At 41.3% G+C, this 121,896-nt stretch overlaps 1 protein-coding gene across 1 annotated transcript; it reads right to left on the reverse strand.

Annotated features, from left to right (window-relative positions):
- Positions 1-48,200: 48,200 nt before the first annotated feature.
- C1D (C1D nuclear receptor corepressor) lies at positions 48,201-121,158 on the reverse strand. The gene is made up of 5 exons (XM_089678786.1): positions 121,095-121,158; positions 97,113-97,261; positions 85,251-85,317; positions 85,112-85,167; positions 48,201-48,493 (listed from the first exon to the last, which is right to left on the reverse strand). Exons 2-5 carry the CDS (start codon positions 97,251-97,253, stop codon positions 48,320-48,322), a joined length of 438 nt encoding a protein of 145 aa, XP_089534912.1. The 5' UTR covers positions 97,254-97,261; positions 121,095-121,158; the 3' UTR covers positions 48,201-48,319.
- Positions 121,159-121,896: the final 738 nt, after the last annotated feature.

Here is a 121,896-nt window from a genome sequence, read left to right on the forward strand (position 1 = left end):
AAAAATTGTATTTTCCCATGCAGTGGGGCTGTGCCTGCACTGCATGGGTTAAACACTCATTTTGGTCTAGGGATTCCCAAAGCTCAGATATACTTACCTAATTCGCTGATCCCCTGAGCGCAAGATCGGTTATCGCTGCTGCTGCCCCCCCCCACACACACACACACACTAGAGTTCTGGTGAATGGGCTTTTTCTCACATCATCAAGCCCATAGACTGGCTCCAGACATGAGAACGGTAGGAACAGTCCACCCCTGGACGTGGGGGGGCATGGTTTCCCAGAGGACCAGAGGAGCTGCTATATATTTTTAAAAAAAAACTAAAAAATGTATAAAAAGTAATAAACACAGCGTTGAAATTATTACAAAAACATATATTAACAAATCCAAAAATAAGTGATTTTTAAAAAATACTAAGGTCAATTAAAGTCCAGTACAAATCAGTGTGAAAACGTGAAAAGTCCAATAAGGCAAAAAGTTACAAAAATTGGCCAAAAATTTACTCCACTGTTTGTCTCTTCGAAACACCCCAAAATTCCACCAAATTGCTCTGCCCACCAAACTCAGGGAATGCACTTAGCAGAAGCGCATGCCTATCCTGCAACAGATTGGGCAAGCAAAGCTTGTATGATCCCAATAAAGCTGGTGTGCACATTTATCCTTTTCTTATAAAACTGCTCTCTTCACCTTCACTTCTCAAGTTACTCAGATGGACATAAATACCAACAAAAGGGCTCCAATAGTGTGATAAATTAGTGATCAGCAGGCACATAAAGGAAAGCTAGTATTCCCAACAGATAGATAATGCGGCAGAGGGATGAAGTGATCAGCCAGCCATCAGCCAATCAATCCTTTCACCGCTCTTTCAGCTCTGATAGCTACACGGACACAAGCTAGTGCTATTACCAGCACCTGGCTCCGCCCCTTATTAGTATTATTTAAAGTTCACTTATTTTTGCATTTGTTGATTTATGAAATAATTTCAGCACAGTATTTATTGATTTGATTTTTATTAATTTTTGAGTGTTTTCTATATATATATAGGAGCTGATCTAAACACTTTGGGGTAATTTCATTGAATATTGTGAGTACCTAGTCCATAGTGTGAAGGGTGCATTGATGTTGAGTGGAGTATTAAATTGATTTAATCTTGGTATACAAGCAAAGTTGCCAAACTGGAAGTAAGAAAGTGCAGTATGTGGTATTTTATCTTGATGTTTACGTGGTGAATTTTGGTTTCAGTGTAAAAAGTGCTACTGGTGTGGTGTGGTGTGATTCTACAATGTCAATCTAGCTACTAATATTAATTCTCTAGTCAATTTTGGCCATCAAGCCCATTAGTAAGTTCTAAGGAAGATATTACTTCAAATTACTACAAAAAGGGCTAAACCATAGAGTTAATATATTCATTCTACTTTAAGAAGCAAATACCAGGAGTTATAATATCATTATTATCCATTTGTGAGAATATAACTTACAGGAGTTTATACTTGTATATTAGTCCTTTGTTATTCATTTAGTTGGACAGATCAGTCTCATTACCTTAGCAATCATATTAAATATCACAATATCTAATCCTATATTAGGTAGACTTTAGACAATGTATGTCACAAATAATTCTCAAAACAAATTGTAATGAAGGCTATGTCTAATTAGATGTATTCAATATATTTCACAAGAATAATTATACATTTTGGTTTGCCTAGTTTTAGATATTTAGTATTCTTTAAAGGATGCAGACAGAAATGGCCTTATTCAATAAAGAGTTCTTGTTAAGAGTTAATTCTCAAACACAGTATCCCATAAGGACCAATCAGAATGTATTGTGCGCAAGCCTGATATCTTCACCAATATTACCAGTTCTCAAAATTGAATAAACTACATCATGCCTATACACTGCCTTCTAATTTACCCCTTGGTCCATTGTTTGTGGTCTGTTCCAGATGCGTGTGACTACCTAATGACATGTAAAAGTGGGTGTGCTTTTTATTTTGTGTGTACTAAGGACATCAGAATTTGTTGGAAGGTGAAGCCTAAATTCTCATACACACGACGAGAATAGTGGATTTTTTTTGCATAGTCTCATATCAAAAATGAAGAGGCTACTAAAGTTACGAAAATTCTCATACAACAGAATACAAATTTGTAAGTTATGTAATGTAATGTACAGTATTGTATTGTAATGTATTCTTTCGTTTATGAGGATATGTGGTCTTGGTCACTCAATTTTTTTTCAGACAAATACTGTACTGGTTAAACAAAAATAATTTGTTCTGCTATTGTACAAGAAGCAATTTCACATTTGTCCCTTCAGATAATTTAGCATGAACTGTCGTGATCGGCTCTCGAAAGCTGCGTACTAATGATCAGATTATCGGACGATCGCGCCAAAACTGGTATTTTTCGTCCAATTTTCTCATCGTGTGTACTAGGCTTGAGGGCTTGTTCACAATAGTGGGCTGCAGTAACATCCATGTTACAGCAACATTACATTATGTATGTTGGTGCACTGCAGTGTCAATTACAATCTTTGTGAATTACAATCCAATGCACCATTGCAACACCTGCATTGCAGCACACCACAACATGCAGTAATGTACTACTGAATTCAGATTCTGTAGGAGTGATTTGTGGTCTACTGTGGTGCAATAGGCAGCCCATTCAAATGACAAGGCTGCCTTAAGTAACATATTTTGTTTTTAAAACTCACCAAAACAGACCTGATTGGTGTCAATGGACCTTAATTGAACTTTCAATTTAAATCAACTAAATATGTTCCAGGTGCATCAAAACAAAAGGTGTGCAAAGTGTTTCAGTTCATTTGTTTTAGAAAGCAGCCATATCCCCTTCCAGCACACTGTAGAGAAAGACCCATGCTCTCATTGTGGATGCAGTGGTCTTTCTGCAGAGGTCCAAAACATCTCTTGCTTAGTCAGACCCAGGGGGGGACTGACAATTCATGGGGCCCCCAGGCAATAGGGGATCATGGGGCCCCTGTGTCCTTGCCCAAACTCAAAAAAGCCTATGAAAAAGATACCAGAGGCATCTCATGGGGCCTCCTACTGACACTGGGCCCTCGGGCAGTGCCTGAGTTTCCAAATGGTCAGTCCGCCCCTGGTCAGACCTATAGATCTACAGTCAGCAAAGCTCATGCTATCTGCTGATTGGAAAACTCCAACTTTGACTTAGCAGGGAGGTGTGTCAGACCCCAGTAGAAAGACCCCTGCTTACAAACAGGGAGCAGAGGCCCTTCTCTACAGCATGCTGGCAGTGTACAGGTTATTCCAATTTCTCTATGGATGAAAGAGAACATATTAAGATTGGGCTTACCCATGAGCCCTGAAGAAGAAGGTGCACCATCTTTAACTTTGTCAGCTGAGGATGCACACAGAAGTAGTATATGGTTGGTGAACAGCATGGCTTCAGTAAAAAGTAGGCTACTAGTACAAGATCCATAGGAAGTCTTGCTATGTCCGCAGCTCTTGCTAAGGAAGCTTTATGCATGTTGCATATTACTGTTGTCAGTAGATTTTATCTGTTTGTTACGGTTTTTTTCAAAACTTCACATTAGCAGTGTGCTTTAGTCTTTTATATTTTTCTTGTTTACTTGCTCTGCTGAGTTAACAAGCAGTAAGACAACACTGAAGCAATAACATCTTGGGTGTATATCCACAAATATGCAATATTTGAAGAATATAAAAATAAAGAATTGATTTTTAAGGCTGTTTTTCAACTTCTGATTGCTGCATTCACTTCAGGGAACCTATGAAAATGTGTATCCAAGAACACTCCAAAGAGTGGATAACCAGGCAATGCAAGAGGGTGCTGCAGAGACAAAGCAGCTAATGGTGCTGCTGTATTATAGAACAGCGATGGAAAAGAAGTGTCTACAATTCCCGAGAATGCTCATTTGGAGCCTTATAAGTCACATGGGAGCACAGCTTTTGCCTGTTGAAGAAGTCTGTTGGTAACAGCGAAACAGTTCTGTAATTCACATGACTAATGAAAGGCTCAGGATGAGCATTCTGGTGTGCTGGTGACACTTCTCTGACTAATGACTAATGCTCATCCACTAGTATATCTTTCAGCAGATTCTCTCAGATTTTACATTGCTAAGATATATAGCTAAGTATAAGCATAATTTAGGCTTTGGCTGCAAACTGTGCAAATTTTTATGTAAACAAGCATGTGTGTTTGGAGGGTATTTTTTATTTTGCTTTGATACACTATGTGGCTAAATATATGTGAATACTCCTCCAAATTATTCAGTTTATGGGTTGCCCGTGAATGGTACTGTTAATGGTAGAGTATAGAAAGTCATTTTAAACAACTGCACATTGCAAACTTTTATGACAACAGTTTAAGAGCCTTTTTCTTTTCCAACTTACCCCTGGCCCCTGTTTACAAAGCTAGGTTCATGAAAACATGCTTTCTTGAGTTGCGTGTGAAGGAAATTGAGTGTCCTGATCTCAGACCTTGATTTTCACCTGACCTCACAAATGTTCTTTTGGCTGTATGGCCACAAATTCCTTCAGATACATCCCATATTTTTTAGAAACCTTTCTTACAAAAATGTAGGCTGTTGGGGTCTCATTTTTCGGTGATCCTATTTTTGTTGCAGCCTTTTCTTCCCCTCAAACATTTCGTTGGTGGTATGATCGATCCTTTATCAGATTATCTGATTTTCAAAGAGGAGGATCTTATATAACCTTTGATATGCTGCGCATGCTTTTTGATGTTCCCCTTCATGAATACCACACTTTTTTAACTCACAGTTTGGCCTTATACCATCTTCTCCAATTTCCTTTTTTGAACGTATCAGCCGAGACTCTCCTAGGGGTAGGGGTCTTATTTCTGTATCTGTATCACCAATCGTTGGTCTGTCTTTTTCATACACCCCCCCATATAGACAAAAATGGGAGGAGGATAGTGGTATCATTTTTTCAGATGAAGACTGGGATTCCATGGTGGACAACATATGTAAGTGTTCTCGATCTCTTTCTGTTTGTGAGACGGCCCTTAAGGTTTTAACCAGATGGTATTATACCCCATCAAGACTACATGTAATGTTCCCACAAACATCCCCTTTATGTTTCCAGGGCTGTGGCCTCCCAGGTACTTTGGTTCATATATTTTGGGATTGCCCAACCTTATCTATGATTTGGTGCAAGTTATCGGAGGTGGCTACCTCACTGGTGGGTACCCCGGTATGATTGTCTTTACAGACCTGTCTCTTGGGGGCTCATATCCCGGGGGTCTCTGATGTTATTATGAGATTGATACATACTATATGTATTGCCACTTTATGGTCTATTGCCTTACACTGGAGATCCAATTCTGTACCCTTGGCCACGGTTTTACACAGAGTTGATGCTGTAATGCTCATGGAACGTATTCATTATACCCTACTGGATAAGATGCACTTATTTGATAAAAAATGGGAGCCATGGAAGGATTATAGACATTTATTGTATGATTAACAACATTCCCAATGAAAGTTGACTGGCATATATTGTTGACAGATGTATCATACAACTTACTTTATCATCTACGTATTTCATGCACTTGCAACCTACTCTTTTCTATTTCTTCTTTTTCTTACATTAATATACTTTTCTAAATTGTACTTTTAAAAGTGCCTTGTTTTTGCTGTAACTATCATTCGAAAATGTACTGTTGTTTTACAGTCTACTCTTGTACAATAATACCGTTTGTAAACAAAAAAAAAATGTAGGCTGTTTTTGTTGCTAAGTGGTAGGCATATTATTGCCCATGATATTGGAATGTCCAAAATCCTCATACAGATGTGGTGGTCAGGGGTCCACAAACTTTGGGCACATAATGTAGGAATCTAAAACTCCATCATTCACTCTTTTTTTCTAAAAGATACATGTTCACTTTTAAAATATTTCTCTTAGTTTGTTTTACTGGTTCCTTTTAATAACCATGAAAAGAAAACTACTTGTTTTGGGTTATGGGACACCCTAACCCCTACATTTCATATCGGTGTGAACAAGAGTATCACACCACACTTCAGCATATCTTCAATCTTTCTGAAATGAGAACAAGGAGCACATATCAGAACACACATTTTTATGTGTAAGACTCCCTGTTTCTACACACCTGGTCAGAATTTCAAGAACATTTCCTCAACACTAAAACACATATGGGCTTATTTAAAATTTGACTGTAGTGGTCATTGTCCTAGAAAATAATAAAAAAAAATCCACAATAATTTATAATACAAAAGAGCTTGAACAGTTTATATTTGATGAATATATTCACATACTGTATGCAAATCTAAACAAACAAAGTTGGGAAACGAAGGACAGAGGGATTTAAAAGCAAAAGGGAGACTGACCCTAAAGAGCTAATCCATCTGGGAGCTATCCAGCAATATTACTTTTATCCTGCATGAGCCCCACTACGTAACAGTAAATATGACATTTCCTGTAGATTTCTGATATAGAACTGAAAATCTATTAAACGTACTGTATTTTTAATTATGAAAGGACAGTAAAACAGCAGGAGTGTTGCTTGGAAGGGGGTGTTAGGCTTTATTGAATGTCCAATATGCCTTGCAAAGCAAGAATTCATCTTTACTGCAGCATTCCATAACTCCCCCAGGATCCAGCACACACTGCAAAATGCAGCTCCAACTGATTAAAGAATGTAGTTGTAGCCGAGTTTTATACCATCCTGAGTGAGCGGCTGAATACTCATTTCATAATGTACACAAGACAGCCACTCAGCTCCTCATCCTTCTTCCGATTTTGCAACAAACTGCAACAACAATCAGATTCCTTAAGGCTGATCTTCCACAGGTTAGAGCTGTTGCTTACATAACCATTCAGGTGCCATGTTTTATCTGAATTTAGGAAATCTTATTGGTTTAATTTAGTAAACAGTTTCAGTTTAATAATTTTTTTTCAGTTTCTTTTAATGTATCTGCCATAGCTTCTATAGTAAATGGTCCAATTGTAAACTAGTTTTAGTGAATCATCTCAATAAAGCTGCCAAAGAAAATGGTAGATTTATGCAATCTAAAATATAGTAAAAAAAAAAATAGAATTATTTTTAAAAATTATCATTTTAAATGCGCATGGAGCATCCAATACAATTAATGAAATCGCCCAAATGCAACAATGATTTATTCATCACATGTCAGGAACTGCGTGTATTGAGCAAGCATTATACAAGCAAACAGAGCATAAGATTGCTTAGGCAGCCCCTTAGGGTGCCAGAATGGGAGGGGGGGGGGTTAAAATCCGAATCCAGCAACTTGCTGGGGATTCGGATTTTTACCCACTATATTGATGCAAACATGTTTTTAACACACTCCCAGCCTTGCAATGTGGAAGTGATAAAAGGGGCCCTTCCACAACCATTGTGATGTACCGCACTTCCCACCATGTTTACAGGGCTCCGCTGTCCCACCTGCAAACCTGGTGCTGTCATTGTGGGTGTCGCTGGGAAGGGTGGCTTGGAGCTCAATGGGCATCCATCTGCTGGGCCTCCCTGCAGTGCACAGACCAGGAAGTGAATGAAGTGTATGAGATCTCTTCCTGGTCTGGCACTGTCAATCACCAGAATCAGTCCCGGGTGAAGCAGCTGATGGAACACTATCTATGTTCTTTCAGCTGCAGTGGAGTACAGAGGAGACATCCAGGGTCTAATAGACCCCAAATGTCTCATAAAGAATACCTGGCACCTATATGCTATCACATAGGGGGCTATTGGTCCCCACGTGACAGCAAAATGCTCCTTGAACTGGCCTGGCAAGTGAATGGCTGTACGTGTCCATGCTCTTGTAAACACTGATGCTTCATTGCATGCACATCTGGCATGATTTCCAAATGCACAACTTTCACATTTTTAAAATACTGTAGGTCGGAAGAACATGCACAGGTAAACAGCATTGCAAAGAAGCATTAAAAGAAATTACAGGATTGGCTACAAAAAAAATGTACAACATTATCTTATTATATTAAAAAGAAGAAAGAAAAAACAGGATGGTTTAAATCTACTTTAATGTACAGTTGTGCTCAAAAGTTTGCATACTCTTGGAGAATTAGTATTATACAGTTTGTACCATTTTTAAAGAGAACATGAGTGAACAGGCAAAACACATTTCTTTTATTTCTTATGGGATTCATATTCAACTGTACGTCATAACAGAATGGAACAATCATAAAACAAAATATGGCAACAAGTAAATAAATAAAATGACCCCTGTTCAAAAGTCTGCATACCCTTTGTTCTTAATATTTATTTTTATTTATTTCAGGTACTTATATAGCGCTGTCAATTTACGCAGTGCTTTACATATATATTGTACATTCACATCAGTCCCTAACCCTCAAGGGTTGTACAATCTAAGGTCTCTAACTCACATTCATACATACACATACTAGGGACAATTTAGACAGGATCCAATTAACCTACGTGCATGTCTTTGGAGTGTGGGAGGAAACCGGAGTACCTGGAGGAAACCCACGCAGACACAGGGAGAACATGCAAACTCCAGGCAGGTGGGGCCATAGTTGGGATTTGAACCAATGACCCTAGTACTGCCAGGCAGAAGTGCTAACCATTTAGCCACTGTAATACTGTGTATTACCCCCAATGACAGCATGTAGTCTTTTGTAATAGTTGTCTTTGAAGCCCTGAATTCTTGCAGGTGGTGTAGCTGCCCATTTGTCTTGGCAAAATGTCCCCAGGCCATGGAAAGCCTTTGATCGAATTGCATGAGATCTCCCCAGATTGGAGTGGCTCGATGATATTAAGGTCAGGAGACTGTCATGACCACTCAAGAAACTTTATCTTTTTCTGCTGTAACCACTGGAGGGTCAACTTGGCCTTGTGCTTAGGGTCGTTGTCGTGCTGGAAAGTCTAAGAGCGTCCCATGCGCAGATAAATGCAAATTATCTGCCCTTTTTTTTTTTTTGTGACATGCAGAATTCATCTTGCAATCAATTTTCACAAGATTTCCTGTGCCTTTAGAGCTCACACACCCCCAAGACATTAGTGAGCCACCAGCAAGTTTCATAGTGGGGAAGTGTCCCTTTATGCTTTGTTGACTCCTCTCAAACATAGCGCTTACGGGTGTGACCATAAAGCTCTATTTTGGTCTTGTCACTCCAGATTACAGTATGCCAGAACTGTGAGGCATGTCAAGGTGTTATTGGATATGTTGTAACTAGGCTTTTCTGTGGCATTGGTGCACTAAAGGCTTCTTTCTGGCAACTGCATCATGCAGGTCATTTTTGTTCAAGTATCATTGTATTGTGCTCCTTGAAACAACTACACTGTCATTTTCCAGAAGAGCCTGTATTTCTCCTGAGGTTACCTGTAAATTATTCTTTGTATCCTGAACAATTCTTCTGGCAGTTATGGCTGCAATCTTTCTTGGTCTACCTGACCTTGGCTTGGTATCAATAGAACCCCGAATTTTACACTTCTTAATTAGTAATTGAACAGTACTGACTGGCATATTCAAGGCTTTGGATATCTTTTTATATCCTTTTCCATCTTTATAAAGTTCTATTACCTTGTTATTCAGGTCTTTTGACAGTTCATTTCTGCTCCCCATGGCTCAGAATCTAGACTGCTCAGTGCATCCACGTGAGAGCTAACAAACTCATTGACTGTTTATACACAGAGACTAGTTACAATTTAAAAAGCCACAGATGTTGGAGATTAACTTTTAATTGCCATCTGAACCCCTGTGTGTCACCTTGTGTGTCTGTACCAAGGACAAACATTCCAGGGTATTCCAGGGCCATTTGGGTGATTTCTGTTATCATTATGATTTAAAAAGGAACCAAACAACTATATGATAATAAATGTTCATTCATATGATGAGTATCCTTAAATAAAAGACAGTTTTTTGGCATAATTTGTCATATTTTCAATATCAAAGCCAAACTATTTCTGCCAGGGTATGCAAGCCTTTGAGCACAACTGTAACTTGATTATTTCATGAACTGAGCAGTTATGGAGTACACACATTTCAGGAGAGTGTTACAAGGGTATCTGCTCTATCCCTAGGTAAGTGTGAATATATTAGGAAGTAAATTCTGTGTTTATAGAAATCCTCTGCAGTGGAGGAAGCACTCAATCAAGAAAATGATTGATTTAATCTGGCATTTTACAGAAAGCACACATGAAGTTTACTGGCTAAAACACATTAAACAAGAAAGCTGAGCCAAGCAGTGACAGGATAATCTTCAAAAAACATCCAGCCATGTTCCTGACATTATTTGTAGCTTTACACGCGTGAAGGTATTAACACTCATACTGGGAATCTGACATCTTATAGACTAAAAAAACTGCTCTGGCTTTAGAAATTAAAAGGATTTTGCAGACAAAACAGCATGTTTAGGAACAGAGGTCTATTTATCAAGATCTTTCACTGACAGAATGCCAGACAAATACATAAAAACTCCCTTTTATAGTGTGTGTTCCTTGAAAAGTAATTAAACGAATGTTTATTTTTTATGTATGTATGTTTTTATTTATTATGTTTTGGACTGAAAAATAGAATATTTCTTTTTTTTACAATTCTAGCTACACATAAAAAGTTGCATATTAATATTTCACATTTACATTTCCAGCCAACAGGAGTTCTACCTTGCTTTTTATGTGTTTACTAAGCAATTCTCAACTGCTCTGCTAAAAAAAAAGCCTGTTTACAGTTCAATAGCAGAATATACTAAGAGCTAAAAGTGTCAGAGAAATGACCCCCTCCCTTTCCTCTATTTTATTTAGCCGTATAGTATTTCAGTTAGAAAGAGTTAGTCTGAAATAAAACTTCTGATGCACTCTCTAATACCATTGTCAAAACAAAACAAATTAAGCTGATTGGTTATGGAACTGTCCTGCCCTGCCTATTCTTTGGGGATGGCAGAGCGCTGAGGATTTAATGGAGATAATCAGCAGATGTGTACCTACGTTCCAACGGTGTCCTCACTGCAGCCAGTTTCATCGGTCGTCCTCTCTCCCCGACGCCAACATCTTAAGTGTGGGCACCCAGCTATGACAGCTTGTGGTTTCATAGCTGGGTGCACACGCATGAGTAGCGCTGCACCTTGTGAATGGTCCCGTAGTCTTCTGGAACCTGTCATGTGTCCTAGAAGACTATGTGGATGGAGGACAACTTCCGCTTCTGATCGCCTAGGCGATTGCAGCGGAAGTGGGTACCTGTCAAAATTGGGTACCCACTCCCCCCCACTCCCCAAAGGTGCCAATCCTTAATGGGGAGCGGTGGATGAGGCCTTAAAGCAGAACTTCCCCTTTTGGGTGGAGCTCTGCTTTAAGAGCAGAATAGCCATTATGAACATGATAATGACTCATTAGTATGGTGCATTTAACTTTTTTTTTTTAATTTCAGTTTGCTTTTATTTTAAGTTTTTAGTATTTTATTTATTACAGGTACTTACATAACACCGTCAATTTACACAGCACTTTACATATATATTGTGCATTCACATCAGTCCTTGCTCTTAAGGAGCTTACAATGTAAAGTCCCTAATGTCATACATACACATACCAGGGCCAATTTAGACAGGAGTCAATTAACTTACCAACATGTTTTTGGAATGTGGGAGGATACAGGAGTATCTGGAGGAAACCCACGCAGGCAAAGGAAGAACCTGCAAACTCTAGAAAGGTAGTGTAATGGTTGGGATTTGAACCAACGACCCTAATGCTATTAATTTCAACCTAATGATACTATAAACATAAAAGCTTTGGTGTAAACTGACACACAGAGCTACAAGTATTTCCCCTGCATCTCTTCTCACATGTACAGAAGTGTAAAGACATGTAGAGGAGTGTAAAGACCCTTGTCCTGACCCTTGACAGCATGCCCATAATCAATGAAATCATATGTGCTAAAAAAAACAATATGTAATCAAAGTGTTCTCTGTGGTCATAGTCTTCAATTTTTAAGGAACCAACACTACAGAGGACAAGCATAAGTATCCCAGCCTGTCATTCCTAGGGCTAGAATAGCTTGTCTATAGCTAGCTTTATACAGTACGTTGCTGTCAATCAAGTGAGATCTATTCCTAACAGTTAAAGCAGAGTTCCACCTGAAAAAAAATAAATAAAAGTCAGCAGCTACAAAAACTGTAGCTGCTGACTTCTAAAATATAGACACTTACCTGTCCCTCGGTTCAGTGGTGTCCTTACCGTCTTCTCTCCCTGGCGCCGGCATCTTCAGTGTGGGCACCCGGCTGTGAACAGCTTGCAGCTTCACAGCTGGGTGCCCACTGCGCATGCATAAGAAGCACTGCACTTTGTGAATGGCCCTGTGGTCTTCTGGGAGAAGACTACGTGGAGGGAGGGGGGGAGGACGACGTCCGCTTCCGATCGCCTAGGCCAGTGGTCGGCAAGCCGCGGCTCGCGAGCCACATGCGGCTCTTTACACATTTTAATGCGGCTCTTCTGTGTGCCGGGCGCCCGCTCCCCTCCCTCCTCTCGGGCGGCCGCCCCAAAAGTCAGGACTCTGCAGCTAGCCCAGCAATGGGCAAACTACGGCCCGGCGGACCTTTTAATCCCGCGGAGCATGGCAAACATTGGCTGTCAGGATGTAGGCAGGGCAGCGTGACGAACTCCTCTCCTCTCACAGTCCGCCCTGAAGACCGGAACGGCGCGGGAACACGGCGAGAGGAACGCGCGGAGCAAAGGTAAGTGAATTGACACAATATGGGGAATGAATTACTATAGGGGGGATGAATTACTATAGGGGGGATGAATTACTATATGGGGGATGAATTACTATGGGGGATGAATTACTATATGGGGGATGAATTACTATGGGGGATGAATTACTATATGGGGGATGAATTACTATATGGGGGATGAATTACTATGGGGGATGAATTACTATGGGGGATGAATTACTATATGGGGGATGAATTACTATGGGGGATGAATTACTATATGGGGGATGAATTACTATGGGGGATGAATTACTATATGGGGGATTAATTACTATGGGGGATGAATTACTATATGGGGGAGGAATTACTATGGGGGATGAATTACTATATGGGGGATGAATTACTATGGGGGATGAATTACTATATGGGGGATGAATTACTATGGGGGATGAATTACTATATGGGGGATGAATTACTATGGGGGATGAATTACTATATGGGGGATGAATTACTATGGGGGATGAATTACTATATGGGGGATGAATTACTATGGGGGATGAATTACTATGGGGGATGAATTACTATATGGGGGATGAATTACTATATGGGGGATGAATTACTATGGGGGATGAATTACTATATGGGGGATGAATTACTATGGGGGATGAATTACTATATGGGGGATGAATTACTATATGGGGGATGAATTACTATGGGGGATGAATTACTATATGGGGGATGAATTACTATGGGGGATGAATTACTATATGGGGGATGAATTACTATGGGGGATGAATTACTATATGGGGGATGAATTACTATGGGGGATGAATTACTATATGGGGGATGAATTACTATGGGGGATGAATTACTATATGGGGGATGAATTACTATGGGGGATGAATTACTATATGGGGGATGAATTACTATGGGGGATGAATTACTATATGGGGGATGTATTTTCAGTTTTAAAAATATGACTCTCAAAATAAATTTCAATCGTGGTTTTGGCGAGATTTGGCTCAGTTGAAAAAAAAGGTTGCCCACCACTGGCCTAGGCGATCGCAGCGGAAGTGGGAGCAGGTACCTGTCAAATTCAGGTAACCCCTTCTCCCCCGCTCCCCAAATGTGCCAATCTTTAATAGGGAGCGGGGAACAAAGGATTAAAGCGGAACTTCCCCTTTTGAGTGGAGCTCCACTTTAAATTGACAGAAGGGAGCAAGGAAGCATAGCTATCATGAAGCACTACTAAGCAGGATATAAAGCCTGAATACGTAATAAGAAAAATATGGCTACCCTATTTTTCCCATGCACACATAAGCCACTAAGGTTGTTACCAAATCTATGATTTGGCCCCTTTTCTTAGTGGGTTTTGGGGATACAATTATTACTATAAAACTCAATTAGCGATTTCTTCTCATTTCTATAAAAAAAAATCTCCTTTATCGTACCAGCCAATATTCATAGCTGTGTTTTCTCTTTAACACAAGAACAATTATTAGCAGTAGACTCATCAGCAAGCAGTACAAGTGGGATCAAAAGCTGTATACACGCTCACCTATTTCATGATGGTGCCAGGGGCATAATACGAACATTTCAATGATATTTAAAAGGTTAGAATATATAAAGTAAAATAAAATTTCCTCTTCGCTTGCAATAAGACTTTAAACCTTGAGTGACTAAAACTTGCCTAGGGGACAAACAACCTTTGTAGCACAGGGAAACAAGTGTTGCAATTAGAAGGAAGAAGTAAGTGAAAGGAGACAACAAGTTTAAGCTTGTAGAGAATAAAAGAAGAGTCTGTTCAGGTTTTATAAGCTATTTAATACATGTTTTACCCAGAGAACAAATGTTTCCTTTCAAAGAAAGTAATTTCTCTGTTTTTTTCATAGTCATTTCCAGCTGTTTGGAAACTGATCTATATCACGCTGTTTCTCTATATTTCTAGTTTTTTGCATTTCTTCAGTGATATCAGCATGAAATTAGGGGGCCCATATTTAAATGGTATTTTAACTACAGTGTAACATAATCTCGAAATATGTTCACACTGAAACGACATGACACCTTTTCAAAAGCCGAATTATCATATTGAATTTCCTTGACCCGTGCCTTTCAGACAGAAAAAAATGTAGACATGTCAGTGAACCAGAGATAACAAAATTACTAGACTGGATGAATTTGGTTTATCCGAATAATTTAGAAGATTTTACTACATTTTACATTCCATTTTACAGCACATTATCTTTTCAGTTTTATTATGTCTTTTTCTCTTTTATAACTCAGCAATAATATTGCCAAGTGATATGCCCACTAGTTGTTATTCTCATTTTCAATTTGCCTATCCAGGGGAGGGTCATCGTACCAAGAGGCTAAACAAGCCAAGGTTATCATTTCACTGGTCACAGATGGTTCTTCTTCAGGAATACAAGACTGTTTCAGGCCTGAATTGACATTTCTGGCTCTCACCAGAGGAAATGGCTTTTCTCAGCAAATCTTCTCTCTTTAGTCTTGTTTTAATAAAATGAACTTCACTGTAGCTCACTCCATTATAAAGCCAAAGAGGAGGGGAGCAGTACATAAAACAATTACTTTCTACCAGGTCATCTAAAAAAAAGCAATGATTTGCTTTCTTTGACCAGCTGAATCCTATCCCCAGACCTGCCCAAGTCTTGCCCAACTATGATATATACAGCCTTCTACAACAAATAGAGAGTTTCTAAAAAAAAAAGTGAACTAGTGCCAAATTTCACCCTCATTTTCTATCCCTCCTTGCTGCTACCAAGCTATCACGCATATAGAAAGATAATTGTTAGTGTGGGCGGAGGGGCTTAACAATCAATTTTCAAAGTTCACCAAAACCATCATAACTGAAAAAACAGAGCTTATTTTCCTTATACCTTCTTTCTTTTTAGCTGCACATTTGTTGGTTTCAAAACAACAGGTCGGTGCTAATTTACAAACATCTGAATGTAATTACAAATTGACTTTTTATTCAGCTTTAGACATGAGTGATGCTGGCTAATTTTGCTTTGACAAAATTATGACAAAATTTGCAGATTTTTGGGGGAAGTTCTGTCTATAGACAAAATGTATTGGAGTCAATGGGGAGGTCAAAACTATGGTGGTTTAATGCATTTTTAGGACTTTTAGGTGTGTTTGATGGCTTTTGAGTAGTTGTTCCTTTGTAGTCTATTTATGAGGTTTCTTTTAGACAAGGGTCCAAATTGCATCTTGTACAATTTTTTGCATATTTTATTTCTTTAAGATTTTTTTTTTTTTAGACAGTGGAAAAAGTTAAAATAGCAACCTAAAAATTTAAAGAGATGGTAACACACACATTCACCCAGCGTTTAATGTATACAACTATTTTCAACTTGCTTTTTTCTATTGTCTAGAAAAAATCAAATAACTACAAAATACATCAAATACATTAAAAAAGAAACAAGGAAAATGACAAAAAATGTAAAAGGGAGTTTTCACTGAACATGATTGTAATCTGTATTATGCATACCACAAAATGATTTAAAAATGTTAAATAATGTTCGGGTGACTTTTCCTTGTGATTTCTTTTTTGATGTATTTTGTTGTTCTTTGATTTATTTTTTTTTTGTTTTGCAAGGCAAAAATTACAAAATAACTTTTTAGTCAGCTTCAGGCGTGAGTAAAATTGGCTAATTTTCCTTTGACAAAATGATAGTAAAATTTGCTGATTTTTCATGACAAGTTTCATCTATAGTCAAAATGCATTGGAGTCAATAGAAAAGTCCAAACTATGGTGGTTTAAGCCATTTTTAAGACTTTTAAGGGATTTAAACAACTTTTGAGTGTTTTTCCTTTATAGTATAAATTTGTTTAATTTTTGGTTGTTTTTGACAATATAAGACAGTAGAAAAAAGTCCAAATATTAATTTAAAAATGTAAAGATACAGTAACACAAGCATGCATCCATGTTACACAAGTATTTTCAACCTGTTTGTTTCCTGTTGTTGTTGAAAAGACCCAAGTCAAGACAAAAAAATTAAAAAAAGAGAGCTTTTACTGATCGTCATGATTGTGATCAGTATCATTCATACCACAAAATGATCTAAAAATATACACAAATGTTTTTGTATGTTTTCCTCACTTTTGTGGTGTATTCTGTTGTTTAATTTTTTTAGCTCCATAGGCAACAATTCTGCAAACATGAAACTTTAAATTTTATGACAAAATCAAGTTTGAATAAATGTTATGCCTGTAGTCATAAAACATTCTAAACAATCACAGATTTTGGGTTTTGGTCAGCTGGGGAAGGAAGACCAAGACCAACAGGAGAAGTACTGACAATATCTAAATCACATGCTAGAAAGAACTGTTAGCCGAGGAGAAATACTCTTGAAACTGCGACCCATACCAATTCTTAGGCCAGATATGGAAAGGTTAAAAAAAATCTCATCAAATGTGTATGGGCAGAAGTAGGAGGAAAATAAAGGAGTGCATTTTTATACTGCCCAACAATTGGAGGTTGGGGACGTCTAACCTGTTGCTTTACTACTGCACAGGTCAGCTGGCCCAACTAGCTCTCACAACTTCCAGAAATCCCCCACCCTTGTAGATCAACATAGAGGTATACTCATGTTCTCCCATAAAAACTTGTCATGTGGATGACTCCTTGGTTGCATCTGCTCATTCTGTATATCTCACTGACCCATTGTCTATATCTGTACGATCATCTGTACAAAAAATGTACTTTATATTCTGAGCACAACCCCTAACTGCAATGTTTGGCTGCTGAGCTTTTACCCAAGCCTCAACAGCTCCAGTGCTGGCTCTTCAAGGGTTTATTTAACTTAGAGCACTCTTGTGTCTGCAGAGGATTCTGACATTCCAAATACTTCCAAAAGCACTATGTGGTGCCATCAGCAGTAATTCCTCAGCAGTTTAAATTAATCAGCTCTTGGACCCTTGGGCATCACTATGATGCCCCCTTTTTTAGTACACCTGTAAGAATTATGATTTAATAAGGGCTGGATCTCAATTATCTGTGAGATAATGAATTCCCTTTGCATGAATTTACCCTACATGCTAGTATGGGAGTCAGCCGCAAAGGAATCCCTCAAGCTTGGGGTGTGGCAGAGACTTGCTTCTCAAACATCCAAAGCATCAATTAACTCTTCTCTGATAAAAGGAAATTATAAAGTGTTAAAGAGGTGGTTTATGGTCCCATACAGAACAGCCTTTTGTATATAAAACTCACACCTCCGCCCTCTGCTTCAAGGGTTGCAGACTGGTCACATCACATTATCACATTTGGTGGACAAGTTTTTAAACTGGGATTTATTGGTTAATCAATTCAGTGACTCAGAATAACTTACCAATATTGTCATGTAAAGCATTTCCTAATAAACAAATTCCAGAAATCTAATTTCTTTTATATTCTACCTGCTAAATAGTCATAGCCAGATATGTGAAATTACAGTCACTTAGCTTAGACCTGGTAAACTAAAATTTTCATTGATTATGATATTTGATATATAAAACTGTGAATACAGCTGTGCTTTAAAGTGGAACTGAGCTTTTAAGGGTCTTCCAAAGAGCTTGCCATATCATGCAAGTATGCATGGCATAATTGAAAATTAAGGCAAACTCACCTCTTAGCTTGCACTCGTACTTTAAAGCAGGGCTTGAAAAAGCTGCTCGCCCGTTCGCCAAATGCGCGGAGAAATTCCTCTGTGGCGAGCAGCTGCGATTGGTGAGCACAGATGAAGCATGGAGCGACTGTACCTGCGCTCCAAGCCTCATTGTGAAGCCGAGTTCCGGTTTACAACTTCCGGTTTCCGGCTTCTGCGGCACCGCCGCCAAGGGGACAGGTGCAGGAGAGGTCCACTCTCCTCCGCTGAGAGGAGATATCCTCTCCACTGCCGCGGGGGACTCGGGGGGACAGTAAGTACTGTATACAACATGTCCTATCACTATAATGGAGTACAGGGGAGCTGAGATATACATTACTCAGTAATGTATATCCCAGCTCCCCTGTACTCCATTATAGTGATATGACATGTATACAGTAATGTATATCCCAGCTCTCCTGTACTCCATTATAGTGATATGACATGTATACAGTAATGTATATCCCAGCTCCCCTGTACTCCATTATATTGATGACATGTATACAGTAATGTATATCCCAGCTCCCCTGTACTCCATTATATTGATGACATGTATACAGTAATGTATATCCCAGCTCCCCTGTACCTCATTATATTGATGACATGTATACAGTAATGATTACTGTATACATGTCATATCACTATAATGGTGTACAGGGGAGCTGGGATATACATTACTGTATACATGTCATCAATATAATGGAGTACAGGGGAGCTGGGATATACATTACTGTATACAGTTTTATATTTTGGACTATTTATTCTAGAGCAAAATGTAATTTCATAAGCTGTAAGGGGGCGTGGTTGGGGGGGACTGGGGGGGGGTTTGGGGTGGACCGGGGGTGGGGTTGGGGGTGGACCTGGGCAAGGTTGGGTGGGGCAACTGGTGGAGAGTAAGGTCTGGTCTGGACTCGAAATTTTAACCCCTGCTTTAAAGTGAAACTGGGCCATCACAGGGCCCCAGGAGCACATGCCATAAGTTTCAAGTATGCATGAAATACTAGAACATTAAGGGTTTATTTAACTTATAAATTGGACTCAGTTTGGCTTCTCACCAGATTTCTTGAATCTTGACCCTTTGTGAGTGTGGGTCAAAAAAAGATGATTCCAAAAAACGTTTGTGTCTTGTCTTCATTCCCGCCATCTCCACACATTAACCCCCCCCCCCCCACAGAAAAGAAAACAAATAGTGTAGTATGTGCAGAACCACTTTCAATGATAAATCAATAAATTACTGTACTTGCATATATATCAGTGATATTGTGCCAAACATTACCCAGTGTTATCTTCTTTATTCACCCATCTATATAAGTTCTTGCCAGATACAAAAATCTTCCAAACATATATCAATTATCCTCACTCCTTCAGATTATTCTAATCCTTCAATTCTCATGAAATTGTAAAAAAAAACGTCAATAGTGTAATATTGTCTGCTCCACCATAAATCCCCTGTGTTCAAGGTGTCATGCAACCAATCCCACATGCTAGATACGCCTTAAAAAAGAATGCCCACACATTTAGGGGCTAAATAAAGCAGGGCAAAACCGCTCTTTAAATTTTTCTCCAATATGAATATTCACAAATCTATGGCAGAGTTCCCACATAAAGGGATGAAAATGGCAACAATAGTGTAGCAAATTCACCGCAAAAACATTTATTTTACATTAACATGCTCACATGGGCAGAGAAAAGCAATATGCCAATTTGAAAAATGGCGGATCGGGCACTTCCAGTTCTGATGTGTGTGCATCTAACGTCACTTGCTGATGCATTTCATCAGTAAGACTTTATCAAAGAATGTGGCGTCAGACAGGAATTTCTCCTTAAATAGCCTACTCCCCACCATAACACTCTGTAGCGGCGCCACATTAACTTGGGCGATTTTACATTAATATCGGACTGGCTGGGAATAACATTTGCCCCCAATTTTAAAAGGTCTCCAAATTTACAGCCATACATTCAAGCAAAATAAAACTAATAAATAGATAAAAACTAAAATAAAAATTATAAACAAGACAATGCTTTATATCTCCATACCTACATTAATCAGTAAATATCTCCCCCCATAGTCAAAGGACAAACTGCAATCCCCTATAAAAACCTATTTAGCTTTGTTACTATAAACTATTTCTATTCATAAGATATATCCGAACTATATAATATCCCACATAAAGTATAACAATTCCACATAAAACTAGATATATAATTAAAATCATAAATCAAAAGTTTGCTTTGAACTGTTTAAAACTAATTCAACATTTAATCCCCTGGGGTGTAAACTGTTTAATTAAAGGATCCAGAATGTCTCTTTTTTTGGAATTTTTTCTTGTTTTATTAGAGCCCCTCCAATATTTTAAAACAGTATCAATCCCCAACAAATTTAAATTAGATAGATCTCCGTTATGGAAAACTAGAAAATGCTTGGCGAAGCTATGTCTTTGAAGACTCTTTCTGATGTTTTGGACATGTTCACTGAGTCTGGTTTGTAGTTTCCAGGTTGTTCGGCCAACATACCGGAGGCCGCAGGGGCACTTTGCAAGGGGGTGTTGCATGTAATGAAACTCTTTATCTGCATTTTCTAGATGGGAAAAAGCCTTTCTTGTAAAACATGTATTCACTAGTCTCTTTCTACAGTACGTAGTGGAGAAATGACATTCCTGACCAATCTTTTTTTTAAATTAGATGATCGATGGTAAATAAACTGGGGTTTATCCAGAATAAGTGGCCCTATAATCCTATTCTTTTTCAGAAAAAGCCAACAATCTTTTATCACCATCTCTACTTCCTTATATTGACAATTTAAATCAAACAGCAATGCATATTCCAAGGTGTTACTAGTTTTTTTGTCTTTTTTCCCCCTATTACCCTTTCTCGTAGATAATCTTTACTGAGCTCATACCTCTGCGGTGAGAGACTTTTTACAGTGCACTGATTGTTATTGAGAAACTCACTCATCCAGCAACGCAAGGACCATGCTTCACATTGCAATATTCTTCCATACTGGTGTCTTGTAGGCCACTGATGATGTACCATCAGTACATGCACACTGGAGTACACTGTTCCTGTGTTCGGCTGCAGGTAGTACAATTAGAGGCAGAAAATATCCTGCTTTTAAAAAGATACATGTGTATACAGTGGGGCAAAAAAGTATTTAGTCAGCCACCAATTGTGCAAGTTCTCCCACTTAAAAAGATGAGAGAGGCCTGTAATTGGCATCATAAGTAGACCTCAACTACGAGAGACAAAATGAGAAAAAAAATCCAGACAATCACATTGGCTGATTTGGAAAGAATTTATTTGCAAATTATGGTGGAAAATACTTTGTTATATATCCTTTGTTGGCAATGACAGAGATCAAATGTTTCCTGTAAGTTTTCACAAGATTGGCACACACTGTTGCTGGTATGTTGGCCCATTCCTCCATGCAGATCTCCTCTAGAGCAGTGATGTTTTGGGGCTATCGCTGGGACTTTCAACTCCCTCCAAAGGTTTTCTATGGGGTTGAGATCTGGAGACTGGCTAGGCCACTCCAGAACCTTGAAATGCTTCTTACGAAGCCACTCCTTCATTGCCTGGGTGGTATGTTTGGGATCATTGTCATGTTATAAGACCCAGTCATGTTTCATCTTCAATGCCCTTGCTGATGGAAGGAGGTTTGCATTCAAAATCTCACGATACATGGCCCCATTCATTCTGTCCTGTACATAGATCAGTTGTCCTGGTCCCTTTGCGGAGAAACAGCCCCAAAGCATGATGTTGCCACCCCCATGCTTCACAGTAGGTATGGTGTTCTTTGGATACAACTCAGCATTCTCTCTCCTCCAAACACGACGAGTTGTGTTTCTACCAAACAGTTCTATTTTGGTTTCATCTGACCATATGACATTCTCCCAATCCTCTTCTGGATCATCCAAATGCTCTCTAGCAAACTTCAGACGGGCCCGGACATCTACTGGCTTAAGCACGGGGACACGTCTGGCACTGCAGGATCTGAGTCCCTGGTGGCGTAGTTTGTTACTGATGGTAGCCTTTGTTACGTTGGTCCCAGCTCTTTGAAGGTCATTCACTAGGTCCCCCCGTGTGGTCCTGGGATTTTTGCTCACCGTTCTTGTGATCATTTTGACCCCACGGGGTGAGATCTTGTGTGGAGCCCCAGATCGCGGGAGATTATCAGTGGTCTTGTATGTCTTCCATTTTCTAATTATTGCTCCCACAATTGATTTGTTCACACCAAGCTGCTTGCCTATTGCAGATTCAGTCTTCCCAGCCTGGTGCAGGTCTACAATTTTGTTTCTGGTGTCCTTCGACAGCTCTTTGGTCTTCACCATAGTGGAGTTTGGAGTGTGACTGTTTGAGGTTGTGTACAGGTGTCTTTTATACTGATAACAAGTTCAAACAGGTGCCATTGATACAGGTAATGAGTGCAGGACAGAGGAGCCTCTTAAATAAGAAGGTACAGGTCTGTGAGAGCCAGAAATCTTGCTTGTTTGTAGGTGACCAAATACTTATTTTCCGCCATAATTAGCAAATAAATTCTTTCCAAATCAGCCAATGTGATTGTCTGGATTTTTTTTCTCATTTTGTCTCTCGTAGTTGAGGTCTACCTATGATGCCAATTACAGGCCTCTCTCATCTTTTTAAGTGGCAGAACTTGCACAATTGGTGGCTGATTAAATACTTTTTTGCCCCACTGTATATCTATCGATATCTATCTATCTATATATATATATATATATATATATATACACACAGTGAAGGAAATAAGTATTTGATCCCCTGTTGATTTTGAATGTTTGCCCACTCACAAAGAAATGATCAGTCTACAAATCGGATGGTAGGTGTATTGTAACACAGAGAGACAGAATAGCAACAAAAAAGTCAAAAGAAATGCATGTCGAACAAATGATGCACTGATTTGCATGTTCATGAGGGAAATAAGTATTTGATCCCCTTCACAAAACATGACTTAGTACTTGGTGGCAAATCCTTTGTTGGCAGCTTTGGGAGATAAGGCATCCTTTTGGCTCTGAAACCTGATCTGCTTAAAACCAAGGCTGACAGCAAGTACTTTATCCCTCTAAACTTCTTTCTGTTATCTCTTTGCTGTGCTACTGCTTTCTGTATGTATGTATGTATGTATATATATATATATATATATATATATACAGTTGTAAGAAAAAGTATGTGAACCCCTTGGGATTACGTGGAGTTTTGCATGAATTGGGCATAAAATGTGCTCTGGACGTCATCTAAGCCACAACAATAGAAGAACACAGTCTGCTGCACATAATACTACACAAACATTAGATGTTGCCATGGTTTAATTGCACATAACATGTCAACATTCACAGTGCAGGGAAGAAAAAATATGTGAACCTTTGGACTTAATAACTGGTTGACCCTCCTTTGGCAGCAATAACCTCAACCAAACGTTTCCTGTAGTTGCAGATCAGACCTGCACAACGATCTGGAGTCATTTTGGACCACTCCTCTTCACAAAACTGTTTCAGTGTAGCAATATTCTTGGGATGTCTGGTGTGAATCGCTCTCTTAAGGTCATGCCACAGCATTTCAATGGGGTTGAGGTCAGGACTCTGACTGGGCCACTCCAGAAGGCGTATTCTGTGCTGTTGCAGCCATTGTTTTGTTTAATTACTTGTATGCTTTGGGTCATTGTCCTGTTGCATCACCCATCCTCTGCGGAGCTTCAGTTGGCGGACAGATGGTCGTACGTTTTCCTGCAAAATGTCTTGATAAACTCTGGAATTCATTTTCCCATCAATGACAACAATCCGTCCAGGCCCTGAGGCAGCAAAGCAGCCCCAAACCATGATGCTCCCTCCGCCATGTTTTACAGTGGGGATGAGGTTTTGATGTTGGTGTGCTGTGCCTTTTTTTCTCCACACATAGTGTTGTGTGTTCTTCCCAAACAACTCAATCTTGGTTTCATCTGTCCACAGTATATTTTGCCAGTAGTGCTGTGGAACATCCAGGTGCTCTTTTGCAAACTTCAAACGTGCTGCAATATTCTTTTTGGACAGCAATGGCTTCCTCCGTGGTGTCCTCCCATGTACTCCATTCTTGTTTAATGTTTTCCTTATTGTAGATGTGTCAACAAAAATGTTAGCATGTGCCAGAGATTTCTGTAGGTCTTTAGCTGACACTCTGGGATTCTTCTTTACCTCATGCAGCATTCTGCGCTGTGCTCTTGCAGTCATGTTTACAGGACGACCACGCCTAGGGAGAGTAGCAACAGTGCTAAACTTTCTCCATTTGTAGACAGTCTGTCTTACCGTGGACACATGAATCGTCAAGGCTTTTGGAGATACTTTTGTAACCCTTTCCAGCTTCATGCAAGTCAACAATTCTTGATCGTAGGTCTTCTGAGAGCTCTTTTCTGCGAGGCATGGTTCACATCAGACAGTGCTTCTTGAAACCAGTAAACCCAAAACAGGTGTGTGTTTTTTAAGGGCAGAACAGCTGTCAGCAACACATTCAATATCATCACACTGATTGGAGTCAAGGTTGGCTCACTCCTGGCTCCAATTAGCTCTGGGAGAAGTCATTAAGCTAGGGCCTCACATACTTTTTCCTCCCTGCACTGTGAATGTTTACATGTTATGTGCAATTAAACCATGGCAACATCTAATGTTTGTGTAGTATTATGTTCAGCAGACTGTGTTCTTCTATTGTTGTGACTTAGATGATGTTCAGAGCACATTTTATGCCCAATTCATGCAAAACTCCACGTAATCCCAAGGGGTTTACATACTTTTTCTTGCAACTGTATATATAGGCTACATCTTTTTGTGTAAATATTTTTATTGCACCCTTTTGACCTTTTAGTAATAAATCTTACTTTCTGAAAGTGTTGAACTGTTTCTAAAGCTCTTTAATGCAAACTAACTAAGAATCCCTGCCTCTGAAGAGCGCTTCTGTGTGTGTGTTTTAAACTTCGGTATATCTCTGCCTGCGGTGACAGTGGTATACCGACGCTTATGCAAACATCATAGTGTTATTGCTGATATTTCTCTGTACAAAAAGGAAGTGTCGGCAGTGTGAAGGGTTAATTGCGTAATTAACCTGACCCAGTAACAATCGCTCCCAGGCTGCCGGTACACAGATTGTGGTCCATGAGCTGGAAAATCTTTGTGCAGGGTACAGCTGGGCATGGCATTGTTACGCACGTGACAGCGTGGTTTTAGATTGCCTAGTCCTTCGGTCACGAGTTTGGTGAGAAGGGCTGGGGTCTGACGCCGCGATCGTCACAACGGCGAGTTGAGTTGATGCCAAAGAGCTCAATTTTGGTCTCATCTGACCACAACACTTTCAACCAGTCCTCCTCTGCATCATTCAGATGTTCAGTGGCAAACTTCAGACGGGCCTGGACATGTGCTTTCTTGAGCAGAGGGACCTTGCAGGCACTGCAGGATTTCAATCCTTGTCGGCGTAGTGTGTTACCAATTGTTTTCTTGGTGACTGTGGTCCCAGCTGCCTGGAGATCATTGACAAGATCCTCACGTGTAGTTCTGGGATGATTCCTCACTGTTTTCATGATCATTGACACTCCACGAGGTGAGATCTTACATGGTGCACTAGACCTAGGGAGACTGACAGTTGTTTTGTGTTTCTTCCATTTGTGAATGATTGCACCAACTGTTGTCACCTTCTCACCAAGCTGCTTGGCGATAGTTTGGTAGCCGAGTCCAGCCTTGTGTAGGTCTACAATCTTGTCCCTGACATCCTTGGACAACTCTTTGGTCTTTGCCATGGTAAAGAGTTTGGAATCTGATTGTTTGATTGCTCCTGTGGACAGGTGCCTTTTATACAGGTAACAAAATTAGATTAGCAGCACTCCCTTTAAGAGATTGCTTTTAATCTCAGCTTGTTGAAAGACACCTTGTAGCCAGAAATCCTGCTGAATGATAGGGGATCAAATACTTATTTCCCTCATGAACATGCAAATCAGTGCATAATTTGTTAGACATGCATTTCTTTTGAATTTTTTGTTGCTGTTCTGTCTCTCAGTGTTACAATACACCTACCATTAGATTTTTAGACTGGTCATTTCTTTGTGAGTGGGCAAACATTCAAAATCAGCAGGAGATCAAATACTTCTTTCCCTCACTGTATATAATCATTTAACTGGACATGATTAAAATTATTTTAAAAACATTTAGTTCAAGACAATACTCTTCAAATTCATGTATAGACTAAAGTGAGTAATTATATACAAATATATTACATGGTTTTCCAAATATCGTTTCATATGTCTTGGGTATTTGTAATACAGAGTTTCACATATTTACATTCATTTAATTGAATCAATATGTCTCAGAGGTACAAAACACCGTTACAGAGGTATTTATATCTTTAAATAGCAAATAAAGACACATTAGTTATATGTAACACAACATACAAAAAGCAAAAAATAAAACATCAACCCATATGTAGCACCCTCTAGTGTGCTACTAGCATAGTGTAGTGTATTGCATGACTCATGGTAGCTGTGTGAGTCTGTGATTGCAGGCCAGCCAGATGACTGAACAGGTTGTGGCTCTATCACCTCCTTATGACTCCGGAGGACCATAGAACCTTTAAAAAGTTGGTAAGCAGGAAGAGGTGGAGACCTAATCTGCATACTTATGGGAGTGCAGCAAATCCCAGGTTGGAGGCCCTGGTAGAGTGGTGGACTGGCCCATAAATATGGGAGAGTCAGGCTGACAGGGGAGTCGGATTGAAGATGGAGTGCTGAGGAGACTGTCGGGGTCTGGGAGGGGTCCCCTAGATCTAGGGGGAAGGGGGGGCAGCCTCCAGGCTGGGCTTGGGCTGGCTCAGGAGGATACATTCAGCAGTGAGGCATGAATAATGTCGAGACCTGGAGCAGCAGGGAGCAAAGAGGACAGAGTGAGTACAGCAGAACTCTGTGGGATCTACAAGGGGAAAGACTTCCACATGTAGCAAGCTTTCTAAGGACAACACTGGGCTCAATCCTTTATCCTTGTCCCAAGAGATCTTCCGAGCAGCCAGGAGGGCTGGTGGTGTTTGCAGGATGTGGAGTTGGGAGCAGCTCTACAGGGGGAAAGAATATATCTCTGCATGTAATTATAAGAAGCTAAGCTGATTTATGAGGGGTTGCTAGTTCTCGCTAGTAAAGGGCTGTTGCTACTGGTCTGCAAAGACTGACGACTTCCACGGAAAAGAACAGTCCAGGATATGTCTTTGTACATAGGAAATAAGTTGTCCCCCCTTCATTGATTCAGGCCAAACAGTCCATCCCATAATCCCTATTTCCCTAGCCAAGTTATTTCCCCTAATAAAATAACAAAAACAAGCCCATGGACTGATTGTCTTTTGGATGCAAGTCTGTATGAGAAATGCCTGTTGCCAGGCTGTGCAGAGATAGCTTAGGGATTCCCACAACACAGTGACCCTCATGTGGGTAGTAGTACACATACATTTATGAAAAATTCCTCCCAGATCTACCAGTGCTTTCTGATTTTTATACATAGCTACTTTTCAACTGTACAAAGGAACAAACATAAGAAACTGGCAGTCGAATTTGTGCTTCCTAAATTATAAAGATGCCTCTCAACATTCCCTATACCTACTTACCCCTGTAATTCTTTAATCACAAATGTCCACAGGTAGGCAAAAAAAAGTTACAAAATAAGGAGAGCCAAGTTCATGTCCCTGCCTGAAGAACTGCTCATGTTCACGGAACTGTCCACAGAATTAGGGCCATTTGTGAATCTACACATTTGCATTGACTTTGGCACCCAGTGGTCTATGGCGCTGCAAGGTTCAAGGTCATTTCTGAGTGGTCATCAGCTTCTGTGACCAGACCCTGTGCTTGTATCTGTGTTTTGACTCAGCTTCTAAATGACTCAGCATTCCATTGTTGACCCCAGCTTATGACCTAACCCTGTCTTCTATCTGCCGATTCAGTACCATGCCTGCTCACCCGATGTCAACCTTGGCCTGGCCCTGACTCTGCTTCGGCTTCCTAATTCTGCACTTCTGCTGCCCAGTTGTGGCTGACTCCTGCCTGCCTGACTAAGCCTCTAAATTCTACATCTGCCAACTTCTGGATTGCCTACTGCATGGTTCCCAGTCCTGCGCTCACTGCATCTCCTGCACTACCTAAAGCATCTTCCAGGCATGATCTTCTACAGGTATCCATTGCATTCATCCCTTGTTATACCCTGTTATTATCTCCAGGAGAAACAGGACAGAATGTGTAAGGGGCCACTACCAAGCACATGACAAGTTTATGGCAATTTGTACATTTTGAGACCCATTTATGGCCTTGAATGCCTCATGATAAACCATGTTTGTGCTTTACTACTTCCCCAACCTCAGTATCAGTCCAAATCCATAAAGATTCATTGCCCACAATCTCCGTAGGTGAATTACACTGTAACTGATTTTATTTCAGCAGTAATATGACTGTACCTATAAATCTGAAATATGATTGTGAAAACATTGCCAAAAAAGCAAGTACAGATAAAAACTTCTTAAAAATTATTTTCTGGTAAATATTATTATTATGACTCAGAATAAGTGTGCTCCGGAAATATGTCATACTTTCCCCTTAACTTCTGTACTATAATCATGAACGTTCCTGTGTTGGAATAAACAACAAACTGATCCCGGTAAGAATATTACAGAGCCGTGCAGCCTGGAGCACCTCTCATTTATCTACTGCACAATATGGATATTCACAGATGTGCACTAAGCCTTTGCCTGAAGAGACTCACTAATTACAGCCATCATTTAGTTTAATACATATTTTATAGCATGTAATTAGACTTGGGAAAATGTTATAGGTAGATTTTATTCACATACACCCCCAAAAGCATGACGCTTTTATTCCAGCTCTCTGTTTACAAATGACTTACTTTTATAACACAACAGTAGCTCTTGGGAGGATTAAAATGTAATATAAACATAAGTGCGTCTTACTCAAAGTTCCCTAACATTTCTATATAAATGAAAGGTGAGTGAACTTCTTCTTGTATGAGTTGTTTGATCGGAGTTGATGAAAGTTATTTTATTGAAATTCACAGCAGAATTCTGAGGGCATGCATGGAACTGCTGCCTGGCATCTGGACACAGGAGACATACCCACTGCATCAACCTGTATATTCAGCATCTTAAAGGATCTAAGATGTCTCCATCCTTAAAGGGAAATTATAGTGTTTTTGTAAACAGTTTCTTTATTTGTTTATGTCCAGGAAAACAAATAAAATTGGAAACAAATATTTTTCCCTATTTTATAGGCAGGTAAATATAAAATATTATATATATTTAAGGTAGTCGGAAGGATGAAGAGGGTTTCTATTTAATTAACGTTGAGGTCTAGGTGCTATTCTGCTTAATGCTGAAGCTTGGGGATGACTTTACCCCATTGGTGGTCACAATGATGATGATCATGATCCTTGAGGGTTCCAACAGAGGACGAGGCAACTGGGTTATAAGACATATGTTAGCGAACATGGAAAGCTGCTTCCAGAGTAAAAAAACAAATAATCTACAGTATATTATCTGTATTATATATAGTGATGACTACTGGGTAGTCAGGGGCAGAGTAGGCAGCATTTTTCTATTATTTTTATTTTTAGTCACCTAGGTACATTAAAATAAGGAATTTTAAGAAATGAAGTAAATGATCACAAATAAAAATGTATTCATTTCTAATATACAAATATGATTTTTAATTTTTGATCTGCACAGTTGCAAACTTACACTTGCTAGTTTCCTGGCTGTCATACTCATCCTGTAGCTTTCTAGTGAGCCCCGAAGCAGGAAAAAACAAGCAGCCAAAAAAGTCTGTATCTTTTTGCTTGTTCTGTGTCATTACCCACACTAATTAGTGAAGGCATTGGTGAAACAAAGCCATCAAAGGCTTTTTCAAAGCCATCCAAAAAGGCTAACATAACCTGAAAATACAGCATTTTAATTTCTGAGACTTTATTTTATATGCATTTGACAGGCATACTAAAACATAATGTCCCTGATTTTTAATAGGCAGAACACCAAGAAACATTTTCTAGCATTGTCTAAAGCAGTAGAGGTCAACTTGAACATTACAGAGGGCCTCAAGTGCAGCCTCCAATATTTCCAGAGCGCCAGACAAAATCAGCTATTTTTTGTGCGTTGAAATGCAAAGCGTCAACCTAGGTAGCTCATTCAAAATGAATGGGCTACAATGCACCTTACGCCTGAACATTTGGTACTGCACCCTATATTATTGCATATACACCAAACATAAATGGGGAGCAAAATAAGCCCCATCAGTGTCAGTGTCAGTAACAGTAGTAATAGAAATTCCCGGGTTTAGTGTCAGTGGATTCAATAATAACAATCTGCATTGGTGTCAGTGGCTGTAATAATTACCTCCAACATTGGTGTCAGTGGATGCAATAACAAACCCCTGCAATGATATCAGTGTCCACAGCAACAACCCTTAGCATTGGTGTCAGTGACTGCAATAACCCCCAGCATTGGCATCAGTCTCTACATGAATTACCTTCAGCATTGGTACCAGTGGCTGCAATAATAACTACCAACATTGGTACCAGCAACTGCAATGATAACTACCAACATTGGTGCCAGCAACTGCAATATTACCCCACCCCCCCCGCATTGGTGTCAGTAACCAAAGTAACCCCCAGCAGAATGGCCTTTGACCGTGGTCTGTGTGATGATTTTTTTATATTTAAAGAAAGAGTAAAGAAATAAGGTATAAGAGAAATATTCACAGAAATGATATTACAAAGGACAGGCAACAACAAAACAAATGGCATTATGAATAAAACGTTAACATGAGCTCACCTCACCAAGTCAAAAGAGCTTAGAGGTGGGAGGTAGGAGTGCTGAAGCAATGATTCTATTTCAAATATTTATCAGGGGCAATGTTGTAAACACCCCACCCCTGCATTTGAGTTAGTGGTAGTGACACCTACCCCTTTCATTTCAGGGCCCGGTGCTGCTTCCAGTCTGCAAAGTGTCCAACAAATGACAGGCTGCATAAAGAGAGCCAGCAGGTCACATTAGGCCTCAACATCTTCGTAGAAGCCTACTGAGAACTGGGGAGTGGAAACCCACCATGATCCTCAACTGACAATGATGCAAGCTTGTGCAGTATATCAGATCTTTTTATGTTTCTCCATAGTAAAGGGAAGGAAATCTTGCAGGATGTTGAAAGATCTCTTTGTGCAATAACAAGAAGCTCCAAGGGTCTTAGACTCTAAGCTACTCATTATCGCCCACTAGCATGTCAAAAATTGCAAAAATAATTGCAAATGATGCCCAGAATCTTAAGCACTGCTTACTTTTAGTGGGCCTTTATCAGCAGTCTATGGAATCTTGTAAGAGATGCATCTTCCCATTTCTGTCATCCATAGAAACTGATGTAAGCCTTATAATATACCTTTATAAACTGACTGCCTCATTATCACCACCAAGCAGTCTCAGTGGTGAAATTAGAAAAAAAGCAGTATCTGGACAAAAATTAAAAGCTTGTTATAGGGAATGTCTGCAATATGAGTTTCACCTCTATAGTGGCATCTGGGAGAAATAGTGAACCAATTACAGAGACAAAAATATATAATTAAGATGAAGCAGCAACTGAAGTGTACATATTTCTTGCCAGGTGTATTTTAGGAGAATCCTGTACTAAGAGAACCATGGAGACTGCCATTGCTAACTCCTACTAGTTGCCTGGCTGCAAAGTAAACATGCAGATCAGGAAAGTCAATGTGAAGTCAACTTTTAATCTGTATAATTGTTTTATATTAGCCAATGGCTAGCACGACAGCCTGAGAACTAGTATTTTCAAGAGACGTCAGCTATATCAGTTCTCATGTGTCCTTAGTACAAGTTCTCTTTAAAACTGTATCATTCTTTCAATTTTCTTAATTTGAAAGGCTGGAATAATATTATCAGGCATATTTCCTTGCATTAACTCATCCTGGCACACTAGCAAAGAGAGATTTACACACCTGTTTTCATAGTGGGTGTGTATGTATATTGGCACATCTCGCTTGCATCAATTCAAAATTCAGGCTGTGTTTATTGCCAAAATACAGGAAGCCTGTGCAATACTTGTTTCTTCTCTGACCTTAAGAAACAATACGGGTGCTACAGCCATATAAACAGTAAATATGCCCAAAATGTATCCTATGCACAGAACATGCCTTTCTCTTTTTATTTGAGTAAATACCAATGTGTTACTGTAATATTTGCTTTTCTAAAGCTTACACCTAGTGAAGCACAATGGATCATAGATTCTAACACCAACCACTGAAGTTTGCTTTAATCCCCAAAAACACTTGGTTCAGGACATCTGCTTACAGCTTTCACCGTGTAATTTAATAGTAATGATATGCCATTAATACACACTATATAGGCCAGACGTTTGCAGATACCTAATGATCACAGGTATAAAGCTTTTTGGACATCCCATTGAAAAACTATGGGCAATAATATGCAGTCTTCCCCCCACCCCTCACACATTGCAGCTATAATATCCTCCACTCTTTTAGCAAGGATTTCCACAAAATTTTGGAGTGTCTGTGGGAATTTGTGGTCGTTCAGTTAAAAGATAATTTGTTACATAGTTAGTCTGGCTGAAAAAAGATGAAAGTCCATCCAGTTCAACCATAGAAAAAAAAAAGTTATAATCCTATACCCACAGTTGATCCAGAGGAAGGCAAAAATAAACCCAGCAAAGCACAATCCAATTTGCTCCTGCTGGGAAAAAAATTCCTACCTGATCCCCCAAGAGGCAATTGCATATTCCCTGGATCAACTTTACCTATAAATGTTAGTATCTAGTTAAATTCTGTGTATCTAAGAAACAATCCAGGCCTTTTTTGAAGCATTCCACTGAGTTGGCCAGAACCAACTCTTGAGGAAGTCTATTCCACATTTTCACAGCCCTCACTGTGAAGAAACCTTTCCATGTTTGGAGATTACATTTCTTTTCCTCCAGATGTAAAGAGTGCCCCCTTGTCCTCTGTGATGACCTCAGGGTGAATAGCTCTACACCGAGTTCACTATATGAACCACTGATGTATTTATACATGGTGATCATATCCAGGGGTGGACTGACCATTTGGAAACTCAGGCACTGCCCGAGGGCCCGGGATCAGCAGGGGTCCCATGAGATGCCCCTGGTACCTTTTTCATAGGCTTTTTTGAGTTTGGGCAAGGACATAGGCCCCATGATCCCCTAATGCCCGGGGGCCCCATGAGTTGTCAGTCCGCCCCTGATCATATCCCTCCTTAATCTCTTCTTCTCAAGAGAGAATAAATTCAGTTCTTCTAATCTTTCCTCATAGCTGATCTCCTCCATGCCTTGTATCAGTTTAGTTGCCCTTCTCTGTTCTCTCTTTATGTTAGACGAGACCTGGCTGGAAATCGGCATTCCAATACATACTAAAGGTTTTCAGGGGTGCCATCAGGGCTCTGTACAGGCCATTTGAATTCCTCCACATAAAATTCATAAAACCATGTCTCTATGGATCTGGCTTTGTTCACAAAGACACAGTTATGCAGCAACAAAAAAATAGACTTAGCAGTAAATTCCATTTCCTGGAGTACAGTCAAGGACACAGGCTTATATGAAGCTTTGCCATTGGTTTATATGCAGCTATCTTCAGGTGATTGGATACAGGCAAAAAAGGAAGGTTGCAGGGACTTCCCCCTACATAACCGCTCCTACTCCCAGATAGTCTCAGTTTTGTAGCGAGCAATAGGGAAGTTGCATTTGACTAGCAATTTGACTAGCATGAATTTCCACCTAGTAAAATGTAACAAATGTGTAAACTAAAGTTCAGGTTACCAATCTGAGATGCCTTATGTTAAAAAGCCCATGAAACAATAATAGGTCTGGTAGCGTGAGCAAAATATACAACTAAACTGTTTTAACTACTCAGGTTAAAAAGTTAAAGTTTTGCCACGACAAGGCACCTCTAAATAAAGTGTTTCCTAACTCTGAACTGAGTTTTCCCAACTATGTGAAAATATATAACAATGCACAAACAGAGAGTAGGCTGACCTGGGAGCAGCATTTTCTTGCATACACTATCACACCAAAAGCCCAAACATCACCTTTACAAGGCAGCTTAAGGCCTCTGCTGTGTGAATGCACCAAATCCAAAAAAATAAAAAATGGTAGCCGCTCTGATCTGTCTGAAACTAGTAAACAGCAATGACATTGTTAAACAAGATTCTTGTTCAGTGATAGTAGGATAACTGTTGCATCCTGAGTTCTAAAATGTTATTTGAAGGCAAGCGTCCGCTGACAACTAAGCCCCTGCATTAAAAAGGCTGTTCCGAACTGCTCTCCAGTCCAACATGGTTGCATTTGGTGTGATAACTTCTGACTTTCATGATAACAACTTAGAAGGAACAAGATCCACTAACTGCAGCTCTGGGTTGGAAATCTGCCATGTCACGGACATTTTGGCCTTGGGGGTTAGACACTTAGGGCAGTTGAAGGACCAAGTCTGTTAGTCCCAAGCAGCCAGAATGTTGAGCTGCAGTGGTATGGAGTGAAACTGGGTGTATGGCACCACCTCAAATGAAGCCATCATGAGACCCAAAACCCTCATGCAAGGACAAATCGAGTGCTTCCTCTAGGCCTGGAAGACCCTGAAATGAGGACGAAGGCACAGAAATTTGTCCTGTGGTGGAAAGGACACAGGTATATACAGAATCAGACCCCGATACTCCAGTCTGTGAAACGAGACCAGCAATGATTTCCAGAGGTTAGGGATCCAACCAAAGCTCTGCAGAACCTGTGCGACAGACCCAACTGGGACACAGGCTTTTGAAGGGGACTATGGCTAGCCTTCTACCCCAGATTATGGCCCATGGTGGAGGCTGGGGATTTTGCCTGCTTCTCCCAGTGAGAGCATGGAGGAGAGGTGGGTCCTGAAACCCTTTGACTGGCCGGGAGTATCTACCAGGATTATGCAGCCAAGTAGTCCCCAGAACAGTGGTGCAGCTGTGGAGACATTGTGTCAAATATCATACAGATGCACCTTCACCCGCTGGGGATATGGAACTCTTCTTGGGCATATCTCTTATCTTGCCCCGGCTTGAGAGCTGCATAATGCAGCATATGCCTGTTTTGCCCCAGCTACTACCAACTTTATATTATTAACTTTTTATATTACTTCAGCCGAAGATGTGCCACTTGGTAACCTAGATCCAAGCTGGATCTGGGGTGGGACAATTAAAAACAAGTGGTGTAATGTAATTTAAGTAACTTTGGCTGTGGAACTGTTTCTGAGCATCCTGGTGTGCATGCCCTGGCTAATCAAGACTTATTGTGGACATGTTTTCCAGCACATAGACAAGGGAGGCAGGGTGGGGAATTCCTGTGACTATTGGCCATACTGATAATACTTGTCTAGGTGCCTAGCTGTTAAGCAGATGTTGGCTTGACAGGGACAAAGAGGACTAGTCCTGTTAAAGGAGATCATCCAGACAAACTCCCCCATTTGCTTTAGCAACCATAAAGAGGTTTGATTATAAACCTTGAAGGTATGCTCCTATTGGTACAGAAGTAATGACCCCCGGATTAAAGACCTGTTGGAGAGCAGAGAGCAGCTCATCTTACCATAATGGGAAAGGAGACAAGTTGGAGAGCATGAAGCTGAGAGGAGGTAGATTGAAAAACTCCAGTTGGTAGATGCTGGAAACAGCACTCAGGACCCAGACATTTAAGATTTTCTAGGACTAGAAGGCCAACAGACATCCCCCCATTTTGTGAAATGGGGGTGCCCTATTACTGTGAAGTGGCCTTGATGTCAGAGCTGGCTGACCATGTCTTCTTTCTATATATGTTATTCACCTATATTTAACATTGGAAGAATGAGAGGGACAAAAGAAACTCTTCCAAACCTTAGGAGTAGAAGACTTACTGCTAGAGACACAAGCCCTTTTCTTCTAGGGAGGAGAGTACTCTTGCTCCCTGTAATCTCCTTGATATACCTATCTAAGGAGGGAACAGACATTCACTTTCAAAGGGTAACCACACAAGGTGTTTCTTGTAGGGAAGTGTTGCTGACCAGCATTTGAGCAAGAGGATCTTCCGCATATGGACAGATAGAAGGTTAATCCGGAAAATTTGATGAAACGTATCTGCCAAGTCATTCACCCAGACATGTAAATCTAAAGGCAAAAGTTCCAGCTGAAAATGACATAGAGATCTGTAAATATGGAGCTGGCGTTCCATACGCTTAGTCCAGACAGCACTGGTCAGACAGACTATCATTTGTGGGTTGCATGGCAGGGCCCGCCAAGGCACAGATAAGCCTTAAGCCTAGAACACACAATGAGAAAATCTGACAAGAAATACTACTTTCACAGCGATCATCCTTAGTCTCCAAATGTCGCTAGCAGGTGTATTATTTTGATCTGATGAATAAGAAGCGATAAAATCATCAGCTGACACCTCCTCTTCTTGCACTGAGTCTGGCTCAAGGGCAAAATCAAAGATTGATGCAAAGGTTGGTCCACCACACTGGAGTAGCAGGCGAATGCCTTGATGCAAGAACCTGTAGGCTGCTGTAGCCCAGGATCTGTGAGTGTAAACCGCTATCAGTATAACCTCCTGAATTAAAGAAGGAAGAAGCAGGGCATGTAAGCACAGTAACCTTACCAGTAACAAAGTGGAGCATGTGCAGAACTTTCTTCAGGCCACAAAGGTATCGAACTGCGCCACTCAGGGGGAGATCACAGAGCAACAGCACCACACCAGGAGTCCTCCACAAGGACAGTTAAGAGGCACCAAACTGCCATTAAAACTCGCTATTTTTGAACTCTACACCACGTTACCTCACCCCTGGGCATGTTGGGGTGAATATTTAAAGGTCTTCTGCTCTGTATGTACCAAATCAGCAGCAAGAATAGGAGGAAATTAACCCCTTTCTGACATAGCCCTATACTATAGACATACCCCACAGGGGTCTTCAGAGATTGGGCTCTTCATCAGGTAGAGCACTATTCTGGACCTGTAAAACACCCAGCATGAACAGCAGCTGTGACTCTGGTGCTACCAAGTGATGAAGGAACCATCATGTAAAAAAAAATCACTCAGAGAGAGAAGAGGAGAAAAACATCCATAGAAAAAGGTAGGCTTCTCTCTGTAGAAAGACGTTCATCACCTAAGAACCCGAGAAAAAAAAAACAAAGCTAGCTGGGAGAGGAAGGTGTTATAAAGGGATGACCCTACAACCTTTCTTTTTTTCCAGCGTTCAATCCCCTGAAGGTAGTTCCATATAACCCAGGTATAATGATTTAAAGAAGCCTGTGTCCTGTGCTTAGTAAAAAGAAACCTCTCTGTGCACTGCCAAACACAATACACTACACCCCCAAAAGAAAAAAACGAAATAAACCAGAGCTGCAGCAATCACCAAATGTGTTCCCACATCTAAAGACTAAATACTCAAGATACCAGTGTTGGGCTGCTCATATACAATGAGAATAGTAGTATTAAGAGTTCATTCAAACTACACCCAAAAATGAAATGTGATTTACCCACTATGGATATGCTTCTGGCGCCGCGCAAGGCTGACAGCAGACAAAAAGTCACCTCGCCGGCAGAGAAAAGAAGATGGGAACAGTGACCCAAGTAACTCCAGAAACTTAGCAGTGTGACCAAGCCCTCTATGGGTGGAGCAAAATGCATCAGAGGGCATGGCCAGAGTGACGGCCGAGGCCATCCCACTACATCCTATTCCTCTCTGGCTCCTGGGGATCGGTTTGAGCGGTGTAATTTGCCCACTAAGTCTAGTGATAAATGATATATAAATAATACCACTTTAAATATATATGTTGTGAATTAAGTGAAAATTACCAGAAAACTGTAACTCCAGCCAAAATTGGCCATCATATCTATAAAACTCAACATGGAAGAAAGGATGCTTCCGATAGTGTAGCAGTATTCATTAAAGATACAAAAGTATAACCGCCAATAAATGCACTCAAATTATTACGAGTCACTAGAGTCATTATCAGCATTTCACAGAGAAAACTCCCGGCATTTGCTTTGGACCGGAATATACTCCACCCTAGGTGTTCCGCCACCATCCATTGTGGCTTCTTCTGGGGAGCTGCCCCCTCCTTCCTGTCCGGTGCCCCCACAGCAAGCAGCCTGCTATGAAGGCACCCAATGCTCCGTGTATCCATTCACACACGGAGCCGTGGCTCGGCCCTGCCCCTCTCTCTTCTCATTGCCTTACTGGCTGTGATTGACAGCACTGGGAGCCAATGAGGAGACAGAGTTTCGAGATAGACGAGACTCCAGTGTACATCGCTGCATCGAGAGGGCGGTTAGGTGAGTAATAGGAGGGGCTGGGGGATGCTGCACAGAGAAGGTTTTTTACCTTAATGCATAGAATGTATGAAGGTATAAACTTTGAGCCTTTAGAACCACTTGAAATGTAATTGCTCCCTTTTGGAGTGTTGCATATACCACTGAATGTATTTTGCTATATATGCTCAATAAGTGCAAACAAATGTGTTGCTCCTGGTCAGTTAAGTAGTAGAGGGGGTTGTTAATCTGTTTCAGCCGCTTTGGTGTTAATGAAATGAACAATAGATGCAATAGGTGGGCAACAATGCGACAATCCCCAAAACAGGAATGGTTTTACAGGTGAAGGCCACTGACATTTTTTTCCCCTACACCTCTTTTCTGACTTTTTTGCACTAGTTTTGCATTTGGCTAGGATCAATGTCACTACTGATAGCATGAGGCGATACCTGGACCCTACACAGAGGTTGCACAGGAAGTCCATCTCCTCCAGGATGGCACTTCAATACGTGCCATTGCCAAAGGAGAGCTGGACAGGGCCGTAGAAGGTGCTTAACCCATCAGCAGGACCGAAATCTGTTCCTTTGTGCAAGGAGAAACAGGATGAGCACTTCTAGAGCTCTACAACATGACCTTCAGCAGGCCACTGGTGTGAATGTCTCTGACCAATCAGAAACAGACTTCATGAGGGTGGCCTGAGGGCCCGACGACCTCTAGTAGGCCCTCAGCTGACTGCCTGACACCATAGAGCTCATTGGCATTTGCCATTGAACACCAGAATTGGCAGGTCCGCCACTGGCGCCCTGTGCTTTTCACAGATGAGAGCAGGTTCGTCCTGAGCATGTGAGAGACGTGAAAGGGTCTGGAGAAGCTGTGGAGAACGTTATGCTGCCTGTAAAATCATTCAACATGACTGTTTTGGGGGTGGGTGAGTGATGGTCTGGGGAGGCATATCCATGGAGGGACGCACAGACCTCTACAGGCTAGACAATGGCACCTTGACTGCCATTAGGTATGATGAAATCCTTGGACCCATTGACAGACCCTACACTGGTGCAGTGGGTCCTGGGTTCCTCCTGGTACACGACAATGCCCGGCCTCATGTGGCAAGAGTATGCAGGCAGTTCCTGGAGGATGTATATAAATGGTACTGTGCAACGGTAGAGACTACTACTAACACCTGTCACTCTCTAACTAGAATGTGTAAAAATGAATATAAGGGTATAGTGCTGTTCCTAAAATAATTAAGTGGTACTGACACCTCACAGAAGTGTGTGTAAACCTGCAATACACTGTAGGATGGGTTGTGTTCCCTAGATCACAAAAACCATGTGGTACTACAAGACACCTTCTTCCTACTAATCTGAATATGATATGGGTAAGATGTAGGAGAAGGCACTTGTAGGGAGTCCTACAGGACACTCTAACGTGATGTGAGTGGACAAGGTGAGTAGGTGGAAACCAACAAAAAAAAAACCCAAAACAAAAACCTCAACTAAGTGAAAAGGGGTAAATAAACAAAGTTTTCCTCCCTATGGCTGGCGCACCTGAATGCAATGCCAAGTAAACCTCCCCCAAAGGGAATACCATATATGAAAGCAAATATACAATGTGCAATGAAACTAGAAATACAAATTGTGTGTGGTGCTATAGTTCACCTTACCCCCTAAAAAGAGAGATGCTGTGCAACAATGCCAATAACTAATAATATAAACAGTATACAATGGACCGTGCATCAAATAACAAAACGTGCAAATAAAGTTCATGTTCAAAACAAATAATAATACACCTACCCCAACAAAAGAGAGAAATACCGCACACAGCTACAAATGACCAAAATACAATGTGCAATAACTAAATAGTCCGTGCATCAAATAAAGTCCATAATCATATTACTTATGCTTCAGTGCACTGTGAATAAACAAAGGATGAGTGCTTCCACACGTGCTCCCCCTTTTTCGCCGCACTCACTGCAGAGGTAGACCCCTGTTTCCAGTGGGTCCAACACACTTTAGTTAGCTCTCCACTCAGCAACATGTAAACTGGGTAGTTCCTCCGATTTCAGGCTCACTGATCTTCCATATACCAGACCATGAAGGTATATACCAGAGCTTTGTACTTGTACCGGACCATAAGAAAATATGCCAAAGAGAAAGTGAAACTTTTATAGTGTAAAAAATTTTATTTAAAAAAAATTAGCCAAAAACACACTTATAATGTAGAAAACATAAAAGCGCCTTTAAAAACTGAATGCCATGCGTTCCACAGCCATGTTCCAGAACTGGAAGTGACATAACTTAGCCCCGCCCAACGTATTTCATCATCATGATGTCATTAGGAGTGCTGCCATCTTGCCTCACCTCCCTCCTTATATATGCAAAGGTAACCTAGCAACCTAATTTTGCAACCTACTTGTTCTGGCCACCATGACATTGAAGTCCTATCTAACTACGCTCTGCTGAGGATCCCCCCCAGTGACCATAAGCGGACAATGCACCATGGAGCAACACCACTCCAAGTACACATGATGTACCGGCTGTCAGCCATTACATAGGAGGCTGATACATAAATAGTAAACACCATACGGGCAAGAAATACTCATTGACAAAAGATAAACAGTGCCATCCTGCGTTACCTCCCTCCTTATGCGCACAAAGGTAACATGGCAGCCATTACATAAATATGAAAAAAATGTGTATTGCAGCCAACTCAGAATCCTTCCAGTAGCCATGTCAGACTAAGCACCATGGGACAACATCGCCCCAAGGTAACATGATTCACCTGCAATCGGCCATTGTTTTGGTTTCACTTAGGTGGCTGGTGTATATTAACTGCGCAATAACCATAAAAATATAAATACATATACAATGATGGATGAAAGTATGGACAAGAGGGGAAAATAATGTCCAACCTGAGAAAATATGGAACATCCAAGGTAAGTAGTTTGATATAAAACAATTAAGATCTATATCTAGTCCCTTTGGGGTCATCGACTGCAAAAGGTAAATCCATTTAATCTCATTTTGGCAAATCTGCATTTTCCTATTATTATCCCTCCAATGCGGTTCAATCCGATCTATATCATAAAAAGTAAATCCTCTAGGGAGAAAATATGGAATATCCAAGGTAAGTAGTTTGATATAAAACAATTAAGATCTATATTCAGTCCCTTTGGGGTCATCGACTGCAAAAGGTAAATCCATTTAATCTCATTTTGGCAAATCTGCATTTTCATATTATTATCCCTCCAATGCGGTTCAATCTGATCTATACCATAAAAAGTAAATCCTCTAGGGTCTCGCTTGTGAACTTCCCTGAAATGTCTAGAGAGGCTATGCTTTTTAAATCCCTTTCTGATGTTAGCAATATGCTCCCTAATTCTCATAGATCATTTCCTGGTGGTCCTCCCTACATACTGGAGCCGACACCGCCATTCAATGATATATGTTAGATATGAGCTGGAACAAGTTATGGACGTGTCTATTATCTATTATATTCCTTATTTGTTACAGAAGATTGAAACTGTGTTGTTTTTTTCTTATAATTCTGGCTAGCTCTACATGGTAAGCATTTCTGGCACCTAAAAAACCTTTCAAATCTTTAAACATTTTATTTCGTTTGGGAGGGTCAATCACATTATGCACCAATTGATTTCTAAGATTTGGTGCCTTTCTGTATATACCCTTGGGCTGATTTGGTATAATACATCCCAATGCACTATCTTGCTTCAGGATAGGCCAGTGTTTTCTTATATTTTAGTTCCTGGAGGATGAAGGAATTGATACCATTGAATGGCCCCCACGCTTGCCTGACCTAAATCCAGTGGAACACCTCTGGGATATCATGTTTCAGTCCATCCGACGCTGCCAGGTTGCACCTCAGACTGTCCAGGAGCTCAGTGATGCCCTGGTCCAGATCTGGGAGGAAATACCCCAGGACACTGTCCGTAGTCTCATTAGGAGCATGCCCCAACGTTGTCAGGCATGCATACAAGCATGTGGGGGCCATACAAACTACTGAGTACCATTTTGAGTTGCTGCGATGAAAGTTCAGCAAAATGGACTAGCCTGCTGCATCATTTTTTCACTTTGATTTTCGGGGTGTCTTTGAATTCAGTCCTCTGTAGATTGATAATTTTTATTTCCATCAAACAATGGGGTATCCTTATGTTTCTAACACATTACCCAGTCCATGTCAATATATATATCCAGCATGAGATTTTTCCCCATTGAGATCTGATGTGTTTTCAAAGTGTTTCTTCAATTTTTTTGAGCAGTGTATCTTGAACGTTGAGTGTCCAGCTCCAGCAGACACTTTTTGTTAGCTCTGAATAGAACAGGGAAACATTAGAGGTCCTATTAGCCTTTTACTGCCAAATGTGTCTGCATCAATGAGATTTTCTCTCTGCACAAGTGATGGGTGTTGAAATGCCACTAAACTCTATGTTAAAAAAATTTTTATTCAGCCTCAGTTCACTTATATGCAGTGCGGGACATGCATCCTGTACGTTTCCAGCACCACATTGAAATTGGGATGTCAAAGTTAAATAAACCACTTGCCCTCCTGAGGATTTACCCCCCCCCCCCCCCCCCTTCCTGACCAGGCCATTTTCTTGCATTACGGTGCTGCATTACTTTACCTGACAATTTCCACAGTCATGCAACGCTGCACCCAACTGAAATTTGCGTCCTTTTTTCCCCACAAATTGAGCTTTCTTTAAGGGGTATTTGATCGCCTGTGCGCTTTTTATTTTTTTGCACTATAAAACAATAAGACAATTTTGAGGAAAAAACAATATTTTTGACTTTTTGCTGTTAAACATGTCCAGTAAAAAAATTAAAAAAATCAAATTTGGTCATAAAGTTATGCCAAAATGTATTCTGCTACATCTTTGCTAAAAAATAAAATCCCAATACGTGTAAAGTAATTGGTCTACGTGAAAGTTATAGCATTTACAAATGGCGGTATAGATACTGGAATTTTTTTTGTTTTGTTTTTACTAATAATGGCAGCGATCAGCAACTTATAACGGGACTGCAGCGGACATTCTCACACTGGGGGGAACTGACTTGGTGTCACTTACATCCCCAGTGACACCAATACAATGATCAGTGCTAAAAAAAAAAAAAAAAAAGAGCGCTTACACTGTACTAATGGCACTAGGTAGGAAGGGGTTAACATGAGGGGCAATCAAAAGGTTAACTGTGTGCTGGGAGTGTTTTACTGGGGGACAGTGTGTTGGTGCTTAACTGTAAGCACACTACTCTGGATGGCTGTGCTGTACACAGCCATCCAGAGCAGTGTGCCCAAGCCGACAGGGAGGACTGTTAGTACACAAAGCAGCCATCCTCCCCATCAGAAATCCAATGTAATCACCGGCCGGGACCCGGTGATTGACAGCCGCGATTGGTGCCGCAGTTAGGGCTCGTGCGCGCCGGGACTGCCTTGTAGCTGTATATCTGCTATAGGGCAGCAGGGAAGTGGTTAAGGACAACCAAAAACAGGTCGCAAAATGCAGTGCAATTGCCTGAATCCGAACTCATGTGTGTGAAAAAAAAAAAAATGCCTGCACCTTTTCCCTGTGGGTGCTGTGCAATTTGAGCCCAAACAAAATGAATGGGCTCAAATCACACTGCAAAGAATCACATGTGATTTGAATAGGTATGCAGTGCAATTCCTATCCGAACTACATTTAGTTTCCCGCACCGCACAAGTGTGAACCCAGGCTCAAGTATGTATACTTAACCCAAAAAGAACCTTCTATTGCTTTCAGCCTCTTTTATCCACTTGCCTACCAGGCACTTATACTCCCTTCGTGCAATTTTCAGCTTTCAGCGCTCTCAAGACTTTGAATGACAGTTGAGCAGTAATGCAATATTGTACCTATATGACATTTCTATTTTTCACACAAATAGAGCTTTCTTTTGGTGGTATTTAATCGCCACTGGGCATTTTATTTTTTGAACTATAAACAAAAAAGTGCAAAAAGTAAAAAAAACGTTTTTGGTTCTATTATAAAATTTTACAAACAGGTAATTTTTCTCCTTCACTGATGTGCATTGATGAGGTTGCAGTGATAGGCAGCACTGATGGGGTGGCAGGCACAGGCAGCACTGATGAGGAGGCACGGATGATGCTGCAGCAATGATGGGCAGCATTGCTGAGCACTGATGGGCACAACTGCAGGGTAGCACTGCTGGGCACTGATCATCAGTGCAGATGTTCTCTGTGAGGAAAGTGCTGCCGATAACCAGCGACTGTATTTACTCCGTGATCTGCTGTGTCATTGGACACAGCTGATCGCATGGTAAAAGGCCCCTGTGATTGGCCTGATCCCTCATCATGTGATCACGGACAGCGCCGGGTGTGAGCCACTGGGGGCACGCATTCTAGGAGGACGTCATATGGCGCCATCCCAAACTGGACAACCGTGCTGTAGCCATCATTCGGCTATAGTGCGGTTGTAAAGTGGTTAAACCTTCAAATTCTTTTTGCTGCTGTGATCTGACTCCCTTTTAGAGGGTGGCTAGGTTCATTCTTCATGATCCTTGTGTATGTCGAAACGTAGCGCCAACATCTCCTGCTCGCAACCAAGATGGATTAGTGACTATGGGATTTGTAGTGTGCATAGAGCAGTACATGTAACTGCAACTAACGTGCACTGCTTGTTCCAAACAAATGGAAGTGGGGGGGGAGAAGTTTGGGAGCTCATGGAGGATGTCTGAAGGAGGCAGGAAAACAGTAAAAAATGCTTTCATGAAAAAACAGATTACAGGGCCATTAGTGGTAGTGGATAAGTCTGGATTATTCTTGTAAAAATAGGATATGGTTTAGGTTCACTTTAAGGTAATTAACCACTTGGCTACCGGGCACTTAAACCCCCTTCGTGCCCAGGCCAATTTTCAGCTCAGCATCCCCATGCACTTCTGCCTACTCCTAGGGATTCCGATTTGTCTCTTTGCATTGTTACTCTTAGTGATCCTGTCTCCATGCACTACTTCTATATTCCAGTGCCTCTGTGGACTCCTGCAAGCTTCGGTTGTAAAACCAACAGACCTGTGATCCCCGCACCTCAGCATTGACAGGAAATCGTACCTGCTTGTCCACTAGGTTTGCCACCTCATCGGTTTAAAACTAAACACGTTAATTACACAGGTTCTGTGGCTGATTCAACACAGTTAAGGCACTAAGTGACTTTAACCACTTGTCTACCAGGCACTTTTACCCCTTTCTTGCCCAGGCTAATTTTCAGCTTTCAGCGTTTTTGCATTTTGAATGACAGTTGTGCGGTCATGCAACACTTTACCAATATGACATTTTTATCTTTTTTTTTTTCACACAAATAGAGCTTTCTTTTGGGGGTATTTAATCGCAGCTGGGTATTTTAGTTTTTGCACTATAAAACAAAAAAGAGCAAAATAACTGGAAAACAAAAAATGTTTTTCTTTGTTTCTATTATAAAATTTTGCAAATAGGTAACTTTTTCTCCTTCACTGATGTGCGTTCATGAGGCTGCACTGATCTGCAACAATGATGGGCACTGATGGGTGTCAATGACTGACGGGGGGGCACTACTAGGCACTGATGGGCACAAGTGGGTGGCGCTGATCATCTTTGCCCTGATTGGTGCCAATCCATCCTCTCACAATTGCCAGTTATCGGCAATACTTTCCTCATGCTGTGACAGCGCCTTTTACCACACCACGTGATCAGCCGTAGGACACAGCGATCACAGAGATTGCACGTTCTGGGAGGACATCATATGACGCCCTGCCAGGACTGGATAACCGCGCTGTAGCCGTCATTCGGCTATAGTGCGGTTGTCAAGTGCCATACAGGGCTGCATGAGAGAAATCCAGATTCCCCCCATCTCTGCTGTTTAGCGAATCTCCTGCTGGACAGTCGGCACCTGTGGCTGTCGGGATACCTGCACAATGACCGTGTTTGATTGGTTACAGTGACTGGATGACCTTTTCCTACCAGGCCCCTTCGATTTCCCATTTGAAGTATGCTGAGCCAGGAGATGTCAGCAGCATCACCCAAGGCTCAAAATTTGAACCATATGTGGACAGCTTAACAAAGCACAAGAATTGAGGGAAAATTTCCCCAATTGACACATGGCAATCAAAACCCAACAAAGATTTCAACTCTTTCCAATGCTAGCCAGAACTAAAAAAGGAAAGTTGGGCTTTAAATGTATGTTTAGAAGTGTGCTACTTTGTTTCCAAATGCATGGGTGAACAACTTGGTGGTCCAAATGACTCCAAAACCCAGCTCACCAGGTAGGAAATAGCCACAGAACATCATGTCATAGGGAACCAGGCCATTGGCATATATGAAAGCTTCTCTCCTGGGCACTGGGGTATCCAAAGGCTGAATGGCATGTGAGCTGTTGGCTGTATGGCAGACTCCTTTCCATGAACATACCCATCCACATGACTGAATTGCCGGTGTTTGCAATGGGGGTCATAACGTTTTTCTTTACTTTTTTAACACACAGCTCCAGCACTAGAACATGAGTCTTCATAGCCTATTTTAGATGCTGCAGTACACTGTACACTATAAGGGTCCACTGTGCATAAATAGGGGCAGTTTTGCAGTAATCACTTTTTCCCCACAGATGTAAGTAAATCTTAGTAAAAAAGATGTTTCACATGCATATCGAATGCAATTCAAATACAGCAATCAGCCATAACATTATGACACCCACCATAACCCATTGAGCCATGGACTCCTCTAGACCTCTGAAGGTGTGCTGTGGTATCTGGCACCAAGTCATCTGTAGCAGATCCTTTATTTTTTGCAAGGTGGGGCCTCCGTGGATTGAACTTGCTTTTCCAGTACATTCCACAGATGCTCGGCTGGATTAAGATCTGGAGAATTTGAAGGCCAAGTCAAGACCTTGAACTGGTTCTTGTGTTCCACAAACCATTCTTGAATTCATCAGACCAATGCACCTTTGTCCTTTGTTTTGTAGTACAGTTCTGATGCTCATATGCCCATTGTAGGTGCTTTTTGCTGTGGACACAAGTCAACATGGGCACCCTGACAAGTCTGCAGCTATGCAAACAAACTGCAATGCCTTGTGTGTTCTGACACATTTCTATTAGAACCAGCATTAACTTTTTTTTAGCTACAGCAGCTCTTCTACTGGATCAGATTACAAGGCCCAAACTTTGCTCCCTATGTGTATCGATGAGCCTTAGCTGCCCATGACCCTGTGCTCCTTTTTTCCAAGGTCTGCAGTTAAGCTCGTCACCTCAGCTTGTTTACTGATCAATAGATCAGAATCTGTAACCTCTGTCCCATAAGCAGGGAGCATATCTGAAAAAAACTAATGCTGGATCACAAGTTGTACTGCGATCTTCCAGGCTGTGGGACAGAAATGTGCAAGTCAAAAGAGTAGCTGAACAGAATTAAAAATCCAGTAGCAGCTGCTATATTTCTTATGCCCACTTGATGTGAGGCCACTAACCAAAATTGTATATACTGATTCTTTTAAGTGCTCTTTAAAGTGTCTGTTTCCACTATTCAGTTAAGTAACAACATAACCAAATTCAACAACTGAAAACCATTTTAATCAGTCCATAAAATGCATTTTTTTTTACAAAAGCAGCATGTTTTAAAAAAAAAAAAAAAGTTTTTACAAAAAGGAATGTCTAAACACAAAAATGCTCATTTTTTCTTTGATTTGGATTTGCACTTTTTCTTGGCTGGAGAATCCTCCTCAGGAGTAGGATCATACAGAGCATGTTTTATAAATCTCTGTGCAGCTCCTTTGTCAAGTCTGGCAGCTTTCTTACGATCTGCCATTTCTTTCACTCTGTTCATGTAGCATTGTATTCTTTTCTAAAATGCAAAAAAACAAAGCTTAGATCAAAGTTCAGAACAATTATTCTTAATTTCACTGAAACACTGTACACATCAAACGTTTTTCTACCATTTTAAAATAACGGACGTGATAGCGTCTGTCATCCATAAATTCTGCTGACAAGAATAAAGTCCAGGCACCTATAGTTGTACACACCAGCCAATGCCCCCACTCTTCCCAAATGCCAGGCTGTTCTGATCATGCAAAGCATTAGCAATCCCAGGTAGTGACAGCACTTGCCTGTCCCACCTTGCCTCCAACACATTTCTAATGGTCAGCAAGGCGGCCCATCATATTGATGGGTCAATAGGAGCGAAACTCAGATAAAATAGTACAGTTCATGTATGAGAAACATTTAGGAGTTTGTCCCTTCCGAAATTTTCGCTTGGAAAGTCTGAATCGGATGTCAAAAGTTATGTACACTATATGAAAATCAAACAATCAATCCTTGTACGGAATTTTTCTTCCAATTTTCTCATCGTGTATATCCCACTTAACTGTCAGGTCTTCAGATTTTTTTTTAATGCTCATAAGCTATCTTCAATGCTGCTCAAATACTAGCTTCAAATGTCAGGACATAGCATAAATATATATTTTTTAAGCTATGAATAGGTTAAAAATATTTATGTACTTCTGTTAAAACCTAACTCAGGGAAATCAAACAATAATGAACCCCCTCCCCTCGTCCCCACAGATGAAGGATCTATTGCTTGTTGGCACTACATCGTATGTAATGACCTCAACAGGAGGGGCAGCAAAAGGGCCAGTCAGGAACTGGGAAAAAGAGGCTTTGGGGAACTGGCCATCAGGCAGCCAGGAAGATTGTGTGACCATGGAGAAAGGAAATTATTACCATGCCCTAGCCTATTCCCTTGACAAAAATGGATCCATCATTGATGAAAGAGGTCATGCCCATTTATTTTTTTTAACTACCCATTATCAGGCTTTAAAATACATATTTGACATATATTTACCTTTTTTCTAAACAATTATTTTAGATTTCCCCTAGTTTTATATTTAAACAAAATCAGGCACTATGTCATACCCCAAAGAAAACCTACAGCATCCTTAATAAAAAGAAAAACTGTCAAAAATGTAGATTCTCTGTGAATATACACTCAGCCATACTACTGCTGAGTGTTAAGACATTACTAAACCCAATCCAAACGAACATTTTAATAACAGTGCTGACAATATAATATGGAAGAACAATTAAGATCATTAAATGCTGAACTGTAAGGAAAAGGCAAAATTAATTAAAAAAAAACAAAAAACCGACGACAACTGATTATGTCACCTCATATAATGCACTAATTTCATATTTTGCTTGGCTCTAAATTTTTTTGGTATAATATATAGAATTTTCAGAACCATTACTTTTTCCTCTATGACAAGTTTAAAAAAAAAATAGAATCAGTTAATTCCAATTTATAATATTTCATATTTGAAGTCGGCGATATGCTTTGATGTTCTCTCTTGGCAAGGAACCTCGAAAGGCAGGCCGTATATATTCAATCTGCTCATTCAACTTAATGGAACAAAAAAGACAAAATGGAGAGATTTATTAGAAGTTGTAAATATGTCACTTATACATGATTACTGGACAGTACACATGCTGCCCATGCCAAAAAAGCTTTTAGCTTTGTTGCAGAACCAAATTCTTTACCGTTGAGAAAATGAATTAATGAGGGAATTGGACAAGGGGTGCAAGCGTGAATGGATGCGTGTGTGCGTAAAAAGCTCTCTACCATCGGGGTCTGCTTTCTCTTCCACGCTAGTAAATCACCGCTTGAAATATTTATGGCGTTAAACAGGAATGAAGAAAGCTGATATACGATTTAAGCATTTACACAAAGATCATCTTAATGCAACATTTTTGCATTAATATCTCTTGGGAAAAAATAGAAGAAAAATACTCATACATAGATTCTGAAATAAACCTTAATTATTGGGCAGATAAGCAGATTGTTGCATTGATATTTTGGTAGTAAAGAGATTTTTACATTGACACAATTTGTCAACAGAAAGAAACTGTGGTTATTTGTAAAATATAGCAATATTTAATTGTATGGGGCCCGATGAAGACTGAGCAATGACAGCAGCTATGCACATCCTGATCTAATACAAAAAAGGTTTTCATAATTGTCTGTCCTTTGAATATTTACAAACACTAAGAACCAGGTACTTCTAGTAAGTTGTGTAAAGAAAAAGTATTATACATGTGAATCCAAATAAAATAAAATCTCTTAAAAACATTTATTTATACAAACACAGGATAAACCATTGCTAGGTTATGAAGTTTTACAGACGGTGTGTAGCCTCAACATTTTTGCGCTAATATCTCTTAGGAAAATGGAAGAAAAAAAGCCCTTCATTATTGGGCAGATAAGCTGATAGCTGCATTGATATTTTGGTAAGAAGATTTTTACACTAACGCAATGAGGGTTATTTACGAAAACTGGAGGGTGCAAAATCTGGTACAGCTCTGTATAGAAACCAATCAGCTTCCAGGTGTTATTGGCAAAGCTTAACTAAATAAGCTGAAATTAGAAGGCAATTGGCTTCTATGCAGAACTGCACAAAATTGTGCACCCTCCGGGTTTAGTAAATCTCCCCCTATTTGTCAACGGAATGAAACTAGGGTTAATTGTAAAATATAGCAATATTTTATCATATGGGGCCCAATAGAGACTGAGCAATAACAGTAGCTATGCACATCCTGATTTAATAAAGTGACGGTTTTCCTATGTGCCCATCCTTTTAACATTTACAAACACTAAGCACCAGATACTTCTAGTAAGTCAAGTGTAGGAAAAATATTATAAATGTTGAATAGCCAAATAATGACAAAATCTCCTAAAATTTAATTTATACAGCACAGGATAAACCATCCAAAACGTTATTTTGTTTTACAGATTGTGCGTAGCCTCAACATTTGTGCATTAATATCTCTTGGGAAAAATGGAAGAAAAATATTCATACATAGATTCTGAACTAGCCATTTATTATTGGGCAGATAAACTGATTGTTGCATTGATGTTTTGGAAGTAAAGAGTTTTTTGACAATCTGTCAACAAAAAGAAACTAGGGTTAATGTAAAATATAGCAATATGTTATCATACGGGGCCTGATGAAGGCTGAGCAATGACAGTAGCTATGCACATCCAGATCTAACACAGCAAAGGTTTTCCTAATTGCCCGTCCTATGAACATTTACAAACACTAAGCAGCCGATACTTCTAGTAAGCCATGTAAAGGAAAACTGTTATACACATTGAATATTCAAATTATAATTACAACATCTCCTAAAATTTGATTTATACAGCACAGGATAAACCATCTGTAGGTTATTTTGTTTTACGGAATGTGTGTAGCCTTAACTGCTCGAAATTAAAATGTAATAAGTCAGACTAAATATTTAAAAGCAATTTATAGTGTTTTGAAATAGCTTTTAAGAAATACATGTAAAATAAATAAATAAATAAATGAAAACAATGCTCTGTCTGAGTGCAGGTATCTCAGAGGATGAATACTTTTAAGTCACATACAGGAGGTCTCTGTATTGGTAAATCCTACAATTTTGAAATTTAAAAAAAAAAAAAATCATATTGCAACTTGCCAATTCTTAAAAGCCAAGTCCAACTTTTAGAGAATGTTAAATTTTACACCTATATTTAGGATGTTACATGAAACATGGTGCAAAGCCAAACCCCCCACTGCACCCAATTTAAACACAGTGTGCAGGTTCTTCCCAGCAGCAGAGACGTGCGCATCAATAAACCACAAGTCCCATCTGACAACGCAACACAGGGACCTGTAGTTATCAATAGAACACAAGTGTGATGATCACAATAGTAGTTCTTCTCTCCAACTGAAAGTTCGTACCTTGGTACAGTTAAGGACCTGGCAGAAGAGTCTTCAGGAGTATATATTTTTTTTTTGCAAAAGGTGGACTTTTTAATGTGGAAATGGCATTAGTTTTAAAGTTTCAAGCTAAGAACATTTACAGCAAGTACAGAAAATATGTGCTCAAATTAAAAAATAGTGAAGCGCTATATCAATAATATACTCCTAATACATATTAAATAAATATAAACATATTAGGGTTCAGTATGAAATAAATGGATAATAAATAGTGAACTAATTTCTAAAATAAAGTGAACACTCAAATGTGATGGTGGTTATACTCAATATTATAAATAATAATCCATACAAACAAAAAACGTTAGTGAATGGTGATTATGCTCAATAATATTAATTGTAATCCATAAAATATAAATAAACAAAATTCATTAGTGAAATATCGAGCTCTAAAGTCCATGCAAAAAGCGTGATGGTGCCCACGTGATCTTCACTCTAGTGAAGTAACAAACACCAATCCTCAAATGGCAGCAATGCCTGCTCACCTCAACACCCTGACCCACACAGGGAACCCTGAGGAAGTCACGAGGGACGTGACGCAACGCGTCGGTACGTCATTTCCGGTGTGAGTTGACGCATTTCCGGTTGCAGCGGCCATCTTAGTACACCCAGTTACCATGCAGTACACCCATAGGAAGAGGTGACAGGCATTTTTTGAACTGGATACACATGTGAGTGCAATGTGAATAGTTTTGTTCGGTTATATTCAATAAAATACTGCACAATGGAAGGCTTTTTGCTTTGTATCTCATATATATTATCCTGAGCGGAGGTGGAGTGGACAAGGTGCGGCTTATAGAGGAGGAATTGTGTATTACATCCTATGGTCCCTGTGATGAGAAGTAGAATCCAGAGGACCTGATATTGTCAATTTAGCCCTTTGGCCCTGTGTGGGTCAGGCAGGGTGTTGAGGTGAGCAGGCATTGCTGCCATTTGAGGATTGGTGTTTGTTACTCCACTAGAGTGAAGATCACATGGGCACCATCACGCTTTTTGCATGGACTTTAGAGCTCGATATTTCACTAATGAATTCTGTTTATTTATATTTTATGGATTACAATTAATATTATTGAGCATAATCACCATTCACTAACGTTTTTTGTTTGTATGGATTATTATTTATAATATTGAGTATAACCACCATCACATTTGAATGTTCACTTTCTTTTAGAAATTGGTTCACTATTTATTATCAATTTATTTCACAGTGAACACAAAAATGTTGTTTATATTTATTTAATATGTATTAGGAGTATATTATTGATATAGCGCTTCACTATTTTTTAATTTGAGCACACACTTTATGGTATAAGTTAAGTGGCAGCAGCTATTAGCAGCTTTTATACAACTCATAAGCGCAGGAGGATTTTTTCCATTGTCTCAAGTACAGAAAATACCTGTTACACTTGCCAGATATGTATTGTTCTTGTCACTTCCTGTTTGTTGAAAGTAAATCACAAAGAACCTTATCTTTCTTGTGTAAGAAACCAGTTCAAATCAATCCGCCATGTGTAATGGAGATGAACAAAAATCAGATGTTTGCAGTCCAGCTGGTACAACAACCATCACTGCCCACATACACGGTGAAGAATAAAAAAAAAAAAAATATGAAGGGATAGGATGTGTTATTTGCAGGATCACCAGTTAAAAATAAGGCTGACCATCCAGGAGTCATTTTGTTTTATTGAACAAAAGAAATTGACAATTCCCTATCCACACACTCAATCCCCCTCCCACTGAGCCTTTGTATTCCAACAACAGGGAGGTTCCCCCACCATCAGAATACACTCCTCAGCACTGCCAGCTGTAGCCGGCATCACTATCAAGAGAAAATCGACTTGTGCACAACCAGCTTGTCCATAAATGGATCGAAATTTTGCCTGTCCCTGCTGAACCGGCTGAATTTGGATCATGTATGGCTGACTTGAGGAGAAGAAAGCATGAAAAAAGAAAAATGATGCAGCAAATACATATAAGAATTGGTAAGCTGCAATATATTACATTTTTGCATTTGGATAAGTTTTAATTGGTGCCAAAAATGACATTCTCAAACAACCATGCAAAATTAGAATAAAAAAAATATACAAAAACTATGTACAAATGTGGACATTTCTGACAAAGAAGAGAATAGTGGCTGTGTGTGGAATGTATTGTAAGCTTAACTCAAAACTGGGCAAATTCCAGAGGCCAAGCAGCTAGTTTCCGCCCTTTTTTAATGCCTTTTCTTTTGTTGTTGTTAAAAAGACTTATTCCATGATTAAACTCACTGGATCTTGAATTGTAGATGAATAGGTCTACTTTGGCTTAACTGCAGAGTCACCATAGCAGAGTTTATCAACATTTTATTAGAATGTATGGCAGTCAAGGCCAAGACACTTATTTTGAATGGCTATTGCAAGAAGCAAGCTAACCAGAAGCCAAGACGACATGAAAATATAATCAGCAGCCAGACATGGTTCTATAATATTAGAGCCAATGACTAAATTCTTTTTGTATTTTCTCTTCACGTCAGCTGAAGCACATAATCCCAACATGGACCCACAGGTTTCCAAACTCAAAATACATTTTTCTACCCCTGACTTAAAGCAGCATTACATTTTTGAGTTTGGGTTTAATATATTGCAGCTTATCAATCATTAGAAGCGGTGGCTGCATTTATAATCATTTTTAGGATTTTTTTCTCGCCGTTTTCAAAGGGCAATCTGGCCAGTAACACACCTCCTGTATTAGGGTGCCCACACTCTGCATAAAGGAGCAACAGAGACAAATTTGGGCAGAAGCACTGTCAGTAGCCAACTCCAGCTAACGCTTTTTAAGCAGTTATTGCAAACATTTTTTTCTGCTTTTGGAATAAAGGTTTTACAGAAATAAAAGCAGATCATTGTAAGCACCCATGTCAGTTCAGTGTCAGTTTAAATGTCCATCTTAAATGGTTTGTTTCAACCCTCTAACTTCTACATCTGCAGGGCAGCATGTTCTGTTGAAAAACAACAGACTTGGTGGCAGGATCACCAGGTGAAAATAAAAGAAAGACTCAAAGAAAAATAATGCAGCCATCACATCCAAGCAGCGGTAAGTTTAATGTTTGCTTTTGGGTTTAATTCCAGTTTATCTATTTTGACACCACAGGTATAAAAGCAGAGCTTATCAACACTGTTATATGCTGTATGGTAGATGTAAACTTTAGACAAATACCAGAAGTCAAGTAGACATGAAGCTATTAAAAATCAGCTGGCACCTAGATATTTTACTTTGAGTTCTCCCAGACATGCTACTAAATTTGACTCACTGGTTGCTGAATTCCAAATTAACTTCTTAGCAGAAATTAAAACAATAATGCTTTCTGGATAAGTTAAGAACTTTTTTTTCAGATTATACATTTTAAATCGAGAGAGCGCACCAGACGTTGTTTGTTTTTCTCTAATAGAAATCTCCAACAAAGCCATGTGCAAAGTGAGTGAGGGGAATGAGCCTTTGCTTCACAGTTGGCATCATGGGCAGGTATGGTACCTTGCTACATATCCTACATGCATGCCACATTTCCTATTTTAGATAGATAGATAGATTTTGGATATAGTAGGAATGGATTAACCACTTCAATACTGGGCACTTTCTCCCCCTTCCTGCCCAGGCCAATTTTCAGCTTTCAGCACTGCCACACTTCGAATGACGTGTGTGTTGAGCAACACTGTACCCAAATTCAATTTTTATCTTTTTTTTTTTTCTAGACAGATGGAGCCTTCTTTTGGTGGTAGTTAATCACTACTGGGTTTTTCATTTTTTGCTAAACAAATGAAAGACCAAAAATTAAAAAAAAAAAAAAAAAAAAAAAAAAAAAAACACCACGTTTTCATGTTATAAACTTTTGCAAATAAGTCATTTTTATTCTTCACTGATGTCTGCTGGTGAGGCGGCACTGATGGGGCTGCAGTGATAGTCGGGGCACTGATGATCAGTCAGATTTCTTGCAATCTGTGTCTTGTTAGGGAGATTTCCATTCACTTCCTGCCCTAAAGGCTCAATGCAAGGGATATAACCTCTTGAAAAGCTGTCCTGTGAACAAATGTCCTCAGTAGAAGATTTCCCTTCGATTTCTGTTCTGGTGGGAACTTGAAATTTTGGATTTACCCTCACTTTCACTCTTGGTGACGATGGTAATCAGGATAATTAGACAGAACAAATATCTACCCAACAGAGACCCTGACAGCAATACAAACCTAAAAGTGGTTCTAATCCTTCTCCATTCTATTAAAACTAAAAAAAAATGTTTTGCCTTGTAAGAAGTTTCTTTTAACAAAGCTTACACTGTGTGCACAATTATTAGGCAAATTAGTATTTTGACCAATTCATCATTTTTAAAGTGATTCTAAAAGGTTAATTTTTTTTTTTGGACAATAACAAACATGTTATACTTACCTACTGTGTGCAGTGGTTTTGCACAGAGCAGCCTGGAGCCTCCTCTTCTTGGATCCCCTGCAGGCTCCCGATTGCTGTCTCAGCCAATGAGTTAGGCAGAGACCCGGGATAGCCGAGGCTGTTGTGCACATCGATAGATCGTAATGGGGCCTTAAATAATTATTTCGGGGGGGAGACTGGGGGCACTGCTGTACACAGAAAATTTTTTACCTTCCTGCGCAGAATGCATGACGGCGAAAAACCTTGACCCTTTACAACCACCACATTAAGCATTTTGTCCAACTCCAAGCTGTATAAACTTGAATGCTTATTGGATTGAAGCATATCAGGTGATGTGTGTTTGTGCAATGAGGGAGGGTGTAGCCTAAGGAGATCAACACCCGAAATCAAGGTGTGCATAATTATTAGGCAGCTTCTTTTCCTCATGCCAAAAAAGAAAGATTTAACTGACTGAAAAGTCAAAAATTGTAAAGAGTCTTTCAGAGGGATGCAGCACTCTTGAAATTGCTAAGATGTTGGAGCGTAATCACAGAACCATCAAACATTGTGTTGCAAATAGTCAGGGTTGCAAGAAACGTGTTGAGAGAAAAAAAAAAACGCAAATTAACTGAAAAAGATTTGAGAAGAATCAAAACGTGACGCTACCAGGATCCATTATTCTCCAGTGCTGTCATATTCCAAAACTACAAACTACCTGAAGTGCCCAGAAGTACAAGGTGCTCAGAGATATGGTCAAGGTAAGGGAGGCTGAAACCCGACCACCACTGTAACACATAAGTTGAAACATCAAGACTGGGCCAATAAATATCTGAAGACAGGTTTTTTTTTTTTTTTTAGAGGTTTTATGGACTGATGAGATGAGAGTGACTCTTAACTAGATGGGTGGGTCAATGGCTGGATCAGTAACGGGTGCAGAGCTCCACTTCAACTCAGACACCAGCAAGGTGGAGATGGGGTACTGGCATTATTAAAGTGAACTAGTTGGACCTTTTTGGGCTAGAGATGGACTCACAATCAACTCCCAAACCTACTGCCAGTTTTTAGAAGAAACTTCAAGCAGTGGTACAAGAAAAAGTTTGCATCTTTCAAAAAGACCTTGATATTTATGCAGGACAATGCATGTATCGACGTACTCCACTGCGCAGCTGCGGCCCTTCTTTAACTGGAGATTTACAGTGAAAAAGAAAAAAAAAAACAGTACATCTTTCTGAACAGTGTCTGGAAGGCTGTGGTTGCTGCTGCACAAAAAGTTGATTGTGAATAGATGAAAAAACTGACAGACTCCATGAATGGAAGGCTTATGACTGTTATTGAAAAGAAGGGTGGCTATATTGGTCAATGATTTTATTTTTTAAATGTCAGAAATGTTTATTTGTAAATTTTGAATTGTTTATAATTGTCACTTTAACAGATAAAAATAAACAAGTGAGATGGGAAAAACCAGAGTTAGACTTTCCGGTAACTCTATTATCAGGAGTCTTCCAGGACAGCGCATGAGATGTAGAGCTCCTCCCATGGGACAGAAAACATACTGCCCCAGAGAATAAAAGGCGGTCCTCCAAGCCGAAGCCACAAACCACAAGTACCGATGGACGGACCTGAAAAACATAACACAACATACCATAACATAATGCATCGGGCGGGAATTCAGCTGTCCTAGAAGACTCCTGGAAATAGAGTTACCGGTAAGTCTAACTCTGGTTTTCCCAAGTCGTCTTACAGGACAGCCCATGGGACAATAAGCAAGAACTTACCAAATTAGGGTGGGGCCACTGCCTGGAGGACCTTATGCCCAAATGCTTGCTCTTGACCGTTCAAGAGATCCAGCTAGTACTGTCTGATAAATGTCGAGAAGCTCGACCAGGTAGCAGCCTTACATATCTGATCTGGGGAAGCACCAGCTCTCTCTACCCAGGACATAGATAAGGCCCTGGTAGAATGTGCATTAATGAAAGGTGCCGATAGCCCTTTGGTCTGGTAGCAGCAAGAAATGGCTTACTTGATCCATCTGGCAACAGTTGGCTTAGAAGCCTGAAACCCTCGACGTTTGCCAGAAAAGAGGACAAAGAGCATCACACCTTCTGAATTGTTTGGATACTCCCAAGTAATGCAAAAACCATTTCCTTACATCCAGCCAATTGAAATGCTCTTCCTTCTCATTTGAGGCAGAGGCACAAAAAGGAGGGTAGCACAATGTCTTGTGACCTATGAAAAGCTGAGGCTACTTTCAGCAAAAAAACCCGGGTCTGTTTTCAGAATTATCCTGCCATCAAAAACCAACAAGAATAGTTCTCGGATTGATAGAGCTTGCAGCTCACTAATTATACGAGTCACAAATACTGTCTTCCATGTAACAAGCTTTACGGAAAGGCTCAAACGGACTAGATGCCAAAACCTGTAATACTAATGAGAGGTCCCAAGAAGGGCAAGACTTCGAAGGTACAGGTCTCATTCTAGTCACCGACTTAAAGAAGCAGGAAACTAGGATCTCCCAAGAGCGAAACTTTCAGAAATGTTCCCAAGCACCTGCACCTTTATAGTGCTGAGTGATAGGCCCTTGTCTACACCTTCCTGAAAAAAATCCATACTACCTTATCCAAAAAACCTTCCTTTCTTAACTGCTCCTCAGGTACCATGCTGAGAGGTTTAAAATGTCCAAGTCTGGACAGAGAACAGGTGCCTGGGACAAAAGGAGAGCAATACTGGAAGGCAAACTACTAGGGATTTCAGGAGGGCGAACCAAGGGTGTTTCAGCCAAAGTGGAACTATCAGAATGAGATCCAACTTCTCCAGCTAAAATTTCTATAATACCGCTGGAACCAATGTGAAGGAGGGAAAAGCAATCTAGACTGGAGGGCTATGGATTCGTTAGAGCATCTATGGATACTGCTATATAGATTCATGGAAAAAAATCTTGGAACCTTCGTGTTCGCTTGAGAGGCAAACCGGTCCATCTCTGGCTGGCCCCACATATCCATGAGCCAAGAGAAAACCTCTTCGGCAAGAGACCATTCTTCCCGGCAAACAGCTTGATGGCTGAGAAATTCTGCTAATACATTCTGAGAACCCTTCAAGTGTAAGGCCGAAATTGATGCTAGATTGACTTCCGCCCACATCAAGATCCTCTTCGCAATTGCCTGCAAGTGCGGACTTCTGGTTCCTCACTGCTTGTTGATATAAGCCCCCATTGTGTTGTTGTCTGAGAGGACTTGTAAATGATGATCCTTCAATTGTTCCTGAAATTTTATCATTGCCTTTTCCACAGCCAAGAGCTCCTTTTGGTTTGAGGAATACCTGGCCTTGTCCCTTGACCACTGGCCCTAGGACAACCTCTCTTGTATCTGTGCTCCCCAACCCCATGAGGAGGCATCTATTGTCCTCCTCTTAGAAACCAGCCAGATCCACTCTAGCCCCCTGGCAAGACGGGCCTCCATTCTCCACTACCATAGAGATTGGTTGATGCTCTGTGGGAGAAGAACCCTGAGGTCTAGGGTGTCCCCTTGCCCCGAGCAGAAAGTGCTGTACGGGCCTTCGGTGAAAATGGGTCCAAGGAACCACTGGAAAACATGCAGTCATGAGACCTAATACTGTAGAAATCTCCCTCAGTGAAACCGGAAGATTTGATTGCAACCGCGCTACCCGGTACCTCACTTTGTCTAGTTTGTCTGTGGGGAGAAACACTTTTTGAACTGTCGAATCTAACCTCAACCACTCTGAATTCTTAGCCCTCAAAACCCTTAGCAATAACTCTGATATTATCATTAAGACAGCTGACAAGGGGGGAGGGATAGTCATCCAAGATAAGGTCGATTATTTTAATGAAGCCAATCGTCTGTTGTCTGATTCCAACACCTACCTTAAATTAGCCTCGGACCCTCTTCCTAAATACATTCTAGAATCGAATGATATCATCAAAATTGCCACCCAGGAAGGAATTCTCTCTAAATCAGAGGCTTCTTTTTTCCGGAGAGACATATTCAAAACTCCATATTTTTATCATCTCCCAAAAATCCATAAAGACCTTGATCATCCGCCTGGCCGCCCTATAGTTGCAGCTATGGAGAGCATTACCACCAGCTATTCGCTCTATATTGATAGCTTTCTCCAACCTCTAGCCCAATCACTTCCCTCCTATATTCGGGATGGTGTACATCTATTGGAAATTCTTGAGGCGTACTCCTGGGAACCTTCTTACATCTGGGTCTCCCTTGACGTTAGTTCCCTATACACCTCTATCCCTCACGATGTAGGACTAGAAGCTGTTCTACACTTCCTGTCTTTGGATGCTTCCCTCCACCCTAGCCAGATTAATTTCATCCTCACTGCTACAAAATTCTGCCTCCAGCACAACTATTTTTTGTTTAATGATAGTTTCTATTTACAAAAAACGGGCACAGCCATGGGCGCTAATTTTGCACCTAGCTATGCCAATCTCACCATGGGCCTCTGGGAAGATCGCTATGTCTGGAGTAATAACATCTTTGCTGCCCATTTGGTGTTCTATGGTCGTTATATAGACGACATTATCATCATCTGGGACGGCCCTGTCACTTCTCTTGCATCTTTTATTCAACACTGTAACAATAACCCATTCAACCTTTCTTTTACCCACGTTATGGACCCTACCTCACTAAGTTTTCTTGACCTGGAACTTAGCCACTCGGACTCCAATATTATAGCTAAAAATTACACCAAACCAACCGCTGGTAATTCCTTTCTTCATTATACTAGCTGTCATCATCCGAGATGGCTCAAAAATATACCCAAAGGGCAGTTTTGCAGACTTCGACGCAACTGTACCTTACTTAAGGACTACAAAGCCCAAAGCATTGAATTATAACAAAAATTTACAGAAAAAGGATATCCCTCTGAGTTAGTGGAACAAGCATATCTCACCTTAAGTCAAAAAATGTAGCGCTACAAAAACACAAATATACCAATGAAGACAGATAGGTGATTCACATGAGTAAATGTCTAAATAAATAAATATGACAGTTCATAAAAGGGGTGACTTTTAGTGATTTCTTCTCTGTCCTGCACTGCTGGTGCTCAGGCGTTGTGCAAAATAGTGCTGAGAGAATGCACACTCACCAGAACACCCAGGAAAATGAGCGTTTAGTAATTATATATTCCCCTTTAGAGACATCAGCCGGTCAGGATAGGATAGTGTACTAGCCTCCCTCACGAGCTCCTGGAGGATTCTGTGTGGTCCCTTGATAGGTAGCCTGTGGACTTCTCCCTGAGGACCGCATACGTTCCTTACCCAGTGATGGCTGCAAATGAATACTCCCCAAGGGAGTCAAAACAAGGACGCCTCCATAGTGTAGTAGGTGATAACAGAGGTTTTATTACATCTAGCATCGAAAGTACACAGCGGTGTATACAAAAACGGACTGACCGTCCAGTGGTAAAGATGGCCGCCGGAGCTCCACGATGCTCCGGCGGCGTGACGTCACGGCGTTCCTGGCTCCTCCTACGCGTTTCGTGCACACGCACGTCGTCTGGGGGGATTTGCCAAATCGTGGAGCTCCGGCGGCCATCTTTACCACTGGACGGTCAGTCCGTTTTTGTATACACCGCTGTGTACTTTCGATGCTAGATGTAATAAAACCTCTGTTATCACCTACTACACTATGGAGGCGTCCTTGTTTTGACTCCCTTGGGGAGTATTCATTTGCAGCCATCACTGGGTAAGGAACGTATGCGGTCCTCAGGGAGAAGTCCACAGGCTACCTATCAAGGGACCACACAGAATCCTCCAGGAGCTCGTGAGGGAGGCTAGTACACTATCCTATCCTGACCGGCTGATGTCTCTAAAGGGGAATATATAATTACTAAACGCTCATTTTCCTGGGTGTTCTGGTGAGTGTGCATTCTCTCAGCACTATTTTGCACAACGCCTGAGCACCAGCAGTGCAGGACAGAGAAGAAATCACTAAAAGTCACCCCTTTTATGAACTGTCATATTTATTTATTTAGACATTTACTCATGTGAATCACCTATCTGTCTTCATTGGTATATTTGTGTTTTTGTAGCGCTACATTTTTTGACTTATGGTATTTTCATGGTGTATGGTAACCTGATGTATAGCTGCTGCAATTAGGTGCGCTCGTATACACATTTTTTCTTTATCTGTTTTCCAAGCATATCTCACCTACTTATCAGACACGATCCCCCCACCTAAGCCGCAATCATCGAACAACAACAATATCCGTTTCATTACACAGTTCCATTCTAAACATCACAAAATGGAATCCATCCTGAAGAAACACTGGCCTATCTTACATCAAGATCCACACCTTAAAATGATTATGCCTCCTACCCCCACATTTGTATATAGAAGAGCAATTAACATTAAGAATAAAATTGCACCTAGTAAAATTCCCTCCCTGAAATCCCCTCCTATTCACAATAGACCGGTACTAATCCCACTTATTGGGATGTTCCGCTGCAACAAACCGCTCTGCCTCACGTGTGCCCATGTGAAGCATGGCCAACAAAATTTTACAATTAATGGAAAAGTCTATCCCCTCCAAGCCTTTTATAATTGCTCTTCCACATATGTCATTTATTGTTTGTCCTGCCCGTGCGGCCTTTTATATGTGGGACGTACCATTAGAACACTGCGAAAAAGATTTGGAGAGCACCGGAGGTCAGTTGATGATGGCATTACTAAATATAGTGTTCCCCGCCATTTTTCAGAGTTTCATTCTAAATCCTCTCTCCATCTACAAGTATGGGTCATTGAGGCTATACCAGACCATCTCCCCCCAGTTGAACGTTTCAAATTATTATGCCAACAGGAGACCTATTGGATTTTTACTTTAGATACCCTTGCACCTAGGGGCCTCAATGAAGAGATTGAGATACACACGATTATTTAATTTTTTTTTAAAAATTTATTTTAAAAAATTATTTTAATTTATTCTTCATATCTTTTTTATTATTTATTATTTTTTATCGTATATACTTCAATTCCCACCACTTCCCTTTTTTTTTTTTTTTTTTTCCCCTGATTGTCTCCCCCCCCCCTTCATATTCCACCTTCTTACCTGCCCATCTTACCCTTTACAATCCACATCATAGTAATAACGTTTATAACTAAATATTTCCTGTGTAATCTTTTATCTTCCACATGCGTTTTTTTTTTTTTTTTCCCATTTCTTTCCTTTCCTTCTATTCTTCCTATCTTTCACATGTTCTACAGAAAGCAGCTGCTCACCGTTTATTTCTTATGTTTTCCACCACTGCTTGTTAAGCCTGTATGCATTATACATTTTTTTTAATTTCACTACCCCGCCCTCAGTTGCCCCACCCCTTCCTCCTCTCCTTATTTATTGGCTCATTCCACTAGCCAATCAGGTCTGATGAAAAGGCAGGTTGCCTAGAAACGCGTCACCGCCCCCTTGGAGGATTCCCAGCAACGTTCTGATGTCATTTCCTGCCCGGTGGCCATCTTGGATGTGCCTCAAGCTGGCTACTGTACCCACGCTGATGTGAGAGATCAGCAGTGCCTGCCCTGGATCCCGGTTCTTATCTGCGCCGCGACTCCCGGTTACTGCGCCTGCCATCCTCGCTTCCTCCTGTGGGACCCGCCTAGAGCGCCAGCCACGCAACACCTTGACATTACAGCCATCCATTTGTGAGGTGCAGCACAGATGACATCCTCCTCATTATATATTGATGCCTGATATCTACCCACGTCTTGTGAGTTTTTATAATCTTGTGTGCAATAAACTTTTATATTCATACTGCACTTAGTCTGGCGCACTTCTCTTTCTTCTCCATTCTCCACTACCATAGAGATTGGTTGATGCTCTGTGGGAGAAGAACCCTGAGGTCTAGGGTGTCCCCTTGCCCCGAGCAGAAAGTGCTGTACGGGCCTTCGGTGAAAATGGGTCCAAGGAACCACTGGAAAACATGCAGTCATGAGACCTAATACTGTAGAAATCTCCCTCAGTGAAACCGGAAGATTTGATTGCAACCGCGCTACCCGGTACCTCACTTTGTCTAGTTTGTCTGTGGGGAGAAACACTTTTTGAACTGTCGAATCTATGATGTACCCCAGGAATCTTATTGACCGAGATGGCTCCAGATTCGATTTTTCCCAATTGATCACCCATCCCACTGATTGAAGGTGGCTCTGGGTAAACGCTAGATCCTTCTGCAACTGCTGTTCAGAGGGAGCAGCTAATAGGAGAACATCTAAATAAGGTACTATCAGAATGCCCTTTAACCTCAATGGAGCCAGAATTTCTCCCAGGACCTTGGAAAAAATCCTTGGGGCTGAAGATAGTCTGAAAGGGAGTGTTCTGCACTGCAAGTGCTGAACAAAGTGTTCTGCACTGCAAGTGCTGGACATTCTCCACTAACTTGAGGGCCATTCCCAAGAACTTTTGATAAGAAGGATGAATGGGCACATGAAGGTATTCATCCCTCAGATCTAGGGTCACCATAAAACAAAGAATAAGAGAGGGTAGAGGTTCATAAATATGCTGTGTCATCCAGTATATGGTTTCTGCCCAGTAACCAAAAAACATGCATACAAAAAAGAGGGGTTGTGAAAAAGAAATTTCACAGAAAAAGTGGTTACATCATGGACAGAATACGATACTCAGAAAAATTCCCAAACATTATGCTTTATTACACAATAATTATAGACAATAGGGTAAATACCCTGGTTCACCATCACCTCAGTATGAGATAATATACACAGACCTAAAATCACATAAAAGCAACATCAAATATTATTGACTTTAGGATAGAGGCACAGGACCTTTATAAAAGGTTTAGAGAACGGGGATATTCTCACTCTCAGATCAGAAAAGCTAGAAAACGGGCGTATCAGACTGACCGTAAGACATTATTGTCCCCGAAAAAGAAAGAGAAGGAGAAACAAGTTATACAATCAGTTAGGATGATAACACAGTTTGGAGCACAATGGGGGGATGTTAACAAATATTAGAAAAACATTGGAAGATCCTTACACAGTGCCCTAATCTTGGTAAAATTGTAGGTGAACGTCCTCTTATGGTAGCAAGAAGAGCACCAAATTTGGGTGATCTTATCGCATTCTGTCCATGATGTAACCACTTTTTCTGTGAAATTTCTTTTTCACAACCCCTCTTTTTCAACATAAAACATCCCTGATGCAGGATATACCTGAGAGAGAATACTGACTCCATATGAAAATGTTTGTACTTTATTGATTTGTTGAGAGGTCACAAATTCAGGATCAAAGGGAATTTGCTTGAGGGTTTTTTCATCACAAAAATGTGAGAAAAGAAACCCTGACCCCTTTCTTCCACTGGAACTGGGACCAAAACCCTCTGATCTACCATCTCTCCTATCTGCAAGCCCAATGGGCTTGCTTTTTCCCAATCCCGAAGATGATTTGTGATCAAAAACCTTTGGAGGGGGAGCAAGGTGTTGAACTACAAGCCTGTAACCCTGACTTATCAGAAGGATGAACTGACTGAAGGTGACTGACTCCCAAGCTGGGAGGAAGGCCTCCAATCTCCCTCCTACTGGGAGGAAGGAGTCATTGGGTCTTGGAGGAGGGTTGAGGAGGATTAAACAAGATTCCTCCTTTAGCCTTATCTTTGCTACCCGACTAATATTTCCTTGGCCTAGCCTCTTTACCTTGGTCGGCTTGCTGTCACCTAAAACCTGGCGGCCTGACGATCTAGCTGCCAGTCTAACTGCTTCTGCTGAAGAATCAGCCAGAAGCCCAACAGCTTTAAAAAGCATATGAAATTATTCTTAAATTTCCTCTCTAGATGTACCACCAACTAAGTGAGACTTCAGCTGAGACAGTCAGAAGTCTAAATTTCTGGCTACAAAGAAGAAGCAAGGGCTAGTTTGAGACTAATAACAGTAAAATCCCAAGTTCTTTTAAGGAAGACATCCCCCTTCTTATCCATAGCGTCCCTAAGGACTCCCATGTCCTCTAATGCAAGGTCAGATCTTTTAGAAAACTTTGACAAAGGCACATCTAATTTAGGCTCTTTATTCCAAGGATGCTCAACCCCTTCCTCAAAGGGGAATATTCTTTTGAGGCTGTTGGAAAAAGTCTTGAGCCCTGGCTCCTTCCTTTCCAATTCAATAGCCTCCTTCAGGGATTTATGAACAGGGAAAACCCTGCGCTTTTTACCCTGAAGACCCTCATACATTAAGTCATGTCTAGAGAGCTGGACCCTGTCTTCTTCTATTTCTAAAGTTTTGTAAATGGCCTTCAATAAGTCATCTACTTTTTCCAGAGAGAACTTGTATCTAGGTGACCGAGCACCAGAGCCCTCTCCCTCCTCTTCATCTTCTGAAGAACTCCCCTTATCCTCGCTTTCCGAAGAAGATGAGGAATTCATCATCAAGCCTTATCTAGGACCTTCCGCCTGAACTTAACAGGTGTACGGGTCTTGGCTGTGGGGTAGGATTTTTAAAATCCTCCAAAAAAGTCTTGAAGGAACTGAACGTGGTTACCAACCCATGCTTGACTGACGACAGCAATTTGACACAAGCTGAGGTAGAATCCTCCTTTACAAGACTATTAATACAAGACCGACACAAGGACTTGTTCAAAGAAGATCCCAATTTGGCTGCGCAAACTGCACATTTCCTTCTCTTGGGGCCAGGGTCTGGACCTTTGTCCTGATCCTTAGTCTGTAAACAAATAACAGAAGAAAAGAAGGGGACCTTCAGCCACCAACAGCCTCACTAGATAACACACCCTGTGCTCTAGCAGAAGGAGAAGGAAATGTGCTCTGTCAGAAAACAACCCCAGGAGCTGTATGTGACAGAATAAGAACCTGCACAGGCATACATCTGGGAGCCCTCCCCATTGTTTTTACCTGTGAAGAGCTGGTGCTTGCTTGCCTGGAACCAACTGCCTAAGTAGCAGCCCCGAGAGGATCCATAGCCGCCGATCTCTCCATTTCAGCTTCTGCTTTAGTAAAGACCACCGCACCAGCTGCCCGAACAGTCAGCCCTGCACCCTTTTTCAAATGGGGACTGGAACCAGCATCCCAGGTGATGACGTCACCTGCATCCTTGAAATTATGTCACTACAACATCCGGAGCCAGCCTGGAACACAGAAGCCCTGCCCCCTGTTGCACGAGGAGGAAGGCTAGGCAGCAGCTGAACTCAGCCGCCTACACCCTCACAGAATTCGGCCTCCAAATGAAATTAAGGCTGCGGAGACCACCCTACTTCCCTCCACAGGCAGGGGGACATACTGGCCGCGGGAATGTCACGATCGTCCCGGGCTCTGAGAAGGATCAGACTGTTGCAGCCTAGTCTCCAACCGCCCCTAGAGGAGAGTTCTGGAGGGCTAATAGACAGGGAATTCTGAGTGAACCTCACCCCCAGCCGAGCTTCCAGCCAACCCTGGGGAGAGACCTTCTTCATATGGCTCCAGGACATGTTACCCCCGTCCAGAGGAAACACTAAAAACTGAGGCTTGGGCTTGGGGGACCGACTTTTATTCTTTGTGGGGTAACGGGTTTCCTGCCCCGTGGGAGGAGCTCTACGTGTCGCGGGCTGTCTTGGAAGACGACTTGGGAAATTTTTGTTTTTCATTTAGTTGCATTCTGCACACTAATAGTAGCCGAATAATTGTGCACACAGTGAATCTCCTAAGAAAGCCAAAACCTCACTTTTACTTTCTAAAATATTTAGGTTTGGGGTTTAACAACATTTTGGATTGACAGAGCAATGTAGTTGTTCAATAATGAAATGAATCCTTAAAAACACAAACTTGCCTAATAATTGTGCACACGATATAGAAGTATACGGAACAAAACCTGTCAATCCCACTGCCCGCCGCAAAAAAGAAACAAAGGCTCCGCTCCCGGCCATCTCTCTGCTCCGATGGTTTGACAGTTCTTAAATATGTAAGGGGCGGGGCCATCATGTATGTGTCCCCGCCCCCATGTGATAGCAAACACCCAGCATGCCCTGGTTGATGATGTCACAGGGTGGCCCCGCCCATTACATATTTAAGAACAGTAAATCCAGCGGAGCAGTCAGACAACGGGAGCCAGCGCGGGAGCAGAGCCTTTTTTTTTGGGGGGGGGGGGGGGGGGGAGGGCAGTGGCGGCGGGCATCATTCTTTTAATAAAGGACTTGTCAAAAACGGTCTCCTGTCTTTTTTTACACTACACTTTTTTTTGTGCATGAGTAGTGGTACCCTGTACCCCACATACTCTTTCACATTGGGGGGGGGGGGGGTCTGGGGATCTTGTGGGGAAGAGGCCCTTGTCTCCATCAACTTGGGGTCAAGGTGCTTTGTGGGGGGGGGCACCTCCTGCCCCAAAGCACCCCCCCATGTTGAGGGCATACGACATGGTTCAGGAGGGTGGGGGGTGCTCGCTCATTCCCCCCTTTCCTGACCTGCTGGGCTGCATACAATCCGTTGAGTTGACATCCGTTTTTCGTCTGTTCTGATTTTTTTTGCGGAAAAAAAAGTAGGGTTTTCTTCCATTCAAAAAACAGATGCAGACATTAACAGAAGTAAAAAGATGTTCATCCGTTTACACCCACATGTCCATAGAAATACACGGGGGTCCATTTTTCATCCGTAAACGGGCAGATGAAAAACGGACATACAGAACGCACGTGTGAAAAGGGGCTATAGGTTCCACAGTGCATATAACAAGCATGCTTTACTGCATATATAGACTGATTATACTGTTGTGGGTTTAGTAACACTTGAAGACGTAAATCTACTAGTGGATGGCTAGCTTAAAGGATAACTCCACTTTTGTGTGAAAAAAATAGCATAAACAAATGCTACGCAAGTCATATTGTAATTGAATGCTATTTAAAATACCTTTCAATTTCAATCTACAACTCTTGGTTACTATGCAGCTCCAGAAACATAATTTCCTGCTTTTGTGATTGGCTCATTGATTTTCCCAGAAGGCTGCAGTAGGATACAATTAACAGTTTAGGCCTCCTCTGCAACAAAAATTTAATTTTTAATGATACTCCCAAAGGGTTAATCATTTCTAAAGGGATGCAGACCCTGCAACATTTCTCATTAGAACACAGCAATTGCATCAGCTGATGGATAATGAAAAAAAGTCACTCCCATTCATTCACTGAGCATACTGACATAACCAAACAGCTTTTTAACCAGAGCAACAAAAGGTAGGAATCTGCAACAAAGTTTGTTAAAATCCCTACAATGTACATTGACCCTCATAGAGGACGGGGTTTTTTGTCAACAAAATTGGAGCTACTTTTTATGTATTCATATGCTAGATTCCATTTTTATCTGACAAAGTCCTGACCATAATAAAGAAAATAATAACCACTGCTTTCAAAGCTATTGATGTCAATGATGCCTGAACAAACATGGTGCTGTAATTCTAGAGAGAAAAGCATATGAAGACATTGTCAGGGGAAGTCCTGCAAAAGGTAATACCGGTTTGCTAAACCCAGACTTTTACTTGCCATATATTTACTTAAAATGAAAACTGATATACAGTTCTCTTTAACTGTGTATGTATTGACATTGCATTTATACATACCAAGCTGTAATTATATTGCTACGTATTTATGCGGCAACCAAAGTTGAACACACAACTCTTTTCATGCCCTAAGAAAAAAAACTTTCTGGTGACTAAATACAATATGGGATACATGAATCATGCTGAAGTCTCACAGCTTCAGACAAGTTCATTATCTCTGCACTCAACTCAGGCCTTTTGATATGCCTCCTGTAGCTCCAGTCTGCTGTCTACAACGCTGTGCTACAGTCATATATAATCTTCACTTAAAAAAGGTCAGCTCACAGAAGGAAGCCACCAGCCAACTGCAAATCTTTGGACTGAAGGAAATGTTCCAAAGTCCACCAGCTTAAGTCCTAATCTCTGGTCTCTTGCTATGCCAAAATCTGGCTGTTCTAATTATTTTATTTGTCATGGTTTCTCTCTGTAAAAATGATGGATAGCGCTGTTGCTTGCGAAGTTCTCATTCCTGTAACTTCTACAAGATATATACTGTTACAAAGAGTATAAAATCTAACGTTACAGACTACAGCTGTATAATTTACACTCACAGCTGCACAAAGCGATAGGTCCTCCTTTCACTTGCAAATGCTTCAAAGCATATAGCACTCACACAAAGAGCAAAAATGTACATACACCACACATATTTAATCACACATGCTAAGCTCTACCCCAAAGTCTGGTTAACCCCATATGCTGTCAAAGCAAAACAAGAATTACATAATTAAAGAGTATGCAGACCCAACATTTCAGATTTCTCATATGTGCCTGCTATACCATGTACTTGTATGAAATAGTTTCCTGTTCTCTCTTGTTTCCTTTGTGTGAAATCCCTGGTGTTCCTGCTAGTCCCTCTGTGCTTTCCAATAAAAAAAAACTTACCACACTGGGCATGAGAGCACAGTGTGGTCAGTTCTCGAACTGTGCAGGAAGTTCAGTCTGCTCTCCAATGATCAGACTTGTCCTGTCATCACTTATTAAAAAAACAAAAAGTATCAATAATGTTTTTATATGTATACACAAAGGTTTTGCCTTTCATTTCCATTTTAAACTGAATGGGTTTCTAAGAAGCATGGACTTGTGAAAAAATAAAAACATTTATACTTACCGTATTTTTCACTCCATAACACACTCCCCCCCAAAAAATGGGGGGAAATGTCTATGCGTCTTATGGAGCAAATATGGAGCAGACGGCCAGGTATTCCCGCCGCCATGTTAGAATTACAAGCCAACCGCTCGGCTTTGCTGTGCAGAAGAACTCGCTCCTCGGTCCAGCGGTGTCCTGCTTTCACCGGTCGTCTGCTCCCCCTCGCACCGGCATCTTCAGTGTGGGCACCCAGCTGTGACAGCAGGTGGCTTCACAGCCGGGTGCCCACTGTACATGCAGGAGAAGCTGTCACATGTCCCACAAGACTACGGGGGGGGGGGGGGGGGGACAACTCTACGGAAGTGGGAGCAGGTACCTGTCAAATTCGGGTACCCACCCCCCTCCCCAAAGGTCTGCAGTCTCTGGTCATCTCCTGCACTGTGTCCGCAGTCTCTGGTCATCTCCTGCACTGTGTCCGCAGTCTCTGGTCATCTCCTGCACTGTGTCCGCAGTCTCTGGTCATCTCCTGCACTGTGTCCACAGTCTCTGGTCATCTCCTGCACTGTGTCCACAGTCTCTGGTCATCTCCTGCACTGTGTCCACAGTCTCTGGTCATCTCCTGCACTGTGTCTGGTTCAGAATATTTTTTTTCTTGTTTTCCTCCTCTAAAATCTAGGTGCATCTTATGGAGCTAAAAATACGGTACCTAGTTGGATGCAGCATTGATTCGGTGGTGCATCTGTCTCCCGCTGGCTCTGCAGTGAGAACTGATCAAACACCGCTGATCGCTCAGTTCTCCCCTCCGCTCTGAGCAGAGAGCCGTGACCATCAGTCACCGCTGTCTGCTCCACCACTCTAGCGCTCACTGGAGCACTATGCTGTGGAGGAGGCAGAAGCCGAGAAGCTGAGCCAGGTGCCAGTCCAGGCTTCTGAGTGGATCCTGAACCAGCTCTGTGACAACAGCCAACAGTGGGATTTAGACCTCCGTCAGCTGAAAACCGGTCAAAGGAGTGCAGAACGAACTGCACTCCTGTGACCTACAAAAGTATAGACAAAATAGCTTTGGCTATACTTCTCCTTTAAAGGCAAGCATGAGAAAGCAACAAAAATTGTACACCAGGACAGCTTTTTTCCACCATCTGCAACTTTAAAATCATCCACATCTACCTATTAGTCGGTGTATTTAAAATAAAACTATACTGTACAAGTCAATCACGGGTCAGTAATATTGATAACAAGATCAAAAAGGTGTTTCTGCTGCACAGTACTACAGAAAGTCTATTTGAGCTGCCCAACAACATATTGGGAAAACAAAGATGTAGAGGAGGGCTCTGTTACAGTGGTTTACAGTATGAAAAAAAAAACCTGGTCTCTTACAATAACTGTGCACTTGTGAAATTATAACCAAAAGAACAAGCCCCAAACAAATAAGATGATCGCGTGCTCTACTAGAGACCTGACTAGGCTGAGAAAACCTGTAAGGGTGGAACCCCCATTGATTTCAGGGAGCCTCCTGATCCCATGGAACACTCGATAGCATTGTAAAACAATATAAATACATTCAGTAAACTGCAACGACTGAAGTACACCCTGTTCCAAATTATTATGCAAATGATATTTTTCTAATTTACCTAAATAATTGATGTAAATAACAGTCAGCATAATTCTCATGTTAACTATTAAAAGTACAATTCAAATTTTATTGAACAAACCTCCTAATAACAGGATTTTTTTTAAACATAAAAAACTTACAATGCACTGTTCCAAATTATTACGCACAGTAAGTTTACAAATCACTTTATAGGTTATAAAGAACTGAAAATTGTCATTTGTTGTGTTTGCAGCATATTTACTGAAATCAAAAGCTATTTCAATCAAACTTTTAACAACATTTTAACTTTTAAACATTTGAACAGGTCACGTTACATTGTAACATAGGACCCCTTATTTGATAGCAGCTTCACAAGTTTTGCATCAATTGAACTTGTGAGTTTTTGGATAGTTTCTGCTTGAATTTGTTTGCAAGATGTCAGAATAGCCTCCCAGAGCTGCTGTTTGGATGTAAACTGCCTCCCACCCTCATAGATCTTTTGCTTGAGGATGCTCCAAAGGTTCTCAATAGGATTGAGGTCAAGGGAGGATGGAGGCCACACCATGACTTTCTCTCCTTTTATCCCCATAGCAGCCATTGATGCAGAGGTATTCTTTGCAGCATGAGAGGGTGCATTGTCATGCATGAAGATGATTTTATTACGGAAAGCATAGTTCTTCCTTCTGTACCAGGGAAGAAAGTGGTCAGTCAAACTCCACATACTTTGCAGAGGTCATCTTTACACCTTCGGGGACCCTAAAGGGGCCGCCTTGCTGACGTCGCAGCCTTGTTGGAACAGGGTGGCCGTCCACCAACCATCCACTACTCCATCCATCTGGACCATCCAGGGTTGCACGGCACTCATCAGTGAACAGGACTGTTTGAAAATGAGTCTTCATGTATTTTTCTGCCCAATGCAGCCGTTTCTGCTTGTGAGTATTGGTTAGTGGTGGCCGAATAGAAGGTTTATGCACATTTGCAAGACTCTGGAGGATTCTACACCTTGATGTCCGTGGGACTCCAGAGGCACCAGCAGCTTCAAATATCTATATAAATAAAAGTTCAGTGCTAAGTGATAAATCTGAAAATTGTCCACTGTAAGTCCAGTTCAGATAAACGTGCCAGGTGACAAATGGAAATCCACAATGGTGATCCGTGACGAAGTAGCAGAAATGCGCACTCACCAGAAGGTGGATATATATAAGCAGTATATATCAAAAGCTCATGGATCCTCGGTCAAGAAGAAACAGGTCTGGTCACTGTGGATTGGCCTTTCCTTAAGGGTGCAGAGCAAAATTCTTCCTCCTCTTAGGTGGATGCTTGAATTCCTAATAAGAACTTTTTGCTCGGCCGCCCCTCCCGTCAGGTAAAATCCCGGCTCCCCTTCCTTTTCTTCTTCTTCTTCCCCCTCTCCTCCTCCTCCACCACCGCCACCTCCCATCATTACCGGGATTCCCAGAGTGCGCGCACGTAGAGCTTCAAATATCTCTTTGCTGCTATGTAATGGTATTTTAGCAGCTGCTCTCTTGATCCAATGCATGGATCTAGCAGAAATCTTCCTCAATGTGCCTTTATCTGCACAAACTCGTCTGTGCTCTGAATCAGCCACAAATCTCTTAATAGTGCGATGATCACGCTTAAATTTTCGTGAAATATCTAATGTTTTCATACCTCGTCCAAGGCATTGAACTATTTCACTCTTTTCGGCAGCAGAGAGATCCTTTTTCTACCCCATATTGCTTGAAAATGGTGCTCTGCTTATTAATGTGGAACACCGTCCTTTAGTAGTTTTTCCTTAACCACTTGCCCTCCTGAGGGTTTAGCCCCCTTAATGACCAGGCCTCTTTTTGCTACTCAGCGCTGCACTAATTCAACTGATAATTGCGCGGTCATGCAATGCTGCACCCAAACGAAATTTATGTCCATTTTTCACAAAAATAGAGCGTTCTTTCGGTGGTATTTGATCACCTGTGCACTTTTTATTTTTCACGCTATAAACAAAAAAAGTCCAAAAATTTTGAAGAAAAATGATATTTTTTAATTTCAGCTATAAAAAATATATAGTAAACTCAAAGTTAGTTATCAATTTAGGCCAAAATGTATTCTCCTACATGTTTTTGGTAAAAAAAATCCCAATAAGTGTACATTGATTGCTTTGTGTGAAAGTTATAGCGGCTACAAATTATGGTGTAGATACTGCAATTTAGGCAATTTTTTTGCTATACAGCGCTGTGCTAGTTTAACGGACAATTGTGCAGTCATGCAATACGGTACATAAATGAAATTTATGTCCTTTTTTTTCCACACAAATAGAGCTTTCTTTTGGTGGTATTTGATCACCTGTGCGTTTTTTATTTTTTGCGCTATAAGAAAAAAAATGCTGACAATTTTGAGAAAAAAAACAATATTTTGGACTTTTTGCTATAAAACAGTAAAAAAAAAAATTTAAAAATCAAATTTCGTCATAAATTTTGTTCAAAATGCATTCTTCGACATGTCTTCGCTAAAAAAAACACCCAGTACGTGTAAATTAATTGGTTTACGTGAAAGTTATAGCGTTTACAAATGGCGGGAAAGATACTGGGATTTTAAATTTTTTTGTATACTATTAATGGCGGCGATCAGCGACTTATGGCGGGAATGCAGCGGACATTCTGACACTAGGACATTCTGACACTGGGGGGGGAACTAACTTGGGGTCACTGACATCCCCAGTGACACCAATACAGCGATCAGTGCAAAAAAAAAACAAAAAACTTACTGACACTGTACTAATGGCACTGGGGAGGAAGGGGTTAACGTTTTTATTTACTGAAAGGGTTAAGTGAGGGGAGTGTTTTACTAGGGGGGGGGGGGCGACGACACGCTGATCGGGACAGAAACTCTTCTCTCCAGCTCAGCATGTCAGGAAACTGACAGAAAGCAGAGCTACTGCAGCCCTGCTCTCTGTCAGTGATTGCCACTAATCGGCGGGACACAGCCGGTAACAACAGGCTGTGACCCGGCGACTGACATCCGCAGCCGTGATCTGCGGGACAGGTAGGGCTGAGGCGCGCGCGCCCCCTACCTGTTTTGCAAACACACGTTTTAAAACGTGGTTTTGCCCAGCCGTGCCGCCCTGCCGCCGTATTTCTACAGTGGCTGGGCGACATGTGGTTAAATTGGGCTCACCTGCCAATCTAATTATCACAGGTGTCCGAGATTGTTTTCAGTGATCAAAAGAGCCCTGAGACACAATGCCATGCATGAGTTAAACTGAAAAACAAAATATTTAATCTTTGTGACACTTAAATAGAATTTGCATAATAATTTGGAACAGGGTGTACATAGAAAGCTCACAAAATTGCTCTGGGTCGTTGGTGGCTGTGAAGTGGACCTAGAGATGTCTGAACAGTAAGAAATGGTAAGAAATATACTGATGTAGTTCATCTCATGCTCAGCTATCTGAATTCAGTCCTCACCTCTTGCTTGAGGGAAGGCCTTCAGCCTCTCAACTAGAAATGGTCAGTAGGAGGCTAAGAGAAGAAACAAGGGCCACCACTGGTTCAAACTATGCAGGTCTAAATGGTCCAAACAGGCCAACCCACCCCCCAGTAAAACTACAAAGTCATTCTCTACTACGGCCCCTGGTTTCTGCCAGCAAAGAACCTGAGAAACTTCCTTTCAATCTAGGTATAGATTAAAGATTGCACACACTGTATTTTGCAAGCAAGATGTGCTTGTCGATTCAGGAGCTCCCCTGTCCCTTATATTATTTAAAGTGATTGTAATTTTTTAATAACAAACATGTTATACTTACCTACTACCTGCGCTGTGCCTTTTGCTATGGGGGCACTCAAGAAGGCTCACTCCCGAGAACGTTCATTGTACATTCACTCACAGAGTGGCTCGCCCCCCCCCCCCCCACCCCACCCCCCCCCCTCCTCCTCATTGGCTCACTGGCTGGGATTGCCAGCAGCAGGAGCCAATTAGTTTGAATTGCTGTGTGAGCCAATGATCAGAGAGAGACCCAGGAGTGCCACTGCTCTCATGCACATCTTGGGATCAAGATGGGGTTCAGGTAAGTATAAGGGGGGCAGTGGAGCGAAGCTGCACCCGGAAAGTTTTTGTACCTTAATGAATAGAATGCATTAAGGTGAAAAAACTTCTGCCTTTAGAACCACTTTTTAATTTTCCTCCATTATGCTAATCATCAAATTATCATGGAAGTAGACTGGTGTTTGTAGGTTGCATGAGAGGTTTCCAGGAGGGTTGCTGTTGAAAGTTAAAATGTGCTTGTTTCACAGCCGTAAGTCTGGTAGCTAGGTCTGAGACCTCCTGTCTAACTTCACAATGGCCCCGTTTATACGTCGCCTCGATGCAGGTGGTGAAAACTTTGAAGTCTGCTTTAGTTGGTACCAAGTAGTTACTCTACTTTGGTTGGCAATACCAGATGAGGTTTCTGATATTATTACGGCTGGAGCCAGGCATCTGGGACCATAGAAAGATGTGGGAGACTCCTAAAGTAGGGGTCCAGGTGCAGGGACCCAGAAAATCCTCCTCAGCAACCCATGTACCATGTCAGCTGAAATGTTGTACCAGAGGGACCCCCCCCCCCCCATTGGGGTTTTGCTTGCTGAGGCGTGCCCTTGTGTCTTGAGGGGAGGGAGATGGTCCCTGTTCTGACAGCCCAGGATGAAAGTAAGAAGGAGGCTGGGTTTCTATCTACGAAGTCTCTGTATGCTACTTCAAACACCTGGTTCCAGAAGGGATAGAACTGTTGAGCCCTGTGGAGAACTGTGCACAGGGTGAGAGAAGCACTATCTGTGTTTTGCCCAATATGGAGGAGGACAGGAGAGGGAATACCTCTGATAAAGAAGGCATGCAGCCAAGAATCATGGGATGCAGTCCAGTCCCATCTTGTGGGGCAGGCTGGGAGTCCCTGCAAGAGGCCACATCAGTAGCAGTATATTCTGAGATCTGCCTCTCTGTAGAGAGAGGTGATCCCGATCCTGGCCTGAAGAAGGGAGTGAAAACTCACCGTTCAGAAGCCAGGTATTCAAAGATGCCAATGAGGAAGACAAGTCTTGTACTTGTGAGGAATCATTTGGTGTAGCCACATCAAAAATATGCTGGAAAGCAACTTTAAAGTGTTAGTAAACCCAGGACCCTGCCTTCACTATATCTGGTCTCCCACAGTACACAGAACATGGAAATGCATTTATTTTAGTAAATATAAACTGCTAAATACCTTTTCTCATCTGCAGTTGGAGCAGTCTTTTGACTTCTATCAATGTCCAGCCAAGCACTGGTTAAAGTTTGTAGGAGGAGTTTTCATTCTGCTCTAGGAAGAAGCAGATCCCCTGACCTCTGTCTGGACAGCACTAATTGGCCCTGTGCTGATCACATGCATCCTCCCAAGCAAAAAAAAACTCTAGCAATAGTCAGCAAAGTGACTCCGCACAATATGCATCAGGAGATAAGAGGGGGACACTGGAAGAAGGGGAGCAAACTCAAAACACTCCCCACGTTTCCAATATCAGGCTATGCTACTTTATTAAATTTTAAAGATCTTCGAGAAGTGATTTTCATTTAGGATAATGTTCTTTTTTTTTTAAATGACTTATCAATGAACACTTAACGTGACCCTGTGGCCAATTTTAAGAAAATAGTTAACATATAACATAAAAACCTGCATCCTACAGTAGAGTAGTATTAGTTAGCAAGATCTTAAAAAAGGGAGTTATTACATTTACAGGTAAGGCAGAAAGTCCATTTAAATGTAATTTTAACTAGCATTTATTTTGTATTTTTGTCTATGAATTGGCCATTTCCTGCTTACAGTCATTCAAATGTTGGACGCTCCTTACGTTTCTCTCTTTGCAAAGAAGCAAACATCTTAATTAGTCACTCTGCAAAGACTGCCAAAAACATGCAGGCAGTATATACTTCCGTCATTATTTAACAAATCTAAAAATTTATTACAAAGTTATTCTATGCCACATAATTTGCAAAGCAAATTAAGACAAAGCCTAGAATTCTTTGCAGTGTCATGAAGGTACCTTGTAACAATTGTTAAAGAAGAAAAATTACTTTTTGTTTGTGTCCTGATGGAACAAAGTAGATTTCCTACTTTGTCCCGTCTTCCTTGATGCCTTGCAATAGTAGTTTTGATATTGGAAAGGGTGCACCCCTTAGTGCCCGGTCGGGCAACGCTGCACCTAGCAAAGAGATAGCTGTTAGGATAGCAAACACCTGTCTCCAGTTCCCGAACTTGCCCAAGGCAAGCCCCAGCAAGTGGAATGCAGAGGGAGATAAGCCATGCCAGATTTCTGTCCCCCTGCATGTATCTTGCCAGTGCTTGCAGTCAGGGCTGCCATCAGAAATTTTGGGGCCAGGGTACCCCCCCCCCACGGGCCCGACCATGAATATTCCCCAGGGCCCGGCCCACTGGCCACACCACCGAATCAGCCCACTGCCCATCCAACCTTCATTGCACCCATTTTTATTTTAACACTCTTACAGCTTAATATCTGAAAATGAAAAGTCACCAGTGCTTTCAAGATTTAACAGTAAGGAGTTTTATTTTGGCCAAAAAATATGAAGCCTGCAACCACGACAAAGTATGCTCTTTTGAGCAGGACCATACACCAACACTAACTGCACTACCTTTTCAACGCCCCCCAATCTATCCTCCCCTAGCAGATCTAAGAAAACAAAAAAACAAATATATTCAGCAAAGAGACATCCCAATCCAGCAAAGAAACATCCCCATATATTCAGCAAATAGACATCCCAATCCAGCAAAAAGACATCCCCCATATATTCAGTAAAGAGACAGCCCCATATATTCAGCAAAGAGGCATCCCAATCCAGCAAAAAGACATCCCCCATATATTCAGTAAAGAGACAGCCCAATATATTCAGCAAAGAGACATCCCAATCCAGAAAGGAGACGGACCAATTCAGCGAATTTGTACGCATTTAGCCCCCCTCACTCTTGTACGCACTCAGCCCCCCACTACAAACACACACACACCTGTACACACACAGCCCCCCCTCCCACCTCTACACACTCAGTGCCCACACATACACACACAGCTCTGGCTCCCCTGTACACAAACAGCTCCCTCCCCTCACTTGTACACACAGCCCCTACTTGTAAAGGAGGTCTTCCTAGTCTCTGCTAGTTTACACAAATCTGACATATCGCTGAGACACAGAGGGGCTGGAGCCGATCAGATTAAATACAGTACAAGCAGCAGACACACGAGGAGTGCACCATGCACAAAGCAGCCACAGGTGGCAGTAAAGATGTGAGCAAAAAATGACAGAGCAGCAGCAGCTGGTGACTCTTCTGTTGTGAATACATAGAGAAAGTCAGGGCAGCGACGAACCTCCCGTCTCTGCTTGGTGGCCAGGACCCTAGGGACATCCAGGCCCACCAAGGTGTGTATTAGCTGTCCCCCCCAATAGCCCTGCTTGCAATAAGTGAAAGTAAAGATAACAGCCAAACAGCATTTTGCTGACAGTAATAGCTACACCCCTTAGTACAATTCTGCTCACATAGGCTTGTATTGAAGGGGGGAGAGTGTCCAAACAAGACTGGGAAAATGGGAGTCGTTAGTACAAAGTATAACTGCATATCTATTTCTCTGAATTTAAAGCACAACTTCATCCTAAAAGGGAGGTTCCGCTTCAACACCTCTTTCCCCCCTGCTCTCCCAATTTCGGAGGTTTGTTATTTTGGGATAGGGAAGCAGGTGCCTAGGTTTAAGAGGTACCCACTCCCACTTTTGCTCCAACCCCATAAACGATCCGAGCAGAAGCCCCCCCCCAACTTCTGGGACATGTCCCAGGAGACAGCAGGTCTATTCAAGAAATGCAGCATGATTCACATATGCTCAATGGGAAGCCAGCTGTGAAGCCGCAAGAAGTCACAGCTGCCTTACCCTATTAAACATGCTGAGGACCCAAAGACCTGCGAAGAACTGGCCCAGGTAAGTATGGCACTGGATCCTCGGACAGGTAAGTGTCTTTTTTTTTTGTTTCTTTAAGTCAGCAGCTACAGTATTTGCTGACTTTTCATTTTTATGTGAAGACTGAAGATCCTCTAACTTTTGCCACTGAAGTAGGCCATATTCAAATATTTTATTTTCATGCACAATGTAAATAGCGCCACCAGTTTGTGAAGCACTTTACCAAATAAAGTCAGTACAGCTTACAATCCAAATCAAGAAAAGAATGTTAGGAGGGCCCTGCTCATGAGAGCTTAAGATGGCCATACACTAGTAGAATTTTGTTGAAAAATTTTTTTTCTCTCAGATATTCTCTTATTTAAATTTTTTAAAAAGTGACAAAAAAAAGAAGGTTCACAATTGCACCTTGATACACAATATCTCAAAAATCTAAAGATACAATTATTCCATATTATACAAGAACGTTTTTACTTATCACCAGATAATACCTACACCTTAGGAAATAGAAAAAAAAAATATACTGTATATAACTGGTGAGTCTCTTCGATTCTGGGGTTTTAAAGAAATAAATATCAATTACCATTATAAAAAGTATACTTTATACAGTGATAAATATTAGTTGCTTGAGGGGATTAATTGCAAAGCTGTACTATTTTTTTTTTTTAACCTCATCAATGCCCACTCGCCCCCCCCCCCCCCCCCCCCACCAAAGGAACCAGGGAAAAAAAATTTTTTATAGGATGTCATATTTCACCGCGTTGTTGCCTACACAAACGTATTTCAGAGACCAGTAAGTATCTGGTATCTCGTTGATAAAGTGAAATTAATCCATTGTGACCATGTTTATGGAAATGAGCTTATGTCTATTGAGTAATGCCGTAAGTTCCGCGATTCGCATTATTTTACTGCTTTGATCCACTTACCTACAGTAGGAGGGGATGAAGATTTCCAATGTGCTGGCACAAAAGCCCTAGCCATGTTAAGACGTGTCGCCACAAAATATATTTACTTTTAGAGAAAAGGACTAAGGTGTAATAAACAAGCTGCTGGGTTCTGGTCAAGGGAAAGTCCAGCAAGGTCCCTGATCAAAATACAGACATTTTGCCAATAAGGACATGTTCGAGAGCATGCAACAATATAAGACGAAATATAAGATTCCGGGGGTACAATCAATTCGGCATAGAGAGCTAGACCTAGCCCTAGAGAGACCCCATCTAATGATTTGATAATTGCTCAAAAAGCAGTAGGCATATCAAACGGCATTGAGCCAAATGATAACAACAAAAGGTAATGTTGTAGTTAGGTCGTCAGCCATACCAGAAGGGATGGTCAAAGCATTGATTGAATATTGGTTATAGATTTCCAGCCTCTCAGATCCTTAAAATCTTGTAGTCTAAACTTGTTCATTTTGATAAACTGACAAAATTTAGGGTCAGAAATCCCTGGTGAAAAATCTGGGTTTCCAATCACTGGCATAAAGATTGATGATGATGAAGAGTTTATCACCCTTGGTTTAATCCCATTTTACATGTAGTACTCAGAATAGGATGGGTCTTCACCTGGATAAGACATTTTTTATTTTATTTTTTTACAAATGATTTTTTATTAAAGGATAGACAACAATAACAAATTAACCTCTTGAGAATCAAAGTGCCTCAAGAAAAAGGTACATAGGTAAGTAACAGTAGAGTAAGATACAGGCATAAGAAGAGATGCAAACACGTACATGAACAAGGCAGTCAGTAAGAAATACAGAACAACCAAGCTGTTTACAAAAGTTCAAAGCATGTCAAATTATAATAGACCATCAATCAGATAATAATTGCCGATGTGGTTTCCAACCATCCTATTTTCTGTTGAACAAGTGGATCCTATCAAGCAGTGAATAGTGAATATGTTTAATGAGCATAACCATGTCAACTCTCTGCAGAACAGAGGCTACAGGAACCGTCGGTAACTTCCAATAAAGGGCAATGGCCCATAAAGATGAGACACAAATCGTGTGGATTAGCCTCATCTCGACGACAGAAACACCCGAAAAGGGAGCATACAATAAGCAAATTTGCAAAGACATAATTATCGGAGTGTCCGCCAAGGCAGAGGACACCACTGAGATTCTATTCCATATCAAGGAGAGACTAGGACAAGCCCAGAACACATGTACAAGGGTACCAGCGAGGCTGCATCCCCTAAAACAGAGGTGCGACGTCCCTGGAAACATGACATGTAGTCTAGAGGGGGTATAATAACCACAAGTTAAATCTTTAAGGGCCGTCTCACAGACCGAGAGAGATCTAGAGCCTCTCCGTATATTATCCATCATGGAATCCCAGTCCTCATCGGAGAAAGTAATACCGCAATCTACCTCCCATTTCTGTCTATACAAGGGGGGAGTAGGGAAGGTGGCATACAAAAATGAGCAATATAAATCTGAGATGAGACCCCTACATCTGGAAGAGTCACGGCTGATATGTTCAAAAAAAGTGATCAGGGACGAAGGCGTCAAACCGAAGTGAGAATTAAAAAAGTGTCTTATCTGTCAATATTGGTAGTGTTCGCAAAGCGGGATATCAAAAAGACTACGTAACGTATCGAAGGAGATATAAGTTCCACCTCTCTGAAAATCAGATAACCTAATTAAGGCTCAATCGTACCACCAGCGAAAGGTTTGCAGAAACAAAAACCTTGTGATGAAATTCGGGTCACCGAAAAACGACGAACCGGGTGAAGCAGGGGAGAGAAGGCACAATTTAGTTTTATAGCAGGACCAGTGATTCAATGAGTGACCAACAATCGAATTACAAGTCAACAACGAGCGTGGGGGAATGTTTTTCCACAATAGACCTGGTAAATAAAACAGGTGTATTGATTGAGATTCAATCTGACCCAAGGCACCTGGGAATTAACAGACGACCATTGAGCAAGTTGAGAAAATCGGGCTGCTAAGAAATACAGCCAAAAATTAGGGAGGCCTAGGCCCCCTGCTCGTTGTGACATATAGAGCACAGACGATGTAAAACGTGGATGCCGATTTAGCCAAATGAAGTTGTTTATAACACTGGTGTCAACGCCTATGATAGCGAGCTCTAGAGATCCACAGCTTGGGGTTTCCCAGGGCGTGGAATCTAAGCCCCAGTCTGCTTGTTCACCAGGGCCCCTAATGGTGGCGATGGACTTGCAGCAGGCTGGGACCAGGGCGCGGCCCCCAGGTACACCCAGCTGAGGTGGGGGAGACTGCTAGCGGGATCAGGGTGCAAGGGAGAAGATACAGGGAATCCAATGGGCAAGCCGAAGTCAGGACAGGCGGAAAACTAGCAAGGTCAGGAACGAAGCCGGGGTCGGTACACAGATAGACAATACAGGATTCACAGCAGGAACGCACGGAAGCACAACACGAAGTTGCTCAGGCAAAGTGGGACAGACTGAGCATGTCTTAAATAGACAAGCCATCTGGGAGGAGGCCCAGGAAGTGATGAAAGGGAAGGACATAAAAACCAGGGAATTGCAGACGATGCCCACAGGTGAGCACAGACAAACACACATGTGAAGGAATCAAGAGCAGCAAGGAGGGAAGAATAAACTCACAAGAGGCTGCAAGCTAACTTGTGACAGTTGGAAACGGTCCAAGAATGTCTTAGAGATCGATATGGGAAGTGCTTGAAATAAATAAAGAAGTTTGGGTAAAATATTCATTTTTACGGCCATGGCCCTACCCAAAAATGAGATGGAATAAATCAATGTTCATTTTTAACTAATTTTCAACAAAATTTGTTTCAAACAAACAAACTTAGTTTTCATTCGGGAAAGTCCATTCATTACAAAATCAAATGTAAAAAGCAAACAAAATTTTTTTTAACTGCTTTTGAACAACATTCATTAAGTGATCAAATGCACTGAGAATTTTCATACAAGGAGAGGCAAGTGATAAGAGGTACAACAAGTAGTAGCTGTGAGGGCGAGTTGATTGAGAGAGTAAAAGTATAGTTTCTAGGTGGAGGCAGGATAGGCTTCTCTGAAGAGAAGAGTTGTCAGGTATTGCCTAAAGGGATATTCAATATCACATTGCATGTAATACATTTTGAAAGCATTTCAAGTAAAATCAGTTTTCCTTACCAGCTCATCTTTCACAGGATGCTCCTTAGGATTAACTCCCTGAGTGACCAGGTACACTAGAATTGAACAAACAAGAAAAGGTTTACTTGTGATTGCTATAAAATTTTGCCTTTAGAATCCACATTTTGGCCCTACTTACCCCAGAACAGGGAGTTCAAGGTGTATGCAGATGCCAAATCTAATTTTGCTTGTTCTTCTGGATCTAGCTGTAAAAAAAAAAAAAGATAAATAAACACAAACAGTTATGTTAGTGAAATTGATATTCATGAAAACCTCACAGTAACAGCGCTATTAAAAGGTGCTTAGGTGGCTTTGCTCTGCAGCTCATGAAACCAGTTATTGGAATAACACAAGCATTTATTTATAAATGTTGTGACTGCTTGCACCTAAATCGGATGGTTTGCTAAGGCCTTAGGCTGTTACTATAACATCCCGCAGGCCAGATGTGGTTGAATGCTGTATGTCAACACTGGAAAGACAGGAAATGAGCTGAGCACAAACCCGAGAGCTGGAACACACAGTCCACTTGAAGACGTGTGTGAGCCAGAGAGACTTTACTGGCCCTGTGAGTGAATAAAGTCTGTGGGCTGCTGAAGAGAGCTTGCCTGGCACAGGGTGGAGTATGTATGCACAACCAAGTATGTGAGACATTTGTGTAAAAATAGATGAAAGCCAGAGCATTACGGCACACCGATCGCCTACACCGCTGAGGTAGCCATATGGGCTGCGCCAATATTCATGCCTCAGCAATGTCACTAGCTTCCAGTAAAATGCTGTTTAATTTACCTTCTGGCTACAGAACTCCTGCCCACACTGCGTGGAGGCCAGTAAGACCTTAAAAGACGTGCACGGCTTTATGTAAAAGAAAGTTGGGGCCTAAATGAGGTCTCACAACTTTGTGTCTCTTTATAATCCTTTTTTCTTTCAAGTTATGATTTGTGACTGATTTTTTTACTTGCAAGTACTTTAGCATACCTTTTACAATCAGTGAAAATGCGACTTCCTACATTCCCCTCCAGTGAGGAAGAGGCAAGTCCTTGAAACGCGTCAGCCTATTGGATGTCTACACTCCCTATTGCGGACTGTTACTCAGCGCGGTGTTGACCCAGCTGTTCTTTGTGATGTGCCTTGACTACATTGTCGTTTGTGAGTACAACACCTACTTGATTTTTTATTAAACATTTTTTATGGTAATGCGCTAGGCCTGTGCGTCCTCTGTTTTTTCTTTACTCATTCAGTATATTTGGATTCCCCCGGTCTATTTGAGGGCAGCAAGGTGTGCATGTTCCAGGACATTCTTAATGTGGTTGTATCCTGCATCGAGTCCATCCCCAAGCGCAGGAGCATTTGTGTTTGCTGGTTCTTTATTCCCCTCCAGTGCTCTGTGTTGGCAGAGCTGAGTAACAGCCATACCTCTCAGTAGAAGTTTCCTTACACAGACATGCATTGCAGTAAAGAGGAAAGCGATGGGATTGGGGGGAGTGTGCCCAACTCAGATGTCTATCAGGACAACACAGTTCTACTTGGACACCCTACACAGTATGGAAAAATAGAGGTTAAGGCTGCCATACATGGCTCTCCCCCAGTCAGCACCACCCAGCTCAACAAAAGGCGATTGTTAATCTCCAAATCCATCCACGTTTTATCCTGTGTTGAGCCCTGATGAAGAGGGAGTGATGCTGCCCGAAATGCGTTGGAGACATTTGTATTACTTCTTTTATCAACAATTATTACAAATTATAATTTTTTTCTGATTTTGGTCTGGTGCTTCTTTCTGTATTTTTATGGTTTAGAATACAAAATACGAAAGCTGGCAGGGAAGGTCCATCTATGCTGTTTTGTGTGCATAAGGGAATCCGTTAGATTTCCTTTGTTCTGTCTGCAGGCTTAATGAAAAAAAAAATCATTGTATGTATGGTCAGCTGTTGATGAAAACAGAGACTGTTAGTACAATAAATCAAAGTTAAACAATACATATGGAGCTGCTAGGGAAAGTACAGAGTCACTTAGTCCACTCACACCTTCATCTGTAAACCTTCCTTCCCCTCCCATGTTCCTCATCTTCCTGCCCCTTTGGCTTTATAAGCCCATCACTTCCCTACACTGTCCATGCATTAGAAAAAGAGGGCGAAGTCCCTGGAAACACGTCATGCACGCCCCCTCTCCCAACATCAACCAGACATTTTGACAGCTATCATCTTTGTGCGCAGCTGAGGGCGCCGCCGCTACTATCCATATCTTGAGCTGGCTGGCTCCCTGTCATACCCGGTCTCTATTTGCTCAGAGATGCCTACAGCCTCCACGGGTCACAGGTGCTTGGTTTCAGATGATCCCTATCCATGCTGTTTCATGCCAACTTTAATGTAAGTGTGTTGCTTATTTTAATAAAGTGATTTTTATCTGATACTGACCTCAGCACCCTGCTGTTCGTTTTCTTCTGCAGATCTGTTTCTGGGACTTCCATTGGGCTTCAGCTGTTACAGGGATGTTCAATTCCTATCGCCCGACGCCCGGGACATGCAGTTCCAGGCGCCGGGCAGGTATTTTTTTTTTTTGCCTGTAGCCCTGCTGTGGGCAAGCAGCAGGGGTCACCTGTCAAATTACTCGCTGCAACCTCGTCTTTTATATTTTACAAAAAAATAGGATAATTTATTGCTTTTTGTGCCCTAAACTTAACAAGTGTATTTTTTACTGAAATGTTGTGTTTCCTAGACCTTTTTGATAATATTGTGTGGCATAAAAAATTGGAACTACCGCTATTTTATTCTCTAGGATCTCTTATTTCAGAAAATATACAATGTTTGGGGGGGTTTGTGTCATCTTCGGGCCTAAAATGCTTTTTTAAACGTATGCAAATAACGTTTGCACAGAGCGAAAGGGATAAAGGATAAACCGGACACTCCCCTTTCCTGACGAGCAGCCAATCGGTGCCCAATACACTGCAAGGTCTCTCCCTTTGCTGCTAGTCCCCGGGTTCGGTGCTGGAGACAGGCAGGGAGGGGAGGAGGAGATAAACAGCACAATGTTAAAAATAATAAAATGTTTAAAGTCGCTATCAAGCTCCTTTTGTTTTTAAAAGCCCAAGACATTACTTAAAGCAGATTTAAATACAGTTTTGGTTAAAATTTATGTTTTTTTATTATGACAAGTAGATTGTCATGAGGGACAAGTAGTTTGGGACACCGATTTAGTCCCCGGAAAAGTAGTTTTTTCAAAAGTTTCCATACTGCTGTGTTATACTACTTGTTTCTGAATAAGACATTTCCAGGTAGCAGCACAACTTAAAGGACTGATGTTCAGGCAGATAGGACCAGTTACTGGCTCTGGCTGTACATTGATCTGCACCCTTGAACCAACACTCCATGTACACAGGAAATACTCATTTTTATATTATGATACTGGCATTTTTAAACCACTTGCCCTCTAGAGGTTTCCCTTCCTGACTAGGCCATTTTTTTTGCATTACGGTGCTGCGTTACTTTAACTGACAATTGCGCAGTCATGCAAAGCTGCACCATATCAAAATTTCCACCCTTTTTTCCCCCACGAATAGAGCTTTCTTTTGATGGTATTTGATTGCCTGTGCATTTTGGGTTTTTTTGCCCTATAAAAATAACCGTCTGACAATTTTGAGAAAAAAAAAAAAAAAACAATATTTTGGACTTTTACTATTAAACATGTCCAGTAAACCTAAACAAAATGTATTCTGCTACATGTCTTTGCTAATAGAAAAAAAATCCCAATACGGGATCTTTTTTGTACTAGTAATGGCGGCGATCAGCGACTCCTAGTGGGACTGCGGCAGCATTCTGACACTTGGGGGAAATGACTTGGTGTCACCGACATCCCCAGTGACACCAATATAGTAATCAGTGCTAATAAAAAGCACTGACACTACTAATGGCAATGGGCAGAAAGGGGTTAACATGTGGGGTGATCAAAGGGTTAACTGTGTGCTGTTTTACTGTAAGCTGTGTGTGTGTCCTTCACCATAAGCATACTGCTTTACATGACTCTGTTATGCAAAGCAGTTTGCAGGAGCTGACAGTTGGAGAGAACTGTATTGTTTACCCTAGTTCTCTACCTCCGTCGGTAATGCGCCTCAATCACCGGATGCCAGTGAGTAATCACTGACCGGGACCCAGCGATTGACAACCGAGGCCGCGAAAAGCGGCGCGGGTAGGGTGCGCGCCTCTACCCGGAAATGCAAAATCACATATATACGCGATTTTGCGCACCCGTCGCCCTGTAGCAGTACATCTGCTATAGGGCAGCGGGAAAGCGGTTAACTTTTAAAGAACATATAGAAACAAATATGAGAAAATGTTTATATAAACTTCACCTGCATAAAAGAATTAGCTAAAAGTTATCACTGCCCTGTACTAGCTGTGCCGTCGCATTGGACAGTTTAAGTTTAGGGTGCACTCATGTGACAGATATTGGCCTCTCACATACTTGCGTGCATTTGATGAGTAAGCAGGACCCACTAAAAATATGTCACACACCCAGTGTGTCATAGACATAAATGCAGGGTTAATTTATTACTATTCCTGTAATCCTGTAATTCCATCAATCAGGAATTAAATAAAGCATTTTTTCCCCTATTTTTCAAATATGGCAAGTTTTAAATTTGCATTTTTATTTTCAAGCTTTTACTTCAATTTGTAAATGAATATTAGCAGTGCCATCTAGCATCTATATAAATAAAATAATATCAGACACAGAAGATCCAGCGGTTTGCAGATACTTGGCAAAAATATCACTGTATACTTCCAAAGTACATTACTGCCACCATCAGGCTTAAATCTGGAATGGGAATAATTATAGTTCTATAAAAACATGACACAAAAACAAGGTTGTCCTTTGCCACAAAACACCTCCATGGCTCCACTTACTATGCACAATCCTCAAATACCATTTATCTTTCACCGCCAGCTACACATAAGATTAAAGTACAGCTAAACAGTCACAATACATCTTTACCCGCCTAAGGATTTAAGATGTTGTCCAGCCCTCTTGTGCTGCAAAAGACCACGGTTTGGAGCGTGGAGGGGTGCTGACAGGGCCACTCACAGCTCAAATTGTGGATGATCTACCAAGAATTGGCTGCAATTCAAGCTTCGTATGGCCACTTTTTTAGTTCTTTATTAGTAATGAAGCCAGCAATTTGAAGTAGAACACCCACTTCATCTCTATTATAAAAGTACTGATTTAATTTGAGGAGAGAAACCTGCTGTATTCCTTACTCACATTAACGTGTGGTCTCTATTCAATGGGATGAGCTTTGCAGAGGAAAAAGTGCTGAGTACAACACAGATACTAATACATTTCCAGGATATCCCACTACTATCCACTACCACCAGAGGGAGGGAGCCCTGTATCCAGTTTGTGCACCCATCCAGCCTTAAGGGGACCTCTGGACCTGGCAGTTTCTATTGCATACTACCAAGACAGGATTACCTACCTTTAGATGGATGCTCACCTTCTCCACCTTCCTAAGTGATCTGAGTGGATACTGATTACATGCGCATGATTTTAGAGCGTCCGGTGAGTGCACATTTTTATCATTTGTTCCTGTGACAACTTTCCTTGATATACTGTGACATCAAGTGGATTATCCTTTATATCCAATTTTATGAACTGCTTATCTATGCGTTTATAATATTTATGGGAAATTTTACTATTCATTTATTTACTATTCATATTTAGCGCTGCACTTTTATTTATTACCTTCACCACATTGCATGGCCATAATGATGGTTTTTTCTAGTTATGGGACTCCAGGATTTAAAAAAAAACAAACAAAAAAAAAAAAAAAAGACCTTGCAATGGCCCTCCATCCTCTCTTCAAGAGTCTATTTCTCATGAAGTCTAGGAAGTAGAGGAAAAGGCTGTGATATTTCCGTCATCACTCTCCCAGCCACAGATCCTCTTTGTTTTCAATGTTCCAGGGCATGGGCAGGCCCTCAATGTCCTCATATACGATGCAGGACTACTGGTCCTGTGTTGTACTCAATGACAGCATTGTATGACCGCAGGCTGGAGCCTCACAGATGGAGGGAGCCTGCCAGTACAAACAATAAGGTATTACACCTTATTACTCTACACCTAGACACAGCAAGCATTTAACCCTTGCAGTATGGAGAGACCCCACCACAAGGGTATTTTTTTTACAAACAAATATATGCAGTACATGTACTTTTTCCCTTGTTGTATCCCCTTAAAAGACCCTGCAAGAACAGAAAAATATATCAGTTGATTTGCCAGAACTGCACTCCTAATTTTCTGTTGTGGTCTGACAGCACAGTGCCTTTTGTGGACTGAACTCAAAAGAAATTACATCAGCTCTGCCTTTTCTTTTTTTGCTAAACTACTGAATTCCCCCCACTTACCTCGTCTCCACAACATAAGGGAAATGGTTTTGTATTCCAAGATAAGAATTAGGAGAGTTGATTGGACTCTTTAAAGTGTTACTAAACCCACAACAGTAAAATCAGTCTCTATTTTTTTCTCATTTATTCTCACTGTGGAACCGAAGGGGTTAATCCTCTGCATTGTGTACAAAGGAGGTTTGATCCTGTCTTCTCTGATCCTCCCCTTCTTCTACTGTCCCGAATCCATCTCCTCATAGAACAGAGCCTTGGGGGAAAGCTGCTCAGTTTGGTATGTATTGCAAGAGAAAAAAAAATTTTTCTTGGGAGGGTGCATGTGATCAGCACAGGGCCAATCAGCACTGTCCAGACAGAGGTCCTGCAGCCTCATAGGACAATCAGTGAGAATGAAAACTCCTACAAGCTTTAACCAGTGCTCTGCTGAACACTGATAGAAGTCCCAAGGCTGCTCTAACTGTTGATGAGAAAAGGTATTTAGCAGTTTATATTTACTAAAATAATTGCATTTCGATGTAACGTGGATGACTGGATATAGTGAACGCAGGGTCCTGGGTTTAGGAATACTTTAAGATAACACAAAGTGTAAACAGAATAGCTTTGAATTTCTGACAGAATGAACAAGTATGTTTTTGCACTTACTGAACTAATAAAGCAAAATAATTTCAATGGTATATGTAACTGAGTAAATAATTAAGTTAATTGTTTTCATACACATTCAAGCTTCCAGTGTCACCTGTTTGCTTTCTGGACAATAAATGTTCAGTATGAAGATGCTCATTCACAATCTATTGAGAAGGTTAGAAGGAAATACATGGAACAGAAAGCTGCAAAGTTGGACCGGCCATGGTGGCACCTTTCAGCAAAGGGCAGGAAATTAATGTAAACTTAAACAGCATCTTAATAGGTTTTCAGTCTCCTAAGGTATGCCTAACACACCATCTATAACTAATACCAATGATCTGTGAACAGAACAAAGCAAAATATTACTGCAAGAAAGTGGGTATTATCTTTATACCATAACTGCATGTTAACCCCTTGGCACCAAGCATACGCAAATATGCAGTCCCACTGGACTGGGCTTTTTTCAGTGGGGCCACATAATCATCTTTGTGCAGAGAGTACGCCGCACTCCCAGCACAGAGACCGGGATCTCATCAAGAGTCCCGGATCCCCTACTAACGATAGGAACCCGGAACTCCTGATTCCAGGTCACCTGATCACTGCGATAGCCTCTGATTGGCTATCAAAGTGATCATTCACTGTGAAGCCCACCCCCATGTTTTCTCTCTCAATGGAGGAGAGAGATGTGTTGTATTTCTCACTTTTCTTGCAGAGAGAGAAAAAAAAACGGTGTGTAAAAAAATATATATTATATATATAAAAAACATGCCTAGATTAAAGTTTGATCTAGGTCAGTTTGTAGGTTTGTTAACAGCAGACAATAAAAATGTTAAAAAGTTATTTTATGTTTTAAATTCCTGTTACCATTTCAGAGCACTTTGCTCCGCTCTATGTCTGGAGGATACACCTAGTTAATCACAATAGAAGAACCCTCATTTTATTTAGTATTACACCAGAATATTAACTGGAGATTAACAGACTAAGGGGAAAGATATACCCTTATACTGTAGCAGGGGTCTCTACATCCCTGGGGCCAGATGTGGCCATTTGCCTACCTCTGTCTGGCCCTTGGGACACTATTCTATCCACAACTGATGATGGTCTGCTATACCTCCCACAGACACCAATGATGGGGCTCCCTTCCTCCCACAGACACCAATGATGGGGCTCCCTTCCTCCCACAGACACCAATGATGGGGCTCCCTTCCTCCCACAGACACCAATGATGGGGCTCCCTTCCTCCCACAGACACCAATGATGGGGCTCCCTTCCTCCCACAGACACCAATGATGGGGCTCCCTTCCTCCCACAGACACCAATGATGGGGCTCCCTTCCTCCCACAGACACCAATGATGGGGCTCCCTTCCTCCCACAGACACCAATGATGGGGCTCCCTTCCTCCCACAGACACCAATGATGGGGCTCCATTCCTCCCACAGACACCAATGATGGGGCTCCCTTCCTCCCACAGACACCAATGATGGGGCTCCCTTCCTCCCACAGACACCAATGATGGGGCTCCCTTCCTCCCACAGACACCAATGATGGGGCTCCATTCCTCCCACAGACACCAATGATGGGGCTCCATTCCTCCCACAGACACCAATGATGGGGCTCCATTCCTCCCACAGACACCAATGATGGGGCTCCATTCCTCCCACTGACACCAACGATGGGGCATCGTTCCTACTACTGACACTAATTATTGAGCATCATTCCTGCCACAGACACCAATGACAGGGTGCCATTCCTTCTACCTAAACAAAAGAAGGGGCACGGTTTACTTCCACTGAGGTTGGGGCATTTTCTGCTCCAACTGGCCACAGTCCGGCCCCTAGAGAATCTAAAGGACAGTAAACAAACCCATTGTTTACAAAGTTTGGAGACCCTGCCTTATATAATTCTTAAACTGCTGCATGCTTCATAGTTTGAACCCATTATTCCCTTAAATAGGGGCTCAAAAAAACTTTTTTTTATTTATTTAACTTTATAAAGAGTACAAAAAGGTTAACGTCTCTATAAGGTTATTATTTTTGTCTGTGTGGCCATTGTGGAATTTCCCTTTACTTCCAGTCCTGGCGCCCAAACCGGAAAAGACAAAAATCTCTAGCAATGAGGACACAATAAAACAGTATTAAAAAAAGCAATGGTTCCTACCCTTCCTTACTAAATTAAAAACAAAAGTGCTTTTATTGTTGTATTCCACTTGGAGAGATCCTCTCTCACTTCCTGTTCTGGTAATCAAACAAAAAGTGAGAAGCTATTTGTATTAGTGGTGCACCGAAATGCAAATTCTGCTTCCGAAACCGATACCAAAAATTCAGAATGCATGTGGCCGAAAACTGAACCAAAACCGAAATGTCTGCATATGTGGGGGTGGGGAGGATCCCATTTTTTTGTATTTTTTTCTACTTTCATGTATATTTTTATTTTTTTTAACTTATGATTTTATTGCCATCATATAGGGGACCAAAAGTCCCCTATGTAATAGCATATGAGTGACAGGTCCTCTTTGTAGGGGGGAGGGGGTGGGGGGCAGTGTGTGCAAGGAGGAGGCAGGAGGGGAGCAGTGTATACAGTGAGGGGGCAGTGTATACAGAGGCTCCCTCACTGGCTGTCACTATATATCGGTGCAGTTTTTAAATGCAATTGCAGGCTTTTTTTTTCCGTCACTATAGCTCACAGAATTAGCTGTCACTTTCCCCGGAGCTAAAGGAAACTTTGTTTCTTTTAGCTGGGGTAAAGGGACAACTAATTCTGTGAGCTATAGTGAGAGAAAAAAAAACGCTGGTAATTACATTTAACAACCGGCACTGATGTGACAGCCTGTCACTGTATACACTCCTCCTCTCCTGCCTTTCTCCGCCCCTTCACATCTGCAATACACACAGTCTCTTGTATCGGCTAAATTTTTCTTATCGGCAAAATGCCGGTAGGGCTATTTTCGGCCGGTATGTTTCGGTGGCCGAAATTTCGGGGTATCCCTAATTTGTATCTCGCAGAGGAATAGAACAAGTATATAGTTTTGTATAGTTTATTGATTTCATGACATTTCCACTGTATGTATACTGTACTTGTTGCAATAAAGATATTTCACTCATGAGATATGTAGTAGTAGTTAGTCACATTCAACTGGACTTGTGTCATAATGCTGAAGATGTTTCGTAGCTTATCCAGACCGATTCCGTGTTTCTAATTAGGTGTCAGGAAAATACCCCAGCATTGGTATCCACAGGTTGCACCGAAACCTTAATCTCACCAGATGTTTTTTCCCAAGAACAGGATGGGATTGAACTGAGGAATAAGCCAACAGTGGAATGTGACCAACTACTAGCTACACCATGACCTGCATAAATTAGAATCTTCAGGTTACCTCAAAAGATGTATGCTGGAAAATTTGGTCACATATACACTTTATTGCCAAAACTATTGGGCCAGCCCTCCAAATCATTGGATTCAGGTGTTCCAATCACCTCCATGGCCACAGGTGTGTAAAATCAAGCACCTAGACATGCAGACTGTTTCTACAAACATTTTTGAAAGAATGGGTCGCTCTCAGGAGCTCAGTGAATCCAAGCATGGTATCGGGATAGGTTGCCATCTGTGCAATAAGTCCATCCATGACATTTCCTTGCTACTAAATATTCCACGGTCAACTGTTAGTTGTATTATAACAAAGTGGAAACAACCGGGAACAGCAGCTACTCAACCACGAAGTGGTAGGCCACATAAAATGACAGAGCGGGGTCAGCGCATGCTGAAACGCAGAAGTCGCCAACTGGCTGCAGAGTCAATAGCTAAAGACCTCCAAACTTCATGTGGCCTTCAGATTAGCACAACAACAGTACATAGAAAGCTTCATGGAATGGGTTTCCATGGCCAAGCCATAAATCACCAAGTGCAATGCAAGGTGTCGGATGCAGTGATGTAAAGCACGCCGCCACTGGACTGTGTTCTCTGGAGTGACGAATCACGCTTCTCTGGCAATCCGTTGGACGTGTCTGGGTTTGGTGGTTGCCAGGAGAATGGTACTTGCCTGACTGAATTGTGTCACATGTAAAGTTTGGTGGAGGGTGGGGGTTTGGTGTGGGGTTGTTCTTCAGGGGTTAGGCTTAGCCCCTCTTAAGGCACCAGCATACAAAGACATTTTGCACAATTTCATGCTCCCAACTTTGTGGGAACATTTTGGGGATGGCCCCTTCCTGTTCCAACATGATTGCGCACCAGTGCACAAAGCAAGGTCCATAAAGACATGGATGAGCGAGTTTGGGGTGGAGGCATTTAACTGGCCTGCACAGGGCCCTGACCTCAACCTGATAGAACACCTTTGGGATGAATTAGAGCAGAGACTGCAAGCCAGGCCTTCTTGTCCGACATCAGTGCCTGACCTCACAAAAGCACTTCTGGAAGAATGGTCAAACATTCCCATAGACACACTCTTAAACCTTGTGGACAGCCTTCTCAGAAGAGCTGAAGCTGTTATAGCTGTAAAGGGCGGGCCAACTCAATATTGAACCCTATGGACTAAGACTGGGATGCCATTAATGTTCATGTGTATGTAAAGGCAGGCGTCCCAATACTTTTGGAAATAGAGTGTATGTATGGTACGCAGATTTGTACTTCGATAGATGCTTTATGGTCACAAGAATGTAATAAAAAACATTGTTTAAAAAAAATGTAGTGGAGGATATTCTCCAGCAAGGACAAAGTCAGGAATACAAAAAAAACCTAATATAGGTTCTTTTCTGAATCCATAATGAAAACCAAAAAAGGGAATCGGTTGAAGGTCATCTTCAAAATTGTAATGCACACACTATTGAAGAGTTTCCCCAATCACCTGTGAATGTTAGGAATGGTTTGTATATGTGGATCAAGGAGTAATCAACCTTCACAGGTTCTATAAAGGCCTATATTTCTAAGATGCCCAAAAAAATGCCAAACGGTTTATGAAAGAGGTTATAATTACCACAATCACATCACTACTTACTTTCTGAAGAAGTTCAGATTTAGGAACGGACATCAGTTTGGTCAACATTTCATCAACACCGCCAACTGCTTTTTCAAAGGTCAAAAGATATTCATGGATCTCTGTAGGGTATTCTTCTGAATTCAGGTCCTTGGTAGCCATTTTGCCCTCTGGGGAAAAAAACACAGATCAGTCCATTTTTGTTTCCCAAACTCAAATCAAATTAGCATGAACCGTTTTGTCATCACATACTAGAAACCCTAATAAACTCTCTCATAAATATAACCAACCCTATTGGTTTTTACAGCCAAAATCAACACTAATTGACAAGCTGCTACAATATTTTAGGTCTTTGACTGATTTTTTTCCAAGCAGTTGGACACCTAATTTAACCACCTGAAGCATTACAGCTGTATGTGTTAGCGGTTCACTAAGAATGTTATTTAAAAAATAAATTCACCAGGCTACGCTAAACTAACACAAACAAAGGAAAAAAATGCTCTAAACTGGCACATCCAATGCCAAAGTCAACATCATTGCGGCACGTTCACACCGATAAAGGCTGCCAGAGAAACAGACCTCACACACATAGCCCAGATGCCCAGAGGGTAATCCTGTTCTTAATCCTTTAAAATGATTGTATTAGGAGAGGGAGAGGCTGGTAAGAAATACTGTTGAGATACTATAACAGGATGAGACTGGAACAAATTGAGAAAGACTCATCACGTACACAAATAGCAAGTGCGCACTTTTCATTTGTTGCAATAATAACGTAAGAGAATGGCACAAATCCAGTTGGCAGAACAAGGGGAAAATTTGCATTCTACAGATTCTCCCAATGGCAGGAAGTTTTTTTATTTTAGTAAGGTGGGATGACAACTTAAAGCATACTTCGGAAATGTTGAGCAATGGGTCACTAAAAAAGAAAGCAATATGCTAATCTTGTACACTTTGTCATTTTGAAATTGCATTAATACCTTGACTTTAATGCGGATTTCCTGAATAAATAAAAGTATGCCTGAGCGGTTTTAAACATTGCTGTATCACAGATGGGTTTCCCAGCCACAGTAACCTGCTTTTAGTCATTTTTCCAGGTGTAGTATACATCACTAAGCAGACTAAACCCCAATCACCAAGATATTGTTATAATGTTGATATTATTCCTAAATCTTCTGATAATGCACTCTTTTGCAAGCAGGAGAGCATTCTTACAAGATTTAGGATCCTTGGATTTCACAGAAGGCTACGGGAATACTGAGTGATGTCACCTAGGCAATTTCGGCAGAAGTCAGGACTGTGCTGAGGGTCTTTTGCTTTCCACTGAATTTTATTTTTTTTTCCGTTTTAAATAGTGGTCAATCCCCCTGGGAAGCTGGAAATCACTGAAGTAGACATCACTACTACTGATGTGACCTCCACTAGCTTCTGGGTCCTGAGCTGAGCGGGAGGCCTGATGCACTGTACACAGGAGGTTGGCTTCTTGGCACGGGCACCTATCAGAAAATATTTAGCATTTTCTGAATTAATGAAAAGTGTTCTCTGACTGCAAGAGATGCAGAACATGACGTCGCCACTCCGCCTTGGCCAATCAGAGAATGCGTTGCATTCATTCAGAAAATCCAAAGCATTCTCTGAATGGCACTCATGCTGAGCACCCGATCTCCTGTGTTCACAAGCAAGCACTCAGCACAGGATATGAAGTGGAGATCACTGAAGTATTGGTGTCTACTTCAGTGATTTCCCGCTCTCAGGGGGATCAGCAAGGTATGGTATAAATTCACTGGCCAATTTAATAGGTACACTTTGCTACCCAATGTGGTCTTCTGCTGCTGTATCTGCTTCAAGGTTCTATGTGTTGTGCGTTCAGAGATGGCATTCTGCATACTTTGGTTGTAACGAGCGATTATTTGAGTTACTGTTGCCTTTCTATCATCTTGAACCAGTCTGCCCATTCTCCTCTGACATCCAAAAGGGAATTTCGTCCACATAACTGCCACTCACTGGATATTTTCTCTTTTTCGGACCATTCTCTTTAAACCCTAGAGAAGGTTGTGCATTAAAATTCCAGTAGATCACCAGTTTTTGAAATACTCAGACCAGCCCATCTGGCACCAACAACCATTTCATGTTCAAAGTCACTTAAATCCCCTTTCTTCCCCATTCTGATGCTTTATTTGAACTTCAGAAAGTCATCTTCACCACGTCTAGATGCCTACATGCACTGAGTTGCTACCATGTGATTGACTGGTTAGCAATTTGTGTTACCAAGCAACTGAACAGGTGTACCTAATAAAGTGGCCTGTGAGTGTATATGTACCTTCCTGTACCCTGAAGACGTGACATATCACAAAACGCATTAGAAGGGACTTTTTCATGACGTCATCACGCACACCATGTCTGGCGGTGATGCTGGTTTGCGGTTGATTGATGTTGCCATTAAAGTGGAACTGCACTGCACCTGAACACCAAAAACCAAAATATTTAATTCATTGTTAATATTCAAAGCAAACCCCCTCATCCATCCATATCTCCATGCTTTATTTTGCTGAGAAATCATTTTGAAAAACACCCCCTGGCATTACTGGCAGTGGCCATCTTGAGTAAGGGCAGAGGATTCATGTAACATTTACTTCCTGGAATCCATCAGCCCTTAGCTCAGGAATTGGCTGAGCTAAGACCCCTCCCTACCCTCCTGAAGACTCCTGGGATGTATGACATCATTTACCTAGGAATGGAAACCAGGAAGTAACTGAAAAAATGTAATAAAAAGTTAAAAAACAAGTAAACATGATATACTTTCCTATCCATTTACTATGACTAGCAGCATAAAGATTAAAAATAGTCAATGTCGATTGAGAGATTGAAGTTCGGCTTTAAGCCTGTTAGTTGTTTTAAATTAATCCTACATACTTAAACGATATTGGGACATGGAGAACTTTTATTTATTTCTGAGTTACATTCACATTTTGATGGTCATCCCTGGAAGTGTAAAAGCCAGTGTGAGCGCCACCAAGGGTAGAAACAAGCTACCTGGATTGTACAGCCAAGAGATCACTCCTGAGAACTATAAGTATTCCTTTCTCATGCTGTCTTAACCTCTTATGGTCTGGATGTTATTAATTCCGGTAAGAAGTGTGTAAGTGTGGGTGGAGTCACACTGGGCAAGTGTATTGCAGCACCTAGAGAACAAGTCCTAAAGTGTCTTGCAGCACCTGGAGCACAAGTCCTAAAGGGTATTGCAGTGCTTGGAGCACAAATTTTTTTTGCAAATTCTCTTTATTCAATATAAAAGTGTTATAGAGTACAAAACAAAGCCCATTGGGCATACCCAGGCTTAGAACATAAGAATAAACTAAAACAAACCATAAACCGTAAAAGGCAATCTGCACCTATTAGAATTTTATAGCGCAATCACGGTAGATTTAACCAATATTAACGGAAAGGAGTGGAGGGGATGGACAGCCTTACATTACAAATCAAACTCAAATATCCCTACAAGTGAACTAGATGTACTAGAGCTATCTCTGGTCAGAAATGGAGGCAACAGAATTCCTGAATTCCATCCAAATATGCCAAAATTTGGTAAATTTTGAAGGGCAGCCTCTAGATTCATAACTGTATTTTTGGAGTGGGAGGACCATATTGGCTAGGTGTTTCCAAAAATAAGGGAGGTAGGAGCATGAGGGGATGTCCATTTTAGGATTATAGCTTTGTATGCATAGAAAAGTAGTAATCCTCCCAAAAAATCTGAATGGCAGGGAAGCTCCAGAAGACATGCAGAAATGAGGCTGGGTCTTCTGGACAGCGCCGGCATCTAGAGGGATGTGATGGAAACATCCTATGCAACCTCTGAGGGGTGAAATAAACTCTATGGAGAATTTTGTACTTTATCAAACGGACATGAGTGGAGACCAATTGGTGCATCGGATATTCCCATATTTCCTCACAATCTTCTAAGTCTAGCTCCGGAACCTCCCCGTGCCAGGTGGACAGAAGCCTATCAAAGCCTTCTTGAACGGACGGCCGTAAGGCTACATATATAGAGGAGAGGGGTTTAACAAAGGAGGCATCTCTCAGTAGGGATTCAAATCAAGATTCTACAAACTGAAGGGGTTGACCATGAAATTGCTGTTGAAAGGCATGGCGTAGTTGGAGGTACCGGAGCAGATATGAATTAGGAAGGGCATATTGAGCTTTCAAGGAACCAAAGGTTCTAATGGTACCCCCCTAACATATCTGCTGTAAATACTTGACTCCCTTGGAGGCCGAAACTGAGGGTTCCGGAAAGAGGAGGAACTCTGACAAGGAGGGATTCAAACATAGGGGGGCGTGAGGGGACCAAATAGGAGTATGTGGGGGGAATTGTAGATGCCAAGCTTTATTGAGCGCGCTCATAGACATTGTGACAGGGAAGGGGTCTGAAGCCCCTCTGTATAGAAGATTTCGTAGGGCTTCATAAGACCCCAGGAAAGCTGCTTCCAGAATCACAGCGGCATTGTCTCGTCCACCCCTATCCAATTGTGAGCATGGGAAAGTAACGCTGCAATATAATAAGTATACAAGTCCAGACAAGCTAGCCCCCCTTTGGTCCAGGGTCTCTGTAGTACCTTTAATTTAAATCTAGGTTGCCTCGAGCCCCACAGGAAAGAAACCACTGCAGTGTCAAACTGTTTAAAGTATTGCAGTGGGATCCAAACTGGAGCATGGTGGATTATATACAATAATGAGGGAAGTAATTTCATTTTTACCGATTAGTGAAACAGGGAGATTGGCTTGGAGTAGGGGTAAAAGATTAAGCTTGTAGAAGTCTGCGGCATTCGAAGAGACCATAACTCCTAATTATTTCACTGCTGAGGTCCATTGCAAGGGAATGTCGGGATCAGTCAGTTCCTTAGCTTTGGCATCAATGGGTAAGACCTGAGATTTATCCCAATTGACCTTCAAACCTGATAAAGGTGGAAATCAAATTCAGGGCCTCTTTAAGAGATGGGCCTGCATCATTAAGGAATAAGACTAAGCCATCAGCAAACACTGCCATGTTTTTGGTAATGGTGCCCACCTGTGTTCCCCTTATACTGGAGGATATGCTGATAGCTTGTGCCAAGGGATACATAACCCACGCAAAAAGGGCAGTGGAGAGTGGGTACCCCTGTCTCGTCCCCCTACCTATAGAGAAGGGTTTGGAAAGATCACCTCCTAGTTTTACTTGTGCCAATGGTGTACTATACAGAATGTTTATCCATGTACGGATATATTGTCCAAATCTCATCGCCTCCAATACCATAGGCCCTTCTGCCTCTGCCTTTGGGAGTCATGCTTGTAACTGCCAATCTAGCAATGCCTCAGGGAACTTGTAGTTTGGCAACAGCTGGAGGGCCACCAGTTTGACACCTGTGCCGTAGACATACAAGTCCAATTAACAGAGTCAAACGCTTTTTCCACATCTAACATTACCAAAATACGAGGATGACTCTGTTGAAGGGAGCTGAATGTGTGTTAAAACTCTCTGCAAATTAATATCTGTCAATTTCCCTGGGGTGAACCCGGTCTGGTAAATACTAACAAGCGAAGGGAGTAGTTTCATCAATCTCCACGCCAAGACTTTGGTCAGAATTTTAAGGTTCTACTTCAAGAGTGATATGGGTCTGTAAGAGGAAAAAAAGCAGGGGATCTCTGCCAGATTTCAGTATCAGTAAAATATGTGCTTGTTATATTGAGGGTGGAAGGGCCCGCTGGGTGTAACTTTCTTAAAAGACTCCACAGAGATACTATGCTAGGTCTTTGGCATACAATTTATACCAGTCACCTGGAAGCCCATCGGGCCTAGGTGTTTTGTTGGGAGGAAAAGAGTGGATAGTGGATTCTATTTCAGAAACAGAAATTTTGTTATCAAGAGCTCTCGCTTCCTCATTTGTCAAAAATCAGCAGAGAGAGGCTACATACAGTGTCCAATAACGTAGAAGGTGATGGGGAAGGGATGGGGCTGATAAAGAGATTGAAAATAAAGACGAAATTCATGCAATATACGAGTGTTCTGAGAGGAGTTCACCAGTGGAAGACCTCAGTTGAGAGATTACTGTGTGTTGATGAAAATCCGCCACTAGATTTGCTAGTAGTCTACCATTTTTGTCACCCGATTCGAACAGTCTTCCCGCTTGGGTAGCAGCGTCAAGAGTGGGCAAGAGATGTAAAGTGGACCTCCAAATCCCTACGGGCCTTGTCCAATTTAGCGTAGTTGTCAGCTGTAGGAGAATTTGCAAAAATCGGTAGTTTCTGTAGTTTCACTGTGCTCCAGTATAGTGGTACCTGCAGCTAATTCCTCCCTCGCTGTTTTAAGGGTAGAAATGTACTGACCTTGAGTATAGGCTTTAAGTGTATCCCACACCAGAGGAGGAGAAAGTAGAATGTTCATTCACCTCCCAAAACTGGATCAGGGAGCCACACAATTCTTTGATTTTCCCATTACGGATCCATTTAGGATCCAGCCTCCTGCATCTCAGATGTCTCTTTCCCCCCAGATCTAGGATGAGCTCTAAGAATGAGTGGTTCGAGATGCCCACCGGCAGATAGGTGACATTGCTTACCAACCTCAATAAAAGGCAGGATCCAAACGCCAGGTCTATCCAGGAGGTGGATCTCTGAGAAGCTGAAAAACATGAATAGTAACGATCTTATGGGTGTTTAAATCTCCATAATTCCGTGAGACCAAAAGGTATGAGCCCAAACTTCCAGTTCAGGGCCAGGAGGTGCTCCGAGGGTTAGAGGAGTCCAAAGGCACATTAAGATCTGTGTTAAAATCTCCGGCCAAAACAACCCCAGAGACTTGTAAGGGTGCCAATTTCTCCAGCACTGTACACAACACCTCAGGGGAAAAGGGCCAGGGAATATAGATATTGACAAAAGCATACTTGACATTCCTGATTCCCAGAATCAAAATAATAAATCTACCGCCAGAGTCCGTGCAAACATGAATGACTTTGTAGGACAGGGACTTGTTTAGGAGTATGGCAACCCCCCTCGCGTAACTAAAATATGTGGCATGAAAAGCCTGCTGTACCCAAGCTCTCCGGAGAGAATATTTTGCTATCCAGGAGATGGGTTTCCTGTAGAAATAGGACATGCTGTTTATGGGAGTGAAGGAGCTTTAACATTAGGGACCGTTTGAACTTATTATTTAGTCCTCGTACATTCCATGAGACTACTTTGAGTTCCATTATGAGATATAGTTTGGAAGAAAGCATAGGAAAAGAATAGTTAACAAGCTAGGTTACATACTGGGGGCAGGGGACCACCGGTCTCAACTGGGTTATTAAGTCTGCGAGGGGAGTCGCCACCCCCTCCAACCAAAAACCAAACCGTGGTGTATTAGGAGCAGAAGAAATGTACAGTTGCCAAAAAACAAACATTGTAAACTCCCTACTAACAAGTAAACCCCAACAAAACAGACTGGTCAGTTTAATACCCGTAACAGAACTATAGGTCCTTCTCTTCAACGATCACACTGGAGCATCCAAAGACAAAGGGCTTACTTCTTGCTTCTTCATGGAAGAACAGGACTGAAAGGCTGGGTCTGAATAGCCTATATTAACTATCCAGGTAGCTCCAGAGTGAGGGAAGTAGGCAGTTGATAAGCAAATGTGCTTGAAAGGGGAATCTCAAGCCATCCTAAAACAGCATGTGTGGTCCTGTGGGACATAGTACCACTCCCAACTACTAACATCCACAACTCAGGGGACCACCTTAGGGAAGGGGTGCCATCCTGGGAAGACTGCTTGTGAAGGTAGGAAACCAGGTAATAGGAGGGATCCAGGAAAGTACAGCAAGTTTATGGCAGAGTATGGGGAGACGGGAGTAGTCATGTAGCCGAAGCAAGGGAATACAGTGTACAGATAAATATCGTGCTGCGCTCCTCAATTATCATCATCAAAGACACATTGATTACGTGTAAAAAATAAACTAAAATAAAATCTAATATAAATAAAGTGTGAAAAAAACAAAATGTCCACTGTGCTTATGCAATCCCTTTATACTATAGAAATAAATGTATCATTGTATATCCAGAGACTGATATATAAGAGTTATCTTTCTTTTTGAGAAATCTGTGCTAATTAGATGAATACACTCCAGGTTCCAAAAACTTTTGCAGCATAAATACAGCTCTATCATGCGCTCACCTCCGTCTCCAGCCACAACAGGCTAAATCACGCAGTTTATCCTATAAAAGGATGAAGTATACTTGGCTGCTTATCACCTTCAAACAATCTCTCCAAACCGCAGTTTTCATGGTTAACCTGGTATCACTCCTCTCCTCATTATCTTGTATGGATCTATGGGTGTGTGGATGGTTGGATGAATCTTCCCTCCTTCTCCCCTCCAGGGGAACAATCCTCCAGAATTTCTCCAGCAAACTCCACATATATAATTGCAAAGAAAAACAGAAGATAGTGCTTTATCCTTATAAAACTCCTTTTATTGCCAAACTCTGTCTGTCACACTCACATTTTCATTAAAATCAACAAGCCTTTAAGAAGAAAAGGTAATTTCCCCCTGATGAAGCCACGTGACCGGTGGCGTAACGCGTAGGGGAGGGGCTCTGACGTCACCCCGTGCAGTCGGCTTTTCTGGCGAGTACAGACACAGTGTGTGTTAACACACTGCTACCTTTTCTTCTTAAAGGCTTGTTGATTTTAATGAAAATGTGAGTGTGACAGACAGAGTTTTATAAGGATAAAGCACTATCTTCTGTTTTTCTTTGCAATTATATATGTGGAGTTTGCTGGAGTAATTCTGGAGGATTGCTCCCCTGGAGGAGAGAAGGGGGGAAGATTCAACCAACCATCCACACACCGATAGATCCATACAAGATAATGAGGAGAGGAGTGATACCAGGTTAAGCATGAAAACTGCGGTTTGGAGAGATTGTTTGAAGGTGATAAGCAGCCAAGTATACTTCATCCTTTTATAGGATAAACTGCGTGATTTAGCCTGTTGTGGCTGGAGACGGAGGTGAGAGCATGATAGAGCTGTATTTACAGTTGTGTCCAAAATTATTCAACCCCCACTGAAATTGAGTGTTTTGGCCAGTTTGACATTGCTTTTGATCATTCAGTCATCTTGCTTACATTTACATTAAAGAGGCACTTGTAGGTCAGACAAATATAACATAACAGTTATAATGAAATAACCACAAATGTCTTTTCTGTGCTCACAGCATTATCAGTTTTATTCAACCCCCAAGTGACATTCAATCTTAGTACTTAGTACAGCATCCTTTTACAGTTATAACAGCTTTTAAACGTGAAGCATAGCTTGACACAAGTGTCTTGCAGCGATCTACGGGTATCTTCGCCCATTCTTCATGGGCAAAGGCCTCCAGTTCAGTCACATTCTTAGGCTTGCGCACTGCAACTGCTTTCTTTAAGTCCCACCAGAGGTTCTCAATCGGATTTAAGTCTGGTGACTGCGATGGCCACTCCAAAATGTTCCAGCCTTTCCTCTGCAACCATGCTCTAGTGGACTTGGAGGTATGCTTGGGATCATTGTCCTGTTGAAAGGTCCAACGTCTCCCAAGCCTCAGGTGTGTGACGGACTGCATCACGTTTCCATCCAATATCTCCTGGTACTGAAGAGAATTCATGGTACCTTGCACACGCTGAAGCTTCCCTGTACCTGCAGAAGCAAAACAGCCCCAAAGCATGATTGACCCTCCACCATGCTTCACAGTAGGCAAGGTGTTCTTTTCATCATAGGCCTTGTTCTTCCTCCTCCAAACATAGCGTTGATCCATGGGCCCAAACAGTTCTAATTTTGTTTCATCAGTCCACAGAACACTATCCCACAACTTTTGTGGTTTGTCCACATGGCTTTTGGCATACTGCAGTCGACTCTTCTTATTCTTTGGAGACAGCAAGGGGGTACGCCTGGGAGTTCTGGCACGGAGGCCTTCATTACGCAGTGTGCGTCTTATTGTCTGGGCTGAAACTTCTGTACCCACATCTGACAAATCTTTTCTCAGTTCCTCAGCAGTCACACGGGGACTTCTCTCCACTCTACGCTTCAGGTAGCGCACAGCAGTCGAAGTCAGCATCTTCTTTCTGCCACGACCAGGTAGCGTTTCAACAGTGCCCTTTGCCTTGAATTTGCGAATGATGCTTCCTAAGGTGTCTCTTGGTATGTTTAACATCTTTGCAATCTTCTTATAGCCATTGCCCTTCCTGTGAAGAGAAATCACCTCTTCTCTTGTCTTCCTGGACCATTCTCTTGCCTTCACCATGTTTGTAACCACACCAGTAAATGTCTAGAAGGAGCTGAGTATCACAGTCATTTTAAAGCTGCCTAATTGGTGCTTATTATGCTTGATTGCTGCTCGGTGACATCCACAGGTGTTTTCAATACCTGATGGAAAGCACCTGTATGAACCTCTGTTCTTCAGAGTGGTAGTCTTTAAGGGGTTGAATAATTGTGGCAATGAAGAAACCACATAAGAACCATTTACTACTGTATTACATAAACAATTGATGTCATTTTAGTTGCATTTGGGTAGTTACAACGTCCTTGTAGGATTTGATTCTGAATACAATTCCAAATGTACACTATAGTCCCTAAACCCCTTTACAGCATTGGGGGTTGAATAATTTTGGACACAACTGTATGCTGCAAAAGTTTTTGGAACCTGGAGTGTATTCATTTAATTAGCACAGATTTCTCAAAAAGAAAGAGGACTCATATATCAGTCTCTGGATATACAATGATACATTTATTTCCACAGTATAAAGGGATTGTATAAGCACAGTGGACATTTGTTTTTTTCACATTTTGTTTTTTTCACACTTTATTTATATTAGATTTTATTTTAGTTTATTTTTTACACGTAATCAGTGTGTCTTTGATGATGATAATTGAGGAGCGCAGCACGATATTTATCTATATATTGGTTGACACTATTGTATGAGTTGGTGTGAAGTGTTTGCGAACCAAAAAATTTTTTTGGATTTAATATATGTTTATTGAATATTTTTGGGTTGTGTTTGTAGAGAATTCACTGTATTGGCTCACAGGTGGACAGTTGTTTTTGAAGGGAATACAGTGCTTACCGCAAGGTAGACAGCCAGTTGTCAGCTTCAGCAGGTGAATCAAAGAAGTGGGATGACCCCTCAAATTGTACTTGGAGCACAAGTTTAAAGTTAAAGGCCTGCATGAATATTTTATTACTGTGTATTTGAAGAATTCATAGGAACTTTTATATGGACTGGTGGTGTATGGAAATTACATGAGCTGGCATTTATATTAAATTCTTTTATATGTTTTTGCACTTGAGCACTTTCTATTAAATTTTGCATGTGAATTCTTATGAATTGCTTTTGCGCATGTTTTTATATGTATTCTTTATATGAATTGCTTTAAGGTTATATTGTTATGTTTATGTTTTATTGGATTAGTTATTGAGCACTACAAACACCTTATATGGTGAAGAATTTAAAGAGATAATGCACCTATTTTGGAAGTTTTTTTAAACATGTTCAGTATTTGGTTATGAGGTTTGCAGTTTTGTTTTTTCACTTTTATTTCACATAGCGCTCATCGCAGGTTTTTATCCATTTATGTATGTAGTTACATCAGTCCAAACTGGACCAGTGTACCACTATAACATGCCTGAATTTGGTAAACCCAGCATTCCCAGAATCTCGCCAGAAGGATTGTAATATCACCCTCTCCAATGCAGAAACCAGGGTAAGGCAAATATATTTTTTACATTATTTTCCTCAGGTGTTTTGTTTATACAGAGAAGAGGAAGCGAGGGATTATGTAATGAGTGGATTTTGCCCTTCAGCACAAAGTCCAATTTAAAGCAGTAACAAACTGCCAAAAAAAAAAATTGAAAAAACCTTTTCCCCTGCAAAATAAAATGTGCTAGTATGCATCGTATACTAGCACATTATGAAAAACGTACCTTAGAACGAAGCCCTCTAGTGACACGCTGTCACCGCTGACAGGGACTCCATCTTCACCCGGTCTTCCTTCCAGGTTCGCGGGCTCTGGCCGCTTCACTGTTTGAGCCATGATTTAGTCACTCCCGCGCATGTGCGTGGGAGTCTCGGCCGTGGCACAGAGCTCTGAAGGAACGATGTGGGTATGCCATTCCTTCAGAGCGCATGCGCCGGCGATGTCATTGGCTGCAGGGACACTGAATATCTCCTAAACAGTGCATGTTATGGAGATATTCCCTGTAACTACAGGCAAGCTTCATTATAAGTTTACCTGTAGACACAAGTGTCCAATGGGAGTTTACTTCCACTTTAACTGCAAGAGAAAGGTTAGGTCTTCAGGCTGGCTATGCTTTACAGCAGAAATAGATGAACAGGAAAGCAAATTCGTTCACAGATATTTAAAATGTGTATTGAGCAGTTTGCCTGGATTTCAGCTTCAGAAAACCAACAAGCAATAGGTTACATAAAATACCACCACAAATTTAGATCACAGCCAAAACAAAAAACAAGCACGAAATGCTATATTTTATGGGATCTGCACAGATCCAGTGCTGGCCATACCTATAATGATCCAATCAATCAATAAAACCAATGGTGTCCACATATCAAAAACTGAGCATTTTTTCTGAACAATTTTGTTTCCTTTCAATCACAAATGGTCAGATGGGCTGAAAAATTCCAGTCATTTCAACACTGGATCACTTAAGAGATTCTTTGTCCCACCATACTGTTGATACACCTCAAAGTACCTCAACTGATCAAAACGCAACTCTTTTTACAGTCACAGCTGGTGACATTAAATCAGATTTTGAAAAAGATTCACATTTTTCAACACATGGCTATTCAATGAACAATCAAAGCCTTTCTCTAAAACCTTTTAGGCAATTTTGTGGTTTAGAATAATCACCAAACATTTCCACCCGCTGACCTGTTTTCATTAATTTTGTGTTCGCTTTCTTCCTCGAATGTTGGATCGAGGCAATTCTTTCTATGTAATATTTTTGAAAAATGTAACTGCTAAAACATTCTTTAAAGAAAAAAATGTAATGAAGTTAAAAATAAATAAATAAAAATGTGAGCATTACTTCTACAAATTTCACAAAATAAACATACTAAATAGATTAATGGATATAAATACATTACATACGATTTTAACAGCTACTTCCTTACTGTAGCAGCCATCAGCTTGTGCCAATTTTCCTCAGCTGGCTCCCAACTTTATGGTAAATAAGCAGCTATATAGCCACCAATCACTTTCACTGAGGGCAGTTCACACGTGCGGATAGAAAATGCAGGTAAAAACTCATATGGAAGCACTTGCGTTTTACTGCATTTCTATGCGATTTTTAAACTTGTATTGCATTTAGCTACTTTTGTTACTGTGAGTTTTCTGACTATTTCCCATGTCATCAGTTCCTTTTTTTTACACTTTGCTTTGCAGAGGCAATAAAAACCATGTCTCCTGCAATGCAAACCTTGCTGTCAGAACTCATTCATGAACAACGGTTTTGACAGCTCAGGATAGTGATCTGTGATAGGCTGGAGCTGGTCACATGGTACAGGGTGCTGTGATTGGCCTCATGTATCATGTGACAGCTGTAGGCCACTCACAGCTCACTAGGAAGAGAAGCAGAGCTGTTATGAATGACATTGATTCATAACAGCTTTGATTACATAGTGATCATGTGATCGCATAGCAACCACATGATCACTGGGTCCCATTCACTGGGATCTTCACACCGCTGTGTCCACACAGCAGTCGCGCGGGGGTGGGGGGGCACGCTGCATGCCCGCTCGGGCGCGCAGTGCCCCCTAGTGTTAGTACAGCCAGAGCGATGTACAGGTACATCGCTTTGTCTGTAGCTGCCGCCCAGCCATAGTACATTGCGAGCGGGAAGTGGTTAAGAAGATGCCCCTAATGGCAACTCGTTAGGTGTATAAAAGACACCTGTCCACAGAATCTGTTTTTTCCATTCAAACCAAAGAGCTGAAAGGACATCAGGGACAATATTGTAGACCAGCACAAGGTTGGAATGGGCTACAAGACCATCAGCAAGAAGCTTGGTAAGAAGGAAACAACTGATGGAGCAAATATTCGCAAATGAAAGAAATACAAAAGAACTACCAATCGCCCTCGGTCTGGAGCTCCATGCAAGATTTCGCCTCATGGGGTTAAGGATGATCATGAGAAAAGTGGGGGATCAGCTCGGAACTACAGAGGAGGAGCTTGTGAATCTCAAAGCAGTTGGGACCACAGTCACCAAACAAACTATTGATAACACATTATCCCACAGATTGAAATCCTGCAGCGCCCACAAGGTCCTTAAGAAGGCACATGTACAGGCCGTCTGAAGTTTGCCAATGGACATCTAAATGATTCAGAGAAGGATTGAGGGAAAATGCTGTGGTCAGATGAAACCAAAATTGAACTCTTTGGCATGGGGCCAATGGACAGGGCCATGTATTGTAAAATCTTGGATATGAACCTTCTTTCCTCAGACAGAACACTGAAGATGGGTTGTGGATGGCATGACAATGACCCAAAACATACTGCCAAGGCAACAAAGGAGTGGCTCAAGAAGAAGCACATTAAGGTCATGGAGTAGCCTAGCCAGTCTCCAGACATTAATCCTACAGAACATTTATGGAGGGAGTGGAAACTTCAGGTTGCTAAGCAACAGCCCAGAAACCTTAACGTGGAGTTCCACCCATTTTTTTCCACTTCTGCCCAAGCAGGTTCTAATTGCTATACCATCAATGTTTGGGGACACATACATTTTTTCTAAGTTTTTCTACCTTTTTTGATAGAGAAGAGCTTCAACTCCTTCCAACCTCGCTGCGGCGAGAAACCTGACATTCTTCTGCCCATTGGCTCACAGGATAGCGGCGTGGAATGCTAGCTTCCTTCCAGGTTGCTGTATTGATTGACAGGTTGCCATAGCAATGCAGGAACTTCTGCCGGAACCACCATTGCTATGGCAACCTTCAATACATCGCATGCACAGCGTAGGCACATAATTGGGAGGTGCAGACTCTGTAGCCAGCTGCATCATTTCCCGGAAGAAAGACTGAGCGGGCTTCAGATGCCCACACTCAAGATGGAACATTACACTATATAACTGAGCCAGTAAGTTACATTTTTTTTTAAACAGGAACACAAACGATTAAACAGCTTATGCCAAATTGCATGGCATAAGCTGCCATGATCACGGGGGTGTTTAAAGAAAAAAAAATGACTGGAACTCCACTTTAAGGATTTAGAGAAGATCTGTAAAGAAGAGTGGACCACATCCCTCCTGAGATGTGTGCAAACCTGGTAACCAACTACTGAACTGCAGCTCAATTTATAACATTTGTATCACTTTTTTTTATGGATTTTTGTTTGATATTCTGTCTCTATCATTTAAAATACACCAATGATACAAAGCAATGAAGGGTCTATAATTTATAGGTAGGCAAACTTAAAAAATCTGCAGGGGATGAAATAATGATTTTCCCCACTGTAATGTTCTGGGGCTTAAAGTGTTACTAAAAGCAGAATTTTATTTTAAGTTAAAATAACAAACATGTTATACTCAACTGCTCTGTGCAGCAATATTGCACAGAGCAGCCCCGAACCTCCTCTTCTCGGGTCCTCCCACTGGCGATTCTGGCTGCTCCTTTTCTTTGTGTGTCCCCATAGAGAGCTGTTTGCTATGGGGACAAACGCTGCGCGCTCGCTTCCAACCTGTGTGTCTATGGAGCCACGCTCCATAGACACACACAGCAGAAATTAATTTCTCTTCACCACATTTGATAGACAGCAGCAAGAGCCAATGGCTCCTGCTGCTGTTCGAGTCCCTGTGTGAATAGGAAGCGAGGAGAGAAGAGATGCAGCCATGCACAGCGCTGATCTCTTCTCCCCTCTCTTCCTCTTCACACACTTACAACTTAAAACATTTTTTACCTTAATGCAAGCAATGCATAAAGGTAAAAAACATTTTTAGGTGTAGTATCACTTTAAGCACTTTTTTGGTCAAAAAAATTGTGTGCAAAAAAAAAAAAAAAAAATTGGAATAATGCCGAAGTGGTTAAATAAACTGGAGAATAAATACACAAAAAAAAATCTGATTCTTCCAAACAAAGTTTAGAAAGGTTATATTGTGTGTATTGTGCCAGTTTTATGTGCACTGGAGAAGAAAGTGTCCTTCATTGGTAGGCACTTTTCATTTGCCCAGGATATGGTTTAAATTAGACGAATAACCACATCAATGACACTGAACAATGACTGGCTGAGTGTAGAGAAAGTAAACTAAAGGTCGACCCTCCTACTTGGCTGAGAAATCCATTGAGCAGGTTTTGGGCAGAGTGTCAAGCCAAATGTACAAGCCTAATCTCAAAGCTCTCATCTGTGCATAGGATGGAGCTACAAGAATCATTTCTGGCACTGAAGAGCTTTTAATCCACCGGAAGGAAAAATACTATAGACAGTCAGACAGATAAAAAACACTTGGAAATAGAAAGTCACACAAAGAAATGTTGATATATTTAGAGGAATAGGCTGATAGATATTTAACAAGTTTATCTACAAAGAAGGGCAGCACAGTGGAGTAGTGGGTAGCACTTCTGCCTGGCAGCACTAGGGTCATCAACTGGAATCCCTGACACCACCTGCCTGGAGTTTGCATGTTCTCCCTGTGCCTTGTGTGGGTTTCCTCTGGGTACTCCGGTTTCCTCCCACACTCCAAACACATGCTGGTAGGTTAATTGGCTCCTGTCTAATATGTCCCTAGTATGTGTATGTATGAATGTAAGCTAGGGACCTTAGACTGTAAGTTAGGGCAGGGACCAATGTGACTGTTCATTCACATCGTTCCATGGTCAAAGTGCTGCATAAATTGCCAGTGCTATATAAATACAGTAAATAAAAAACAATGCTAGCTTTGAGATAACAGAAGGCCTGTCATCTGACTAGGCGATGTGGAGTGTAGTCTATGTTATTTATTTATTACATGTATTTATATAGCGCTGACAATTTACACAGTGCTTTACATATTGGAAATTCTCATCAGTCTCACCCTGAAGAAGCTTGCCATCATTCATGCGTACACACATTCCATCCTAAGGCCAATTTGGAAAGGTGAAAATGAAAGCAGTATTACACCCAAAATAAAAAAAAATAATATATCGCAGCTTACCCATCATTACATGTGGTTTTCTTTTTCCCCTCTGTTTTCACCTGATGATCTGGCTAGTAACACATCTCCTGTATTAGAGTGTCCCCACTCTGGATGAAGGAGCACGGGAGGCACAGCAAGTTTCACATTTTTTTTTTTTCCCCTTTTGGGATAAAGGATCCTATTGTGTGCTTGCAGCTGTTGGTAGGAAGGAGAGGACGGAAGCCAAAAGCACTGCGGCAGTGGGGGGGGGGCCTGGGCAGCAGACGTGATTCCACACAAGTCTGGTGTTGTTCATCTCAATTGCATAGAAAGAGGGGGTGAGAAAGCTAGTAGTTTAAGGATGCAATACTCATGTGCTTCCACAATGAGAATCTGCTGCAAGTACCTAAATGTGTTCCCACATCAATAAAACCCCCCTACTCTTGAAGAGAGCTAGCAGTTTACTTACGAAAAATAAAGGGGTCTTTGTGTCTTCTGTTAATCTCAAAGGAAGTACACCGCATTGTCGGCAAGATCTACAAGTATTTTCTGTACTTGCTGAAAATGTACATAGCCTGAAAAAATAAAACTAATGCAGCCACTACATCAAAATACTGGTAAACTGCACTATATACTTTTTTTTGTTTTGGAGTTTAGTTACCCTTTAATTCAATAGTATGGTTTCCGGTTACATTGTCGCCATTCCTGGTTAGGGTTGGTTGCATGATTAGCACAGGTGCAGGATGCTTTTCTATCTAAGCCCTTAGTAATAGAGCAAGGCTAAGGATAGAAGTCCCAAACAGGCAACAAATTAGCAACGGCAGTTTCGGCCCAGTGTAAAGTGCAGGCTGGCAGGTAAGAAACTTTAATGCAGAAGAGAGCTAGTCCCAGGAATTCAAAGAATGGCACAGACAGAGTTTGCAAAAGTGTCTTTCATGCACTCTAAAAGTGGTGAAGATTGTACCAAATTCATGTACCTGTCAAGAGATTTTTCGAAAAATTTGCCAGCCAGTCTCCCACTGTATGCCAAAAGAGAGTTGGTGTTAATTAGCTCCACTTTGGAATTTTGCGCATTCAATGCATCTTATAAGAGAAAGTGGCACATTGTAGTACTACCTGAATTTGGTGCACAAGTCGCTGTCAAAACCGAAAGTGTTGCAAATGCTTCATGAATTCGGCGCAATATAGTAACAAGAGGGATCAATGCCAGACAAGTGGTGCAGCAGCGTTATTGAATTCCACCATTATGTCTCTCCTGCATTAAAAACGTGCCAGTTCACATTTTTTAAAAAATTAAGGTTCCACTTTAAACATGGCAGCTTTCCTTTCCACCTGATGATCCAGCCAGTACGTCTGTTATTTTTCAAATCCCTTTACCAAACTAAGCTGTCAAGTAAAAGTGGAAGTTGAAAGGTTAAGAGGAATAATTTACAACCGACATGGGTGCTTGCAACGATCGGCTATTATTCATGTAAATCTTTCTCAAAAGGGGGGGGGGAACCTGCCGCTGTAATTGCTTAAAAATTGTTAGCTGGATTTCAGTCAGGAAGCTGTCACTGTAACCAGCCAAGAATAAGCTGCAGAGGCTTTTCCTGCCACACAGCCACATCTCTTGTATACAGTGTCTCATAGAATGTGAGTACACCCCTCACATTTTTGTAAATATTTTATTCTATCTTTTATGTCTCCAGACCTAAACCCTATTGAGCATCTGTGGGGCATCCTCAAACGGAAGGTGGATGAGTGCAAGGTCTCGTAACATCCACCAGCTCCGTGATGTCGTCATGCAGGAGTGGAAGAGGACTCCAGTGGCAACCTGTGAAGCTCTGGTGAACTCCATGCCCAAGAGAGTTAAGGCAGTGCTGGAAAATAATGGTGACCACACTAAATATTGACACTTTGGGCCCAATTTGGACATTTTCACTTAGGGGTGTACTCACTTTTATTGCCAGAGGTTTAGACATTAATAAGAAAAAGAGAGGAAGGCGCCTCTAAGTGCAGTATTGACAATTTATTTAAACAATGGAAAATTTGCACTTACAAGATAAACGGTTAAAAAGACTCATGTGGTAATTAGATCCAGGTGGGACGTCCAGCAGCAAACTATTCCTTCAGAGGTCTGAAGAAGGAGCCTATTGAGCATGCTCCGAAATGCATTACCGCCCCCTTCACCTGCTACATCTGACTCTGCTCTCCAAGCTTCATTTTTGGTGCACAGGCACATCCTGGACTCTACTTCCTGATCCTATAGGCATAGTTTGCTGTTGGACAGCTGGATGTCCCACCTGGATCCAATTACCACATGATGAGTCTTTTTAACCGTTTATCTTGTAAGTGCAAATTTTCCATTGTTTACTAAATAAATTGTCAATACTGCACTTAGAGGCGCCTTCCTCTCTTTCTTGTTACTGCATTAGAGCCTTGCTTCCACTCTAAGAAGAGCTGCCTCAGTGTTACTGCTCCCATCCATCCATCCCTGATATCCATCTGGCACCTTTATCTTACAGCTACAGAGGTTGGGCACCAAAAAGTGTGCCCTATATAATATACATTTTCTGGTTTAGACATTAATGGCTGTGTGTTGAGTTATTTTGAGGGGACAGCAAATTTATACTGTTATACAAGCTGTACACTCACTACTTTACATTGTAGCAAAGTGTCATTTCTTCAGTGTTGTCACATGAAAAGATAGAATAAAATATTTACAAAAATGTGAGGGGTGTACTCACTTCTGGGAGATACTGTACATGCGGCAGCAGGACAGAGAATACCACAGCCACTTAAAGTGGTTGTAAACCTCAGACATGAAATATGAACAAAGCATGTCCCTCTACAGCATGTACTTGTCTCAATTAAGAACACTATGGGTGAGATTTACTAAAACTGGATCACTAAGAATCTGGTGCAGCTGTGCATGGTAGCCAATCAGCTTGTTCAATTAAGCTCTGACAATAACACCTGGAAGCATATTGGTTTCTATGCAGAGCTGCACCAGATTTTGCACTCTCCAGTTTTCAGTTTTAGTAAATAGCCCCTAAGGTGTCAATTCACTAAGAGATAAATACCGCATTCATTTATGAGTTAAAATAAATCATGTGGTAACTATTTCAAAAGTAGTCAATTCACTAAAAAAAAGTGTTAAATATTTATGTTTTGCGATATTTAGCACTTACATTTTGCATTATTTTTGGTGTTATTTCACTTTTTTTTTGCAGGCTAACGCTGTACCAGAATGCACACCGCAATACTGTGGAACCATGAAAACATTGTAGTGTGCTTTCATTCACAAAACGATCTCCCTCTGATGAAATGTTACAATTTATTTTCATTCCTGAGCTCAGAGAACATTTTTACACTGGTACATTGTATACTTTTCATTTTTTGGCCAATGTAGAGTTCCTCTAGTTGATATTTTGTGTATTTCTAAAATACCGTCAGCAAACACCCGGTGATAAATAACGAATGTGTGCGTTTTTTAATGAATTGACTAAAGATTTATCCAATTTTTTTTTTGCGGTATTTGTCGCACTGTTCTAACAAATGTGCGGTATTTACCTCACATTCAATATTTTACTTTGATGAATTCACTTTTATTATCTCATGCAATAATTTATGCAACTGAGTCATGTGACCATGTTATCACACGCAATAACCTTTACTGAATTGACCCCCAAGTGTCATTTCTGTCTGCTGCTTCATTACTCTGCTATCTGCATGAATGACTTATGACAAGGTTTCTGGATACCAATAGAAATATGGTGACAGGGGAGGGACCTCCAGCAGATTGACAGCTCTGTAACCCTAGGTTCACACCCAAGTGTTTTCTGCAGCGTTTTGCAGAAATGCAGCACAGTCCATTTAACAGGATTTTCTATGGGACATGTTCACATGCGTTTTCACCCGCTGCACTTTTTGGAAAGGGTCAGGGACTTTTTTAAAAGCAAAAAGTTGTATTTTTATTTCTATAGAATTCAATGAAAATGCTGCAGAAAAGCATGTATCATGTTTTTGCCACATTTTTTGATGCGTTTTGCATTTAACATCTGCCTAGCAACAAGAAAACGCATCAAAAACGGCTCAAACACAGCCTGCATATAGGTGTGAACCTAGCCTAATGCAGGCCATAAATGGGTCGAAAATCGGCCGATTTTTCGGCCGAAAATAAAATCGGCCGATTTTCGGATCGTTAGTGGGCGATTTGGTCGGCCGTTTTTCGGTATTTTGGCCGGTTTTTTTTTTCGGTAAAGTTGGAAAAAAATCGGCCGATTTTGCCGATCGGCCGATTTTCGCAGCAATTAGTGGGCAAATCGGCCGATTTTTTACCGATAAAAAATCTGCGCATGAGCAGTGACCTGCAAGAGGAAGACAAAAAGAAGAAAAAGAAGAAGAGGAAGAGGATGAAGAAGAGGATGAAGAAGAAGAAGAAGAGGATGAAGAAGAGGATGAGGATGAAGAAGAGGATGAGGATGAAGAAGAAGAGGATGAAGAAGAAGAGGATGAAGAAGAAGAGGATGAAGAAGAAGAGGATGAAGAAGAAGAGGATGAAGAAGAAGAGGATGAAGAAGAAGAGGATGAAGAAGAAGAGGATGAGGATGAAGAAGAAGAGGATGAGGATGAAGAAGAAGAGGATGAGGATGAAGAAGAAGAAGAAGATGAGGATGAAGAAGAAGAGGATGAGGATGAAGAAGAAGAGGATGAGGATGAGGATGAAGAAGAAGAGGATGAGGATGAAGAAGAGGATGAGGATGAAGAAGAAGAAGAGGATGAGGATGAAGAAGAAGAGGATGAGGATGATGATGAAGAAGAGGATGAGGATGAGGATGATGAAGAAGAGGATGAGGATGAGGATGATGAAGAAGAGGATGAGGATGATGAAGAAGAGGATGAGGATGAGGATGAGGAAGAAGAAGAGGATGAGGATGAAGAAGAAGAAGAGGATGAGGATGAAGAAGAGGATGAGGATGAAGAAGAAGAAGAAGAAGAGGGTGAGGATGAAGAAGAAGAAGAAGAAGTAGGATGAGGATGAAGAAGAAGAAGTAGGATGAGGATGAAGAAGAAGTAGGATGAGGATGAAGAAGAAGAAGTAGGATGAGGATGAAGAAGAAGTAGGATGAGGAAGAAGAAGAAGAAGAAGAAGAGGATGAGGATGAAGAAGAGGAAGAAGAAGAAGAAGAAGTAGGATGAAAATAAGAAGAATTCCAGTCCAGCAAAAAGTGTCTCTGCAGAGAGCTCCTCTATTTCTGACAGTTCTCTGACAGTTCCTTGACATTTACAGCGGTTGAAACATTGTATCTATTTGTTTCCGAATAAAAACATCTGTATCCTAAATGGAAACAAATAGATACATTGTTGCAACTTCTATAAATGTCAAGGAACTGTCAAAGAAATAGCAGAGCTCTCTGCAGGGACACTTTTTGCCGGCTCTAGACGGGTAGAAAATCGGCCGATTTTTTTTACCATTGATGGTAACGTCGGCCACTTGAACAACCGATTTTTTGTTTTTTAAAAGAAAAATCTGCAGTTTTTCTCCCCATCTATGGCCTGCATTACTGTGTGCGGTGTCAAGAGGGGTGTGTCCCTTCCCTTCATTCAGCTCTCAGAGCTCTCCTCACTGAGCTCCACAGTGTGTAATTTCAGCTCTCTGCCCCTTTTTTCTGAACTCTCAGACAAGCTTTATAAATTCTAGAATTTGAATGGATGTAGAGAAGACACAGATGCAGATAGACAAGTAAAACTTATGTAGGAGGATTTGTTTCACCTGAAGCCAGTCATTTCATTGGATATATGTAAGGGTATACAACCACTTTAAATCAAATCCATCTAAATCTGCTAGCACAGTACACACCTGAACTCATCCCTGCTCTTTACACTAGGACAATGTTGGTATCCAAAATGTCCCCATTGCTCTTCCATCCAGAGTGAAGACACCGTAAGGCAGGATTTGTGTTACTGGCCAGATCAACAGGTGAAAAATGGGTATAAAGCCCCCCAAAAAAACTAATGCAGTCACCACATTTAAAGATTGGTCAACTGCAGTATATTACTTTTTGAAAATAACACTGGCTTCCCATTGCCCGACGAATAAAACATTAACAATGACATATAAAGTCATTTATAGCTCTACCCCAAATTACATCACCAATCTTTTCTCCAAATATCACCTAAACCATCATCTCCGCTCCTCCCATGACCTCCTGCTCTCTAGCTCCCTTGTCTCCTCCTCCAATGGCCATCTCCAGGACTTCTCCAGAGCCTCCCCCATCCTCTGGAACACTCTACCCCAATCTATCCAACTATCACCTACTCTGCCCACTTTTAGGCAATCCTTGAAAACCCATCTCTTCAGGGAAACCTATCCTGCCTGCAGCAAATAACCAAATCTACTATTTATCCTATCAGTCCATCCTGCACAGTTATTACCTTTTGTACCACTAGCCCCTCCCTCTTAGATTGTAAGCTCCAAGGAGCAGGGCCCGCCTATCCCTCTTGTATTGAACTGTATTGTTGCTGTATTGTCTCCCTTTACATTGTAAAGCGCTGAGCAAACTGTTGTCGCTATATAAATCCTGTATAATAATAAAAGATGAATGGTGGAACGGTGAGCATCTTCTTGATGTGTGCTCAGCATGTCCCTACCCCACCTGCCTGATGAATGCAGGAATCACACATACACCACACAGATTGGACCCTTTAGATTTGCCATCAGCTATGTAGCACAAGAACCTGCCTGATCGGATACGAATGGATTGTTTAGGTCTTCCCTCATATTACACGGCACCGGTAGATATAAAGGAGAGTGTATACTGTGTGTCCGGTCTAAGTCTCCATTCCCATACAATAATCCTACACACACTTCCCTTTTCCCCGCATCGACTTACCTGCGTCTTCTAGCACACAGACACAGCATGTGAACTCCACTACTTCCTAGTCTCACAGGAAATACATCATTAGTACGACGGCAAAGCATCATGGGAACTGTAGTTCGTCCCTCTGCACACCATAAACTAAAACTATACAGTCACCTATGATGTTAAACCACTCTGCAGAGCTAATGATAAGATAAGCAGACTGTATGACCATGCACATAGCTGAGGACACAACTACTATGCTGTTCCGTATATTTTCAGGCAATGTTACTGTGGAAACAGCGTCCTTAACTACACGAATTAAGCAAACTTTTCGAACAAAAATGTACTTATTCCGGAACGTGAGTTCAAAAAGAAGCGGCCATTTTTCCGAAGGCCAACTGTAATGTAAATGTATAAGCTTGTCTCCAACAACATGGCTACGCTACTGGAGACACGAACTGCTCAAGGCAATTTTAGATTAGTCTGTGCTGACAACTCACTGCAGACGCTGGATACAGAGAAGTGTTTTATTGTAAGTATTTGTTACTACACCAATATTGTATGTATTTGTTACTATACTTTTATTGGGTTTTTTTGGTTACTACACTGATATTGCAAATATTTGTATTTGTTATTACACTAATATTGTATGTATTTGTTACTATACTTTTATTGTATTGTTTTGTTTTGTTTTGTTTTGGTTACTACGCTGATATTGTAAGTATTTGTATTTGTTACTACACTAATATTGTATGTATTTGTTACTATACTTTTATTGTATTTTTTTTGTTACTACACTGTTATTGTAAGTATTTGTATTTGTTACTACGTT

Source organism: Staurois parvus, unplaced genomic scaffold, assembly GCF_062004578.1.
Source record: "Staurois parvus isolate SC_StPar_1 unplaced genomic scaffold, SC_StPar_1.0 ptg000001l, whole genome shotgun sequence".
Classification (NCBI taxonomy): Eukaryota; Metazoa; Chordata; class Amphibia; order Anura; family Ranidae; genus Staurois; species Staurois parvus.

Excerpts from the sequence above, each read along its gene's own strand:
- C1D (XM_089678786.1), bottom strand. The coding sequence starts at position 97,253 with ATGGCTACCAAGGACCTGAATTCAGAAGAATACCCTACAGAGATCCAT. Across the intron at positions 85,318-97,112 it reads AATCTGAACTTCTTCAGAAA|CTAGATCCAGAAGAACAAGC; the intron begins GTAAGTAGTGAT and ends TTTTTTTTACAG. Across the intron at positions 48,494-85,111 it reads ATCCTGTGAAAGATGAGCTG|AAAAGAATACAATGCTACAT; the intron begins GTAAGGAAAACT and ends TTTGCATTTTAG.